The following is a 144,179-nucleotide window of genomic DNA, read 5'->3' on the forward strand; positions in this document are numbered from 1 at the left end:
AATATATATACAAGCATAAACAAGCAAACTACAACATTTTACAAAATTCTCCATAAGAATAGCACAGGAATTTTAAATTTACAATTTTTTGAATTTTCTCCGTTACCAATAACCGTAAAAAACAATTTGATATACTGAATTAGTTTTTTTTTTAAGCTCTTTAAAAAGGTCCAGAGAGAAATTAGGAAATTTTGTGTTTTGAGGGTCAAAAATTAGAAAAAAAACATTTTTTACCCCATAAAACCCCGTTCCCATGGTCCGATCATGCTGGTTTGCAAACTCATTCCAGTTTATCCCCCCTTACACCTTTAAACCAAATTTTATCAAAATCGGACAAAAATTATTTAAGTTATCCCGTTTATGGATGTATTTATTATATTAAGTAAGTTAAAATACCAAAGTACCCTAAAAACATTTTATTTTATATTACTTACACGTGTTTCGGACGTTTATGCCATGATCACAGTGAAAGAACTTAACCTACACATCTATCTTATATATTAAAAAACTTTTGCAAAACTTATGACAGCTAGCCTGACCATACCACTGGACCGAATTACACGTGGTTGGTACCAAATGAAAGATATTAACCTATAGATGTGCAGAATCCCTTTATAAATTGAATTAGGCTCACAAATAAGCACGAAAAATGAATTTGAAACCTTTAAAAAATAACATGGGTCTTATGGGTTGCCATGGTGATGATGAAATAACAACAAAATATAAACAGAAAATCAAAACAAATGGAAGATATACCAATCACATGTTTTATTTACAGTGTGTGGGGAAATAGAGAAGTCTGTATATTACATATTTTTGGTTGGGTTTTCAACCACGGGGCGACCTCTAGGAACATCTATCTAAATATATAAAAGGCAAAGCCCTCACTGACTGACTGACTCACTCACTCATCACTAATTCTCCCACTTCCCATTTACCTAGGAGGCTGAAATTCGGTACACCAATTCTTTGGGCATTAAATAGGAAAACTAAGTAGTTTTTATTTTGATCGGGCTTTCGGGCTCCGCCCCAGTGGCTCTGGAGTTTCCCATGTTAACCTTATGATTTTTCATATTAAATATTGAATCTTAACAGCTGTTTCAATTAAACAAGTTGGTTCTGTTCTATGATGTTCAATAGCATTAAAGTTACAAGGATTACTAACAGGGTGCAGCACTATTATTTTTTAAAATTTATGACTACACAGCCAATTTGCAACCAAAAGGTGAGTGAGCGTAGCGAACGAACTTTAACCTGAAGGCAAGTGAGCGGAGCGAACGAGCCCCAGCCTAAAGGTGAGTGAGTGTAGCGAACAAACTTCAACCAGGACGTGATTGAGCCATGCGAACGAGCTCACTTGCGAAGTTAAACGGGGCAAAGCCCGCGGGTACAGCTAGTTCTATATACAGACTGTCCCAAAAGTCCCGGACCGGTTTAATATATTCAAAACGACAACAGATAAATCAATAAGATTTTGGTACTTCAACACCACACCTAAAAATCTACTTTTTTAAGGGACTATCAATTTTCTGTCATATCATGGGGACGTCCCGCAAGGAGTCAGAAGGAAATCTTAAATAGAAGCATAGGTTGACATGCATATCAAATTAAAGACCTTTACTAGTAGATTACAATGCCGTAAATTCAAGCTCAAAAGAATGCCTGAGTAAAAAATGGCAGCCGTTCAAAGATTTCTTGAACCTGCCATTTTGAATCTTTGAACGACTGCCATTTTTTACTCAGGCGTTCTTTTGAGCTTGAATTTACGGCATTGTAATCTACTAGTGAAGACCTTTAATTTGATGTGCATATCGACCTATGCTTACGTTAACAATTTTTTCCCGATTCCTAGGGCTGTGCCCCCAAATGCAAATTAAATGCATCTTTGAACCACTGTTATTCTTGACTTGGTTGTCCGTTTGAGTTCAAATTTGTGGCATTATATTTTGCTAGTAAATACCTTTAATTTGATGTACATGTCAACCTATGCTTCTATTTAAGATTTCCTTCTGACTCCTTGCGGGACGTCCCCATGATGTGATAGAAAATTGATATTTCCTTAAAAAAGTAGATTTTTAGGTGTGGTGTTGAAGTACCAAATCTTATTGATTTATCTGTTGTCGTTTTGAAAATATTAAACCGGTCCGGGACTTTTGGGACAGTCTGTATAATTCAGTTTTAAAAATCTTTGTACAACTAAATCTAGAGTTCTACTGGACCGATTTTATTAATTAATGTGTCGTTGGAAAGCTTAGGTCGTGTAGATTTGCAAATAATTATGAAAGTTTGTTTATGTTATGATTTATGGTGAAAAATTAAAAAAAAAACATGTTTTCCATAAGAAATACATTGAAAACGGTGTTTTTCACACTTTTTATTTGGGCGCGACTTTTAGCTGCCATTTTTTAATATTTACAAGAAGTGCATGGTATCAATTTGTAGGAAATTTTATTCTCTTTCAGAATATCACCCTCCACTTTGGTCGATTTTCTCACCATTTAAAAGTTATTTGCAAAAAAGCGAAGCAACCTCCGAATTTATAGTACTGAGAAAATATTGAGTTTGGGATATTTTTGTTAAACTTTGTACAACTAAATCTAGACTTCTACTGGACCGATTTTGTTCATTAATGGGTCATTAGAAAGCCTAACTCATGTAGATTTGCAAATAATTATAAAATTGTGATTTTATTAAATATTTGTGGTGAAAATTAAAAATACCAAAAATATATTAAAAATTGCTTTTTTCAAGTTTCTGTTTTCAAGATTCTATTTGTAGCTAGCTTTTGGCTGCCTTTATTAAGTATTTTCAAGAAATGCATAGTAGTTATTTGTAGTAAATTTTATTCTCTTTCAGAATATCACATTCACTTTGGTCGATTTCCCCTCGATGTAAAAGATATTGGCAATAATCTAAGTGATCTCCAAATTTATAGTGGCGAGAAAATACTGAATTAGATATATTTTTGTTAAACTTTGTACAACTAAATCTAGACTTCTACCGGACTGATTTTGTTACTTAATGGGTCGTTGGAAAGCCTAATTTGTGTAGATTTGCAAATAATTATGAAAGTTTGATTTTATTAGATATTTGAGGTGAAAAAAATAAAAAATAATACATTTAAACTAACTTTTTCCAAGTTTATATTTCCAATTTTATATTTGTAGCCAACTTTAGACTGCCTTTATTGAGTAATTTCAAGAAATACATAATGGTAATTTGTAGGAAATTTTATTCTGATATCACCTTCCACTTTGGTCGATTTCCTCGCCATTTCAAAGTTATTTGCAAAAACGTTAAGCAATCTCCAAATTTATAGTAGTGAGAAAATACTGAACTAAAGATGTTGTTGTTAAGCTTTGTACAATTAAATCTACAGTTCTACAGAACCGACTTTATTAGTTAATAGGTCATTGGTTAGCCTAATTTGTGAAGATTTGCAAATAATTATGAAAGTACTTTTGAGGTTGCTAGCAAGATCGTTTGGCTATAAATCGATGATAAATAACTCCATTTTTTTTACAATTTGTGTTGGTCGTGATTTAGCTGTGTGCTTTAATGAAATGGAAGTGGTATTTCAATGAAGGTTCTTAGGTCAAAACAAATAGAATAACGTAATTAGAATTAAGTAAATATATCTAAAATTAAATTCCATATCCAAGATATAATAAAATATATATTTTCTGATTGAGCGATACAGTATCTTGAACTTAACTGAATAAAACTATCGATATCTCAAGTGAAAGCTTTTGAAGTATTTTAAGACCAAGACATATAAAATAACTTAAATAAAAATAGAGTTACGTATCATTGATTGCAGATAGGGACTAAAATGATTGTAATTATTGTTGATTCGTGATTCAGCAGTGTGCTTTAGGTAGTCCGATCTTAATAATCAATAGCTCAAATGAAATCTGGTATTTCACTTAAGGTTTTTAGACCAAAATGTATAAAGTAATTATAACTACTGGAATACATCTTTAATTGAAGTGAAAAAATTATTTCGTCGAGTAATACATTAAATAAACTAATGATGATGCTTGATGAAAAATATGTGCTAACATATCTTTATTTTAAGACCAAAGTTATGAAAATCGGGTGGGTAGAAGAGCCCTCCGTAAACCATCGCTCGCCTGCGAAACATTGAACTCCAAAAAAACAAATTTGAACTCCCATAAAGGTCCGTTCACACGGGGCGAGTTTACAAGCTACACGCCAGCGTGTAAGAAGCCGGCGAGTTGGCGAGTGTGCTTGTAGTCGTTCACACGATGCTTTTTCCACTCGCTCAGTAGCTGGCTTGAACCAAATTCTCCAACATCTTTGAGTAACAAGCGCACATGCACAAGCAACTGTGTTCACACTGGGCTACTTTACACGCCTACTCGCGCAAAAGCTGGCGAGTTGGCGTGTAAAGTAGCGGCACCGTCAACTTTTTCCAGAGCTTTTTTACAAGCAGCTTTTGAGCGAGTACGTCGTTCACACTGAGCTATTTTACTAGCTGCGTGTAAAAAAAGCCGGCGTGTAGCTTGTAAACTCGCCCCGTGTGAACGGGGCTTAAGAAATGTACAGTGAGGCAGTTTGTGCATAACTCGAAATATACGTCAAAATGAAACCCGATGTTTGATGGCAAATCTGCGGTACGTCCATACCTTTAGTTTAAGGCAAAAATTATGAAAATCCGTCGGGTAGAAGAGCTAACCCGACTCGGAATAGAAAAACCAATTATTTTTATAGATGGTAATAATTTGTTTACCAGTATGCATAATCTAATCATACGAAACATGAGTTAATAATTCGACAGCTTATTGTTATATTGTTATCTAATAAATTTTTCTTTGATTAAATGTTATTGTTAACAATTTGCATTTGTATTTAAAGTGTGTTCATTATGTTAAGTATGTGATTCTAATGTTATGTGCTTAAACTGTACCATTAATATTAGTGAGTAAAGTGGTGTATGGATTTCATAACCACTATTTTACAAGAGACCGTTGTGTTTAACCACAACGGGCACTGTTGCTAGTATTATATAAAAATACTCATGGAGACTTTTCTTATAGAGATTTAACATGGGAAAAAATTTAATGCTTACGACAGCTAGCCTGACCACACTACTGGGCCGAATTAAGTTACACGTGGTTGGTACCAAATGTAATTGTCTCTATATTTGTCCATTTTGCTTCGATTTCAGATATTACTTGACTAAGTGTTATAAAAACAGAAATTAAAAAAATCTATTGACAATTTAACATGGGGTAAAATTTTAAGTCTAATAGGAGTGAGATCTGGAGATCTATTGGACAGATTTACATGCAGGTTGTGTTAAATGAAATGTTTCCCATGTGCCTGAAAAGTTTACTATTCCGAAGTTCAGAAGTGTCTTATTAGCTTTAAACAATAACCCCACAACCAATTTCTCAAAACTATGCTAGAGGGTTATTCATTAGCACAGAAGTAGCCTATGATATGAACTGACGCGACGTGACGAAGGAAAAATCAAACTTACACTGTAACGGAAGGACCTCACTTTGAAGTTAGAACATGTCTTCGCAACTAACAGATATTTTTCTCTAAAAAATCATAAATTAAACTTTATTACACTGATCAAATCGCGGAAGTTTTTAACTACAAAAGATCCACCAATACGATTTTAATACTATTTAAAGGTTCTTTCAAAAGAAGAGATAGGCTATTGTACCAGTTATCATACTAATAATAACTCCGATGACGTATGGCATGGGAAATATTTTATTCATTAAATGATCAACTATATTTGGTAACTAACGCAATTAATATCATTATTGTTTTTACACTTATTACTCTTTAAACAATGCTAAATGCTTTAAAATATGTATAATTTCACTCAATTTATCGCAGTTAGATGAATTAGCATTTAAGCCTTGAAAGTAAGCCTAACCGTCGATTTCGACGGGTTTCACCCACTGATCTCAATGGTTTCACCTTTACTAGATATTTCTTGTTTCAAGAACATGTGATATTTTTATGTCAAGGGAAGGTGGTGTTTTTCTTTAAGATTAATAATTACATTGAATATGACGTTTTGATTTTGAGTTTGCGTCAAGTTTAGTAAATTGTCTTATATTTGTAAGTAATATGATGTGTATAAATATAAAAGTCTTCTTTTGCACTATTTTTTCGCCTTTATTTTCAATATCTAGAATGTGCATATTTTTATTCATTTCTGAGTATGTATGGTCGGTCTGAAGTATATGTTCGGCGTATGAGGATTTTTGTGTTGTCATGTTATTTTATAATTTATTGTGTATACATATATACAAATTTGAATGAAAATGGTGTTTTTGGCCTGGGGAAACCAAAATAAAAAAGTAAATTCGGTCCGAGGCCTAGATCTTGCCGTGCCACATACGGTAATAGCTACAGCTATGGTGAAATTCGCTAAAAGAAAAATATCTGCAATTAAGGGTGCGCTCTACCGCAGCTCGGGATTCAGTAGCTATATTGCGCCATTGAACTGCGCAGCGAGAAGCGCTTGCAGACATTTAAGTCCTCTAAAATTACTTAGTTAACTTTTTAATTTTTTTTCATCTTAAGAAGGTTCCTTACTTGCTTAGATTCAAATTTATGACTCTATCGATTTAATTTTCTTCTAAAAATTCATTTCAATGTGTAAAATGCTTTAGGGAAAAGATTATTTAGAAGTGTTTACCAGTCACTTCATACTACAAATTCTACTTTGCATTAGCGGCGTAGCCCAAGGGAAATATGAAAATTAAATTATATAATATTTCATTGTTATCCATTTGTGAGCTATGTTTCAAGTTTCAAGTCTCTAGTTCATCGGGAAGTTAGTTTAAAATCTATATCAAAATTTGTACCGGACAAGCCCTAGGTTGTTGTTGAACCTAATGTTATATTTAAATAAAAATCCAAAAATGGTAACTTAAATGGAAATTCGCTTAGTCTGCAGGTTTGCTCAGCGGGGGTATTTGCTTTAGTTTTATTTTGTAAATTGTTTGTTTACTTTCCCTTGAGTTAACCTTTTGATTCTACTATAGATTTCTGTATAGCATCAAGAAAAGTGACTGTACGTTTTTCTTATGAGCTAATGTGGGATAACTTTCAAATCTTTGAATTATGTTGCAATTGTTTACTCATTAGTTCAGTACTATATAGTTTAAAGCACAGCAATTGATGTTGCAAACAAAGTTGTGTATATAATTAAGTAAACACCAGAACCATAGTTTGGACGAAGCCTTATTAACCAGCAGTTTGCATTGGACAAGACGGTGAAGAATCACCATATCTTCTCTGTGTTCTCTCCACGTGGTGAGGCACGGCAGAAAAACTAGTTATTATAACATTATTTTATACAGTATGTCCAAACAACGACAAATTAAAGGCAAACTAATTAAAGATGAACCAGGAAGTGCATCAACAACATATGTACCAGTATCTAATCTCTGCCATTGCCACTCTTGGTAATGATCTATCTTGACTATCGGAGATCCGTTGTCATCAGAGATACACCGCTGATCATGTGATACACTCTACCTGGCTGCGTGACTTTTGAGTGTGAAAACAACAAATGTTTCAGTTCGATATGTTTACTCTTCAGTTGCTAGAAGATATCTGGGAATTAACTAATCATCCAACATTGAAGTTGAAGCCATGTTTAAAAATATTAAATGGATATTCTTAGAGAATGTTTAAGTAACTAATTTCTTCATTAAAAATATTAGTATGGAATTGATTGATTGATTGGATTGGGGTGGACCTAGTCCCAGTGTACATATGCCACAAATGGGCTTCTTGCTCTTGGTGTCTCAGAGCCCAGCAGCCCTGAGTTGCTTGATGAACTGCAGTATCCTATCTACGGGCTCCCCCTGAGGAAGGTATCTACCCTTTCTCATTGTTCCAAGAGTGCTTTCCCTTACCTCATTCAGGCTGTGCAGTCGTAGAGTAGATGATCTGCAGTCTCCATTGTAGATCCTCAAGCGATGTAGGTGGAATCTCAAAAGCCATTACCCTTGAGTCCCTGACCATTCCTATGACCCCTCTTAGTTGCCACCTGTCTAATTGAAGAATATTGGAGGCTTGGGGTACAGATAAAGATGGTTGTCTCCATTCCTGTTCTGGAACAGGTATAATATGTCTTGGGTCTCCATGCTCAACTACCGTGTTTCCGCCTCAAAGACAGAGCCCAAGGGCAGAACAAGCCTCCACAGACCTGTGCGCTTCTTTAAGCATGCACAAGTCGTTTCGATTTATTGGAGATATAGCACGACAAATCAAGTAAAAAAATCATTTGATTTTTATGACATTGGTTGGGAACAAACGTGTAAGCCTACCTTTTATTCGAACAAGTTCGGGAACCAGCATGATCGGACTATGGGAACAGGGTTTATGGGGTATAAAAATTGGTTTTTCAATTTTTTACTCTCAAAATATAATACTTTGCAGCTTCTTTCCAAACTATTTAGTAAATAAATACCCTCCCCCCGCAGCAAACCTGCAGCCTAAGCGAATTCCAATTTGCCTGATTAGATTTTTACTAAAATATTTCCTTAAACAAGACATGTTTATTAAATAACATTAGATTATACAAGTACCTCACGAGAGAAATGTTTACGCGAGCCGTAGGTGAGTGTGGAAAGTTTCTAGAGTGCAGCAAAGGCAGTTTGTACTCATGTTAAACATTATATTTTTCCTACAGTTACTATAAAGCAAATAATAAATAATTAGTCTTTCAAACACTGTACAAGTTTTAGGTTAGGTTAAATCCAAACATTGAATGAAATGGGCAGAATTAGATTGCAGAAATAGGTACTGAACCAGCCATTAGTGGTAATATCTCTAAGTGTTGCCAACCTATTTCCAAGTGTACACAGTACACGGATTATGTGCATAATAAAAGCACGCTATTTTGTGTTGTTTGGTTGGAATACTGGTATGCGACAAAGTAAAAACTGTTTGGCAAAGTAAGTAAATGCAGCAATTAACAGCTTTCTGTACTATAATCAGTGCTAGGAAGCCAACTTCGTCGGTTGACTGTAGGAACAAATTTTTCTTTGTCCAAATGTTAATAGTATGGAATAAAATAAATTAATTTTCTAAATTTGATCAAAATTTCAAATTTCCATAAACAAGCAAACTACATCAGTTTTTTTTATCCATAAGAATGGAATAGGAATCTTAAAAGTACAGTTTTTTGGTATTTTCTCTATAACATTTAATTTTACAGCAACTCTTTAGTATAGAAAATTTTTGTTTTTTTAGCTCTACAAAATGATTGTATTGAAGATCAGGCATTTTAATGTTTTAAGGGTAAAAATGTGAAAAAAGTTTGATTTTTTAACATTTCAAAACCTCAAAAAAAAAAATACACTGTTGCCATGATCCGATCCTGCTGGGTCGCGAACCTATTGATGTTTATCCCGCCCTACACCTTCAAGCCAAATTTTTATCAAAATCGGTCTAAAATTACTCGAGTTATCGTGTTCACGGACAAATGTATATATATCTTTTAGTCTCTAAAAAATTTCAAAAGTCCCACCCCCCGGTTATTTTTGTTACAAAATAAAGATAAAATTATAATATTCAGAGAATGTTTATATGATTAAAAAGGAAGTTTTTGGTGTATGTAAATTTTACCTCCCCCCAAAAGGGGTAGTTTGGGGGAACTCAAAATTTTCAAACGTAAACCGCTATTATAATTGTATGTAAAGTCATAATATTAAAGGTCATAATAAAAGAAAAAGATTGGCGTAAACTAGAGGTCTCTACATCACAATCCTATCAAAAGTTATGGCAGTTCAGTTTTTTTTTTTCAAAATCAAATAAAATACTTATACATATATCTAATCTGATCTGTTTTGTTAGATTTTTAAACAACAAACTTATCACCTTACTGTAAGTATGAATGAAGAAATAATGGTTATTTGTGTGAAAAAAGGGTAAAAGTACCCCGATTAAATTTAGATTAACTGCTCAAAATGTCCACCAGGCAGAAGTAAAGTCTAGACTCAAATGCCTGCCTCACAATTGCCAATATTTCTGGTGTGACTAGCTTGCATGCTTGTTCAATCCGCGCATTTAATTAATTGAGATTAGCGGGTTTTGTGTCATAAATTTTGCTTTTAACAAAGTCCCAAAAGAAATATCAAGAGGGGTAAGGTCTGGTGATCGAGCCAGGCATTCTACAAAAACTCGCCGACCTATCCACCTTTCGGTAAACTCCTTGTCTAAAAACTCTCTTACTCTTACATTAAAATGAGGTGGTGCACGATCCTGTTGAAAAAAAGGTTGGTAATCACCAACAGAGCTATGTCATTTATAGAAGGGATAATGTCATTTCGTAATAATTGTAAGTAATTGTCTCCATTTAAATTGCCATCAATAAATAGGTCTACAAAAGATTCCCCTAAAATCCCCGCCCATACATTATTTCTTGCTGGCCGTTACGTGTGGGATTCAATCGTTGGATTCAACCATCCAGTGTGAATTTACAGGTCGCCAGTAAATAACAGCAGTTGTGACGATTAACCGTCCCATGTAACGAAAATGAAGCTTCGACACTAAAGCATAGCAAAGAAATTAAATTAACATTTTCCCAATTTTTTTTCCAACATGGTCTGGCAAAATTGAATTCTACGGTCAGGATCGTCCTTATTTTGATCCTGGTGAAGTTGAACTTTATATGGATTATATTTTATGTTGTTTTAATATGTGATGAATAGAATCTTTTGAAATTCCTAATAATTCATGTGCAGTTGAACGAAGAGACTGATGTGGGTATACTGCAAAATTGGTTAAAACGCCAACTTGTGTAGCATCTGTCCTGACGAGTGGGCGGCCCGATCTTGGAGCATCTTTGAGTGTGGTTGAAATTTATTTTCTATATAGCATAAAAATGCAATTTATATTACATTTTAAAGGCCATTAGATTAAAAGAATATCTGCAAAAAGTAGAGGTCTCTATCACAACCAATTACAGAATGGCGGCCATTTTTATTTTTCACTAGCTGGAGAGACCCCTTGTAAAGATATATGTCAATATCGTCAATGGAGTAAAAAATGAAAGATGTTCAAATATTCCTTAAATTTGAAATGATTATCATACTGTTTGGCGCCCGCTAGAAGTCGTAATAAAATCATAAACGTAAGCATAGGTTGATATGCACATTACATTTATTAGTAGAATCGAATTATACAAATTTGAGATCAAAATAACAGCTGGGTAAAAAATGGCAGCCGTTCAAAGATTCAAAATGGCAGATTCATGAAATATTTTGAACGGCTGCCATTTTTGACTCGGTTGTCCATTAGAGTTCGGGTTTGCGGCAATGTGTTTTACTAACTCTAAGACCTTTAATTTCATACCAAACTTGACCTATGCTGCTATTTGAGAATCTTGCCTTACTCCTCGTGGGCCCTCAAGAGGTAAAAAGGTAATAATAGCTTGAAATAGTAGACATTTATGGTTTTTATTGATATACTAAGTTCTATTACTTGATCTATAATGATAAAAAATATATTACACCGTTCCAGGACTTTTCAATCACACTGTATGCATAAACAAATTTGGACGAATAGTTTTTTTAGCCTCTGGGTACCATATACGGTAATAGCTACTATAGCCCTATAGGGAAATTCGCTAACAAAAACAAATAATTTGGTATATTGTTCTATCTTTGCATTTATAACAGTTAAAGAACAAATTAAATAAACTATAAATTCAAAATTACTATGTTAATTTTTTGGAGTAAATATGTGCGAACTGTTGCAGTTAACTTATTTTTTATAGATATATTTTGATCAAATTCAGTTAAATATTCATATTGGTTATTTTTTCATACCAAGCTATTAACATTTAAATAAAAACACACTTTATGACATTCTTTGCAACAGCAAAACTAAGTACTCGCTAAATCTGATGTTATTTAAATTGGCGAATAAATCTAACATGTTTAAGGGGATAAATAATTCAGTGGGGATCCGATAATTCAAATGGAAATTCGCTTAGTTATCAGGTTAGCTGTTGCAGGGTATTTTATCCAAGGGGTTATATCATTTTCCATGCTTGCACAAGGAGCATGTAAGCTATTGACTGAGGTGTTTTATGTTGCAATTGAAATAACAGAACAATAACCAACGAGAGTCAACAGTAAATTGGCCTTCCTCGTGAATATAATGGTAATCTACGAATAAGATATAAAGTATACGAGTTATTAATAATTGAATAAGATAAATATTGACAAATTTACTGCAGATACAAAAACGGCCCCAACGATATTGGTTAAAATTTAGTATATTATAGTACTTATATCTCTAAACAAAATGGCACAACCCAAAATGTTGTAGAATTTTGGTAATAGTTATTCCCGTGCTTACTTATTAGGCTAATTACTAACTGTTTTCCCCTTAATAAGGTAGGTACAGTATTATAATGTTCAATTTTAATGTCAGGCTAATGGGAGAAAGTATACGAGTTGTTTGCTGATACCATTTATTCCCTAAGTTTTATTACACACAAAAGTACTCACAGGAGGGGAGAAAGAGTAAAAACGTGTTACGGTATATTACTTTATGGATATAAAAGCTCTAATACAAAACACAGTACTGTAGCTCACTGTGGCGGAATAGAGGGCAAGACATTTTGAATGCCTCTTGTTAGTGTGTTTTATCTCCACTCTTGAATAACATTTTACAACTTTACAATTTGTTGCAGAATGTTTGTTTGTGTGTTGCGGGGGGCTGCCACCACTCTAGGGACTTTCCAATGCTGCCTGAATCTCCTCCAAAATGTCATCTTTGCTATACCGTACCTCTGAATAGTTGTGTGCGATGATGCATCGAAAATGCATGATTCAGCATGCATCGAAATACCGATGCATCGATTTGGTCCTGGTGCATAAAAAAACAATGCATCGATTACGTCCCTATGCATATATAAATCTAATTTAGGCCTATAATGAGTTTAAGACTATTTACGAATGTGTTTATTTATTTCACAATTAATTTATCTAGTAATGTTTTGTAACAATGAGTTCATTTTTAAGTTCTAATTAATAAATGTTATCTTTTTGGTAGGCCTACTCACTCATCTCTTTGAATTTTTTGTGTTTAACACAAACTTTAATTAGTTTCAGTCTATTTTTATTTTTAACTTCACATCTATCTGTTACATATCATGTAATAATGAACCCAAAGTATTGAAAGCCAACAAATATAAAAGTGGAAATCTAGTTAGGTACATAATTACAGTATGTCAATTATCAATCAATTATTTAAGACGGGGACGCCACTATGTGCGTATTTTAACACAAATATGAGTGTAGGATGAGTGGCACGATCTTTTAGGGGGCTAGCCTAGCTAAAACGCACGTTTATAGAAAACATTTTGCTGTGAATACACTTTTTGACCTAGGATTTTGAATTTTTCAGGGCATTTTAAGCACAAATCTGGGCATATTATCATGTAAAATATTTTGAAAAATGTTAAAGAGTTTGGGAGTTATGATAAAAAAATTAAATTTTATAATTTGTAAAAACCTAGGTAACCATTTTACACTTTGTGTTTTTTTGTATTTAATTTACACAAATGAATTTGGTATGGTTCTTTTCTTTATTCCTAGGGCTATAGCCTGAACTAAAAATATGTTAATATAATTGAAATTGGTTAATTGGCTTAAAATTGTAGATTATAAACAAATATTTTATTTAATTTTTTGTTAAATTTATATATTTTGTTACTTAAACCATACCTACTGCTATAATTCTAGTTCAGGTCATAGGCACTGATGGTATAAACATCCTGTAAAAATTTTGTGATGATATCTCAACTGGCTTAGAAGATATCATGTAAATAGTAAGAAAAAAAACACTAGTTTCGGAAAATTGACGGACACTCTCACAAGTCGCGGACAAGTATCGGATAACTAACAATGGAAAGGCATGTGCACTGATAAATGTTTTTGGTCATATCTCAACTAAAACAATAGATATCTTTATAATTCTGGTACCAAACTGATCAGAAAAAACTCACAAAAGAAAAAAAATATATTTTAAAAAAATTGATAAAATTTGAAATTTTTTGCTAGGCTAGCCCCCTTAAGTCTTGTTAGTGACTAAGGCATGTTCCTTAGACACAGCTATTAATTAAAAACCCATACAGCCGATGGCAACTTATAGGGACCTACAGTTTATAGTGGAATCCGAACCACATTTGTCCTTGTAATTAACAAATTGGAATTGGTCTAATCATCAGGATAGTACTGTGAATAGTACCTAGTATAGTCCTCACTAGTGGGGACATTAATCCACACCAGTATCAATAATAATAATAACGATTGCTTTGGTATAGGCTTATTGTAATTGTTAGTAAAGTCTGGATTTCCTTCATCAGGATGCCAGAAACTATCCTCTTGTTCAAAAAACATGTTATTTAGTAATTTTTCTTTTTACTTTAACCCTTTTTTAAAGGTAAATGATCCATTACAGAAACACAAGTAGTAATAATTTTGAAAGAAAACATGCCATGCTGCATCGAATTTCTTTGAATCGCATTGAATCAGGAAAAAATTATGTATCACACACCCTCTTCTGAACCCAATGTTAATATTAATAGATGCACCAATTGTTATAGAACACACTACTGTCCTGCTATTAGAATTGATGGAGTTTGATTCAGTATTATCATTGACTATTACACAGAATATAGCTTGTAACTCACTTTGTGTAAATAAATATCTTATAACCAGGAATTATACTTCCTACAGCTGAGATTAGTAAAATATATACCAAACTTTGTACAGTTGTTTTCTGTTTATAAAATGATCTGTTTACAAAACGATTACTATATTACCTTTTTAACCTAGCTAAGAAAGTTAAAAAGAATGGAAACTGACACAAATGGCAAATCAAATTACAGTATGTAATGAGGTCTATACACAGTTATGTAAAGTTGAGTTTAAATAGAAGATTCATGGTTATGTAACATAATTTACAAATACTGACCTTAAGCTTTGATTGTCAGTCACAATAAATGAATCGATTTGTGGATCTTATAGGATGGGGGAATGCACCAAAAGAAGAAACTTATCGATTCCCAGATTTCGGACCTGTGGACATTCCTAACTATAAAACATTTTTAGAGGAGTCAAGAGGGCAGTTTTTTGAGAAATGGGCGTCTTTGCAAGGAAAAGAAGAACCAGTTAAGCTAAAAAATAAACAGTGTTGGTTAAAAAGTTTTACAAGATTAAAATTGATTGGCTCAGGATCTTTTGGCCAAGTTTACCTTGTAAAAAATGAACAAACTGGCAATGTGCATGCCATGAAAGCTGTTCTAAAAAAGACAGTGGTTGAATTGAGACAGATAAACAATACAAGAACTGAGAAATTAGTGCTGGAATGCTCCGACTGCCCTTTCACTATGCGTCTGGACTATTTCTTTAAAGACTACAGCTATTTGTATTTTGTCCTACCTTTTATACAAGGTGGAGAGTTATTTCAACACCTTCAAAGTTTAGGCAAATTTGATGAATCATTAGTTATGTTTTACCTTTCTCAGGTAATCTTGGCACTGGAATATCTCCATTATTTGGACATCGTGTACAGAGACTTAAAGCCGGAAAATATTTTACTAGATCACACGGGGTACATAAAACTTACTGACTTTGGATTCTGCAAACATTTGAAGAATGGCAGGACGTACACATTTTGTGGAACAATTGATTATTTGGCCCCAGAAATAATATTGAATGAAGGTTACGGTAAAGCCGTGGATTGGTGGGCAGTAGGAGTTCTTGCGTTTGAGCTAACAACTGGGCAGGCCCCGTTTAAGGATAAATCAGAGGTAGCAAAGTTGAAAAAAATCGTCAATGGAAAATACACATTCCCTTCATTTATGAGTATAGATTTAAGGCACCTTATAACCCAAGCTTTGCAGAAAGACCTTACAAGACGGTATGGCAACTTGAAAGATGGAGTTGATGACTTTAAAAACCACAAATGGTTTAAACCTTTGAATTGGCAAGCAGTAGTTTGTAGAAAAGTTTTACCCTCATATGTACCAGATGTTGAGGGGCCGACTGACCTGAAGCATTGCAGAAAAATTAGTTACAAGTCACTGACTGTAGCTGACAGTCTTGAATATGCTCAAGAGTTTGCTGATTTTTAAGATCAGGTAGATGACCATGGGTTACAGTTTAAGAAGGAAATACAAGAACAAAAATAAATGTAGGTATATACCATGAATTGTTACAAATAAAAAATCCACTTAATTCTAAGCAGTACTACGCTAAAAGACAACAAAAGGAAATGCCTCTTGATATAGTGACACTTTGTTACAATGTATAATGTTCAACAACTTTAACTTGGTTGAAATGTATAAAAAGGGTAATTGACTATAGTTAATGGATCTTAGAAAGAACTTGATAAATATATAAATGTACACTGTATGTGAATTATTAATTTTTAATTAATCATAAGAAGTTCCAATTCACACACAGTAAATAATGTTCCTTTTAGAATGTAGAACCAACAATAAAGTTTCAGTGTTATTGGATGAACACAGCTTTTCTCTGGTAGTTAGCTTACACAGGCCCACCACTTAACTCTCTTTGATGCCCAAGGCCATGCATCCCCCAAGGAGGTAATTAGTCTGGAGGTTACATTAATTAATTACCATACATATGCCAGTAGGTTTGTTTACTCGATTCATTAATATGCTGTTTATGAGTAACAATGACAGCTTCCAATCTTCATAAAAAGCTTCATTATTAGGTGTAGGTTCTCTTTCTAAATGTAAACAAATTCAATTGGCGTAGAAAACACACACAAAATTAAAAAAGGTCCAACGTTAATTTATCAGGCGTTTTACTGTTAAACAATACAAATTTAAACAGAAATAGGAGACATAAGCTAGTCATGGTGAGTTTTAGCTTGTGCTTGTTTAATGCACAATAATCATAACTTGAACTTAATTTTAAAGTTTTTATGAAGGTTTGCTTTATAACCAATTTGAATTTACTTCTTAATTTAGGAAAATTAAATTTAGATTAATAGTTTTAATTTTACTGAGGTTGTAATTTTGTATAGGCTATGAGTATTTTGGCATTGTGATAAAAAGAATCCTCCATAACTTGTACCTAAAGTGATTTACTTGCTCCAGTTCTCCAGTTATTCCTGTCCTCAGTTTTGGACCATAGGTAAACACAGCTCTCAAATACATGGGTTTCCTGACATCGGCTTGGTCTGATAATATCATAATTGGTAGTACCAAATCAAACTTGAAAAGAACTTAATCAAAATCATCATTTAAACCTCCAATTCAAGAACCGGTTTGGGTCAAACAATTGAGACTAATGTACTGTATTTAAAAATAACCCAAAAATTAATTGTAATGATGTGAGAGTAAATCAAAACAGAGTTTAACTGACAGCATGACTGACTGAACAGCATGTTCACTGTTCGGAGACTTTGTTTAAAGCATTATCTCTTATATTAATACGTGAGGGCTGTTTTTTGTGAACAAAACTCCTCCGTTATTTCTGGACCGATTTTAACTTTAGAGGTGTCAAATAATTTGTCTCAATTCGTAATTTTGCATAAAGGTTAAAATTAAAAATCTCTTACCCTGAAGGGCACGGAACGCTCTCAAAGGTCGTATTTTCCCCATAAGAATTACATTAAAAAAAAAAACAGCTATATATAAAAATAAACTTACCTGCTTTTTGGGAGTAAATATTGATGTCTCGATGTCTGTTACATTTATAGGAGGTTATAAACAAATCTAAACAGTTAGGCCTAATCAGTTTTGTTGGAAGAACAGAACATTTCTTGAATTTAAAGGATAAATATTGAAAACAGGAGGAGACAATTAATAGGAAATCTTATACTTATGAGAAGAGTAGAGGAGAAGCCTGGTCTCACAGTAAGGAATCCAGGTACACAATCACTTGGGGAGATGAATAATTTTTTCATCACTCCTTAACGAAAGTAACTGTTTTCGATAACAGCTGACATCAATGAAAGTAGTCGTTTCCCAAGCTCTAATTTAGGGCGAGGGAAAATCGATCAGCTGATTTACCCTCGCTCTAAATTTACTTTCCCTCGCTCTCAATTAGTTCTCCATTTATTCACTACACGCGCTAGTGTTTTGTTACGGTTTAATTTAATGATTTTAATCAGCTGTGTGTATTTTTAAAAGTTGTGTTATTCTTTTATTTTGGTGTTTAAACAAATCTTATTGAGAAATATACGTAGGTTTCTTTTTAGAAGATTTTATTTTTTTTTGATGTTCAATCAAATTAATTGAGAAATAAAATAGTTTTAATATTACTGAGGTCTGCTATTCTGTGTTTGTGTATTTTTGCGTTGTGATGAAAAGTATCGTTCATAACTCGTACCGAAAGTTATTATCTGGCACTTGCTCCATTATTTCCATCCTCGGCTTCGCCTCGTACGTTAAAATAGCTCACATACTCGGCTTCGCCTCGCACGTGAAATTGGGGTTCCCTGTGTGAGGCGAAGCCTCACACAAAAACTTGAGCACGCAATGGAAAATGCCACTTTCGGTCCTAGTAATTAAATATACTATTGCCAGTTATATTAAGCAACTTATTTTGGTGGTAAAAAAAAACCATGAAGAATATACACATCATGTTGTCACAGTGGTAAAGTAAACCTACCTAAAGTTAGATCAAATAAATACACGCAAGAAATGTTTACTGGTAACAGCTTTAAGTCGGGAAACATTTGTAGAAAACACTAAAAAATAAGGCCGGGTCCAAAAAAATCTAAAATATTTTTACAAGAAGCGTTTATTTTTTCAAAGCGCTATTAAATAGCGTGAGTATTTTAATTAGTTACATAAGCATTTAGTCGGGTCTTTTAAACTCATAAAAAATTATGACTGTTATTACTGTAGTTTTAAAATAACTTCTGTATAATACCGGTACTTGACAACTGCTTGATTTCGAGCAACGGGTAGTCAGGTACACTAGTTTTATTAAAGTGCTGTCAATAAACACTCAATAGATCAAAACAAACATTGGGAACAAACAAGCAAACTCATAGTTTTTTGTATATGCATGAGCATATTTAATAAATTGTATAAAATACACATAAATAAATACAATATCAAATATATAACATTTCTTATACATATAAAACACCACACACGGTTCTTTTCAAGATATTACAAAAATACTGGTTTTAAAGGTGAATTCTGTACATATTTACACATTTAAAAGGACGTTAAACAAATTTGTTCTAGTTTATTTAGTAGGATTGACAGCACAAATTATACTCAATATAAAATATCTAGTACAAGTAAACAGAAAACAAAAAAATGCACGTAGTGCCTAAACATAAAGGCACTATGTTCAGTTCCTAATGTATTATTTATATTTGTTCCTGAATTGTAAATACAATCAATGATTAAGTAGTAAATTGACCTGAAGCACTTAAGTACCTATGCTTATAATTTGAATAATGTAGGCATTGGTTACCTAAATAAAACTTTGAGACTTATATAAATTTCTTTAAATAATGCTTTGTAATGTGAATTTAACTTGAATGTGATTACTATCCTTTAATGTATAATTATTAGTCTAACAATTTTAACCTCAAAAAACAAATTGTCAATTGATGTCATTGAAATGGATTAAAGCAAAAATTAGATATTAGGGTGTGACGTGTACAGCAGACACAGCATTTCCTAGAAAATATTACCTTAACTATTACTTCATTTATCACTTTCTTTAGAACAATTATTGTTGCAAAAGACTTTCATGAACTTGTTTGGCTAACCTTGTTTACGCAAGGCCAGTAGAGTAGGCAGGTTACTTGCCTCTAATGTATTTCAAGTTCCCTGAGGCAAGTAACCTGTGCGCCAACTGGCCCTCGGCTTTGGAAAATTAAATATATTTTTTTCTGAAAAATAAGTACTATTAATTTATTTCATGTCGTCTATTATGGTTGACATCCTGCATCTGAAAAATGCACAGATGAGAACTGATCAGTTATAGAATATAGAATCGGAATACCAAATGACAATGAAATGGTTAAATATGTGAAATATGAGATGAGATTTTTAAAGCGGATAAGTTACTTGTTTGTGAAAACCTTCAGTGATCAATAACTAAAGTGATCAATTTAATGAAAATGCTTACGGTGTTTTATCTTTGAAAGACACAGCCACAATATTAAAAACAAAATAAGGTTAGAGCTACACTTGAATGCAAACTAAATTTTGCTACCTACGAGAACTACAATGATGCACAGTGAAACTCTTGTATAATTTTACCTGAAGCACTAAAGTACCTATGTTTATATTTGGAATAATTTAGATATTACCTTAATAAAACTTTGAGATTTATTTTTAACTGTAAATATTGTATTTGTATCACTATAAATTACAAGCGTTTCAGACTTTCATTCTGCTTTTCTGTATTTCCGATATTTTCTTACTGCAGCCACAATTAGATTGCACATTTAAAAGATAATAGAGCAGACCCAAAGGTCAGGTGGTTAGGGCAGACTTTACTGCAGATGATGCTTTGACATTTCTAGTGCAGCTAAATCGTCAAAGATCATACTCTACATGATAAAAGCTAAATATGATCAAACACTGTTTGATGAAAAGATTTCAATTTCTTTGGTCAATACATTGTTTTTAGCTCTTCGACTATCAATTAGATCTTTAATATTCCTCTAAAACTAAAATAATTAGATTTATTTTTCTACTACCATAACAGACTAAAACAACAATAAGCACATAGAAGTAAGATACAGAGGATCCAAACTCTTGGGACAACCGTGTGCCTATAGGTGCTGGTATGATGGAACGGAAAAGTACTATTACAGATCAAGGAAGACCCCAGACTGGGATGACCCATAGCATATTTTGTTCAGCAGTTGTAGTGCAAAGGGTCTTCCTGCTGTGTGAACGCTGTAGTACGCAATGGCGAGGGAGGAAAGGACAGCGGAAGGGAACGACAAATAGAATTTGCTCTAGACGCCAGCGACTGGTGCTAGACACATCTTAAGTGTACCATTGAATGTATTCTCTGTTTCTTACTTCTCTGTGCAATAATTGAGTGATGTATTTTATGAAGCTTCCATATCGTAAAAGTATCTTTCTAGAACCTAGCCAGTCACATAAAAACTATTTATCATTAATTTATTTGATGCAAAATAATAGAGAGAGATCAAAATACTGGGTATGATCATTGACAAAAAGAATATTATAGACCGTCAGCTGTTCTGCGGTTATCATAGGTTCTGGCGCACACCGCTGGGAGCGCCATGTTGTTACGTCGTACACGCTACCAGTGGCGTAGCCAAGGGGGGGGGGTTTTTTGGGGGTCATAACCCCCCCCTTGACAAAAGGATTTTGCCCATAAAATACCCATAGAAACTCCTAATACTGTATAAATGGACATTATTGTGATGATTAATTTGTTTTCCACAATTAAATTAAAAGACACTTAAAGTAGTATTGCGCAATCATAATAAGTTGTCATTGACTCTTGGTTCAGTAATAAAAACTTTAATGTTTAAAATCATAGCTAACTCTACAAACAAATTTCCAAACACTGAAATTTAATAAATTTAATAAATTTAACTAAAATTTAACAAATACAACAATATCACAACAATAAGTCTTCTTGTGAAAGGGAACTTTATAAAGTGCCATTTAAATGTGTTTGTTTTATTTGTTACATCACAGAAAAGTTACATATAAATAAAAGTATGTGTACAGAAATGAATCACGTAAAGAACAGAAAAATAGATAGTCTAGTAAGCTAGTCATAGGCTTACTGTTGGCCATAGGCTACTGCTACGTGCTGTTTTAGGACAGAATAAGTGTGATCTGTGACATAGCGCACAGCAGACAGACAGGATGTGTAAGGAGCGGACGCCGACTATCAGTTCAAGCGCATAGCACTGACCTTGAAGCTATCAGCCGATTCTTAGTTTTGTCATGCTTCCGTTTTATTTTTGTCAAATAAACTGTGATGTTTCATAAATAATAATGTCAGAACCTACTGCATATAAATAATAATGGTAACAAACTAGTTAAATTAAATATACAATGCATTTCAACACATTAAACTAAAAGAACTGTGCAAATAAGGAATATCAAAAAACCAAAATAAATGTACTAGGGGTATACATAGCAAATCAACAACTGTGCTTACATTGTTAGATGACATCTTACACTTAGTTATTTTTTAAATGGCCCTAAACAAACATTATTATTTCTTTTCTACGGTTACGGCTGTGGCCCTCAAACCCCCCCCCCCCACCAGATCAGCTATGTGAAACCCCCCCCCCCCTTGACATAATCCTGGCTACGCTACTGCACGCTACGTAAGTACACGACGCTCCCAGCGGTGTGTGCCAGAACCTATAGTAACCATGGTAACCGCAGCACGGCTCACTGTCTATATTTACCTAATTATTTTTGTCTATGGTATGATATAAAGATTTATAAAAGGATTAAAGGAATACAATTCTCACAAAGTATTTAAAAGGAAATATGTCCCATAAGATTTACAAAAATAATTACAACTAAATAGAAGTTTGTTACAAATTATTTGGATTTAAAAAATTAATAAATTGTAAGTATAAAAAAATTGTACAAAATAATTGAATTACTGGTATTTAATACTTATTTTATATATTCAATTAATATTTTAGTCAGTCAATTAATAACACAAAACAAGAAAGCCAATTTTTAGTATTAAAAGCAAGTCAAATCATGAAATTGCAACTGCAGCATGATTTTCTAACAAATACAACAATATCACAACAATAAGTCTTCTTGTGAAAGGGAACTTTATAAAGTGCCATTTAAATGTGTTTGTTTTATTTGTTACATCACAGAAAAGTTACATATAATACCTTGTTCTATGTTCGAGTTTTTTTCCTACTCTCTACACAAATAAAAAATAGATTGGATATGACATAAATTAGGGAAATCCACACAAAGTGAGATTACAACAAGAACACTTGAATAGTACATGCAGAATTCATGCGTAGAACATTACAATCCAAAACAGTGTCAGGTAAGGTTAAGTGATTCAAATGTGAAGACGCAAGAGATCATTCTGTCTGTATGTTCAAAAACACACATATACTGAAAACCCAATTGATTACTTATTTTATTCTTTTTAATATTCAATAAAGAGTCAGCCCTTCCCTGTAAACGTACATAAGTGCCAGTTTAAAATAGAGTAATATGATGGCTGACTTGAAATTTACGACAATGAGATTGCTCTATGATTGGTCCCCATGGCGGGATTCCAAGTGAGACATTTTAAATAATATCAATGTCAAGACAAACATATGGTAGACACATTTTTTAATTGATCAGTACAAGTCCATATACCGTATTATAGCTTTGAGTCTTCAAATAACAAAATACCCTGCTAGTATAGACACAAGGATGAAAAAAGTGTAAATAAGGATGATAGGTCACCCTGAACAGTATTTGGAACATTGGAAGATTGAAAATAAAGATTTAAATCAGATTTTGATGCAGGATATGAATATTGAATAGTTGTAGTGTTGGCATGATAAAATAAAATCATCATACCAAGGCCCCACTAGAAAAACAGGCCATGCTGCAGGATCCATGACGTCACATTAGTGGATGGATTCATTGATAAATTCACTGCTATTTTGCAATATCCCATATGTTTTAGGTAAATAAACTGGTTGTTTGTCAGATTGTAAATGGTAAGATTTTAGTACAACTATACACCACTGTGACATAGTGTTGCGCTGCCCGTGCTGCAACATGGCCTGTTTTTCTAGTGGAGCCTTGATCATACTATACTAATATTATAAATGTGAAAGTTTGTGTGTATGTTTGTTTGTTTGAAGTTCAATCACGCACTAACTACTGGACAGATTGGGCTGGAATTTGGCATGATGATAGCTCACATTCCTGATTAACATATAGGCCTATTTTTGTCTCAAAAATCCTTCTGTAGTTACCCATGTTAAACTTATGAGTATTATATTATCACAAACTTGTAACTTTTTATTTTCATGAACAGAACTCTCTGAAAACCAAAACAAAACAAAAACATTGGCAGATGATTTTATAGTATATTTCGTACCTAGGGCCGAAAATGAGGTTTTGCCGGCTCGAGATAGTTTTTAAGTTCGAGACGAAGTCGAGAACTTAAATCGATCGAGAGCTGCAAAACCATTTCGGTCCGTGGTACGAACGCTATTTTTCACCACACTATACCCTATTACCACTATTTACCACAATTATAATGCACACTGATAGTCAACATAACTACAACTTTAAGGTTATGTGAAGAAATAATTTGAGGAATCAGCAAAAATAAAAATAAATAGTTGCTAGGCAACGGTGACAATAACAAAATTCTATTGTAATGCTATGGATTTTGATTGTGGTAAGCGGACAGCTGATTTTGCGGCCCCGGCCTGTAAAAACTTGCTCGGTCCCCAAATTACGATGACAGCTGGCATGGCCAGCAAAACGTAACTTTCAGCCACCAATTAACATATGTAATACAGCCAAAAACATCATAGTGTGGTGAAAAATAATTTAAATAACCAGCTAAGAAAAGACAAGTAAAGACAATTTGAAATAAAAACAATTAATTACTAACATAATATTTAAAAGGAATTAAAGAATTTAGTCAGTTGTTTTAACTATTTAAGTTGGTTCTATGATATGCAATAGCATTAAAAAGTTATAAGGTTTACCAATGGGGTGCAGCACTATTAATTTTTTTTTTCTTTTATGACAACAGCTAATATGAACCAATAAATGACAAAAGCCTGTGATATGCAATGAGAACTGTCAAAGTAGGATTGTTTACAGTTATGTTTATGTTTTTAATTTGATGAATAATTCGTGATATTGTGCGAATGTTTGATAATTTATTTTTGTTATGATTTAGGTGCAGGGGTAGAGCATTATAGCTATGGTAGATGTGTTATACTATAGCATACCGGTACCGTAAATTTAAAGAACCAAATTTTACCAAACTGTGTCCTCTCACCCACTGCAAATGCAAAGCTCGAGTATAACTGCATTTTATACTTATATGCCAACCCCGTACGAAGGACGGGTACTCTGCTAGTATTCTTAATATATCTGGAATATTATAAAAATTTTACCCCAAAACTAAGAATGAATTGTGGGGTTTGGTTTCATAATTATTTTTCCTTCTTCACCTTATCAATAAATAAAAATAAACAGAATATATCAAGGGAACATTTTACATATTGTGCTAAAAGATTGTGCCCAGCAGTTTCTTTACAAAAATATATGTGAAACAAGTAAATAATTACAAAATTGCTATTTAGAATGCATTGAATGTACTTTATGAATGATGAAGTTTCTCTAAATGTTATATAGATTATTGATTTGTTATTGAAAACTTTTGTAATTATATCCATTGACTTAAAATCAGTAAAATTAGTGTGCCAAAGTTTCCAGCTACTGTATTCATTGTAAAATCATACAAGCATAAATTTAACACTATGTATATACGAAAAATGACAGTTTGCTAAGACAAGACACAAATTGTTACATTATCATACTAATCCCTCATAGAAGACATGATTAACAGTTGATTATTGGCAGGACCAGAGATGGTGTTCGAGTTCACCATTGTTACATTCAGACAACTCATATACATAACTGGTGCACAAATACTTATACAAGTAAAGTTTTAAAACTTAACCCAGAAATTATATCAATGAGATTGTGAAGGAATAAAGCACTCAGATGGGGTTACATACATAAAATCGAGTATGATTGCAAACATGTTTCACAAACAACATGTTAATGATAAAATGTAAAATCATTTGCAAAATGTGACAAGCTACGCTTTAAAAACCAGTACAAAATTAATTTTTACTAAAATATTCATAATATTTTGCACACCTATCAAATGGTCTTCATTCCTTTGCCACAGGCAGCAAATGATAAACTGTCTTGAAGTTACCTGTCGGGGAACAAAGTTTCATATGACGGGGGAAGATCTTTGGCGGAGGTGTCAGGTGGGGGGGCACTTGGACTGGGGGCTCGGCGGTTCATAGGACTCAGCTCTACTGGGTTGGGCCGTCCCAACAGTGTGTTTGCTCCCCAGCAAAGCAGTTCAAAATAGCGACAGCACCAGATTAGAAGGAGAAACAGGAAAAACGAACAGAAAACCGACGTTACTGCGGTCAATGTCAGGTTTCGCAGCTCTGGAGGATTATGTTTTCCATCTGGAAGATGAAAACAACTATTAAGATTCTTCAAGAATACATGCTAACCATCCTAAAATCAAGTTGTTATATTATGTTAAGTACAAGGATCGTCCAGAAAGTAACAGATGTTTATATCGCTTTGTGGTCCAATGATTTAAACAAATGTTTTAATCAAATCTCACGATGCAGATCCAGTGCTAGGCCTAGTCTAGTGACTCAACCGACAAACAATGGACAAAATGTATTTAATTTTCTATTCACTTTGAATATATTACACACACTAAGTATATGAACATAATTAAATTATAAAGATACATGTAACACATATAATAGGTTTTTGTTTATAATAGCCTATACTATCATACTTGGGAATAACGAATAGAAATTCTAACGAATAGCAATATTCGTTAGTTGTTTGGCTAACTTCTATTTTATTCGTTAGTTTTTAAACTAACTAACTAATAACTTCTATCAGTTACTTTTTACGGGACTAGCTAATAACTTCTAATGGTGCTAAATATCATACTAAAAATTTATTTTTCTTTATTTTGGGAATTTAATACTAAAATATTTTTAGCCATCCGGGGTCCAGTCCCGATTGTCCCCTCCCCCCCTGTAGGCACGCCCCTGCGGGGGCTACTGTACTGCTTTATGACAACAGAGGAATGTCAATATTAATAATCAACTAGCATTGGTGTTGCAATAGTTGAAACAAATCACGTTAAAAACAATAAAAACATTAGATTTCAAAAGTAATATAATCATAGCCTACTTAAAGGTAATAAAAACACTCGCAAAAAGAATATAAATATAGTCATCAGTCCCCAGGTAATTAAATCAGTTGTGCCTGGTGATATGGCGAACAGCACACAGATGTGTTAAACGGAGAAGACGATTGTCTGTCAGCGCAATCGTTGACGTCACCTTTCCATTTTATTTTCATCAAAGGAAGTGAGATTTTTAAAACAATAATGTTCTGTATATTGAGGGAAACATGGTGACAATTTGTTAAGTAGAGGTTAAATTCACTATGTAGAGGTTCTGACAATGATAAATTCGTTATATTGAGGTGTCTTAATTTAGCTGAGATCGTCAAAAATTCGTTAAATCAAGGTTGTTGATAGAGTTTGTTCGATATGTAGAGGTAAAACATTGTGTCTTATGCAGTATTCTAGGGGGAAAAAATCATTATATCAAGGAATTTGTCATATCGGGATCACATCATTTGTCCGAGTTTGTTAAAAACTACAAAATATTAGAAAAATCTGTTGTGGGAGGTTTGATAAATAACTAATAATATTTAAGTAAACCAAACTGTCTGAGTATCAATCTGTCCGCCTTCTTACCGTTACTAACCTTTCGTTACGTCTTACCTTTGGTAAGAAATGGGGACTTAGCTTTAATCTAATATATTGGATTTATGAGACCATAGTCAAGCCAATGGTTAGATACACAGCCTTAGTGTGGTGGCCATGAAGGCTGAGCAGATGCTGGCTGGCAGGAAGCTGCAACAGCTGCAAAGGCTAGCGTGTACAGGGATCTGTGGGTGTGCTGGACGAAGCTGTGTGTAATAGCTGCATAACTTTTGTAACTCATATACGATGATATTGACAAAATCTTTGATTGTTTTTTTTTCAGTCTTGGAAAAAGCTTATGATACTCTCCATCACTATCCCTTGTGGAATTGATACTGTGAACACTAAATCATCTCTTACTCCTTAAAACTGATCATCCTCTTCCGCAGCTAGTGCCAATGGTATAATAGCAATTTTTTCATCACTGCTGCTGGAACTCATAATTGCACCCCAACTACCCCACCTGGTGTAGGACACCCCAATTAGCCTGCCCCCCTGACAAGGTCCTAGAACCGCCACTGCTATCCGGGAAACAATCTTGGGTTATCTTAGATTTTACGCTTTCATACTGCTCAGTTTTTAATCAAACCTGAGCCTACAAGCCAGTGAAAATAGATCAGCTGTTGCAATTTTTAGTGTTTATGATCTCACCTGTTGATTGGACACTGTTTGTCTATTGTGACGGTATAAACACATCTCGCCTTACAGTCAGGAACCGTGTAAGGTGAAAGGAACATAGACACAGCGTTTTAAATTGGACGGCGGAAACCATGTATTGTACGGCGCGTAATAAGTAAGCATTCACCCACCTGATGTGCTATTTGAACAGCCCTCTTCATCAGGACAGTTTAAGTAAGGACAATTGACCCATCCATCTTTGAAATTCTGTTTTTTAATACATTTGTCCATACCACAGTCCCTGTACTCACTCCATGTGTTCTTGCAAGCTGCAAAACAAAACAGTAATTACACTTATAAGCAAAAATGTTATTTTGTTGTCAGACCTAATGTTGTTATAATACATCTACAACTATTGTAAACGTAATGTTCTTATAGTACATTTAAAATATATTAAAATATAAAGAATATCTCGATGCAGCAAACCTGGAGACTAAGCAAATTTCCATTTGCCTGAATGAATTTCACGAATATATTTACTTTAAAACGTCAGATTTGTTCCCTCTTAAGATGACATTAGGTTTAATAAGTACTAAGGTTTGCTACTACAGAAGAGGTAATAAAGTGTGTTTTTTAGTAAAACATTAAGACTAAGAGTCTTCATCACCTCTCTTACAAAAACGCAAAACATACACAACACTTCTGACAATACTTGTAAAGACTGAATTTGCTGCTGCTTGAATGCTATAGGCCTAACCCTCAAATGTATTAACTTTAATTCTAAGTAATTGTTTTAAGTCAAAACTTTAAAAAAATTCCATGTTTACAAAGTTATACAAACAATTTAGATATTGTTTAAAACCTTTTAAGGTCATAGCTAGTTTCACTAAAATGATGAAAAAATTAATTTTAAAAAACCAATTGAATTAATCTTTTTGGAGTTTTAATTTTAAATGTGTTTATGGTGTATGAACTGTGGTGACAAGGATTATGTTCTCCTTATTTCAAAAAGGTGAGTGAAACCCAAAAATCTAACTGGATTTATGACCTCACCTAAAATCCTTGCCGTTTAAAAATAAAAAAGATTCGATCAATAACGTCGGCAGAAACAGCTTAATTCTCAACTATGTTTCGGCTTAAAAGTGCAGGGGCCGAATTAAGCATAACATCCGGCCGTTAGGACTTGACTTTGTCACACACACTAGCATATAACTTTTTCGCTACACTAGTCAAGTCAAGTCAAGTCAAATAAATCTTTATTCAGACATACAACAATGTGTACATGAATGCGTCTTAATCTTAAACTATAACTAATACTAAAACCATTTTCCTGATCCATTTTATTTTATTTTTTTTTTTTTTACATATTTACATGTTTATTTACATATTTGAACATAGTGCAGTAAATTCTTCAAAATTATAAAACTCTCCATTAATTAGAAAATTCTTAAGCTTTTTTTTGAACTTATTTCTGTTTTCCTCATTTCTGATGCTACAAGGGAGAGAATGAAAAAATTTAACCCCAATATATTCAGGACTTTCTTTAAATTTTTCTTTTTTATGCTTTTTAATTATAAAATTTTGTTTGTGCCTAGTATTGTAAGTATGTACATCCTGCTGTCTTTGCAGTTGTGACTCCCGGCTTTTAACATATAATATAGTCTTATATATGTAGAGGCTGTAAACTGTAAAGAATTCTAATTCTTTGAAACAATTTTTACATGATTCATTTTCATTTAAATTAAGGATGCACCTTATGGCCTCTTTTTGTAAATGTAAAATTTCATTTAAGTTAGATTTATTTGTTCCACCATATATTTCAATGCCATAAGCAATATGGGAGTGTATATTTGAATAATAAACCACACGCAAAATTTCTTTACTGCAAAGGGGAAATAGTCGTCTTAAAGTAAAAATACCGGAGCTAATTTTATTACATATTTTATCGACATGTGAGGTCCACTTTAGTGTACTGTCCAAGGTTAGACCTAAAAATTTGGTTTCACATGCAAAATTTTCAAATATCTTTTCGCCAGACTTTTTACACTCAAATTTGATGAAGGTTGTTTTGTTTTTATTAAGTAAAAGGTTTTTTTTCATTTAAATAATCTCCAATTATTTTGAGCGAATCTTTCATTTTTATTTCAAGAAGTTCAATATTCTTTTCATGCATAGCCATACTTATGTCATCTGCATACAAGCAGAGGGCATTGTTTTCTACCCGTTCAGATAAATGTTCTGGCAGCCCTCCCAAGTAGCACAGGAACAGGAACGGACCCAACACAGATCCCTGAGGAACAGAATACTTAACCTCTCTAACATTAGATCTAACATTGTACATCTTATTTCCATCTAAATACCCAATGTTAACAAACTGTTGGCGGCCCTCTAAATAAGATTTTATCCAGTTCAGTTCTTTACCACTAATTCCATATGCTCTGAGTTTTTGCAGTAACTTTAAATGATTCACGCTATCAAAAGCCTTAGACATGTCTAAAAAGGCGCCAACAACATAATTGTCCTCATCCAACTTATGTAATACATTTTCAATATAAGAAATTAGAGCTGTAGTAGTAGATTTATTTTTTCTATATCCATGCTGTTCTTGATCTAATAAGTGGTTGTTTTCAAAATAATCTACTAGTTGAAAAAGTAAACTTTTTTCAAATAGCTTTGATAGAGCAGGTTGAATTGCCAATGGTCTATAGTTTTGCGGATCTTTTTTATCACCTTTTTTATATACTGGAATTATTTTTGATATTTTTAGTTGAGCGGGGAAAGCACCTGTTATTAGTGATGTATTAATCACATGTAAAAGTGGCTTTAACAAAACAGATTTTGATTCTTTAATAATTTTGATTGGAATTTCATCATAACCGGATGACCATTTAGGTTTTATTGAATCAATTATGGATGTCAAAATTGATTCATCGATGGTTTGACACCTAAATTTTATGTTTAAAATACTTTTATCAGAATTTTGTTGGGTTTTCTTTAATTTTGGTAAAACATTTTTGTCAACCATCTCAGCAAAATAATCATTTAGGATGTTTGCGACAGCATATGGTTCTTCTATTTTTTTGTCGTTATGTTTGAGTGAAATATTACTATGACATCTTTCTTTTTTACTTTTTGTTTCAGAGTTCACAATTTTCCAAACAGTTTTGTTAACATTGGTAGAATTTCTAATTTTATTGTCAAAATGGTTTTTTTTCTTAAGTTCTATCATTTTTTTGTATCTCTTCTTGTGTTCCTTAATATAATTCTTCAATGCTATGTTACTTCTATCATCTCTATACAAGTCATGTTCTGCAATTATTTCATGATGCTCATTGATAATTTCATCATCAATCCATCCATTATTTACATTACTAGAAACTATTTTTGTTTTAGGGAAATGTAAATCGAAGTAATATTTTAAAATGTTATAGAAATAAGTAAATTTGTCTTCCACATTACAGTTGTAAAGTTTTGTCCAATCCTCTTTGGAAAGGTCATAAATGAAAAGGTTAATGCTCTCTTGTTTATACCTCCTTTCATACTTATGTATTTTAAGATTTAAATTGTTTTTTGTATTTTTTGAACTGAGGATTTTAAAAAGTTGTCCATCATGATCTGACAATGCTGTAATTAAACATTCTACTTCAAAAAATTTGTTATCCAAATTAGTAATAAAATTATCAATGGCAGATACACTCTTTTCAGCAACTCTAGTTGGAATTTTAATTGTATATTTAAAACCATGCATCTGCAAAACATTAACAAACTTCTTTTTCTTATTGTCTTCCCTCAAAACATCGATATTAAAATCACCCCCCAATAAAATTTTTTTGTCAGTTTTACTTAAAATTTTCAAAAGTTCACTAAGTTTTTCCAAATATATATCAACGTCTTGTGATGGTGTTCTATATACCCCAGCCACTAAAAATTTTTCTTTGCCTGCTTTAATTTCTGTTACACAAGATTCAAAGATTTTATCTTGATTAAGCGCCTGTAATGAACTTAGCATTATATTTTTGAATTCAATTTTTTCTGACACCAAAATTAATACTCCCCCTCCCCCGAAATCCGTTCTAGTGTACCAGGTCGAAACTTGATACCCTGGTATTTTGAGTTTTGTTATTTCATGTTGGTTTAATTTATGTTCAGTCAAAATTATAATATGTGGCTTTAATTCTTCAATTGTGATAATTAATGAGTCAATTCTAGTTGCTAGACATTGTATGTTTTGATGGAAGACAGATATACTACATGATTTCTTATCATTATTGATTGTAGAAGTTAATTCTAAAGATTTAGGTAGTACACTCACTTTGCTACCAGAAATGGCCATGCCTGGGAGTTTAAAAAGTGACTTGTGGAGGTCTGATTACCAATATCTTTCAGTTGCATGGTTTCACATTCCAAGTTGATTTTTTTGTCACTACTGCGAAATGACCTGTTTTCGTTACATGTTTATCACTTGCAAGAATTCATGGTTACATTGTTTACTATGGAAAAGGAATGTTTACTATTCGAAAGTAATATTTACTATCATTTTTGGATTTTGCCAACGTAAACAAAGATGTGTCATTGTTTTGTAAACTGTTTTAATTTTCAACAGCCAAAACTGTAAAACCAAAGTAAATATTAACTTCATATTGAAGGCATAAACTAAAAAATGCTATTAGTTTTGTAACGTTCCTAACTGTAATAAAGAAATATCCAATGTCTGATTTGATTAAGAAAATAATTATTTTTGTATTGTAGCAAAAAGTAACGTTCAAAACACGAGGTTGTTTGAGGCTCGATAAATCTCGCACTTTAAACATGGCCTCAAATATGTAACGACTCACTTTCTACTCTTGTTATGAAAAATACTGTTAACTCAGTTTTAGGAGGGTTAAAAATTGGCCAAATTATTTGGCAACATATGTTTTATATTATCTTCAGTATTCCGAGTTCGCTCCACAATTGAATAAGTTTGCAAAGGCCATGGTTTGTTGCAGGAATGTTCTGCTGGTTGGATGGTTAAATCGTTTTGATTCAGTCCCACAAACGTGAGCCCTCTATTTAATACATACAATTGCTAAGAGTGATTAATACAGAATTTCGTTAAGGCCAGAATCAAGTAAATTCTTCAAAAAACTTGCAGTGATACAATTGCATTGTGGAGTGGTGTTTGAGCAACGATGATATAGGTAGTTTTGATCAAAGGTAGTAAGAAAGTAGCTTTAACCAGACTAGGGGGGGGGGGGGGGAAGATTATTGGGCCTAGGAGCAAATGCTAAATTCAGCCCTGATGATACATCTCTCGTGTTATACTTACACCAAGTAAAATTTATACAGTTTTTTAGATTGTTCTTTTATGGACACATAGTAAAATTTGGGGATTTCCTTCATCTTGGTTGGCTTAAATAATTTACCAAAACATAACCTTTCTGTGTCCCTCATAGCAGTCCACACTCATTGAGTAATAATTGTTAATTATCTTAGTCTATTAATAAACAACAACATGATCTATCTGAATAAAAGTTAAACATATCAACCTAAAAATAACCTAGTTTGAAATTGGTAAAATATTAATTAAGAATACAGAAGTAAGAGAATAAAAAAACTTACTCAAGTACGGGGTGAAAATCATCTCCAACTCAATTTTGTCATTGAGTATAGGGAGTTTGCTGATGAAAATTTCCACCTCAACAGCATAGTAGTCACTCACAAACCCAGTCACTGCCAGGTCTGTTGATTTTTCATTTTCTAAGTTACCATCTCGCTGCGCTTTCAGATCGCCACAAAATGTCACCCAAGGCAAGGGATTTTTCTTTAAGTTTAAGTTGATGTTTAGATTCTCGCTAATAAAGTCTTTGTCAACTTGCCTCAGCTGAAAAATACCAAATAAGTATGAAGTGCTTTTAAATTATGTTTTAGTGTAAACGAGCTGTTGGCCCGTCCTATGTACGGGAATCGAGTAGTCAATTAAAACTGAATATGATTCAGAACAGCTAGTTTACAACTTGGTGGCCGATTCACACACACTGGCTTTGAGTACAGTAGCTACATACCACCTTCCACTGCACTATCACTTACCGTACCTTATTTTACCACCTTGGCCACTGAAACCTCTAAAATGATCCTGGCCTCCCGTTCTCTTCTATCCCCTGCCATTTCTAAGGAAGATACCAGTCTGAAGATGTCTTTCATTACTTGGTCTTCCAAGTGGTCATCCACCTTGTAGTACTCCTTGGAATACACTTTTAAAAGTTGAAGTATCTTCTCTCCATCTCCACCATGCATAAAGCCTGTCCAGTCCATCCGAGATCCGAGCCTTTTGGTCTACTTTTGGAATATACCCCTTTATCAAGTTTCTGAACCATACAGTACTACTGGGATAGTTATGATATCGTATGAATCGATTTTGGTTTCTACTGACACCCTGCAGCTTACTGGTCACTTTTCTGGAGACCTACTACACCGGTTGACATTTTCATTACGAATAAAATGTGTACTGTATGCAGTCATACTTATATTCAAACATTTAGAAAAAGATGTATCAACAGGTATACAACTTATATTTTAAAGGATTAAGCACTTATACTTAGACAGATTGCATTTATGACAATACTTGATTATATCTTTAAAAGGTTTAGTTCAACATTAAACAATCTCCTGATAAAATAGATCTTTTACGGTAGGAAATAAACTACATTTTAAAGTGAAATAGTGTGTAGGCAAACTCTGACGATCAATATTTTTGTATACAAACAACTTGTAACATAAACATTTCATTGACAGTTAGAAACCAGCTGTTAGTTAAACCACCACTAAAACGACTTAAACTTGTCCGTCGGCTGCTAGACTTTTTGAAAATTTAAACTTAATTTCTAAGAAACTGAAACTCTAAACTAAAATTATGGCCTCAACATTCCCTAGTTCTCAAAATGATCTTTCTTTCAACACAAAAATCATGAAAATCCATCAAGTGGTTGATTCAGAATCGTGAAATAAAAAAACCCTGTCACGTTTTAATATATAGGATAGTTCTTTGCCTCACTTTGCTATATACATTTCGGCAATTTCAGATAATGAACACCCAATATTAATATTTTTAGATCTTAAAAATGCATTTGATTCAGTTGATCGATCTAAGCTTTTTTCCAAATCGGAAGCAGTTGGCGTAAGGGGTAACGCACTTCAATGGTTTAAAAGTTATCTGTCTCAAAGATCTCAACTTGTATCAGTGACGTAGCCAGGATTCAAAAATAGGGTGGGTCGACCGGGGTAAAAGGGGGTCCGAGAATTTTTTTTTTAAATATAGGCCCTAGAACGGTCATTTTTAGCTCTCTTGGCATTGAAAGTAACCAACCCCAACGTCAATACAGTATGATTGTATAATTTTACATTTAATTTAACAAAAAAATATTATATTTAAGATCAGAAGCAACCAAACTGGCTACGTCACTGCTTGTATCAATACATAACACCAACAGTAATGTTGAATAATGTTAACTATGGCGTGGTTCAAGGCAGTACACTTGGGCCTGTTTTATTTATAATATATATAAATAATATTTCAAAACTTAATATTTTTGGTAAACTTTTCTTATTTGCTGAAGACACTTTAATTTTGAACAGCGGAAAAGCTTGGTCTGAGGCCCGCAACAAAGCTTTGCACGACCTAATGGAAACCAAGTTATGGTTAAACCAGAATATACTCTCTTTAAATTCATCAAAAACTAAGCTTATGCCAATTTCTTTAAGTTTAAAATCTGATTACAATTTAGAAAATCTTGTTATTCACACCTGTGGTGATTACCTCGACGCCAACTGTACATGCGAATCTATTGAAAAAGTAGAGTCATTCAAATATTTAGGAGTGGTCTTTGATTACCGTCTTAAGTGGTCTAGTCATCCTACTAATATTATAAATGAGAAAGTTTGGATGTATGGATGTATGTTTGTGACAAGTGAACGCGAAAAATACTGGTCGGATTGGGCTGAAATTTGGCATGATGATAGCTCACATTCCCGATTAACATATAGGCATATTCTTATTTCAAAAATCCTTTCGGGCTCCACCCCAGTGGCTCTGGAGTTTCCCATGTTAACCTTATGAGAAATGGAATTATTGAATCTTAACAGCTGTTTCAATTAAACAAGTTGGTACCGTTCTATGATGTTCAATAGCATTAAAGTTACAAGGATTACCAACAGGGTGCAGCACTATTATCTCTTTTACATTAATGACAACAGCTAATTTGCAACCAAAAGGTGAGTGAGCGTAGCGAACGAACTTCAACCTGGAGGCGAGTTAGCGTAGCGAACGAGCTAACCTGAACAGTAACCTAAAGGTGAGTGAGCCTAGCGAACGAGCTCCAACCTAAAGGTGAGTGAGCGTAGCGAACAAACTTCAACCAGGACGTGATTGAGCCATGCGAACGAGATAATCTTGAAAATTAAGAAGTTAAACGGGGCAAAGCCCGCGGGTTACAGCTAGTATTCAATATTTAAACAGCAAAATTAGAAAATATATCTATGCTATCGGTCAGCTGAATCAGATTCTAAATGAAAGTAAAATGAAATTAATGTACTACGCTTTTGTTCAATCACTTTTATCCTTCGGAATCATAAGCTGGGGGGGGGGGGTTGTTTTAAAAGGATTTTAGAGCCATTAAATATAACACAAAAGTTAATATTAAAAATTGATTTTGGGAAGTGCAGGCGTTACCCATCTGACACTCTCTTTAAGGATGTGTCAGTTTTAACGATCAGACAACTTTTCATAAAAAATGTTCTAAGTCATATTTTTAAAAATTATAACAACATTTTCTCCATAATTTCCCATACACATAATACTAGATATTCTACCCGAATTGGAATTTTATCACTACAACAATACAAATCCTTTTCATCGACCAACTCATTTTATATTGCACACGTTCTATTTCGTAACTTACAAAACAATTTTCAAAGCGTTAATCTCTTTGACTCCTCCACTTTAAACATATTCAAACGCCGTGTCAATGAGTGGTTACTTGGACTAGGCAGGTACGAGGCTGAGCTTATCATCACAGCTGATTACAGACACAGACGCTCCTTAACAACACGAAATGCGACCTGACCATTGTACTCTGACGACTCGTTCTCCACCGCCCGCCTCACCCCCTCTAGACACACTTTGAAAACCGTATGTATTACAGTTATGTTATTTTTTATTTAAACTTAATTATGCCACTAGTATTTTTTCACATGGTTTGCTCTTGTAACTCCATTTAGATAATATTTTCACCTCATCATATCTTCCGTTATTTATTTATTTAGATTTTGTTTTTGATAAATAATGTTATGTTTGGACGCAACTACAGTCGACACACAGGCTTGCTGCCCATGTCGGCTTATTCCTTATAAAAATGCACGCTTTGTAAACATAGATGTAATGCAAAGGTTAATTTTATGTTATTCTTTTAAATTCACTTATGTTTTTCTCCTTCAAATAGGATTTGTGAACAAATTCTGTAAATAATTTGTTGGAATAAAGATATAATTCATTCATTCATTTATACAAGAGAAACTTAAAACTGCCACCTCAGAAGCAGAATAGTTACTTTAATTTGACTAAAGTTACTATACAATGAAAAAGCAGTAATGGCTGGTAATAAAAGGTGGTGGGAGAGCTCTGTATATTTTAACATAGCCTATGATGAACAACAAATATCCTATCTATATAAATAAAATTAGATTTTTGTCTGTACATTGCTCAGAATTATATATTTTAAGGTTATTTTTATGTTTTATATACATTAAAGAAGCAGAAACAAGTCTTATCTCTATTTCTGTCTGTCTGTCTGTCTTTCTGTCTATCTGTAACACTCAAGATGGCATTTTACGCTATCTTCTCCAGGAAAACGAGAGTAATCAAGATCCAAGTCATTTTAATGTATTCACTGGATTGGTGAGAGTGTCTTTAGCCATTAAAATATGGCCTCACTACTTTTTAAATAAAATTACAGACGTTCAAAAATGCAGTTTTGTGTGATTTTTGTCAAGTTTTCGTCTAATTTTTATCACACAATTTTTTTCACATAAAAATTGTATCTATGCATTTTTTAAACCGTTCATTATGAAACTTGGTATTATGTATAAGTAAAACAGAAATTTGATCTTAATCCAATTAAAAATTTCCCGATTTTATCTTTATTTTGACCAACTTGGTTTTGTTTACCAACCTATGAAGGAGGTTTTACGAATAAGGGATGTTAATAATGGATATATTAAATGATTTCTTTGATTTAAGGGGTTTGTTTTAAATTATACTGTTTAATTAGCAATAAATTGCATAAACATAAATTTATTTACCATCCTCCGTGGTTGAATCACATATTTTATGTAACATAATGATAATTACATGCCAGAAACTCAGTATCTAACTTCTTTCATCTAAGGCCCAGCCGGCAGAGCTCCGAGCGCCAGTGCCGCATCAAGCAATTTACTTCATTGAAATGATTGTTAATTAAATTTATAGTGAAAGGGGAACGTCTACCGAAAATAAATTGGCTTTACAACTTAATTAAACGTGACAAAATTAAAATTAAGATGATTTACATGTTAAACAAACTAAACAAATAAGTTATGGTATATGTTTAATGGGTTAACTAGGGATTCAAATTTATACTTTAATTTTAACATGTTTGTTTTATTTAGACACATTTGAAATGTGAAACAGTACAAAAACTAGCCCCTTCACACTCATATAAATAAGGCTAGGCCTATGACATTTTTTTCTCACAGAACCTTAAAATAAACAGTATTCAGATTGTTTATTTGCAGTTTTTACTAATTATTTTGCTAAACTAAACTAAACTATTTTGTTTACACTAGGCCTATATTTCTAAAAAGTTATATCAGTGAATTCATTAGTTTCGAATAAAAATAGGCTAACCTTTTCTTAGGCCTAGCACAAAACTGTACGATGTGTCTAACAGCAATTAATTAATCAATTAATTGAAAGAGGAAACCCAATGCCAAATATAGGCCAATTAACTACAAAATTTGATATCATCTATTATAACATCAAGTCTTAGGCTTATACAATGGCTCAGCTTAAAAAAAAGATAATACTGCAATGATGGTATTTTTACTGCCTTTAAACTGCCTGAAAATATTAACTCATTAGAATCTTTTCAAAAATACAAAAAAGAAGTTACCAAATTGCTGCTTAATAAAGTGTATTACAAAGTTGATGGTTTTTTAAATGATGTAGATATTTGATTTCTTAGAATACTTTATATAGGTCGGCCACTTAGAAAGCGTCCTCCTCGTAGCATTGGTGCGAGAGAGGGATACCGAGCTGTGGGAGTGAGACAGACTATGGCTCTTCCCCCACTCCGCTGCCGTTGCCCCCCAGAGGGGAGGTAATTGCCCGATGTTGGAACCGGCACTTCAGGTAGGCGACGACTGAACAAGCCAGCCTCTTTGGGTTGTACCCAAAGTGAGAGTACCCAGTGACATTCCTCCATCCAGGATGGTGGGTGTTCAGCTCTGCGAGACTTTGGTCTCCCACCTGCCTGTGGCTGTGGTTCTTTGGGGCTTGCCCTGCTTGTAGTGTACGACTGACATTATGTGAGGCATATCCTCGGCTCTGGAAGTAGCCTCTTCCTGGGAGGTGGAAAACGGGCAAGCAAAGCCCCCAAATGGGAGGTAACTGCTTGGTGTTGGAATTGGCGCTGCAAGTAGGCCATAGCTATGGACGACTGGACAAGCCAGCCCCTTAGGGGAGAGTACCCAGTGACATTCCTCCATCCAGGTTGGTGGGATGTTCAACTCTGCGAGAGGTGGTAGTGCGCCATCAATCTCTCACCTGCCTGTGGCTATGGTTCTATGGGTTTCGGCCCGCTTGCTGTGTGCGATCAACATTATGTGGGGCAAATCCTCGACTTTGGAAGTAGCCTTTCCTGGAGGTGAAATCGGGCAAGTACCCGTAAGCTCACGGGGAACGTAACTTTCCGCAGTGTGAGGGTAACGGCTGGGCGCACTCCATCAGCCAATCCCTGTCTCTGAGCCCGGAAGGTTATCTTGAGTGTGGGGGGTTCTCCCTGGAACCTCAATTGAGTTAAGGGTGTCGCCACCTTTGGTGGATAGGTTCATCCGGGTGGGTCCTACTTCTATACCTGCCTCCTTTTGGGAAACCCTGATGGCCCGGCAGTGATGTTGGGTTAGATGGGCAAATGAAGTAGATCGGGTGCTGGGACCAAGCCCGCTGGGGGTATCTAGGGATCTATCGCCCTGGCTTCCCAGCGAATGGGATGGTCTCGATCGGGTAGTGATGTAAATAGGAGGTCCCGTCAGCACGCTGACGGTCCCCTTCCTCCTGGCTTTGATGGCCGATTACGGCCTGTCAGGGATTAGATAGGTCCCGAGTGTTGCTTGCACTATGTTGCGTCCAGGGACTCCATCATGGTCTGTCGGGGTTTCGGCCCTGGGGGAACCCAGTTGGAGGGACGTAAAACCAAGTAACCGGTATCCATAGTTAGGATTGAGGGGCAACCCTCTTTCCGAAGGGTTGCTTCGGCAGCCGGTGAGCCTGATGACCTTAAGTCATCCGCCCATGGTGTGCCTAAGGTTGGTGCGTATGCTTCGGCCTACACCATGGGGCCCGGGTATGTTTAATTATAGGTACCGGGTTGAAGTCGAGGGGCTTCGGCTCTATCGGCACAAAACAAACGAACGAACGGACGAATGAACTCCGCTGCCGCCCCACCCCCAACCTTTTATAAAAATTTACAGCAAATAAATTATACAGCTGATAAAAATGTAAACAATTACGTTCTTCATAACTTGAGAAAAATAGGTCCTGCAAAAAATATTATATAGCCTAAATCGCATCAATATTTGAGCATCATGAAATGTTATTATATCATTGTGTAAGCAGTTCCATTTGGTAACACAGGATTTCAACTCCCACGACACCGGAGCGGCGCCGTGTCGGTGTCGTGCTGGTGTCTTGTTGTGCAGTGTGAAAACGGCCATTGGCGGAGAGGGGGAACATACCCTCCCCCGCCGTTACCTCCCCTAAATGTGCTAAAAATTTCGCGCAGGTCGTTCTAAGCGGCCGACCTATAGTTATTATAGTTTTATGTATTTTAATTGTCCATGATTATTTGACCTGTTTCCCAGCTATGCTGGATCTGTAAAACGTTGTGTGGAAATAAATTATTGACTTGACTTTAAATTTCTATTTTGGTATCTTTACTGTGTCAGTAATGCGAGTTTATTAAGGCCTACAATGGTTTGCAATTACTTGAGACGATAGGGTCATGCATTAAATGTTGTGCAAATAGCACTTATACGTCAGCATGAGAGATGTTATTATGTAATCTGTTTTATTTCATATTTTATACTGTACTTTATAATATTATGGAAATTGTATATATGTAGGTTTATGTTTTTAGTTTATGTATTTTTTAACGTCACCTGCAAATTAAACACCACGAGCAATGCTCAGTCACCTGGTACTATGAGTATATATATAAACATTTCAATAACATTACTGTATCAAGAATCAAGAATTTTTATTCATCATACAATATCGTTAAAATATTAAAATACCCCCGGCGCAGCAAATCTGCAGACTAAGCAAATTTCCATTTGCCTGATTTGATTTTCAATTAAATCAATTTAAATAACATTAGGTTTAACGAGTACCTAGGTTAGCTGCCTACAGGGAGGGTAATAAAGAGTGTTTTTCAGTAAAATATTAATAGCTTAGTATAAAATAAATAGATTTGCCAAGGTTATCCATAAACAAGCAAATTACACCAGTTTACTTATTCTCCATAAGAATAACGTGGGAATTTCTAATTTACAATTTTCTCCGTAACCAATAACCATAGAAAAACACTTTTTCAATATACTAAATTATTTGATATTTTAAGCTCTTCAAAATGATCTAGAGAAAATTTGGGAAACTTTAAGTATTGGGAGTCAAAAACGAGAAAAACCAATTTTCACCCCATAAATCCCCATTCCCAAGGTCCGATCAAGCTGGTTCGCAAACTCGTTCCAATAAACGTAGGTTTACACATTTGTAGAAAATTTCATCGAAATCGGATCATTTTTGCTTGAGTTATCGTGCTAACGGACACTTAAATATATATACTAGCAGAGTACCTGTTCTTCGTACGGGGTTGGCATATAAGTATAAAATGCTTATTGTAGTTATACTCAAGTTTTGCGTTTGCAATGGGGGAGGACACAGTTTGATAAAATTTGGTTCTTTAAATTTACGGTATGATATAGTATAACACATCTACCATAGCCATAATGTTCTACCACTGCAACTTAACAATAGAAAAAAAATAAATGATCAAACATTCGCACAATATCACAAATTATTCATTAAATTAAAAACATAAACATAACTGTAAACAATCCTACTTTGACAGTTCTCACTGTGTATCACAACTTTTTGTTTCTGCTTAGTTCAAATTAGCTGTTGTCATATATGCAAAAACAAAATAATAATAGTGCTGCGCCCTGTTGGGAAGCCTTATAACTTAATAATGCTATTACATATTATAGAACCAACTTGTAAAGTTGAAACAGCTGACTAAATTCTTTAATTCTTTTTAAATATGAATAGGTACTCATAAGGTTAACACGGGTAACTGCAGAGCCACTGGGGCGGAGTCCAAAAGGAATTTTGAGATAAGAATAGGCCTATATGTTAATCGGGAATGTTAGCTATCATCATGCCAAATTTCAGCCCAATCCGTCCAGTAGTTATTGCATGATTGAACTTCAAACAAACAAACAAACACACAAACTTTCACATTTATAATATTAGTAGGATGAATTTGAACGGATGGTGTTTTTGGCTTCTATGGACATCAAAATGAAAAAGTAAATTTGTCCCGGGTCTAAGTCTTACCATGAGATCTACGGTAATAGCTCATTCCCTATATGGGAAATTCGCTAACAAGAAATATTACCTTTCCTGCTTTCAGAGAAAATCATTTGTGAAAAATATCTTGAGTTCAACCAACAAGCCACCCTAAAATTAAGTTACCAGTCTTTTACATTACATAACTTACCTGAACATAATCAATGCAATCTCCAGTCTTTTTGTCCTGTCTCAAGCGCAAATTTTGCATGACAACAAATAATCCACGTTTCTTGGAACCTGCCTCAACTTCAAACTTGCAAGAAAAGCTATGTTTTCCGGAGAGAGAGTCAAAGTAAGAATTCTCTCGTACAACCAGTCCATCATATCCTGCATTGATACGATTCCTTACTAAGTGCTTATACGAACATACTTTATCACTCTCCAAGTTATCTGAAATAGTAATTGAACTATGTAATTATTATAGTACAAAGAACAATTTATTACAGGAAGAAAATTGCTGTAAATACCCCCGCCGCAGCAAACCTGCGTTGAAGAAGACCAATCACAATCACCACCAAACACCCCTAATCATCAGTCACCAGCAGTACAACGAAAAACTGGTTAGTACATAGGCTGTGGCTATGCCATGAGACTGGATGTAGCAAATGTTTTTATTTAGGCTACAATGTATAACACAGATGATTTGTTTTTGTTATTGACATTGTTTCAGGGGCGGCTCCAGAGGGTAGGCCAGGTAGGCCTGGGTCTACCCAAGATGTTGGTAGATATTTCAAAATTATAAATAAAGATATATAATTATACGTAAATAAAGGGAGAGCATTCAAACTACATAATTATTTTTCTTTAAATTTAAAATTTCCCCTTTTTGAGGGGAAATCCCATCAAACCTCTCGTACTCTCAAACTCTTTCTTGATCCTTGTCAGGCCAGGCCTACCGGTACCAAACAATTATTCCTGGAGCCACCCTTGGTAATAGTATAATTCATAACAAGAGTAGAAAGTGAGCCATTATATATTAGAGACCATGTTTGAAGTGCAAAATTTATCGAGCACTTTTGGATCACTCGTGTTTAGAACATTAATTTTTGTTACAAAATAAAGACTAATCATTTTCTTGATTAAAATTATGTCTTAATTATAGTTAGGGACATTGCAACACTCATAGCATTTTAGGTTATATACCTTTAATTTAAAGTTAATATTTACTTTGGTTGTACCAGTACAATAAGGAAAAAAAGGTAGTGTAGGCTACACTTTGTCTACCAAATGTTGAGGTTTTAAGAATAATTTAATATTTTTGATTCTTTTAAACAGTAGGGATCCGTTTGGAAGAGGGTTCAAGGGTCCGTTAAAGAGAAGAGAAAAAATAAAAAAATTACAAAAATTTGAATAAAGCAGGGGAAACTATTTTTGTCAAAACTTAAAATTAATGGAAAACCCGTTTTGAATCATGCAATGAAGTATTTTGAGTTAGGCTTTCAAAGTAGGCCCTAATATAAAGAGTGTCCGTATTTTAAAAATGTTTGTTAACATACAAATTCTGTCAAGACCCATTAAGAGTTATTTTTCTCTTAGGTATGTTGTAGTAAAGGTGGAAATAATGACAACCCTAATACCAAACAGTTCACCTGGGCAGTAAGACAGCTCATGTTTCATAATAGAATAAGGGCTTCTGAAATTGCTAAGAATATTTCAATGGAAGCCATTTCTGGATCGGATCCCGTCACCATTGCTTCTGCAATTTGCCACATTAGGGATACTTTCCTGTTAAAGAAAAGACTTCACTTACCGTACTTAAAGACTTTAGGGTACTTTCCTAATCATTATTCTCTTAGATGATTTCTTATCGATACACAGTAGACTCTTGATAATTCTAAATTGGTGGGCCAAGCAAATCAATTTGACAGGAGAAAAATAAACGATTTGAATTACAGAAAATTCTACTGTACAACTTCTGACTTGACTCCACCACTTTCTACTGTCATGATTTTTTCTTTTTTTCCGCAATCGAAAGGGTTTTGTATTTATGAATTGGTTCCATGGTAAAACAACAAATAATTTAGCTTCGACCACGGTCCAGACAACAAAATGGAACTTAGCAAACTACAAAACTAAGTTTAAAACTTGTTCACTGTGCATGACGAGTAATCTCGTCACCGCCAACGCACGTGAAGTGCCAAACACACTTCTTTAAAATCTTTCTTCAGTCTTGAAGAATTAAGAATATGGGAGTCATGGCTCGATCCAGGCTGCCTAGCCCCAATGTCTCTAAATTGTAATTGTGCATCACACACTGCCTGAACATTCACTGAAAATATTCCTTTCTATTTCAGTATACTTCAGCTAAGTCTCCTCCTATCGACTGAATTTTAATATGGCTGCAGTATTACGCACCAACATAGTTTAGCAATTTCATAAAACTCCTTCTTGACCTATAATTGAGGTCATCGGTGCTTGTTGGCAAAGATTTGAACTGAGGGCGTAAACTTGCCAAGGCTTCTGAAACTTCTTTAACGATTTTACTCGCAGTTGAATATTGGATTCCAACTTGGTCACCAACACCCATTAGAAAACTGCCTGATGCATAAAACTTAAGTGCAGTAAACAATTTTACCTCTGGAGAGATTGCTCTGTTCTTCATGGTTTTCGTATGAATCCTGTCTCGAATAAGTCAAGAACCAGATTGGCTGTCCCTTTACTTAATCAAAATCTATCAAAGAATTCAAAATCATCCCACTTTTCAAACTGGTTGATCCTTTCACTTATCTTTCTAGGAGCCCTATGAATTGGAGCTCGTATTTCCAACTCTTCTTCCTTCAGATAGTTTAAAATATCAACGATTTCTTCCATGACTACAAAACTATAGCCTAAAATAAAAATACACGTAGGTACCACAAATAATATTACACTGTTGTCTTTGAGGTTAAGTATGACCAACTCAACTGCTTGGACGAAATGACGTCAGCAGAAGGTTTAACTGAGAAACGGGAGTTAAACCAGGTGGGAACAGGGGTTTTTTTCCATGGTTAAACTAAATTTCAGTGTTGGAGAAAAGGTAGAGTTGAGTTAACCCAGGGATTAAACCATAATAACAGGTTAACCGAGTTTGGAGAAATCGGGCCTGTGTGTCACAAATCATGATTTAAAATCAAAGACATCGACGAAGGGTTAAGTAGTGGATGATAGGCCAATAACCTAAGGCAAAACGATTAGCCTACACTAGGCCTACTTTCCTTCTAGAACTTGTCACTTAGAATAGAACTGTTCCCTCAATGCTATAACTTAGTAGGTCTAGCCTTAGCCGTGAATACTCTCAGGACTGCAGTATCATTTAGGCTACCTACAGTTAATTTCTACCTAGTCATACTTCAATCGATTAGTTAGACTAGTGTCCGTTTTCCCTGAAATTAAAAGTGTTGAGGCCACAAAGTATTTAGGAGTGGTATCTACAGCTCGCTGTCATGGTCGGACCAACTTGACTAACTTTGCAGCAGACTCAACACTGCCATCTTCGACCTCAGAAGAGCAAAGAGTCTAGTGTTAGCACCATGGACGCCATCAAGATTGCATACAGTTCTCTTTTTGAGAGGCATTTACGCTATGGCATTGTTCTTTGAGGTGCTGCTAGTCAGGTGAATTTGAAGCGGGGGCTCATAGTTCAGAATAAAGCAATTTGTATTCTGGTGGGACTTGATCCAAGAGATAACTGTAGAAGAGCTTTCATTGACCTTAACTTCTTAACTGTGGTCAACATTTACCTTCTGAAAGTGATCAACCTTGAAAACTCCGCATTTTGAAGAGAAACCTAAGCCTTTACGCCTACAGCACAAGGAACGCCCAGGACTTCAACCTGACAGTGCACCACACAACGAGGTTTCAACGAAAGCCCACATACGCCGGAGCCAAGCTGTTCAATGTCCTACCAATGGAAGTGAAGAGATCTCACCTTGGTTCTTTCAAGAAGTTGTACAAATGGCTGATTAAACGACCATTTTTTCTGTTGAAGAATTTTTTGACTGGCCCAATTTTCAAGTATAAAAACATGGACTCATTCGCTTTAGTTCATTTTTTTTGTATTTGTAATTATTTTACCTATTTTTTTTACACCATTTTCAATCTTAACGATTGCTTGATAATGTCTCTCTCTCTCTCTCTCTTTTCTTAACGTTATATCAAAAAAACACGGTACCCAACTTAAGTTAACTTATAACAAGATTAAGTTTATAACAGATCCAGTAGCCGACTTTTAGTCCAGTTGAGGGTACAGTTTCTTAACTGGGATAACTTAAATGCTAATATCGATTCGATTAGTAAACCTTCATGCAATTTTTCATTATCAGCAAGTTTGGTTAGTTAGGTTAGGTTATGACAGTTTCATGATGTAATAGATACCTATATTTAAAAAGAGGCCTAGGCCTAGATCTATTATTAACTTAATATTTGCAATTCGACAATTTTAATCGATATTAAGTTAGCATAGCCCAGTTAAGAAACTGTACCGCCAGTGGATCCTATACGATAGGTTGGCAGATACTAGGGCCTAAGTTAAGAAACTGTACCCCCTAGGTTACCTAGGTAAAAACTTAATCTAGGGGCCTATTATCACAGAAAACGTACTTACTATAGTAGTACGTTTTCTGTGCTAGGCTATTATGAATATTTATTAAAAATATAAAAATAAATCAAACACGCTAAAACTCACATATTTTATAAGAATCTTCCGACAATGAGACTGCAACCAAAGATAATAATCCAACGTTAAAAACGAAGAAATTAATCATCATTTTCCGTAAACAACACAATATAACCTAACATAATTATGAGTATTGAGTAATGAATCTGAATGAATAATAACAAGATAATAACAACCCAAGTCCAAACCCAAAATCAAACTGAACTGACCCAGTCTAAGACTAGACTAGAACGACTATTAGAATGAGTTTTTTTTTACATTTTATTTCATTTACAAATACAATCTTCAACAGTGAGGCAATTGTACTTTGAACTCGAGTTGCACACCATTATACTTTTCCTACAGTTACCATAAAACAAATAACAAATAAATTGGTGAAGAAACATAACCTATTTTTACACAGAAGTGAACTTTTAATATAACATTTAATGTGGTGAAGTGACAAATACAACAGTACAACAGTTGACCAGCTGATTTACAGCCAGTGCTGCCAACGTATTTCGCGCGCATACGACGTTGCCTGCATGTTACGCGCTCACTATTTCGTGCCTTCTCGTTGCAAATCTGGAGTGAGACAAAGTAATTAGAGTGAGACAATGTTAACATTGTCTCACTGATGAGCGAATTTGCCACTTTGCTTTCTCAAATCAGTGAGAGAACATGTACATTGTTAGGTAACTGTAGGAAAAGTAGTTAGTCTTTATCCAACAATAAAGCTAACACACAAACTTTGCATATTGGTACAATTTTTAAAATCCATAAATTTCTAAAAACGACTACTCAGGTCCAAAACATGGCTTCTTTTCAATCTATATACACAGTTGCTGTTGTCCAACAAATTGAAAGCAAGGTAGTTGGTATGGTACTCTAATTTCTTTAAGTCGTATTTGGCACTTAACCTTGAAATTTCTGCTTTGACCGTTGGGGTTCGACTGTCCCTAATGGAGCACTTCGTTATTAACGAAAACGAACCATAGTGCCTGGAGAATGTGTCTTAGAACTTTAGATTGGAATCTTTGGATGATGTTCAGATGGGATTCACTGGATGTCCCCCACAGTTGGATACCGTACGTCCATACTGGTTTTAGAATAGTTTTATATAAAAGTAATTTGTTTTCTGTTGTTAATTTAGAATTTAGATTTAATAGCCAAGAGAGATTTTTAAATTTAACGAAATTCTCTTGTTCCAGGGGCCCTATTTTTGAAATGGTTGACTGTTGAGTTGAGTGTCGAGTCATTCTATTTCCAATCGTTTCGTATTTTTGAAACGGTTGACGGTGGACTTATACAACCAAAACTACTCAACACCTATCGAGCTGTTGAGTGGAGGTTGACTGCACTTTCTTCTTCCTCTCTTTCGGCAAAAAATTACTCTTTTTGAGACGACGCCATATTGTTTTGTTACTGCTTTAATTTACTAATTAATTGCGATTTAGAGGTTATGTATTGCGTATTTGTTGTCAATGTATTAGCACCCAATTATGCGTTTGTTTTCTGTAGAATAATCGCATTTTAATTTTATTTACTGTGTCAATACTAGACTATTTAATCAAGGGTTTTATTCTTGTTGGAATGTTTGAAATAGACTAGGCATACTAATTGAACTTATTATAAGATAATTATTGTTATTAGACCTATGATTTAAGGTATTAAAGATTGTGGTAGAGAGAAACAATATCATAGTTTGTTTCAATACTATTCACCTAATAAAGGGATCAAATTAATTTAAGTTACGATATGCTTCCAGTGCAATGGCAAATAGCCGCTTTAACCTAAATAAAAAACAATTAAAATTAACATAAAACAAACCGATGAAGGAAACTAAAATAAGGTGATGTGTTCCGAAATAGAGACGAAGAAAGCAAATAATAATGTATTTAGGATGAGTGTAGGACCTAAAGTGCAGCCTATGCCTAAACTTATAACTAGCTACACCCTAAAACAAACATCCATAGTAAATTTTATTTTTTATACTTAAGTTTATTACTTTATTTAGTTTACTTTAGTTTATTACTTAAGTTAAGGTACTTTGCAATCACTAAGATTAAGCAAGACATAACCTCAATCTCAATCTCTCAAGAACGGAGTTGACAGTTTACCTCAGTGTCTCGAAATATGGCAGATTGAGATTAGCTGCCAGATTTTAGAGGGCCAGGCGCACACAGGCGATTTTGAGTCGCGCAACAGTTGCCCGACTAAAATGTTCAACATTGTTTTAAATTGGAGTGCGCACACGAAGGAAACAGTCTGGGGACAGTCGCGCAACTGTTGCAACCGATGTTCCCGGACCCAATTTGCCAGCGACTGCTCTGCGACTGAATTGTTGCGGGACTATCGCTCCAGGTTTGGTATCCATTGAAACGAGTGTAGATGCGCACACATGCAACTAAATAGTCGCTGTGTCGCCCAGTCTCACCCCAGGAGTTCAACTACTCGTGGCCAGAACTGTCACTAGTGTTTGCTCACTTGTTGTGTGTGTGAAGTTTTTAGAAAATTACAAGTATGAGTGTGCGTGATGAGGATGTCGAACAATTAATTGATGAAGTTGAGAAGAGGTTGATACGAAATTGCTGGTCTCACAAGTGTTAACAGTTCATCAAAACTTCCGACACTCATTCTTGAATATTTGAAAAACTTCTCTGGGTGTTCTCTTAAGTCATTGTACAAAATGGAACTGTCCTTTCACAAGTCGCTCACTATATATGGGATGAACCCAGTATCTTCTCTTTTTCATTCGCGCGCGAAACTTCAGCAACAAAGCACATACTACGGCTGTATCATTGAAATCCATTCGGAACGCTGTAACGAATGTATTTCCAACACGTCTCAAGACTAGATTCACGACTAAAAAGTTGCCTGTGTGCGCACTCCAGCTCAACTGTCGCTAGACTTCAGAGTCTCCGAGTGAGTCGCGCAACAGTCCCCCGATTAGTCGGGCAACTGTTGTGCGACTCAAAATCGCCTGTGTGCGCCTGGCCTAAGAAGAGGTTAAATCGAAGTCCGCAAGAACTCTGCATTGTGATTGGTTCAAAATGACGTCATCTGAATTTTTGACGGTCGTATGCTCTACATTTCCACCACGAGTCTCTCAACTAGTGATTCCCAACTCGCTTCCCAACTGTTGGGTTTCAAAAATACCAAATCATGTTGTTGGTTGAGTTGAGTGCTGACGATTGACTCAACTGTCAACCATTTCAAAAATAGGGCCCCAGATGTGAGTCTTCTATCAAAGGTCAAGCCCATGTATTTAACCTCATTGCACTGTGGGATTTGAACGTTGTTTAGGGTAACTGGAGGACACGTGTCAAATCTTGTTGTAAAGGTTGTATGGACTGATTTACTCTCATTAACTTTGATCCCCCATTTTTTAGCCAATCGGAGATATCATCGAGTCCAGTCTGCAACATTTGTGAAGCTAAACCAGGGTTTTCATGAGAGGCTATAATAGCAGTAGGCCTATCATCAGCGAAGGTTGCAATTTCGACATTAGGATTTTCAGGGAGGTCCGCGGTGAACAATGTGTAGAGAACGGGGCCCAACACACTTCCTTGGGGAACTCCTGCTTGAATAATGAGAATCTGACTGAGCAATGTTAACTAGCTTCCACGGTCACCTTTAACTCCAGGAGGCCACGGCCTGTTAGAATTGGTCACAAGTAGTGTTGTTTAAGCACTAGACGTCCCATAAGATACCATATGGCATACAGGTGAAACCAGTTCATAAATTAACGTATATTGTTCATTTTAATTTGAATGTATGAACATAAACTTATTATTAAAATATTAAAAATAAAACATATAAAAGTTGAAACCCAAACAATATACTGTATATTTAAAATCTATTTCTGAATTCAAAGTAGAGTAAATATTTTCATATCCCAGTTACCAATCTTGCTTATTCTTAAAAAATACACAAGATTCAAATTTTCTTTATTAGATGGTAAATTTGCACAACCGCCTTTAACTCCAGTTCAAGGTGGCCGTGTTTTAACTCCAGGCCGTGCCCTTCGAAGTGGCAACGTCGCAAGTGGTGTTGCAACAGCTGTTTTGTTTGGAAGCAGCTAATTGTATTTTTGTATTTACGAAAGATTGGTTACTGGAATATGACAATACTTAATCCTCTTAAAATGTACAGATAGATTTTTAATTCATATTGTTTCGGTTTTAAATTCTGTATGTTTCATTTTCAATATTTTTGTAAATTTATGTTCATAAATTTAAATTTAAATCAATAAAGTGCGAATTAATGAGCTGATGTCACCTGTCTGAATGTTATCTTATGGGACGTCTGTCACTAAACAACACCACTTCCGACGTTGCCAATTCTACCAGGCCGCGGCCTGTAGTTAAAGCTGGCCGTGAAAGTTTACGAAAAATATTTCTGCATCAAAGACATAATCTGATAGGATTGGTTAGGTAGCACTCATCTTGCTAAAAGCAACATTTTAGCAACAAACCGGTGGCCGTACCCAGGGGAGGATGGACATCCCTCTAAATATCAGGATGGACCCAGGTCTTGGCCTGGACGTTTTTAGGCTTTCGTTTACCGATATGTGGGTGGGCATTGCCCTCCCCACCCCGCTCCACGAATATGAATCCTGACCCCACCACTGACAATAACTATACTAAAAATTAAGGAATAAACTATACAATTAGACAACATACAAACAATAAATCAAATTGTTTACAAATAAATAGATCATAATACAAAATTATAGGGCAAAACAATACTATTATCCATAGTGGGCCACCAACCATGACTATAATCATTGCAATATTGATTGTGTTGTATTTTTTCTCTATGTTGTATTCTAAAACCTGTGAACTGTGAATAGATAGATTGATTGATTGACTCTAGAATGGAAATTAAGTCTAACCCTATCATGATTTTTTTTATTTATTACAAATATAAACAATAAACACTATTTGTTGTTGTTTGCAAAAGTTTATTCTATTTAGATATATTTTGTTAATTATGAACCAATCGAAGTTTAATTGTTAATTAAATTAAAGGAGTTGATGTATTTACTGGAACCAAAAGTAAGTTAAGTTACTTTAGGCTTATGTTATTGTATGTCACAACTAGAATTACTATATTTTAGGCTAGGCCTACCGGTAAAGTACATTTACTGATTTACTTGAACAGCAAGCCACAAAAATGTTTTTCTAACAACCACGATTAGGCCTACTAGAAAAATACCTTTTTTCTAGTAATCGTGCTAACACTGAAGTTAGTGGGCAGATGTTTGGAATTACAAGTAGGCCTAGGCCTAGGCCTAAGTTAGCCCTATCTTAGCTAGAAAAAATTCTGGTAGGGAATAAATGGAATTGCAAAAAAGTAGTGGTACCTAAGTTAATGAATTAACGGATCGATATATTGAAATATTAAATACCTATCGATATATTTAAAAGAAAATCATAGATAATAATGAATGTAGGCTACTTTCCTTGGGGAGTCTGAGTCAAAATTTTTAATTTTTTTCAATTTTTTTATCTTATAACTTGGCACAGAATTTCTTCTTTATAATGGTATAAGTTAGCCTACTCACTTTTATAATTAGGAACCTAGAAATGTATAAACAAATATATTTTCCATAACATTGCAGTGACGTTTTAAAGGTAAAACTCGTAGACTCTTGGTAGACCCTTGCAGGCTTTTTTTACCGATTTCCGCAACTTTTACCATCTAGTCTTAGTGACTTATTCAAAACACAGACGTAAGGATTTCATCAAATTTTTAGTAGAAGCCTGTAAAAAAATTGAATTAATTTTCTTAGGAAAACAAATATTTTTAAAATCTATAAAAACCCCATAAGATAATTTTTTTATATTTCAAATGAAAAATCTTGTGTCTGTGCTAGTTACTACTAGTTTGGTAGTTAAATATAAAAGTATTCCAAGTTTCACTATCCTACCTGTTCTAACTCCTTAGAAAAGTGACATTTAAAGTTAACATTATTAAAGATAGGACCTCGGACTCCCCTTATCAGGAAAGTAATTCTTGCTTACTAATTTGTTTGAACTTTACCATAAAAAAGTTTATTTTGCCTAAAGCGGTCTAGCCAATAGAATGAAAAGAGCTTTTAGGAAAATATTTATATGAACGGTGAGGATTAGGGATGGGAGCGGCGAACATGACTGGTCAAGAGGTCAAAGACGTTTCTTGTATTTACAGAACAGATTTGTGTGTAGAGTGGAGTGTCGCCGCCCGCACCATCCTACCCTTGACCCTCCCCGCTTTTTGTTGACACCTATATATTTGTATAGCATGTATATTTTTCTTAAATTTATTGCTTTTATTTCTATCTGAAATTCTCGACGTTTCTAAACGATCATTAGCAGAGGCGGATCCAGGGTTTTGTTGAGAAAGGGTTCCTCTTGCATTTTTTACTTTTTTCCATTTCAACAAATTGAATTTTATAAGGGTTCGAATTAGCCAATCTTTTAGCCTAAGGTTGGGTGTCGGTTTACTGTTATTTTGGTAATTTGGTATTATATGGAGGCCACCCTCATAAGCTGCGGCGGTTATTTTAGGTTGGGTTATCATAAGTAGAAAATATTTACTCATCTGGTATCTTTTGATTCATAACAAAACGATGAAAGTCCTACAAATATAATTATGATAACCCAACCTAACATAACCGCCGCAGCGTACTGTAAAATATGTGGCCTCAACCAAAGAACCGTTTAAAAAAATCCAAGATTATAATAATGTCTTGGCGCTCGCGCAAATTTTCAGGATTTGTCGCGATTGCGACATGGAAGTGACCAGTGCCAGACTCACCACTCACTAGGCCACGGCCTAGGGCTGGGGTTTTGTAGGCCTATAAAAACGCCTTTTTTTAAACAACAACTTGTTTTTAAAATGAATCATTAGTCACTCTAGCGAGTAACGATAACAATGTCCTTGTGATGGCAGGAGACGTTGGCTATTTTGCTGTGATCGCACGTGACGTTATAGCGGGAAATTTTCATGAATCACGATTTAGCTGCAGTCGCAGGTGGCGATAATCATGTCCTTGTAATAGCGGGAGGTGTTCGCAATCGTTTTGCCACGATCGCAGACAATTCTTTTCCCCCCGCGACTCCTAGCTGGAGCCACTGATCATTATACAAGACTATCAAAGACGCAGCAATTATCAGCAAGTATCATCTCAATTACTGTATACATGTAAGAGCGACAAAAATTCTATTTTCTGACATAATCAAGAAGTTTTCAACTGCTAAAAATCAAGAAAAATAAAATTTAATTAATTTTTAAACTTTCTGAGAAATTTCATGCATGTTTCAATTTCATAGCTGTATGTTCATAGTAATGTTATAACCAAATATTAAAGAATGTGTTGTATTTTTTCTTTTAAAAACTTTAGGCCTACTGTACTTGCAGGTTTCAGGGTGGAATAGTAATAATTACATTTTAATAACTTAATTTAAAAGTATCATCAAACCTTTCTAGGCCATTTTCTTAAAATAAGTTTGTGTACGTTGTGTTAAGACTGACTGCAAAATACCATTGGCACTTAGAAAAAAATCCACAGTTGTGTGGTGACAGGGCGGCAAATTAAAGACTTGCTCCCCCTAGAAAAATGTGTAGCTGCGGCCCTGATCTTACCTTCACATCCTAGGACGTTAGTTCTAGCCCAGAATTGTTTTACACATTACTTCAGGCTAATCCTAGAGTGTTACAGCATTATATTTATTCATTTATTTAGGCTATCTATTTCAACGGCAAGCAGCAGCCAATTTACAAATCATACAACATGCAAGGACAAGTATAAATAGGATTATAATGCATGGGCCCAAGCAGGCATTTACAAGAACACTTAGGATAGATATAGATTACAGATTAGCCTACAACTCAATTTCACAATAACAACAAAATTTCTCAATTATCACATGGATAAAATCCATTGGTGATTGGAGGGATTTGAACCCAAGGAAGACTGAGCACCGAAGCTCTGCGCTCAACCAATAGAACAGCGTGCTCCCATCACGATGTCCGAAAACACTAGAGCTACCGTACTTCATAATTAAATTCATTGAGTATTCCACTCAAGGATTCTGATACATACTAGGCCTATTTGTCAAAACGATAACTTAAAATTCAGAAGTGTCATTTTGACCTCCAAGTAACTAACGCAGATTTGGATTCCTACCTCAGCTTAGGAATATAAAATGATATTCAGTAGAGAAGTTGTGATCCAAGTCTATTTTGTTATTATAATCATTCTTTTGAAATTCAGTAAGATTTCATATTATACCGACATCAAATCCTGTTTTTAGTTTTGGCTTACTTGCAATGAGGCTGGCGTCGCAACTTGTTAGCCGTTTTGTGAGGTTCTACTCTCAAGATGTCCTTGCACATGTACCTCATCCTAAAGGTCTGCCAGTCATCGGTACAATGCTTGATTTAATCAAAGCTGGAGGTATGTGTTTAAATTTGCCTAAACTTTGCATCAAACCAAGCAAATGTTTCACTAACTTAAATGTTTAAAAATAGAATTTTTGATAAAAGATAAAAAAAAATTCTCCTATTATAAAACTGGTAATTTTTACCAACAAATGGTTACAGGTTGGGGAGGTTAGAAAACTAGAGCAAGAACAGCTGGTCTGACCACTGCCGCAGGAAACCTACAGACGCGAATTTTCATTTGTCTAATTGGATGTAACCAAGATATTTCCTTAAACTTATCAGATCTATTCCCTATTAACAAAAAATTGATTCAGGCCTAATTAGTATGCCTAGGTTACTGACTGCTAACTTACTGGTAAAGAAAACTTTTTTTGTAAAATCTTAAGTAGTATACCAGTAGTATGAAGTAAATACATTGGCCAAGTTTGATCAAATAAACAAGGGCGGTTTTTTTTAATAAGGGCCGGTTTTGCGTATAAATCCGTAGTTCGCTTGCAAGCTGTATAAAATAAAATATGCTCTGAAATATTCTATCTAATTCTGTAATAAATCCTGCTTCATCCCAAATTGGCTACATATGTGGCTACAATGCTAGTTTTAAAACTATCATTTTAATATCAACAAGTATGTAATCAAAAGTCTTTGTTAGTACCTCATGCACACCAAAATATTTTTTTCGGCAAAGATTTAAATACCTCCATCTCTTTTTTCTTCCCTTAAAGTAAAATACATAGGTATTGTAATTTTCTATAGGCTACTAAACAGATTGAACATAACAGATAACTCATCCTTATTTATTAACTTCAGTGAGAACAATTATGCCTACATCAATAAAATTTAAACAAGTGCCAGAACAAGCAATACATTGTTTCCAATTTTAGCGAATTTCCCATTTAGGGTATAGGCCTAAGCCAGTACCGTAGTACTCATGGTAAGACCTGGACCCGAGACCGATTTGCTTTTTCGTTTTGAGGTCCCTAGAGGCCAAAAACACCATCCGTTCAAATTCATATATTTATATATGTGTCTGTTAGCGCAATAACTCAAGCAAAAATCATCCGATTTTGATGAAATGTGGTAAAAACTTGTAAACCTACGTTTATTTGAACGAGTTCACGAACCAGCATCATCGGACTATGGGAACAGGAGTTTATGGGGTAAAAATTAGGTTTTCCCATTTTTTACCCTAAAAACATAAAATTTAGCAACTTATCTCCAAACTATTTTGTAGAGCTTAAAAAAATAAATAATTTAGTATTTTGAAGCGTTATTATGCACCTAATGGCTACGGAGAAAATTCAAAAAAATTGTAAATTTAAAATTTCCATGTTATTCTTATATGGAGAATAAGTAAACAGTTGTAGTTTGCTTGTTTATGGATATATTTGGACCAAACTTGGCAAATCTATTTATTTTATACTAAGCTATTAATATTTGGCTAAAAACCCACTTTATTACCCTCCCTGTAGGCAGCAAACCTAGGTACTCGTTAAACCTAATGTTATTTGAATAGATATAATTGAAAATCAAATCAGACAAATGGAAATTCGCTTAGTCTGCAGGTTTGCTGCGGCGGGGGTGTTTTCTAATATTGTAGATCTAATATTTAAGAATAGAATTGTCATCCCGAGGTCATTTTTTTAAAAATTTTGCAGATTTTTCAAACTGGGTGGAATTTAAATGAATATATGATTTATTCTCCTCAGTAAAAATAATATCTTGATCCATATTTAATCTTTATTTTATTATTAATCTATAATATTAAAACGAAACAGTGTTTTTTTATTTCACGATTCTGAATCAACCACTCGACGGATTTTCATGACTTTTGTGTTGAAAGAAAGATAATTTTGAGAACTAGGGAATGTCGAAGCCATAATTTTAGTTTAGGGTCCCAGTTTTTTAGAAATTAAGTTTTAATTTTTAAAAAGTCTAGCAGCCGACGCTAAGATTCTAAACTAGCTTTTGGCATAAAATAATATGCTTAACATAACAGCTGTAAACATTCAGCTTTCGTGTCACAAATTCAGCATTTGGATAAAAATGTAAAGACATACTTAGGGTTGACTTATTTATACTATGTGTAATGCTAATCATTGATACGTTGAATTCTTCTGTAAGAGGATGACAGATTAATTAAATATACATAGTAAAATACTGGGATGTTCAAATTATTTTTTAAAGCAATCTTTGTCATCTTCGATTTGTTTTAGAGCAATATAATTTGTTTTAACTAACAGCTAGTTAAATATAAATAAACTATGAAACTATGAGGTTATTTTATTTACTCTTATTTTGTCATTGATTATAGGAAATAAGTAAGATTAGTAGAGACAATTAGACCTCAGTTTAAACCACAGTTTTAACCTAAATTAATTAAACCACAGTACAAATCGAGGCTCTGTACACGAGTCTTAATAAAAAAGGATAAATGCAAATTATTTTACTGCTCCACTTTTCAAGGAAAGATTAGAAAAATAACAATGTTTACATGTCTTAATTCTTAATTGTAGCTTTTTGTTTACAATTAATGTTTGTCTGCTTTAACTTTGTTTGGATTAGGCCCGGAAATATTGATGTCATAAAAAGAAGATCAAGAATAATCAGGAATCACGATTTTAAATTACCAACACAACCTCAGCCGGGTTTTATACAAAGATAAACAGATGGATGACATAGATTGAACACAACGTCAACATTGACCTAGGATACTGCAATTAGACAAACCATCCTTTTATGAAATCGTGTTCAGTTGAGGGGCGCCTATATCAGCGCTCCCAAACGTGAAAATATCACTTTTATTTAAACTATGAATATATTGTAGGTTAAATTAACTAATATGGGAAATTACGATGTTCATTTATTCAATGAGGGTGGGTAATTATCAAGGATTGAACTGATAACGGTATGGATAATAAACATTGACAATTACGTCATTAGCTTTACTAGCGTGTTTACTTTTTATATTCCTGCTACATGTGACCAGTTCTTTTTTTTTCAAATGAATTTTATTTGAACCAAACAGCTGTTCAAAACAAACTGTTATTGTTTTTACTTTTATTTGTTTACACTTATTTATTTAGCAATTAATGCAGTGAAATTGATTTAAAGGATAGGTGTAACGATTAGTTTTGATGTTAGGACACCAAAGTTAAATTATGTGTACTGTGAATTTTATTGGATATTATCGTTTTATTTTAGGTCGTTTCTATTCAGACCTACTGGAAATTGTGTATAGTAGTTGTATTTTGTTGATAATAATTATGGAAGAGGCATTATGTGTGTGCCTATGCTATGGAAGGTGGTATCGTTGATTAGGTCTATACACTTCTCAATTGACTATTACTCTCTCTACCGGGGAGCGAGCTGGCGTAGTGGTTAGAGCGCGGGACTTCAGTCCCTGAGGTCCCGGGTTCGATCCCCGCCAAGTCACCAATGGATTTTATCTAAGTGATAATGCCGTAACCCCTAGGTCTAGCCTGAAGTAATGTGAAAAACAATCCCAGTCTCGTGCCTAGCGTCCTTAGGACAAAAAAAAAAAAAAAAAAAAATTACTCTCTCTACCGTAGGCTACTTTTAATCAGTGTGCGTCCGTGCGAATCGGCTGCAAATCTCACTTCAACGCTTTTCACATCGTAAAAATTGCAGAATTGCTGTTTTATTGTAACATTATCGGATTTAAAATGCATATCGTATAGGCCTATGATGGAATAAAAACATATTTGGTCACACAACATTAGTTTACAAGATGATTTTTCACATTAAAACTGCAAGAAACTTTGCCTTTATTTGTGTAAACTAGCTGATCTGAATTGTACACGGTTTTAACTGACTACTGAATTCCCGTACGTAGGACGGGCTAACACCTCGTACTATTTATTTCAATTTTATTTTTTTGAACCCTTAAAAAAATTCTTACAATCTTATCTAAGTCGGACATCTCATTATACACTATCACAACACTCTTCTTTTCTTTACGTAGCCTAACCATACCATATTTAAACCAGATGATCTTGTATCCTAGATACTTTCCTTTTTATTGGCTTCTTTTAATAGGTTTCTATAATAAACAAACAGTAAGGTTTTCACTTACAATGATCTGGCCGCCAGGTAGTCCTGTCACCTGGTTGTTTGTCGGGCCACCTTCCGCCTTGACTTACTTGGACTTAATTTCTGTTTTCCCATGGGGGACGTAGGGCCGCCACAAACGCCTTCCACCATACACGCTTCTGTGCCATCAGCTTTATTTCACCCCAGCTCTTGCCCTCTGTCCTTGATTTCTTTGTCGACCGACCTCTTCCAGGCTGTCTTCGGCCTTCCTCTTTTCCTATTCCCCAGAGATCTCCACTAAAAAACTTGGCAACTAATGGTGTAGTTTGACCTTCTTAGCGTATGGCCAATCCAGGCAAACTTTATTTTCTTGATAGTCTCATTTACTGGGCTTTGGTTTGTCTTTCTCAGTAATTCTTCGTTGGTAATCCTTTGAGGCCAATGAATGTTAAGAGAAAGTCAAAGACGAGTTGCTTTGGAATGCAGTGGGCCTGTGGAAGGGCAGTGACGGCCATTATCAACACCTCAAGCACAGAGGTGTGGGAAGGGGGAATGTTTGTTTGATGATTGATATACCTGACAAGTTTTAAGCCATTTGTTACTGTCGTAGTAATGTAAAATGTGACAATGTTTGATTAAAACACAAGTACCAGGGGACCGAGCTTGCTCGAGGTGTTTGATTTGTTCAAGAGGTAAAAAATAGAGCTTATAAGCCTACAAATATTTTCAGCCTTACTACGATTAATTAAGTTGTAAAGTCAATTAGTTTTCGGGTGACATCCACTGGTTCTTAATTTACCTTACAAACTTTTTCATGTGGACAAGCAATCTATAAAATGTCTACAATAAGCTTCAATCAATATCAAAACTCATGACAATGTCATCTGATATCTGTTGAGGGTCTATCCATATCAAGTGATCCAGAAATAAAATAATTGGTTGCTTGACCATTTTTTAAATAAATAATATTTTTATCCTAGATACCTATACCAATTCTGGGTTCAAAAGTGATTTTAAATTTTTTTTATCTCTTTTGATACTTACGGCGGCCTTTTTTGTTTAGCGGAACACAAAAATTTTTGCTCATGTAAGGGTTTGCGTTAACTTGCATAACTCGGTAACCATGAACACTAGAGTGATGAAACAAAAAGCATTTTAATATGGAAGAAACAGCCTAAATATTATGTTCAGTACATATTTATTGAAATATGTATCAAAAACAGTTTTCAACCCAACTCAACATTTCATAAGAAAACGGAAAAATTTCAACTTTTGAAGGCGTATGACCATTGGAACGAATAAAATCTCAGACTTTATTTTTTTTGTGTGTGTAGCAACTCAGTAGAACTGTTTGTATTTCAAATATTAAACCTGAGACTTAATTCCTTTAAAAGTTGTCATTTTTTAAAAACTGAAATTTTTTGAAAAATTTAAATTTTCAGTCAATTTAAGTTGGGACAAAGTTTAAAAATCTGAAATTTTTACCAAAAACCCATCTTATTTATTATTTTTTTTTTTTTAACAGAGGGCCAGGCTTACAAGTTACCATGGGATTGCATCGCAGCTAGAACAGCTTATTGTGCACCCTCGTTCACAGGTCCTCATTCTCCGTCAAATCCCAGGTCCTTGGTGAACCGTGAGAGCCTCTTGACTATGGTGACCTGTTCTTCCCTTTGATCTCCCATCAATAGGCCAAGGGATCTCATACGCAGACCTTGTAGGGCTGGGCACCTAAATATACCTTCACAGCTTTCACAAGGTCTCTGGCTGGGGCAAGCCGTAGCGAGATTTCCCTGAAAGGACTCAGCTCCTGAACTTGCTTGACCAGCCAATCCTTTGAGGCTACGTCAGCACAGCCTCCACCTTTCTTCCTGGAGGCTTCATTAGAGTCAGCTTTTGGGGTACCACCCTTGCTCTGCTTTTTCCCAGCATCCTAGTTCCCGGAGGAACTGGCTTTGCAGGCAGCAGAGTTAGGGTGCTTGGCAGCCAACACCAGCCTCCTCTCACTTCTGGATAGCACCTTTTCGCCTTTGGCTAAAGCATCCGCTATCCTCCTTCTTTGCAACTCGCCCCTGGAAAGTCGTTTTTCGTTCCTTTCCGGTTTCTGCGAGCTTGTCGTCATCGTCATATTTCAGTAGACCTTCCTCCTCCATTTGGGTCAGACTGTCTACATTGTTCTCACGAATACCGGGTATTTAAGTCCACCTCCCCAGTGACCCGATTAGAGAGGTAAGGGGTGTGTACGACTGGGTTACCCCTGGTTCCCAGAAGGCTCCGTTAAGACACTGAATATTAGGCCCCCAGTGCCACAAGACTCTTGGCACGGATCGCATTACACCTTAGTCTAGGGCCCCCCTCACTTGGTTCTGTAGGTGGACCAACACCCAGTGGCAGAAGGTAGCTCTCCGCAGCTAACAAGTGAGAGTTGGGGTTTAGGTTGTGGCCAATCTGCCGAACCAACCCCGCATGCGAGGTTTGGCCGGAACGGCGCGAAATTTTCTCCCACTCACTAAACCCCCATACCTTCCAAAACCCATCTTATGGTTGTTATACTGCTGTATGAATTTCATCTTTGAGATTTACTTTTTTAAAAGCTAAGTTACAGTATCATGAAAGTCGCAAAAAACCCATAAGCTCGGCCAACGCGGCTAGTACTATTGGTAGCTTAAAGATTAATTTATAGGTGTAGGTAAGTATTTTATTTAATGTAAACTTATCTCAATGTACATTTCAAAAAATCCAAATAGATTTTTATCTTCAAAGTACAAATGATGTGTACAGTAGGCTACTAAAAATAAATAAAATCCTTCTGAATTTTAAGTTTGTTCATCATTCAATTTAAATAAAACTTAGTCAATTATATTTATTTTGAGGTCTTAAAATTGATTTTTTATTCAGATTTAATGTACCGTAACCTGTAACATGTCTCTTTTTCAATGCTTTATATATTTTTAACAGGCAGGGGTTACACTTGCCCCGAACCCTGGGGCAAGTGTAACCACAAAACGCAAAATTTTTAGTCATTTTTTTTTACCAAAAAAGATTTGATTTTTTAATAACAATGCATATTGTTTTAAAGCCCATTAGTCAAAGATTATGCATAAAAATTTTCAGAACTATATCATGTATAACAAGATAGCAATTTGAGGTCAAAGCTGAACTATGCCAAAACGTGGTTACACTTACCCCACTTCACCCTACTTACTTAACTTAAAACTTAGCATAAACGTAACTTAGCTTAAAAGTAAATCTCATCAGATGAAATTCATACAGCAGTATAACAACCATAAAATGGGTTTTTGGTAAAAATTTCAGATTTTTAAACTTTGTCCCAACAAAGATATTGAGACCCAAAATTTGAATTTTTCAAAAAATTTCAGTTTTTGAAAAATGATAACTTTTAAAGGAATTAAGTCTTAGGGTTGATATTTGAAATACAAACAGTTCTACTGAGTTGCTACACACACAACAAAAATAAAGTCTGAGATTTTGTTCGTTCCAATGGTAATATGCATTCAAAAGTTGAAATTTTTCTGTTTTCTTATGAAATGTTGAGATGGGTTGAAAACTGTTTTTGATACATATTTCAATAAATATGTACTGAACATAATATTTAGGCTGTTTCTTCCAGATTAAAATGCTTTTTGTTTCATCACTCTAGTGTTCATGGTTACCGAGTTATGCAAGTTAAAGCAAACCCTTACATGAGCAAAAATTTACGTGTTCCGCAAAACAAAAATGGCCACCGTAGAAGTAACAAAAGAGATAAAAAGAATGTAAAATCACTTTTGAACCCAGAATTGATAGAGGTATCTAGGATAAAAATATTATTTAATTTAAAAACAGTCAAGCAACCCCTGTTGGATCACTTGATATGGATAGACCCTTGACCGTTATTGCATTAAATTCTTTGGGATCGCGAGACGTCGCAACCTTAATCACAGGATGGTGTAATAACGCATCAATTCGTACAGCGCATCGTCGAAAACTAAAAAACTTCCTTGGCCTTTCCTTTAGATTTTTAGTTCAATATCAGTGTATAATGTTTTGCGGTAAAACTGTTAATGTTTTTGAACAGTCGTAATTATCCCTTTGGTTAGTATAATCATAGACAAATAGAAACAATATAGACTGTCAAAGGAAGGTTCCTGCGCCCACCGCTAGAGAGTGCTGTGTAGTTATGGCCCACACCGCTGCAGACAAGGAGCGCAGGAGCGGTATCGGACGCTGCAGCGGTGTGCGCCGTAACTACATGGTACTCCTAGCGGTGGGCGCCAAAACATATGCTAACCGCAGCACTACTGACGGTCTATATTTTATGCTATTTGTCTATGGTACAATGCCAATGTATTATATAAGCAATTCTCAATAGCATTACAATTAGAGGAAATTGTAAGAGCCGTTTTTAAATCATGTTGCGCAAACTTTACTCATGTTATAATATAGATTAGTAACCAAGATGTGGCATTACCAAATCCTTTAAAACAACTGCCCAACAAACAGCTAACTTCTACAAAAACTAACTTTACGCCACACTACATTATTTTGACGAACTTCCCACACAAGGATTTAGTCCAGAAAACAGCTGTTTTCCGCCAGCTTATTCAAATGGGGTTTCATTGCGTACTACTGTACTGCAATGAGTTTTACCGGACACCAATCAGCTGATTATACTGTATTTAAGTGGCAATGAGTGGTTATAAACAAAAACAAAACCTCTCTTAGAGGTTATGACTAGTGATTTTTAGTCCTTTAGTTGGTGGAAATATATGAGGATTTGTACGGATTTAGTAGTATGGCGTAAACTATCGTACGTAACTCGTCCAAAATGTGTGTACCGGACTCATATGGTAATCCCGTACTTGACTTCGTCTCGCACGGGAACGACCACACTCGTCCGGTAAACACTTATTTTCAGGACTAGTAATGTAATATACTATTATTTCTATCAGTTAGTTTTTCAACTAACTAATAACTTCTATCAGTTACTTTTTAAACTAAATAGGCTAACTAATAACTTCTATCAGTTATTTTTTACGGGACTTAACTTAATATAACTTATAACTTCTAACTAGTTAGAATTTTTGACTAACTTTCCCAACTATACGGTCTGGTGCATCAGGTCCGGTCCGTTAAGATGATTTTGGATGGGAAGCGATTGGGTTCCGGCAAGTTCCCTGCGCCAAAGAGCTTGCGTATGCACAGATGACTTCTACTCACCATGTGACAGTGACAGTAGGCTTTTTCTTACTACTAATGTTTCTACAAGATAAAGATGTTCCATAAATTTCTCAAAACTCATTCGGGAGTAATGGAAAAACCCTTTTATTGTCCTCGATCAAACAGGGAAAACAAAGTATGAAATTCTCCCTCATATTTTGTTCTACTGGAGTTTATACTATGTACCCACAACCTATTCTGTCGCCAATAATCTTCCTCTTCCGAGGCAAGACTGTTGCAACTACGAAGATCCTTTCACTGTCTCTGTCATTCATTGCTTCGAGAAATTTGGTTGTTAACTAGCTAATTTGTTGTTAGCTAAAAACTTCTCCAGCCCACAGTACCATTGTCTTCACACAGACTGGTCGCTGGAACTGGAACGCCTGATTCAGTGTGTGGAAATTTGACGGATCCGGTGGAAAACATTGGATCAGAATTTACCGGACGGGACGCAGTGTGTGAGACAAGCCTAATTTTGAACAGAGGATAAACATAGTAATAATTGCTCAGAATCATGAAGTTTTTGTTTTCATGTTTCATAGCCAAAGAAAGCTGCTACCAGTCTTATCTTAGTTTCTTTCTCTCTGTTTGTAAGTCTGTAGGTGATGCACAAGATGCTAATTTATTGTGCTTACTCCAGGAAAACTAGAACACCAATTTATCTTTTTCCTGTGCTCACTTAAACTGTGAGGAGAAAGTATTTAGATATTCAGACATGGCCTAACTTATAAAAAATAAAATAAATAATTAAAAACGTTCTAAACCTAATTTTTGTTTACTATTGTACACACTGTCCAAGTTTTACTAAGTATGTGTGACGCAAAATTCTAGGGGGGGAATAAACTAGTATTCACCTAAGTCAGGCTAGGCCTACCCCTAGAACCGGCCACACTCAAATTTCTTCCCCGGAGTGCTCAGAAGGAGCCGAGAAAATCCAGGGGTCGATACGAAGTTGCCACGGCTTTGACTGATCAATTTATTTAAATTTAATCGAAGGCTCAGAGCTCTAGAAGCGCTCAGGAAATCCTGCAGACGCTCAGTAGGAGCTATTTCATCCTCACCTTCGCTAACGTGTTTTGGTAAATTTTGCCTAACTTTTATACTGACTCTGTAGGACCGACGAGTATTCAATCCTAGCCAATGTGATATAAATACACACGTATTGAACTTTAAACTAATTAGTTGAAGACGTTGGTAATTGATCTAATATCGAATAAAAGGCAAAACAATTCCTACAGAGTCGTCGGGGCCTAATTAATATAATTGGACGGAGAATTTATCGTGATGTTGTTTAAAATAGATTTAATATTCGTAGCTGTTTGATTGTTCAAATCAGCTGCTCCCAAGACTTGATTCTTTCACCCGCCAAAGACGGGGTTTAGAACATAGACGACAAGTCTCGGGGTATTAAAACGTCGAATCGATTAAAATAATAGAAGTAACAATTACTCGTTAAGCGAACGGAGAAATCGTATTTCGAAACTAATTAATTAAAATAAAATAAACGATCGCCACCGCTAGTCACTGGCAGGCAGGAACTGGCGGGTCAAGACTCGAGTTAAGTTATTAAATTTAGATCATTCGAAACGGAATATTAAGGAAACTAAAAGGTATAATAAGTTAAGTATGCGTAAGATAAAACAGAAATAACGTAAAACGTAAAAAAGGGGCCTAACTAGTATGGTAGCTAACCTTCGTAATAATATCGTAGTGTCGTTGTATTCGTAACCCGTGCGAGCTAGTCGGTGGTCAAACAGCGAATAATTCTTGTCCGGCTCAAATCATGATTTCCTCGGTCGAGGCTTAATCGCTCTGGTGGTGAGTTTGAGAACTAGCCAACAGCTGATCGGAAATTCACCTGTTGAGCCGGTCTAGTTGTCGTCTGTCGTTGGTCAACAAACACCATTTTGAGGTTAAGTGATGTTGTCATCGGCGTTAAATATTCGTAAAATCGGTCGTTTTAACTTTATTATGTGAAACGAAGTGCTATTATGAATAAATATATCGTTGTGGGTGTGTTTGTGTACTTCACTGTTATTAAAAGTAGGCCTACGTTCTTTGGCCCATAGCCCAAGCTATGGCCAACACATAGGCCTAGGAGTAGGATGTTGTGGGTAAAAATCTGGTAAGTTATGGTGTTTGTTGACTAGCAATACGTTTTTACCCCCCTTAAAATTTGGTACCTCACATATGTAATTTTTTAAATACCAATCAGCCATTAAAAACACACAACACATCTATAAATTGGGAGGAAAATCTTCAACGGCAACTTTTACCCCAGTTATTTGTCCGCAACAACCAAACTCATTCGACTGTGGAATATTCACTTGTTGGTTCATTGAGTCTATAGTTCAAGATATACTAGAGGATAAGCCTATAAATTTACAGTTCTTCCAAAAGACCACTATAACAGATTCTGAACTGGTCAAAATTCGCTCCTCTATGGCATATTTTCTTTATAATGATCCAACCTTCAATGATGACACTTTTTATTCTGTAATGATAAAAAAAATTGGCAAAACTGTTTTCTACCCTTCTGTTGACAATAAGGCTACATCTACTCAATCCAATGAAGTACCAGTGAAAGTAAATTTGATTACTCATCCTGACTCTTCTTGGAAAATGTCAAAATCAGCTTCAAGAAGAGAGTGTCATCAGTGTAATGTTGAACCAGTTATTCCAACACAAAACAGATTCAGTATCTTTCAAGAAAATTCCACGCACCAGGACTCCCTTGTTATGAGTAACAACTGTGAGGATGCTGAAAATAACTACAAGCGCTCAAGTTGCGACAAAAGGACTAACTCAAGACCTACAAGTAAAAAGAAACAAATAAACTATGAATCAACAAATGTTTCTAAGCAAAGAATCAAAATAACTGTCTGTTCAGATAGTCAAGGTAGCGGTATTGCTAGCAAGGTTGAATCTTTTAGTCGGGGTAATATCTGTGCCTTTGGTTATGTCAGAGCGAATGCAACTTTGTTGCAAGTTGTTGACTCCACCACAATTGAGGAACAAACGCCAGTCGTAATCATCGGGGGAACTAATGACAGCCTTGATTTTAGCTTAAATAATATTTACTCGAAACTAGAATCAAAATTAAAACATTTAAGCAAATTACGACCAACATTCATCACTACAATTCCTACCAGGTATGATAAACCATCTTATGACAAAACCACCTCAGATTTAATCCATGCTAATTGTTATATAAGGGAACTGGTGTCAAGAATTGAAAACACATATTTAATTGACCTGAGTGAGCTAAAGCGTTTTCACTACACCAGACATGGCCTCCACCTGAGTAACAGTGGTAGAAAAAAGGTAGCCCGCATGATTATTAGTTCTGTGACAAAATGGACCCTCAACGCTCTGCCATCGACTTCAAATACTGATTATACACCTGTTCCGGATATCAAAGAAACGCCTCTTTCCATTTTTGCAGAAGACCAGCTAAATCAATACAATATTACTAATAAAATTTCTATAATTGATGCCAATATGAAAGATGTCATTAATATTTACAAAACTAATGATAAAGTAGCTTTCGGACACTGCATTTCTGCCGATTTCACCTGCAATAAACAAATGAGTCAAGGTGTGGCAGTCAGCTTTAAGGACATTTTTGGAAAACCGACAAGTTCTGATTATTGCAATAAATATTTAACATGCCAAGAACAACAAAATGAAGCAGTAATTTACAGTCTAGTAACTAAGCCCCGATACTACAATAAACCCTATCCTGAAATTTACAATTTGGCTTTTCAAAATCTAACTGATAGTTTTAAAAAAAGAGATTTCCACACTTTCATTTGCTCTCCACTCGGCTGTGTTAGGGACCGTATACTTCCACGTCACTTTGCGGCAGAAATAACTAAGTTTCAGCGCAGTACTGGTGCCTTTGTTAAAATTGTAGCTCATAATGAAACATCGAAAAATAATCTTAGAAATGGTTTATCATTCCCTGAATTTCGGACACAAATAGTAGATGCCATAAAATTGGAAGCAACTAGGACTCCACCTACCCAGCAAAGCAACTCAGAAAATTCATCTTTATTTCCACAAGTTCCAGCCTTTCCTCAACCTGATGGCAACAATGGTGATCCTGCAACTTCCAACAGCAGCCGTGACATGCAGCCTGCTCCAAAGTCTCCCAGATCTCCAAAAGTGTGTGGCAAGGGGGGTAATAAAGTCAATTTGGGGAATAGTGCAGTGTCAAGTGAAATGTACGAAGAAAATGAAGCTCAAGGGCCAGAAAAACCTTTTTTAGCTTTAAGTCAGGAAAATGTAATAATAAAATAGGTAAAGTGAATAATTTTAGTATTTTACATCAAAACATTAGAGGAATCCAGTCTTCACTTGATTCATTGGAGATCACTCTAGATGAGTTGAACCCTAGTATTGTTGTATTGTCAGAGCACAAAATGGTGAGTCCATCGTTGGAGAGACTCAATATTGATGGGTACAATGTTAGTGCTTGTTTTGGCCGTAAAAAAAGTAGGGGGGGTGGGGTCATTGTTTTAACAAAGCCGTACCTTAACTGCAAAGAAATATTAATACCCGAAATTCAAAATCTTATTTCAGAAACAATTTTTGAAATTTGTTTAGTAGAAATTCAAAAAGTTTTGTTTAAAAAAAAGTTACTTATAATTGGCTGTTATAGAAATCCCATAAAACAAAACGAATCAGAATTTATTGAAAGATTAAATACCATGCTTGAAATTCTAAGTTCAAAATTTAAACATATAATTTTTGTTGGTGATATAAACATTGATATGTTGGATAAAAATTACAATAATAGAAATAGATTATTGCATATTGTAAAAGCTAATGGATTTAAGTCATTAATTGATTTTCCCACCAGAATCACTGAATCAACTCAAACCGCAATTGATAATATTTTTACCAATTTAGAAAGCAATTATTACAGAGTCATAGGAATTAACACTCAACTCTCAGACCATGATGGTCAAATTCTTGAAATTATCAATAATAGTGAAGCCACCAAATTAAATATTGGTTCAAAGGTCCATTTTGAGTATAAGAGGAAATTTAGCGATGCAAATATTAATCAATTTATTAGGGCACTGGAATTTGAATCATGGGCAAACCTTTACTCATCACCGGTTGAAAGAAAGTATGATACATTTCATCACATTTTTATGTATCATTTTGATAATTGTTTTCCTGAGACTTTGATAAGACAACATTCTAACAAAAAATGGATCTCTAATGAATTGAAGTTAGAAAAACAAAATATAACTAATTTCAGCAAATTGGCTAGAGAAGTTAATTGTAAAAAAATGTTTAAAAAAACTAGGGAAATGAACAAAAATTTCAGAAAACGATTGTACACTGCAAAGAAAAATTACTATAAATCTGTTATTAATAATTCAAATAATGTAAATAAAACCACTTGGAAGATTATCAACTCAGAAGTAGGAAATAAAGCAAAGGATATACAAAACATAATTTTAAAATCAAATGACATTGTATGTACTGAGCCTTCTTTGGTTTGTAACCAATTTAATAATTATTTTGCAGATTTAATTGAGGACACTTCAATATGTAGTATGGAGCAAACTCAAGTTGAGACAGAAAATAGTTCAGAAAATGATCTGTTGTTAATTAGTACTAACAATTTTAAATTTAGCTTTGTTGATGAGAAAGAAATTGATTACATTTTAAACCACCTAAAAAATTCTTTTAGTACAGGATATGATGGTATTCCTGTGGTACTCCTAAAAAAAGCAAGATTCGTATTACTTAAACCAATCACTCACATCATTAACTCTTCATTAATTTCTGGTATTTTTCCTGATAAACTTAAATTAGCAAAATTAAAACCGCTTTTCAAAAAAGGGGACAAGTACTTAGTTTCAAACTACAGACCAATAGCATTGCTTCCCGCTATTTCTAAAGTTTATGAAAAAGTAATCTATAATCAACTAGTAAATTTTTTTGAAAAGAATTGCCTTTTTGAAGAATGTCAACATGGTTTCCGCAGTGGTAGATCTGTAATAACAGCTGCCACAAAGTTTGTTGAATCTATTATTGATAGTTTGGACAGTAAATTGAAAGTGGTAGGATTATTTATGGATTTAAGTAAAGCCTTTGATTCAATATCACATGACCTTTTACTTTCAAAGCTAAGCAAATTAGGGATAAAGAACAATGCATTAAAGTTACTGAAGTCTTACCTTTCCAACAGAAAACAGTTTGTAGAATTAATTCACCAAAACAACAAAAACTATAAAATTCATTACCGATCCTCTATTAGAGATGTGAAATTTGGAGTGCCTCAGGGGTCCATCTTAGGCCCTTTATTATTCATTTGTTACTTTAGAGACTTTCCCCAACTCAGTGACTTGAGTGAACTTTGCCTATATGCCGATGATACTAATTTGAAAATCACTGCAAAATCAAATGATGAAATTGAACTTAAGGCAAATTCCGATATAGCAGTTTTAAATAATTTTTTTAATTCGAATAATTTGCTTCTTAATCCAGATAAGACAAATTTCATTAGTTTTCAAACTCGAGAATTAGGTGATCAAAATAAACCAATCATCAGACTCGAGAACACAGAAATTCTAAGTATGGACAACATGAAATTCTTGGGATTGGTAATTGATAAAAATCTGAAATGGAACAGTCACGTTGAAAAGTTACTTGCCAAAATCACATCGGGATTATTTGCTTTATCTAGATTGAAACCCTTTTGTGAAAAACAAACTTTAAAAGTTATATATTTTTCATATATCCACTCAAGTATATCTTTTGGGATTTCACTTTATGGTGCAACTAGTGATTACAATTTGAATTCTATTCTAAAAAAGCAAATGAAAGCTATTAGAATTATCTGCAATTTAGATTTTGAAACTTCTGTTAATAAAGAACATTTTAAATCGGAAAATATAATGACAATTTACGGAATGTACGTTTATGAAACAATTTTATCAGTAAAGGACAGACTTCATGATTTGGAACGAGTTGGGGATAGTCATAATTATTTCACCAGAAATCGGGAAAACCTTGCAATTGGCCACCATAGTCTAAAATTTTTTGAGAAAAAACCCATGTATGCGGGATCAAAATTTTATAATAATCTCCCAATTGAAATTAAATCAGAGACTTCCAAAACAATATTTAAAAATAAATTAAAGAGATTTCTCATCAGCAAGGCTATTTTTTCTTTTGAAGAGTTGAATAGTCTTTGAAGTCAAAAACAAATTCAATTTATGTATTTTTTTGTTTAGACTTAAAAAAAAAATTAAGTTTGTAAAATTTTGTTTTTATTTTATTATGTTAGAAATGTATTTCATAACTATTAGGCCTAAACAACTTTTGACACTATTCAATGTATTATGTACAGGAAATGAATAAAGTGGTTTTGAATTGAATTGAATTGAATTGAATAAAGTTAGCCTACCTTATCCAAGAACTTATAAGGTACCCCAGAACTCTGTGGGACAAAATTAATATGCATATAATGTATTTTTTACATGACAGGTGGCCCCAAGCTTCATCTCTATGTTGACATGAGGCACCGTCAGCTCGGGTCTGTGTTTCACGAGACCTTGGGTCCAGTCAGTGCTGTGTTCATCTCTGATCCGACTGACATGAGGAGGGCTTTCGCCAGTGAAGGCAAATACCCCATACATCTGCTGCCTGACGCTTGGGTTCTGTACAACAAACTCTATGACAAGGAAAGAGGTCTGTTTTTCATGTAAGTTTGGCATGGTGTTTTTATAATCTAAGTAATTACCTTATGAATCTTAGTTAGTTGAGGAAAGTTTTTCTTACACTTTCTTTTGTGCCCTTATAAATAAATTACTCAAGAACTACTAGCAGCCTGTGTCACTTCGTTACTTCAAAATCCGTGATATATTTGATATATATATAGTTGATAAGGGCGAAAACGATTATTTCTCATCATATCCCTATTGCATTGCTATTGATTTGCATTGCGTGCCCTATTATTTTCATTGCGTGCGCGATCTCTTCGAGGCGTCTTAGTAAAATTACAAATAATAATGAAACATAAACTATGAAAATACTAAATCTCTTCTTTACATTTTAAACAAATAACATTACAATATTTTACTGAAATTCCCTACATCAATAAAACATACTATGAAAACACAAAATCCTATCACAACTCCAAATCCAACGTAAGTTATTTTCTTCTTTACATTTCATACAAATTTAATTGCATTACAATATTTTACTTGAATTCACTAAAACATCACCAACTACAGATAACCCCATTTTTGTATGAATGCAAACACAATTGTATTATGGCCATCTGTTTTGATGTAAACAAATGTAAACTTGAAACAGTTCAGATGATTGACAACAGAATTCAGAACAAACTCTTAAATTTTAAAAGCCTATAGGACTAAGGGCTTTCACAAGATATCATTCAAACCAGCAAAAGGCACATCTAGAGGATAAGAGCTTTAAATTGATACCCAATATGCATATACAAATTATTATTTTGGACCGATTTGCTGCACACAAAAATCCAACAAATTCTTTTAATAGTATAGACAAGTGTACATGTTGCTTGAATTCGAGCAATTGTAAAGTATTACAGGAGTTATTTCAAAACGAATAACAGTCATATTTACAATGAGTTTAAAAGAGTCAACTCAAAGATTACCGGTGTGTAACTCTTGGAGATACTCCATATGTATATAACAGTAATCAACATTTCCTGTAAATATCGTATCATATTTCATAACCTGGTATTGCGTTTTAATGTTTCCTACAAACATTTCCTGACTTATAGCCATATAAGGTTGTCCATGTTTATCTTTGTTATTGATAAACCTAAAGCATTCCGGCCGGTTTTCTCCTTCTCAAAATGCCTCGCTATACAGGCAACACAGGACATTGATAGAGGGCCAATTGAGAACAAAAATTTCTTTCTCGTTTTGGGGTAGTGTTAGGGCGCATTTGTAACGTAATAGTTGAGATTGTCCAGGTTCAGGTGCTGACTGTGATGAGTTTTTAAAGCCTATTACGCGACACTGTTCTGTAGCTGCGGTCGTTATCTCGATTACACCTCCTGTCTATGTTTCGTTGTCGGAGGCATTTAAAAGAAAAAACAACAAATAAACAAATTATAGCTACACAAAACAACGATACATGCACAAATTTAAGTTACAATCATGCTAACACGGTCCGTCATAGCGACAAAAAACAACGATAAATACAGAAATTTAAGATAGAACCAAACTACCAAGATCCGTCTTGGGGGTTATGTTTACACAAACTCAAATAGCCTAGTAAATAAATGTACTCAATGTGTTTCATTGAATTGAAAAATAAATAACAGCAATTAAATTATACAGCTGATCAAAATGTAAACAATTATGTTCTTCATAAGGATAACATGGAAAAATAAATAACAGCAATTAAATTATACAGCTGATCAAAATGTAAACAATTATGTTCTTCATAAGGATAACATGGGAACTTTCAAAGCCACTGGGGCAGAGCTCAAGGGACTTTTTCAAAAATGTAAGGCCAGTTTGCAAATCTACACAACACGCTCTTTCCAATGAGACGTCATTACATAAAATCGGTTAAGAAATGGCGGAGGAGTTCAACTGACAAACTTTGTATTCGCGTATTAATTATATAGGTTATTATAATGTTATACATATGGCTGTTATCTATTCTTGTTGTAGGTTTGTTTTGCACATTCACTTGTTATCTCTTGGTGTTTGTATTCTGGGCACGACTAGACTTATCGGTGGGGCAGGATTTTCGTATCGACTAGTTTAAAACCCACTAATTACCGATGGAAATCAGTCCATAACTTTCTCATAAACAAATATTAAAAGGCAGAACTCATAGGTATTGAAACTTTCTCCGTATTAGAACTCTCCCGCGACAAATGCAATACAACAATTTCAGGGATTACTCGTACGTCTATATACGTTTGTAATAGGGGTCTGCGGTACAGAAAATTTAAGGTCGGTACGGTACAATATTTTGTACCTCGGTTCTCGGTACAAAATTGGTACGGTACGCGGCTACCCGTATTTTTGCGGTTTTCTGCTCATAACTGTATTCAAACCATTATTTTTAACTTTAATACATTGACATAACTATGAAAATGGATAGTATCCTACATTCATGGTTTTCTAACAACAATTACTGTACCACACATTATTAAAACAAAACCTTTTACTACTACGAGGATTGTGTCAAGAATAATCACAGTTAAGATAAAGGCTTTAGCCTACCTATTTTACTCTGAGATACTTTGAATAGCCATGATAAAAGTGGTTTTAAAAATATGATAAGAGTTTTTAGGAACAAACATGTTTGAAACATTTATTGACAAGATAATTTAACACAACTGGTAAATTATTTCCAACCAACACAATGTCTAGTTGTTTTTAAATTTTTTTAAAACATATAGGCCTAAAAGCATACAGTAGGCTATGATGACAGTGTAGTTGCCAGCTGTTCACTAGAGGTTATGATGAAGTAATGGCAAAGAGCATATTTTTGTATCAGCTTCAAAACTAGTTATAAGATGGATACAACTCTTGAAAAGTTTTTTTCTGAAACTAAAATTTGGATTATCACAGAGTAAGATTATTGTCTTTTCATTTACAAAGTTATCCACAATATCAATCAAATCAATCATTAGTTTATCTTAGGCTCAATCCAATTTTCTTAGTATATTTTAAAGCTCTCCCAAAGAATCAAAAGACCCCGGCCTAGACCTAATTATTTAGAAGGGCCTATATATAAATTGATTAGGTTACAATGAGGGTAGCAAAATCACTATCTAGTTTATAAGATTTAGATTGCATAATGTACCTTCAACACAACACAAAAATACAGGAAACTAAAAAACATTTTAAACCTTAAACAGCCACATCTAACAATATAAGACAAGATACAGAACATGTAATGACATAATTTGAGACCGAGTAGGCTTGAATAACGAAAACAAAAATTATGTAAACAACAACAACTATGCTTGTGGTTGTGAATAGAAAGATAAAATATCTATAACAAATATTTTAACTTATAAAATAAGATTGTAGATTAGTTACAAGTTTAATATGTAGCCATAAACAGTTTTATGGCAGTAGGCAATGGCCAGCTGCAAATTGAATATCTACGAAAATACTGACTGAGTTAGAGATAACATTTAACAATCATCATAAAACTATTATTTTTATGATAAAATAGAATTGGAGAAAGTCGTAAAGAAATAAAAATGATAAAACTCAACAGTTCTTGGAAGTACTTGAATACAACAATTATTGTCGTGATAAAATGTTGTTGTTGTTGTAAAATGTTGTTGTGATAAATGTGTTGTTGTCGTGGTTTGGAACTGCTAATGGGGTTTTTATTGCATCATCACCCTAGTAATAAATTATGAAGATCGGAAACAAACATCTGATAAGACTTTTATGTGCTCGGAACCAACTGTCGTTGACTACGATAGTAAACTGAAAGTAATTTATTATTATAATTAGGCTGTACCGAACCGAATTTGTACCGTGTCAAATGCTGTACCGAACCGATGACGGTAATTAAGCTTGTACCGTACCGTACCGACTTTTTCGGTGCACCGCAGACCCCTAGTTTGTAATTAGAGAAACGTTTCTTATATTTTCAGGCATGGGCCTGAATGGTTGAAGTACCGTCACATAATGAATAAATTGCTGTTTAAAAATGAAAGAACAAAAGGACAACTGAGGTCATATAAAGTAGCAACTTCAGATTTTGTGAAAGAGTGGAGCAGAATTGGCGCAAGCCCTGTTGAAAATGCTGTTGGGGATTTGTACAATCTGTCCATATCATGTAAGTATCAGTTTTATGAGAAAAAATTCTCAACAACAAGTTTATGCGGATAAATATCCGTATGGTCCAAACATCAAAATTTGATCAATAAAGGCATATAATTTCTATAGTATCTAATTATAGAGGAAACATTTTTAATCTAAGACCAATATTAAAAACAAATTCTATTAGTAATCATAATAATTAAACACATAACATTTAATTTGGTTACTTCTTTTTGTTTTCTTGTAGTCAATATCAAGTATAAGTGTGTTTATCTTTTTAATAAAAATGGATTATGATAATTTAGTCTGGGACAAAGATAGGCTCTTGCCTTGATTAGAGATATTATTTCTCAAAAACTATTCCTGTTATTGAAACAAATTTTATGGCAGAACTCTGCTGTATTTGTTTATCTACTAAAACTTCTGTGTATTAAGTTGAATTAATTCAACTTACACTCTCATTGGTTTACTCATCCTTAATTGCACACAGCAAATACTTATTTAAATCAATTGTTAAACATTCTTTTTAAAATTTACTAGTGCTGTTTACCTATAATTCATCACTTTTCGTATAGATTACTAAAATACCCCCGCCGCAGCAAACCTGCAGACTAAGCGAATTTCCATATGCCTGATTGGATTTACACTAAAATGTCTCCTTAAAAATATCACATTCCTTATTTAAATAGAATCAGTTTAACACATACTTAGGTTTGCTGCAAGAGGGAGGGTAAAAGTGTTTTTTTTTTAATGTAAAATGTTAATAGTCAGTAAGAAATAAAAACATTTTCCAAATTTGGGCAAAATATGTTAATAAACAAGCAAACTACAACAGTTTACTTATTCTCCATAAGAATAATATGGGAATTTTAAATTTAAAATTTTTTGGAATTTTCTCTGTAACCATTAGGTGCATTATAACGCTTCAATATACTAAATTATTTGTTTTTTTAAGCTCTACAAAATAGTTTGGAAAGAAATTGCAAAATTTTATGTATTTTGAGTTAAAAATGGGAAAAACACATTTATACCCCATAAAACCCCCCTTAAACCCCCGTTCCCATGGTCCGATCATGCTGGTTCGCGAACTCGTTCGAATAAACGTAGGCTTCCACGTTTGTACCAAATTTCATCAAAATCGGATCGTCTTTGCTCGAGTTATCGCGCTAACGGACACATATATATATAAATATATATATGAATTTGAACGGATGGTGTTTTTAGCCTCTAGGGACCTCAAAGCGAAAAAAAAAATCGGTCCCGGGTCCAGGTCTTACCATGAGTAGGTACTACAGTAATAGCTTATTCCCTATATGGGAAATTCGCTAAAAGTTAGGTTATCAGAGGACAGAAAGATTTAAAATTTAATTGTAAACTTTTAACTGAAAATAATTTGAAATTTGGTGTTAACAAAAAGGTGTTTTTAACAGTTTTTTTTATATTCTCGTCTCGAAAAAATCTCGTTCAAAACAAAATCTAGTCTTGTGGAACAAGATTTTAAATTTCCCGAAATTTCAAAACCCGTCCATCCCTACTGTCAAATCAATCATTGCAAAGACATGAAAATGATACGTATATTTAACTGTCTCAATTACATACAGTAACTTCAACCCCCCCTTCTAAAGACCCTTCTGGTAATTATTTAGGTGTGACCGACAGAGGGTTAGCCTTGATCTAGGGACTGAGACCCCTAGATCAAGACCCCTAGATAGTGGGATTTTGCTAGAGTGAAGTGAAGAGTTGCTAAACTATGTTTACAAAATTATTTTATAAAAAAAATTGCATAGGCACGATGAGTTTGAAATATAAGTCATTGCTTGTTAAACACCCAAGGTCCGTTCACGGATTCACATATTTAACTAGCTAATTTTCCTAGCCTATACTGGCATGCCCACATTTATAGTTCAGAAGTGAGCATGTATTTACTTGACACATTTTCTTATGTATCAGATGTGATTGCCACCCTTCTTGGATCATCCTATCCTGAACATCGAGATAAGCTGAAATCAGAAGTAAATCAACTTTCAACTATAGTTTACAGTATATTTGAAGAAAGCGCAAAACTAAATCTACTTCCAGCCAAGATCGCTGCAACATTTAAGTTACCAGTCTGGCAAAGATTTGTCTCTTCTGTTAGTACAACTTTAACATCAGGTTAGTTTCAGGTTTGTAGCCTACTCAGGTAGGATTGAATCCTTAACACAAAATTGTAACCGAGCACACAGAAATTTTATTACACTAAAAAAACAAGAAATAGCCTTACCTTCATGAGAGTGTTTAATATAATAAAGTTTATCAAAACTAGTGAAACATTATACACCTTTGCTAGAGAAGCCAAAAATATAGGGCAGATATACCAATATAGTAGAGGAAGGCGGTTATCAGAAAAAACGGGTAGGATTTGGTTCAGTTTGGATATGCAAATCTGACCCGAGCCTGAATTTGATATCCAACACTATCTGTTAGACATCTGATTTATTCAGATAGACTGTGTATTTTTATAGAGGTGTGCGGATAGTGAAATTTCATTTCAGATCGGATGGTTGAGGCTCAGTTCGGATCGGATCGGATATTGGGAGGTTCGGATTTGGATATTTTCAGATTCGGATAGTTTGGAGCGGTTAATAATAAGCTGCATATGTATTTTTAACCTATTAAACACTGTTAAGCTGTGTAAATAAACTTAGATGACGATTTGAAATTATAGAATTTCAAATTAATATTTAACAGTTAATTCCACAGTTTTTTCTCTCTTGAAAATCACAATTCACACATCTATTTTCAAAAGTTGGTGGCTTGAATTAAGTACACTAGCAGCCAAAATCTTCACACAACACTTTAGCTCAGCAGGACTGATGTCAAACGTTTGGGCTTGTTTACTGGAGGTTATGTTTTATGTTGTATGTTGTTTCCTGGTTCTCACAAGACAAGGAGTTCTATCTCAAGTTTATTTTCACATTGTATTTCCATAAGTTTTTGGAACGGATTATTGGCCTTAAGTGGCATTCTACGTGTTTGCCAAGTTTAGAAAACATCACTAATGCACTAAGCTGGGCTCTAGCTCACGATTTGATGTTGCAGCAAGTTAATTAGAGCAATCAGGCTTTATAACTCTGTAAAAGGTGTGTATTCCTGAATTTATAAATTTCATTCTACAATTATTCACTGCCAAACATAATTCAGTAGAACCTTGATGAACCGAGAATTACACTACCCTACATAACTTCATTACCCCAAGTAAAATACCAAGATAATTTTTAAAATTGTATTTAAATAGTATAATCTTAGTTTGTTAAAAATGGATTGTATGTTTAACAATTGCAGTCCATTATTGTTATGCAGTATGGTCCAAAATTATTGTTTTTGATTTTGAAACATCACAGTTCATTTGACAAAATTAAAGTTGAAGCAGCCCAAGGTCAAGTCACCCTTGTGCAATACAATAGTTTTTTACAAGCTTTCTCCAGACCACTGGGGAGGGTCGGGTCTGATAAGCCGTCTATTGTCCACCCCCAAGGCGGTTCAATCCTCATTAGTGCCGCTCGGCTGCACTCAGTGGGGGACCCAATACCACAAATCAATTTTTAAAATGAATAAAAATATTTAGCAATAATTGTTTTATTGATATCACCATGAAATTTCGATAAATTTGGTGTAAAATTTGACAAAAATCGGCCAATTTTACCGATTATTAATACAGTACCAATAAAGTACTTTGGTAATTAAATAATAGGTAAAAATTAACCGATTTTCGTTAAGTTTTACTCCCTGTTGTGCGCTATGTCACAAAAGCTAAATGAGTGATTAGTAACCATGGCAACTTGTTGAATGCGTGATGAAGGGAAACCCAAGAAATAGAAGAACAAAGAGAAAGAATAATGATGTTATCTTTATACCCTATTTACAATTGCTGTTATTATTATTATATTTATGTAAGATTTTATGATTTTGTTTTATAGGTTTATAAAATAATTCTTTTTAACAAGGGAATATCAATTTATAATTTATCAACGTGCTTCTCTTCTGAAACAGCAATACTGGATGCATAATAAAGGCAATGACCTAAAACATCATGATTGTGCAATATTGTATTTTGATGTTGAAATTCAAATCATGACAAAAGTTTGTATATTTCCCCTGGTCCCTGTCATTATTTAATAATTTAATATACACAATTAATGCTAAATAATCGTGGTTAGTTCTAATTTTATTTTTGATTATTCAAAGTTTCTACACAATAAGACAATCCAAAGTCAAACCGGGCAATGAATACCCGAAAAACAACGTATCTTGTCCTGTGATTGGAATACCACTCGCCAGTCCTTTAGGTTTAGGGAAGTAGTGCTAGTCTATATAGCTTCAAGGTCGTACCCACCCCTTCCTCCCTCCCGTCCTACTCGACTCACAGTTGCTACCTGCGCTCCTTTCGAGGTCATTGCCCAACCCCTCCCACCCTTCTATTGTGTTACCTTTCTATTGTTTCTATTCTGACTTTTTTTCGGGAAACATTAAATCTTTTGTTTACGTAACAGCACAGATGTAGGCTAGATTTTTCTACTTTAAAACAGTACTGTAAAAAAAAAAATATTACGCAGCGCCCCTAGTATCAGGAGACAAGCACGAGTTGACTTTCATTTGACCATGGTAGTTCTTTTCTGCTTTATGTCTGTTCGGTCCAGATGAATCTAATCGTAAAGCAAAAAAAGCCGATAACGAATAAACTAGATATCGGTATTGCATCATACGGCTTCTTTGTCATTTGCTGTTACGTCGTTGGGAACTTATTGCTGTAATTTTGTCCTGGGAAACTAATAATGATGGTTATGAAGATTTAGTTTTCTGTCTAAAACGTCAAAATATGTTGTCTATCCGAAAAAGTCGGATATGTAACGGATAGTGTCGGATATCAAATTTGGGCTCGGTTCGGATACGAATATCCAAACTGAACCGAATCCGATCCGATTTTTCGTATATCCGCACACCTCTAGTATTTTACTTTACTAATATAATGGCTTAAATACCTTCAGTCTCCAGTTCAAAATAAGTCAGTTATTACTAATAGTTAATATAATAAATAGCCCAGAAATATAATGGAAAACGTTTTTATACTGAACAAATTATTGATACATCTTTTTAACAATTACACCAAACCAAACCATAACATACAAAAGGTAAACAAGACAATTAACATTTGATCAGGTGATGATGTACAGACAAGATGAGAAATATTACTTCTCTAACACCACCCCTTAATGTTTATCAACTTGATCCAGTACGATTAATTGCACTAACTCTTGATGCATTGGGCCATGAACACCTTTTGTCTTGTTTTCTTGACATAACAAAGTTTTCAGGCTGTTGAATATATAGGGCTTCTTTCTGCTGTCTGTTAAAAAAAAAACAGTTGACAAATCCAAATGATGAATTGGTGTACGATCATGAACCACATTATACGCTTGAAATGGTCCAATGTCCTTTGGTTTCCGTTGTCTCTGTGGATACCTTCTCACCTCTGGTTCTGCTTCATGATCATCTGTTGTATACATCTCTTCTAAACTTAATTCTCTGTTTTCTTTGTTAGGTTCTGATATTGTGTAATCTGTTATATACATGTCCTCTTTTAGATTTGATATATCCTCAGCTAGGTCATCATTAACATCATTCTCAGTTATGGCTCTACTCTCTGAGTCATCATTTGATAGACCTAAAATCTTATATGATTTGTTATCTCTCACTTCTCCCCCTTCAACTGGTTTTTCCTCTAAGAACACAACATCTCTAGATATGATTATCTTAGAGGGATATCTTGGATCAACAAGTCTGTAGGCTTTAGAGTTTTGGCAATAACCAACAAAAAACAACTCACGACTTTTGGGATCGAGCTTCTTTCTTTGTCCACTTGGCACGTGAGCAAAAGCTTTGCAACCAAAAACTCGCAAATGCCTAATATCAAACTTCTTGTTGGTCCACACCTCTTCCGGTGTTCTCCCAAAAACAGCTTTAGTAGGAGACCGATTCTTCAAATAAATTACGGTATTAGCTGCTTCAGCCCAATACTTTTTGTCCAACCCAGAATCATGCAGCAGAGAACGAGTCTTCTAAAAAATTGTATGATTTTCCCTCTCAGCAACGCCATTTTGAGATGGTGAGTATGGAGCAGTTGTTTGATGTTGTACTCCAGAAGCTTTAAGAAAATCTTCTAGCTCTTTGTTCACAAATTCACCTCCATTATCAGTACGTAGTTTCTTCAATCTCTTCCCGGTCTCATTTTCTACAAGCAATTTCCATTCTTTAATTTTGGAAACAACTTCATTCTTTTGCTTCAAAAAGTAGCCGAATGTTTTTCTTGAAAAATCATCAGTGAGAGTTAGTAAGTATTGAGCTCCTCCATGCGAACTAACATTCACTGGGCCGCATAAGTCGGAATGCACTAATCCTAAAATTTCTGCATCACGAGTTCCCTTCTTCTTTTTAGAACAAGGAGTTTTAGTTTGCCTACCTTGTATGCAAGAAATACAGGGTGAACCTTGACCAGAATATGACATACCAGTTGACATTTTGTTCTTCAATAATTTCATGGATTTCCGACTTAAATGAGCAAGACGACGGTGCCATAACTCTTCTGTGTCTTTACTATTTCCAGCAAAGTTACTTGACATTTGGTTATCAGGATCAATGTCCAACTTGTAAAGATCATCTACATTTGTGGCATGAGCTACAGGCTGACCTGATACATTACAGTCCTCCTGTTTGTATACATCACACCCGTCTTCAGAAAAAAACCATTGTTAGACCTTTATTTACCATTTGACTAACAGAAAGCAATTTTAAACTTAAATTAGGTACATGGACAACATCAGTAATTTTTCTCTCAACAGACTCTATCATGACTGTTGCTTCTCCTTGACCTTCACATTTCAGCTTTTCATTGTTCGCCACAATGACATCCATACCAGTTCTTCTATACTTTTGGTATTTTTGAAGTGAATTTCTCTGACCTGTCATGTGATTCGTACAAGCTGAATCAAGATACCAGCAATCAGCACTAGTTTTGGCTGCTAATGCCGATAGAACACACCAGTCACTGCTTTCATTACTGTTATTTGATATCTGATTAGCAAGTTTGTTCGGATTAGTACCCTTCCTGAATTTAGAAGAATTTTTAAAACAATCTGATGCGTTATGACCATGTTTGTGGCATCGATAACACATCACTTCAGAACGTTTAGTGTTCTGTTTTGTAGCTAATGCATTTCTATTTGAAATGTTATGACTAGAACTGACAGATTTTAAATCTTCTTGAAGTAATTTAGACTTGACTAGTTCAACTGTTAATTTGGTTCCTGAGTTTTCCAATGCCATAACCAAAATTCATAATGACTAGGCAAGCCATTCAACATGACTACAGCAAGAAATGCATCTTCAATGGGCTTACTTATGTCTGCTATTTGTTGTGAAACAGACATAATTTTAGTTACATAAGCGTCCATTAAAACAAATTCAGAAAGTTTAGTATTGAATAAAACTCTCAATAAACTTAGTCGTCTAACTAATCCCTTATCCTCAAATGCATTTTTAAGATTGTCCCAAGCCTCTTTTCCAGTTTTTGCATTTCTTACGTGAGGATAACAACAAGGTTTTACAAAGAAACATATTTTAGCAAGTGCTTTTTGATCTTTTTTCTTTTCACTTACCAAACCTTCCATTTGAATTACCTCACTTTCCCTTGTATCATCCGGTTCAATTGTATTCAATATACAGGGTTAGTGAAAAGTGTGGAGACCCCCTGTTATTTTTTTAACAGCCCATACTAGAAAAAACTAAACTCTACACACCATTATGGAATGTTATTAAGTACTTTTTGGGCATAACCGCCACTTGGTGTTCATCCCCAAAATGGGGGATTTTGGGGGAAACTCAAAAATTTCAAATACAAAGACCCATCAAGTGACCGATGGTAAAAGAAAACCAACAACACAAATTAGAGGTCTCTATCTCAATTCAGTAAAAAATGGCAGCCAATTGAAATTCTCATAAGTTCCCAAACCCAAAATGGGGGATTTTGGGGTAAACTCAAAAATTTTAAATGATAAGTCCCATCGAGTGACCCCTCATTTTGAAGGTCATGATAAAAGAAAACTAACAACGCAAACTATAGGTCTCTATCTTAACACAGTAAAATATGGCAGTCGATTGAATATAAAATTGCAAGCTATTACCGATTTCTAAAGATTTCAATCAGCTTCCATTTTTTACTGGATTGAGATAGAAACCTCTAGTTTGCGTTGTTAGTTTTCTTTTACCAGGATCTTCAAAATGAGGGGTCACTTGATGGGGCTTATCATTTAAATCTTTTGAGTTTCCCCCCAAATCCCCCATTTTGGGTTAGGTAAGCAAGTGGATATTAGGCTTAAAAAGTACGTCATAACATGCCAAAAAGGTGTGTAGAGTTTAGTTTTCCTAGTGTGAGCCACTACAAAATTTACAGGGGGTCTCCAGACTTGGAAAACTGCAAGTTAAATTTAACTTCTGAGAATTTCAATTGGCTGCCATTTTTTACTGGATTGAGATAAAGACCTCTAGTTTGCGTTGTTGTTGTTGGTCTTCTTTTACCAGGACCTTCAAAATTAGGGGTCACTCGATGGGTCTTTGTATTTGAAATTTTTAAGTTTCCCCCAAAATCCCCATTTTGGGGATGTACACCAAATGACGGTTATGCCCAAAAAGTACTTCATAAGATGTCATAAAGATGTGCCGAGTTTAGTTTTTCTAGTATGGGCCGTTAAAAAAATAACAGGGGGTCTCCACACTTTTTACTAACCCTGTATATTCGTGCATTAGGGCCATTTTCATTGCAAACTTCCAGTTATTGTAGTTGGAAACTCCTTCAAGCAGTTCAGTTCCTATTTTCATGTCTCTTTCCCCCATTTTAAAAGATACTCCACTATGATGAATAATACCAAAGATAGCAGCAGCAACAAATAGAAGGAAAATTGTTCTGTTGAAAATATCTTACTTTCAGGATTTACAATGACAAAATTTACATTTACAAATTGTAAAAGGCCCATAACCTAATAGTTAATGTAATACATAGCCCAGAAATATAATGGAAAACGTTTTTATACTGAACAAATTATTGATACATATTTTTAACAATTAGGTCAAACCAAACCATAACATACAAAAGGTAAATAAGACAAGATGAGAAATATTACTTCTCTAACAATTGCAACCTAGGTTTTAGCACAACGTCAGGCATTCTAGCCAGAAATGTTCAGTTCATTAGATGTCGTTTAGTCAAAACTATATACAGTTCACAAGACACTAGGGGTCTGCGGTACAGAAAATTTAAGGTCGGTACGGTTCGGTACGGTACAATATTTTGTACCTCGGTTCTCGGTACAAAATCGGTACGGTATGCGGGTACCCGTATTTTTGCGGTTTTCTTCTCAGAACTGTATTTAAACGATTTTTTTAAACTTTAATACATTGACATTACTATGAAAATGGATAGTATCCTACATTCATGGTTTTCTAACAACAATTATTGTACCGTACCACACATTATTAAAAAAAATACCTTTTACTACTACGAGGATTGTGTCAAGAAAAATCACAGTTAAGATAATGGCTTTACCTATTTACTCTGAGATACTTTGAATAGCCATGATAAAGTGGTTTAAAAATAGGATAAGAGTTTTTATGAATAAACATGTTTGAAACATTTATTGACAAGATAATTTCACAAAACTGGTAAATTATTTCCAACCAACACAATGTCTAGTTGTTTTTTTAAATTGTTAAAAACATCTAAAAGCATTCAGTACGAAGACAGTGTAGTTTTGCCAGCTGTTCACAGCAGACGACAATGAAAAATTGGAGGTTATGATGAAGTAATGGCAAAGAGCATCTTTTTTATCAGCTTCAAAACTAAGATAGGTAATAAGATGGATACAACTCTTGCAAAGTTTTTTTATGAAACTAAAATTTGGATTATCACAGAGTAAGATTATTGTCTTTTCATTTACAAAGTTAACATCCACAATATCAATCATATCAATCATTAGTTTATATCTCAGGCTCAATCAAATTTTCTTAGTATATTTTAAAGCTCTTCCAAAGAATCAAAAGACCCAGGCCTAGACCTAATTATTTAGGAGGGCCTATATATAAATTGATTAGGTTACAATGAGGGTAGCAAAATCACTATCTAGTTCATAAGATTTAGATTGCACAAAGTACCTTCAACACAATAAAAAATACAGGAAACTAAAAAACATTTAAGCCTTAAACAGCTACATCTAACAATATAAGACAAGATACAGAACATGCAATGACATAATTTGAGACCGAGTAGGCTTGCATAGTGAAAAAAATATGCAAACAACAACAACTATGCTTGTGGTTTCGTCAATAGAAAGATAAAATATCTATAACAAATATTTTAACTTATAAAATAAGATTGTAGATTAGTTACAAGTTTAATATGTAGCCATAAACAGTTTTATTGCAGTAGGCAATGGCCAGCGGCAAATTGAATATTCACAAAAATACTGAGTTAGAGATAACATTTAACAGTCATCATAAAACTATTATTTTTTTGATAAAACAGAATTGGGGAAAGTCGTAAAGAAATAAAAGTGATAAAACTCAACAGTTCTTGGAAGTACTTGAATAGAACAATTATTGTCGTGATAAAATGTTAATGGATTTTGACTGCTAATGGGTTTTTTATTGCATCATCACCTTCGTAATAAATTATGAAAATTGTAAACAAACATCTGATAAGACTTTTATGTGCTCGGAACCAACTGCCTGGCTACGATAGTAAACTGAAAGTAATTTATTATTATAATAGGCTGTACCGAACCGAATTTGTACCGTGTAAAATGCTGTACCGAACCGATGACGGTAATTAAGATTGTACCGTACCGTACCGACTTTTTTGGTGCACCGCAGACCCCTACAAGACACAAACACAAACAAATACACTAAGGAAGAACAAATACATTTTATAAAATCACCGGCCACGACAGGTGACATCCAAGCCACAACTTGATCAGAATCCCAAGGTGCATATAGCAGTTGAGCACTTGTAGTTGAGTTAACTTGTAGCAACAAAGCTATGCACTTACCGAATGTAATGCTATTACTTGTTTGGCCCTTTATACTTTTTAACCCATGGCCAGTAAAATCATGTAACCATCGGTAGCTTTTGCTGTGACAGGAATATTAATTTAATTCTTATTCATTGCACACTGTTTACTTTTACCCTAGCAAACTATATTCATTGTCCATATTGAAATGTAAGTGTAAAGAAAAATATTATTTTTTTTAACATTTTTTGTTGTTTTGTAGCTGAAAAGCTTGTAAATCAATCATTTCCTCTGGCAGCCGAAGATGGAATCCTGCTCCAAATGGAGAAAGAAGGTATCACACGAGACAAAATAGTCAGCATTGTTGTTGACTTGATTTTAGCAGCAGCCGACACGGTGAGTTTGAAGTAGTGTTTAAGAAAACAAAAGTTGCTCAAAATTTGCCGAACAAGCAGCTTATTTCAGATTACCTTTGGATCGTCCAGACAGAAACTTGAGCTTGTCACCGATTTGTATTAACATAATTTAACTAGTACGCAAGGGAAGTAATTTTTAGTGAATTGTCATTTGCAATTCTTTTGGTTTGGTTTCTGTTGGGAGTTTTGTTTTATTAGTTGTTGGTTTTCAGTTAGTTGTTTTTTTTAGTCTAAAATAGATCAAATTACCACCAGCATGAATTTTAGCCTAAAGGACACCAATGACAATTTTTTAGGTTTATTGTGAGTGATTGTAGGTTTATGTTGTTATAGGAATTATTACTGGTAAAACTTAAAAGTTTCTAAATTTGAACAATATGTATGCTGTAGGAAGATGTTTACATAAATAAATAATTTTACGTTTTTAGCACGGGAAGTGTTGTAGCCATGTTCAAAGTCACTGCACTTCTGCAGAGCATGAATAAGCAGCACCGTTGCTAATCACGAATCAGATGATTACGTACAAACACCAATCGGTCCTTCTAAATCGGTGTCTAAAATCACTATGCAAATATATCCATTGATTACCCATAGGGAAAGAGCTAAGAAGATTTTAAATTGCCTATTTATGAAAAAAATATAATTAGTTGTCATTGTCTTAAGGTTAACAACTTGGTAACTGTAGAATAGTATGATTATAATTTTTTACTTACAAGACAGCTAAACATGTTAGAATAACCTTTAATTACTAGAGCCCAATGAAACATATTAATTTCTGATCCTAAAGGGAAAGTATATTTCCTACAGTTACCTGACAAAGTGGGCTTCCTTGCACTGATTATAAAACGCAGAACTCACAAAAAAGTCAGTTTTTTCTTTTATTCTTGTTTATTGTTAACTGTTGCTTCTTTCCACAATCTTGTTAGGAGTAAAATTTTTTTAATAATGTGTGGTAATTGTTGATTGTTGATGTGTGGTTGGTTACTAATTTATACTATTTTATCAGAGTAATGACAATGTACCAAATAAAAAATAATGGTTTGAATACTTTAATCCTGAAAAGAAATCAGCAAAAATACTGGTAACATTGTAGGCTACTGTACCGAGGCACAAAATAGTGAAAATAATGTATAATACAATACCGACCTTAAAATTTCTGTACCGCAGTCACACATTTTGTTCAAATGGTAAAGCCTAATTTTTAGATGAAAATTAAATGAAATGAAAATACTTTTTTATTGAGGCGAGCATTTGGACCACATGGTCCTTTCTTACACTTAACGTCTTAATTACTAAATATAAACTAAACAATACATTTTTATAAAACTTGTAAAACTATAAACAAAATAATAAGTAAAAACTATAGTTATAAATCTTTGTCCCTAGTATACGCATACACACACACATTCACTCTTTGCCATACCTACGCCTAACGCACGCCATCCCACCAAGCCACAGTCATCCAATCGAGGTAGTACACTTTCAGCGCCGCCGTCAGTCTGGAACGGGATTTTATGCTCCTGAAAGGGAATGGTAGGGAGTTCCAAAGGTGACATGCTGTTACTGTAAATGATCTATTAAAAACTGTTGTCTTATGGTGAGGAGTTAGGAGAGTTGATGAGCCAGAGCGGGTATTTCTTGCACCTCTTCCATTTAAAAATCTAAAATAATTTGGAATGTTGAGATTGATAATGATGACGAATCTTTTATTGTTTTGTTTTAGACTCCTTATACATTGCTGTGGGCTTTGTACCTCCTAGGGCGCAACCCTGAAGTCCAAAATGAAGTAGCTCAGGACATTCTGAAGGGAACAAATGACCCAGAACAATGGCTGAACAATCCATTTGTAAGTAAAAACTGCAAATGTACTAGAGGTATGCTGATATGATAGTGATTTTCCAACACTTCACCGATTATTCCTGTCCTTGGCTTTTCCTTGAATGTGAAACCAACTCTTACTCACATTCACTTCTCGGCTTTGCCTCGCAGATGAAATTTGGTGAAACTTGAGCGTTCACCAGGAAATGCCACATTTGGCATTAGTAATGCTATTAATTCATCATAGCATTTTGAGCCAAAATGAATAATGTGAAATTAAACATGTGAAGGTAGAAATGATTTTTGAAGATTGGTTGCAGAAAGTTCAATAAATTTTAAATGTGTATGGATGGTGAAATTTCAGTTTGGGTCGGATGGGATAGGAAATTGAGAGGTTCAGATTCGGATTGTTTGACATTCAGTTACTAAATAAATCAATATTAAGATTAAGAAGTTGTAATTTACACATTTTTACACACAAAAACTACATAATGAATACTTTGAAATTATGATATTGTAAGTCCTTAGTTAACCTTAGTTCAGTTTTGAAAATTGTAGTTTAAATTCACAGCTTACTAAAACCAAAGAAAACATACTACTATAACCCAGAATGCCAACCACATGGTAAAAAGCATTAAGTGTTTTGAGAGAGCTTTGCCTGTCAATTCGTAGGCAGCGCCACCAGCGTTGCCATGCACTCAGCATAGCAACGCTGGTTGCGCTGCCTACCAATTGAAAGGCAAAGCTCTCTCAAAACACTTAATGCTTTTTACCATGCGGTTGGCATTCTGGGTTATAGTAGTATGTTTTCTGTGCTAAAACTTAACAAGAAAATTACCAACATTGTACAACAATAAATCAGTAAATAACAAGAGAGTTGTGTTTACCTTTATGGCTAAAAACCCGACCTTTGACCTTCGATTTTTCCTAAACCAAAATTTAAAAAAATTTGTATTGCTAATAACTTATTGTTAAGGTCCAAATAAAAATATAACATCAAAATAAAAAAATACATAAAATGCTCACATTATTATACGCACAGCCCTTACTCGGGGACAACGTCCAATCGTGAACTAGGGCCTTGCCTAGCTTAGTGCAGAGTCCCGAGTCTACACTTGGTAAAAATGCAGAATGCAGACCAATATTGTAAGAAACAATCAATTCAAACAATGAATGGATTATTAGGCCAATAATCCGCCTCAAAGAAGTAATGGAATATGGTGTGAGTAACATAAACTGATAACGTGAGCATTAGAGGTGTGCGGATAGGATAGTTGTGGCTCAATCGGATCGGATCGGATAGTAATAGGTTCGAATTCGGATATTTTCAGATTCGTATAGTTCGCTGTTATTTAATAAATTAACAGCAAGGTTAATAAGTTAACGTCATTTTATTAGGGATGGACGGGTCCCGAAATTTTGGGAATTTTTCGGGAAAAAAATATTTCCGATTATAGGGACGGGATAACATTTGATTCGGGAATTTTTCGGGACGGGATTTGGTCCGATCGTCGGCGATTTTGCCGCTTTGCGAGTGCCGATAATGCCGCTATTGCGAGCGATAGGTCCGCGAACGCAGGAGACGAAGTCATTTCGATGATTGCGCCGTGACCGCGGAGTCCTACCGACGATCACGCCGTGATCGCGGACTCATACTGACGATCATGCCGTGACCGCGGAGTCATACCGACGATCACGAAGTGACCGCGGATTCCTATCGACGATCATGCCGTGACCGCGGAGTCATGCCGACGATCGTGCCGTGATCGCGAGTCATACCGACGATCATACCGTGACCGAGGAGTCATGCCGACGATCACGACGTGACCGCGGGTTCCTACCGACGATCGCGCCGTGACCGCGGAGTCATGCCGACGATCGTGCCGTGATCGCGAGTCATACCGACGATCACCCCGTGACCGCGGAGTCATACCGACGATGACGCCGTGACCGCGGAGTCATACCGACAATCACGCCGTGACCGCCAGTCATTTCGACCGCAAGTCACAAGTTTCTATAGGTACCTGTAAATTGTTACCCATTTTTTGGTTTGTTTATAGATCAGTGCCACAAACGGTAAAAATTGATTTCGTATGTCTTTTTTGGTAACTGCAATACTCAAGACTTTCTTTTTATGCACAGAAAAAAATCCCGTCCCGTCCCGTCCCGAAAATCGGGAAGGAAATAAAACTCCCGTCCCGTCCCGTCCCGAACTAAAAATTCAATCCCATCCATCCCTACATTTTATATATCGTAACACTGGTATATGGTAAAACTATTTTTTTTTGGAATTTCTTGTTTGATAATTATGAAAAGACTTCTGTTGTTTTAGTGTTAAAACAACAAAAGACTGTAATATTTTTTTTGACATAAATTAATTTCTAAAAATAAAAATGCATGGTACAGTCATAATATTATGTGCAGAGAAATGACTAATACCGCTATCCCTAAACTCTAAACCAAACAAGATTCTTATTGCTCTCTTTTGCCACAAAAAAACTATCTGCTCCAGCACTACCTCCCCACAACATATTAGCAAATAACAAATGTCAATGGAAGAAACTAAAATAAGAAGTTTTCATTAGCTTCTGACACAAGTCTTTCTCAATTAAAAAAAAACCCTAGCCAATCGATTAGCTAAGCTATTGGTATGTTCCTCCCATAGTAGTTTTTGGTCAAGAGTAACACCAAGAAGCTTTACTGACTTAGCCATGTTATATTGTTCAATTTGTCTGAATGTAAATATTATCCTTTCAGTTTTACTCTAATTTATCTTTAAATAGTTAAAATCAAACCACAGATTGGCAGAAACAGAGTTGCTCTATTAATATGGTTTATTACATCATTCAGACAATTCCTGTTTACTAGCACAGATGTGTCGTCCGCATGTAGTATGGTATCACAATCTAAATTAACAGGTAGGTCATTAAAGTGCAATATAAATAACTTACAAAAGCTCTTAACATCCTAAGTGAATCATCAAATCATTTTGAACCTCCATTTTTATTTTTACCTTGCACTTTAATTTGTTTTTGGACTCTAGGGCAGAAAAATTGTACATAGATGAGAGGATATTGACAAAATATTCAAAAGCGGCATTTGTATCGGTCGTTTTAAACAGTTGTTGCCAGTCAAATTGATACAGGTGATTGACAAACATATATAATTTGTTTTCATTCACCTTCCTATAGGACACCTGTTTTATGTAGGGAGAGTCTGTGGAAATTGAGAACTTAAACTTAATAACCTCTACCTCAACATTTACAATGTTGTCATTTTGATACTTATTTACACTGATTGTTTTTATTGTTCATTTTTTACACTGTTTGTTGTTATTGTTATTAGTTTATTCACAATGTTGTCATTTTGATACTTTACTGATTGTTATTATTGTTAATTATTTACACAGGTAGTTGTTATTGTTGTTAATATTTTACAATGTTGTAACTGTTGTAATTTCACCCACATTGTTCATCACCGCCACCATAATTTCTTACGCATATATATTATTATTTTTTTTTTATTTTGTATCTTGTTGCATGTATATCTTATCTCACGTCGAAATAAATAAATAAATAAATAAACCTCATAGTCAGAAATGGCAGTTGCCCGAGATAGCATTAAAAACAATTGTTATCAATATTTGTAACAATGTTATCTATATTGCTATTTTGCCTGGTTAGAATATTATTGACATGATACAAGTTAAATGATTTAAGAATATTAATAAGTGTTACTGTTTCAATTTTTTTACTTTTAAGAAATCTATGTTAACATCTGACCCAAGTACTATACTTCTATTCGGCTTTTTAAAGATATTATAAAAATACATTAAAATCAGGGGTTGGGGTCCTATACAAAGAAATAAATAATACATTTAAGGCATTTACATATATACAACAAGCTTCAAAATGACTAGTAATAGTAAAGTGGATGATGTAGATCAATTCAAAGCCAATATTACTGATTCTCTAACTAAGATAAATGTTCCCCCGTATGGCTCATTCCTGCAGTAGGCAGAAGCTAATTAAAAACCTTCAGGTACATACAACTGTACCTCATCATTTAGTAGCCAGTGCTCATAATACAATATCACAACCAGTTTCATCCAACATGACTGACAGTGCATTAACTTTATTCCTTAATGATTGAATATTTAAATGCATTGTGTTCATCAATACAAGTCATAAGCAAGAGCACTCACATACGGATTAACGAACCCCAGTAAAAATAAAACTATTATTATTTTCTAATTAACATTTTTTAACATAAAAATAAAATAAAATGAGTTAAAACAAACCTACCTACATAACAAAGTAAAGTAAAAATGAGAAATTTAAGGTTATGTTTATTGTGCAGGTAAGACAAATATGTGCAGCTAAAACACAGCAAAACTAGCTTATGCCTATTAGCAAATTTCCCATATAAAAAATAAGCAATAGGGTGGGTTGAAAAAAATCAATATTTTTTTGAGTTGTAATACCTTGGAAAAGTTGATAAATTGTAAGACAAAAACAGGGTAAAAATATTAAAAATATATTCTACCACCCAGTATATATGTTGCAAAAACAATCAAAACTCAAACAAAAAAATAATTGACAAAGACAATACTCTCTTTACATTTACTATGTTAAATTACAGAAAAATCAAATAAAAAAAAAAAAAAAAAAACTGCCTGAACGATTTTGATTAAACTTTGGTATGTTATAGTCCTTTTACTTAAAAAAACTGTACAACCCCCGTTTCTGTAAACATTACAGTTTAAGAGTTATTGCAACTTTAAAATTTAGTATTTTATAGTTTTTTTAACTCCAAAGAAAATGTTAACAACCCCAATTGCTGTTCAAATTACGGTTCACATCACAGTATTGTAACTTTTGTTATTATTCCCCATAGTAAAATCATAGTTTCTTCCACTGCTCCCCCATGAAAGGGTTGTTGACAAGCTAATGGTAGAAAGTATGTGTCAGGTTGCTGATACCGTTTATTTTAATTTCATGATGGGTTAGCCTCTGGATCGTAAATTGCAATATAAAAATGGTTTATTTTACCTTTTTGCGTCGAACGATCCGTGTGTAGTTAGTACAACTACAGCTGTTTCATACCACTAGGGTACATCATCAGGTTGTTGGTAGAACGTTAGATAAAACAGCATTCATTCATAGATGAACTTGTCAAAATAAATATGTCTATATACACATAATACACGAAAAACATTTAAATAACACGAATTTACGAACTTGGCCAAGTAACGAACACACGAGACAGGCGCCGATGGATGTTGCGTCATGACTGCTGTCGTGTGTCCAAGCATCAGCTGTTACCCCTCCCCCCCAACTCCTTTATCAGGACCAGTTTTGTTTTGGTTTAAATGAATGGCAGTATTGTAGATGATATTAGATCTGAATGAAATTTGTTCGTTCAATATATGGTCAGGGTGTTCTTTGGATGCCTTGTATATTTCAAACTCCTCTATTGTGTCCATGTATCTGCCTTTAGTACATAAATGCATAATTTCTAGATTACTATGTATGTCCGTGTAGTTGTGGTTTGCGTTAATTATGTGGTTGGCGAATGCTGATTTCGAGTTCTTTTTGGGAGGGGATCTCCTGATAAAGGAGTTGGGGGGGAGGGGTAACAGCTGATGCTTGGACACACGACAGCAGTCATGACGCAACATCCATCGGCGCCTGTCTCGTGTATTCGTTACTTGGCCAAGTTCGTAAATTCGTGTTATTTAAATGTTTTTTGTGTATTATGTGTATATAGACATATTTATTTTGACAAGTTCATCTATGAATGAATGCTGTTTTATCTAACGTTCTACCAACAACCTGATGATGTACCCTAGTGGTATGAAACAGCTGTAGTTGTACTAACCACACACGGATCGTTCGATGCAAAAAGGTAAAATAAACCATTTTTATATAGTTTATTTTAACAAATATACTCATGAGATACTGAGATAAACTTTTATCATACTCAAAATTTCAAAGATACAGAATTGTTTGGTTTGTTTTTCCTACTGGACACATTTTCATATTGGTGTAGTCATTTATGCTCACATACTTACTACTGGGAATACTTGTATGGTGGCAAATGACATATTTGTATGATTTAAGATTCGAGCTGTGATGCAAGAAACTCTGAGGCTGTATCCTGTAGCTCCGTTCCTTACCAGAGAATTAGCTGTCGACTGTGAGATGAGTGGATACAACATTCCTGCTGGGGTCTGTATATACAAAACAGTCGTAGTGGGCCACAAAAGACAATTCTATAAAATCACTGTAAAACATTATCAACCCAAGAGACAGTGACAGAATTTAAAAATTTCGATCCGCATCTCAAGCTCACGTGGTTGTGTCAAAATGCTGCTAAATTGTTATTTTTTGATTGCGCAGTTTTTGCAGACTCTTCCTAGAATCACAATTACATTACAGGAATAAAAAGCTAGGCTAAAAAATCAACCTCTTGGAGGCCAGTAATAAATTATGCGACTTGAGCTTAGCCTAACCAATCATTTAAACCAACTGTTTTATTTGACCTGACAACATTGTTTTAGACGGGGTGACAATGTCATCTTACATTGGCTTGACTAAAATTCACACCCCCTCCTCAACCCCTAACCTGAAAGTTTCCATTCAGTTTAAGTTGTATTTTTAAAATTGCTTAAAAAGACTATTAGTGATTTTTTACTACCTTTTTACTTTATTAACACGTTCACTGCTAATGACGCACTTGTGCGTCATAAGTATATTAGCAGATATATAATACATGATGTATATAATCTTACTAATATTATAAATGTGAAAGTTTGTGTGTTTGTTTGTTTGTTTGAAGTTCAATCACGCATAAACCACTGGACGGATTGGGCTGAAATTTGGCATGATGATAGCTTACATTCCCGATTAACATATAGGCATATTCTTATCTCAAAAATCCTTTCGGGCTCTGCCCCAGTGGCTCTGTAATTCCCCATGTTAACCTTATGAGTATTCATATTTAAAGGGAATTAAAGAATTTAGTCAGCTGTTTCAACTAAAAAAGTTGGTTCTATGATATGGAAAAGCATTAAAAAGTTATAAGATTTACCAACAGGGTGCAGCACTATATTTTTTTTGCATTTATGAAAACAGCTAATTTGAACTAAGCAGTAACAAAAAACTGTGATTTGCAATGAGAACTGTCAAATTAGGATTGTTTACAGTTATGTATATGTTTTTCATTTCATGAATAATTTGTGATATTTTGCGAATTGATAATTTATTTTTCTCTATTGTTTAGGTAAAATGGTAGAACATTATGGCTATGGTAGATGTGTAATACTATAGAATACTGTAAATTTAAAAAAGCAAATTTTATCAAACTGTGTCCTCCACCCATTGCAATCGCAAAGCTTGAGTATAACTGCAATAAGCATTTTATACTTATATTCCAACCCCGTACGAAGGACGGGTACTCTGCTAGTTACATAATATATTTTAATCCACAATTTATAGTATAAAATTTATTTAATTAAAGATATATTGTCACTCAATTAACATGATCATGTTAATGTTTATGTTTATTAGCCATTTATAAAAGTATTACATATTATTAGCAGTGAATGTGTTAAATAAGTTTTTTTGGATGGTGAGGAAGCTAGTAATGTTCTTTGTAAACTTCCTTCGTTATTAGCTTTATTTCACGTTGCTCATGTTTTTTTCACCAGTAAAATTATATTCTAAGCATGCCTTCTAAATCTAATCTAGACCTTATTTTCTGTAATAACGTTACAGTAGACTCCCTCTTATCCGGACACCTTTTAACCGGACATCGGTTTAACCTGGACTACACTCGGCGGAAATGACATCTCTTTAACCGGACACTTTTTATCAGCACATTGGTTTAACCGGACTAGATAGGTAGGAAGTGGGTGGTACTGAAACGACTGTTCTCGTGTGAAAGATTTGAGACCAGTGATCACGTTTCTAGATACAATGCTCTCCTAAATTTAAGTCGAATATCATAGTAAACAGTCCGTTTTAATAAGTTTTTGGGGACGTCGGTTTAACCGGAAAACCGTCATCCAGACTGGCCTTGGTCCCAAAGAGTCCGGATAAGAGGGAGTCTACTGTACCATCAACACACTTACCCAATTTTTGTCACACTGTGCACAACAAATTCTAGCTTACAAATATAATTTACAATTTTACTAACTTATGATAAACATTTAGTAGTAATGAAACATTGGGACAAAAATTATGGTTTTAAAAAAAAAAACTAATTAAAATGATTAACAAGTATTTCTGCATTTCAGACTATGGTGATAATGTCTTTGTACACCAGTGGCCACTCTGAAGCACATTTCCCTTCCCCAGAGAAGTTCTGGCCCTCACGATGGCTCAGGAGTGGTGAGGACGGGAGGTTGAGAGGGGTGAATGACAAGTCCGCATCTCTACCCTTTGCAATTGGAGGGCGGGCTTGCATAGGCCGTCGAGTCGCCATGGCTCAGATTGGTCTTACTTTATCTGAGGTAATGAAGATAGCATGTGAGAGGATAGTGCGAGCAAAGACAAAAACTTCTCCCAATGCTCTTGCGTTCTCTGAATACGTAGACTATATTGAATTAGATATAGCAGCAATTTTTGCAATCGCTGTACAAAAAAAAAATCTATCGTGTTGTGGGAAGAATTCTTGTCTGCAGGTGCATACCACTCATCACTCTAAAAGGTTCAATCTACATGTGTGTACAAATACTAAACTTTTGTTGATAGTGAATTATCAAACTTGGTATGAATTCTAAGCCTGATAATAAGCTTAGTCTGATTGGTCTTTAATTAAATTGAAACTTTTGTAAACCTCCTCATTAACCGGTAGAATTTTGATAATTTTGTTGTTAATCTTTCTAATTTCAGCATTAAGTGGAGCAAGAATAGTACGGTATTTCAAATCTTCAAATTGAGCCCTTGCAATTTGGACACCAAATGCTTCTTCAATAATATCTCTCATCAGCTGACATGGTGACATTATACGTTTGAGGAACTTTAGTGCGCTAACATTCTTCTATATTTTGAGCAGCGATTCGTTTACGCTCCTGCTCATCATGATCCTGTTGTTGTTATTGAGGGCCTGTTGTTCATCAATATTCCTCGGCCATCACATCAAAAATTATTCCTCTACTTTTATTTTTGGATGCTCGACTTGGCTGAGGTTCTTAGATGTTTGGCGAGATGTATGAGCTGGCTGGAACTGGTTCAGTTGTAATTTGTTTCCTGACAATCGATTGTAGCTTCTCTCCCTTACATATTCTAAATGTATTTTTGCTTTGGAGGTCTTCCGCATTTCATTCTTAATCTTGAAAATTAACCTTGAAAACATTAACACTAATATGTATGTACCAAATAAACCAAACTAAATATAGCTACTCTTTCAAAGGTTTTGTCCAAATAAAGTTATTTTTGTTTACACATCAAATCAAATTATGACATAAAAAATAACTTGTATCAGATATTTTTGTTAATTGCAGCCACAAAAAGGTATTGACCGTAACATGGGCACTTTCAAGGGCTGTAGGAAAAAAACTAGATTTATCCCAGCCTTGTGACCCACCCCAATCGATTTCTCGTGGCCAAATACCCCACACAAAACCTTGAAAGGAAAAAAGTTTGTACACACGCTTGTTTTAGAGTGCAGTATACATGATTACTTGGATTGATACACAATGACATTCAGGTAATATGTTTTTATGTTTACAGATTCTGTCACAATTTCATGTGGAAGTGAAGAAAGAAGTAGATATGGTGTTGATGTTGGTTACAGTTCCATCTGAGAATATACCTCTTTTTCTGACTCAAAGAAAATTGTAATTTTTACTATACATGATAGGTTTGAGTGCTGGACAAAAGATATTTTTATAGCAGTCAGATTTAGCTCAAAAACATTTTTATTTCATTTTGATTTGTATCCAAAACTGAAAATTTAGTCTAAAAGCCATTACAAATTTGGGACAGTTTTGGCTTTTTACTGGCGAGTCTCTGCAGTAAAAAAAAATGTTATTACTCTATTACTGTTTTCAACAACAAAAACCTGTCTGTGTACATTTTTTAAATGCTAAGGCCACAAGCTCTCAAACCCTTCAAGGAAAATTGTAACTTGTTCAGAAATGGTAAACGTTCCATTCCTAATATTCATATACTATGCTATGCTTCCATATCATTTGTGCTCCTAAGCTCTTAACAGTTTCACCTTTGAAGCCAATTATTTTATAGAAGCTTAGGGTCTTTACTCTTCATCATTTTAATACTCCTTTTTTCAACTAGTATAAATTAGTTATAACAAGAAAAAAAAACACAGGATACCAGGTGCCTTTAAGCTGATGCTTACCAATAAGACTGAAATAATGTGATTCTGGGACATTCAATGATACTGGTTATTATATCATATGTTAATGTTACATACAAATATAACTATTAATAAGTGAATTAATACGTCTAATTTATACTTCCTGTCATCCTGTTGACCTAATTATTATTACTAGTTAACCGCCCGTGCTTCGCCACGGGAATATTGTCAGCAATAAAAGAAATAATAATTAACAAATACTGTTTATCTTTGTATTTTATTTAGGGGTTGTTTAATTTTTTACATGAAATAGAACTGATAGTTTGCCTGTATAAACTATTTTATGTTAATCAAACCAAAATATGATTTTAACCAAATGAATGTTTTACCTAATAAGCAGCTATTTATGCTATTTAGATAATTTGCTCAAGTATATTCCTATATTCGTCGTTTTTTTCCCCATTACATTTGTTGTATGGAATAAAGATAGTCACTTATCCTACATGCAAATCACGCATCAGCAGTTGGTCGCATTTCACGAATCTTTGACCCATACTGTGAGTAAAAGCTGTGTTTGCGTCGTATATATAAAGTTGGGCATACTTTGTTCAATGTTAGAGGGTATTAACGGTCCAATTTGATGGAAAAGGAGTCGTGGATTTTAAAACTATCTAGACTACCACTACCAGAAAGATGTTGATTTAAGTGAGACTTGGAACTGGCCATTTCAAATGCAGATTAGTAGTAGTCATTTTGGGGGTTCTAGGACAGAGGAGGGAGGAGTGTAGACCACGTGGGTTGAGGTAGGTAACCTCACTTTGCCTAACCTAACCTAACCTTACAGACAGAGACTGATCCTCTGATTTGGATGACCTTTTTTTTTGTGTAGATATAAAGAACGTTAAATCAGTTCTCATTTGGTATACTTGTCGTATAATAGGATCTCACGGCTGAGATTGAAAACGACGACAGCTTTTGAATCTCATTTTATATAGGACCACCAATAGGTTCTCAACTGCACAAAAATGGCGCCGATTGCATCATTCGGTGCTCATGTTTTCACTAGAGGATTTGTATGAAGATGCAGTATTTCGATCTCAATGTATACTGACACGCCATTTGAAACTCATTGTTTTCATGTTGATTTTTACGTGTCTTCTGAGTGACTCAGCACGTGGTTCCGACCACGCCAATCCTTCGGAGGCGAAAAAATATTTTTTTGTGTTTTTCAGTTATTTTGCGTATTTTATTTCTGTTCTATTAGTTTATTGTTGTAAACTCGATCTGACCATGGCTTTTGGGTATCAAAGCAAGTTTTTCGTTGACACCGTTGTTGTAGTTTCTAATCATGACGTCTGTCAAAACGTTGTTGTACCTGCATGGGAGATACAATTTTCTTAGATTGCCACAAGGGTCTTCTTCGACAGTAGCGGTTACCGAGGGACCGTATCTCGTCACGACTCGCTGCAATTCCACTATTCTGTAGGGATGCTCATGTCGCAGCTCTTCGATTTTAGTGTATTTGGGTGCTTGGCACGCATTAAGCAAATCTACCAATTGCGCCATGTCTCTCACTTATATAAATGCGCAGTTACATCACCTTGATTATGTTCCTTGATATGTCGTAGGCAAACGCGTTTTCAGAGACTACGATGACATATGCGGTAGTGCCTGAATCGGCCGATGGTGATGCGATTGCGTTTGTGAAATCGAATTCTATTTGAATGTCACTTCTAGAACGGTCTGTATTCATCGGATGAAGATGTGTGTCGACAACATACAGTGGGTAGTGTGAAATAAACTCGCTCGGGTCAATGATCATTGAGCTGTCATCGAAATTCACCTTACGATATCTCATGAATTGCTCGTAAATCACTCTCCAACGTCCCTCAAGGATTGCAGCGTTTTGCAGTTCTTGAGGGTAACGTTGACCATTTATTTTAACTGCAAAGTTCTTTATATTTTCGCTGTCAAATTGCGCTGGGTTCTTTTTCTGATCATTCGTGCGGTTAGTTTGAAAGCACATGATTACGAATCTAGGGTTGTATACGTTTCTATAAACGTTTGTAATGTCGAATGTGTACGTAGATCCGAACACGCCCTTTTTGTCAATACATTGCCACTGATAATAGTTGTAGACCAACTCGTCTTTTTCACTAAGTTTTGTTAGACCGTCGATTAGTTGGATTTTGCTAGTTGACGTATATTCCACTATGGGAACTCTGAGAACGAAGGAAGTGATTTTCACTTTGCCGTCCTCAGGATCGGTAGCTGCGGCAGCGGTTCCTTTCCAATGGTATAGAGCGTCGTTATCTTCAGCTCTTGTGAATACAATCTCGAATCCACCTTTGTACATGGGGTATCGCATGTGGTCAAAGAATCCTAACCCGAGATGCGCTAAGGTTCCAATCGCTTCGAACTTGCCACCACCAAGCGAGTATCTTGATGCGAACCCACAGTTTTGCAAAGCGGGTTTCATCGATTGAGGATAGTTTAGAATACTTTTGATAGTGCTTGTAATTCCCGGATGATCGACCACATCGATTGTTGTGTTGTGTTTTTTCAGTTCGATTCTTGTAAAGAGGTATGGTATGAAATTGTCAATAAGGGCTATAGTGGCAGTCGCATCATATGCTTTACCATCGGATTTTTTTACTACCTCGCCGCAGATGTGATATTGAATTGCCGAGTCGTAAAACGTGTCTCCGTGATCGAGTTTGAAGATTGTGTAATTGTTTGGTGTGTTGAAATTCAACTCGGATATCGGCATAACAGCTCGGTACTCGCTTTTCACCACTCCGGTGGAGAAACGTTCGTACAGTGCTTCCATTGTCTACAATGACTTAATAACACAGAAGAACAAAAAAATATAAGCTAATTATTTTTATTTATTTTTTTAATTACATGGTATATATAGAGGCTTACTCATTGAACTCCTCTTCCATGTAAGCTTTGTGATCATCCAAAAACTGTTGCGAAACGATCTGGAATTTTTTAATGTATTCCCAATCGACTTTGTTTGCGTAGTCGTGTATGAACGACTCGGAAAGTATTTGGTGCTTGCTGACAGCAAACCACGCATGCTCAAAGTTTGGTGCCATCTCACGAAGAAAGCTCTCACTGAATTTTTGCCTCTTCAGAATAGGACCCCAGTCAACACGATGAAAGTAAATACGTAGCATATCGATGGAGAAATCATAGTGAATTGACAACAGGTCCCAGTTGAGGTACCTATCGAACTTCATAACGAGCTCGTCGGTGAGTACACCGTTCGGTGCCTTCGATTCGCGGGACAAGATTTGCCAAGCGTTGTCCATGCTGCTCACTTATATATACCCATTTTTTCTACAGGGATATGAACACGCGGATGTACCTAAACCCATCCCTAGTTTACGTTTCAACCACATCGCACCCGTGGTCGCGAGGGCTACGCTCCTCTCGTTAAGGTCCGCGTCGCTAGACGTCACTCTATCCCACGCTGCTTTCTGTAACGCTTTATCTGCGACCCATCTGTCTTCGGGCTTCCGGTGGTCTCTGTACCATATGTCGTGCTGTTTACACGCATCGTCTAAAGGGTTCACACCCTTGTCACCACGACCTAATCGTTCAGCGAGCTTCGTGCCTGGGCCACAGAAGTTGTACGTATCGAATTTCCAGTTACGTGGGGCGTGTAGTTCTACAGGTAATTTGTTGATGATGTCGTTCAACAATCCCGAGCCTTCTATCGCGCGTTCAGGCAAGGCTGACAAACATCGTACTACGTATTTGACCCCGTTCGGTTGGTCAATCAGTTCTTGCATACGGTCGGATATGAATTTAACAACAGATAGTTTTTCGTTGTGAAAATTGTTGTTGCCTGCAACCTCCTCTGCGTAAATAAAATTCAGACGATTGATGAGCTCGTTGAGGTCTTTGATGTAGCGATATTCAACCGGACCGTCATGGTAGCGTTTTAAACCGGATCCCGTCAATAGATCCCTGTCCATATCTTGTTCAATCAGATCGGTTGGTTTGATAACTTCGTCCCAAATAGGTTTTATCATTTTCCGCCATTTTTGTCCTGAACTAGATTTTGGACGTCGTGTAGTAGGGTCATTTTTCTGGAAGATAGAGTTTGTCATCAAAAGCATATCTTTATATGTCTGCCAATCGTTTGATGTGTATTCATTAGACTGCACAAACCCTTTCTTCGTTAAAAGTTTCCAAAGTCCTTCAGTACCTTTAAATCGTTTGTTGTTTACAATAATATCATCATAATCAAACCCAATCGGTTCAGAACCGATTTTTAGTTGCTCATCTATCTCATCGAAATAAATACCGAATTGAGAGTCACTAGCTCGTGGTAGATATTTAGCTCCGACCACTCCGAGATTAACGACCTTGGTATCCATCAACTGTTTTATTGATTGATCCGCAACTACTTCCATTTTTTCATCTTCATCATCATCGTCTTGAGTGGAACCAATATAACCGACTCGGTCCGGTGTACTAGAGACTGATGGTCTAAAGTTGCGTTTCATTAGCTGGTTGTATTTTTGTTTTTTCAGCATTTCTTTTGTTTTTTTCTCCAGTACCTCATCCTTTTCTTTTTTCTCTTTAATCGCTTTGGTGATAGCCTCGTACTTTTTCTCCCTTACACGTTGTTCCTCCATTTCCCTAACATGTATTTCTCCAAACTGGTTTTGTAGAGTGGTTTGCAGTTGCTCCAGCTGTCTAGCTTTTTCAACTGTCAGAGGTTCATCTCGCGTTTTACTTGTTACTCGTGTTGGGGGTTTTGTGATGTCTTGTATTGCATGTGTATTGGGATGGGAGTTTGTAATCTCCTCCAGTTTCTTAGCTCGTTCTTTCTTTTCCTCCTGTTCCGCTGTCCGAAATTTTTTGACGAGATTCTTTTCTAGAGTCTCAAGTCGCTTAGCTTCTTTTGTATCCATTGTGCACTTAGTAACACATAAACACGACGTAAGATTCACATCGTTATTCCAACATGTACATGTGAAACGTTTATTGATTGTAGAAACGTTCTTTACATAAATATAACGTTTATTTAGTGTAGAAACGCTTTTGATAAAAACAGAACGTTTATTTAGTGCAGAAACGCTCTTTAATTTGAAATATCGTTTTTTAGCATAAACACAATCATTTAGTGTAAATACGCTCTTACGTATAAAATATCGTTAATGTAACAAAATACACGTATTTGATGCAAAAATGTTTTTATTAGGGATATAGCGTTTCCTTAAACATACATCTATATTTACCTAGATGCGTTTTTTTAGTAGTGTCTATTGACATAAAACCGTGAGGTTCCGCCCAACACTTTTTACACATGCCTACAAACTCTTGGTATATCATATCAGATCCAACGAAGTCGTTGTATATCTTTTGTGTATAGTGTTTGTTTTGTGTGAATATACACAAAAGATTAACGTTATTCCTTATTACTTGCATGTCTACCCGTCCGTAGCTCTGACTTAAATAAATGCAAGATACCTGTTTATGACGCCCTCGTATGAAATAGTCTTTTATTTTTGTTTGTTCTTCAAAAAGACAATCGTCAAACACCACCAAAGAATTGGACTTACATTCGTCTAGAGGTATCAAGTCACTGCAGTTTGAGTAAAAGTATGCAATAGTTGTGCCGAGTGCGTGCTCTACTTTTTCATAGTGTTTACGTAGCTGTGTGTATGCTGGCTGATCAATGGATCGGCTGAATACATAAAGGTTTTTGAACTTTACACCCTTTACGTTATAGATAAAATTGAGCAATAGGTTTGTTTTTCCACACCCTGATGAACCGACTATAAGACATCTTAATGGGTGTGGTAATAGATTATTTATGGATCCTTCTTCGATGCAGTACACATTGATATCCATTTTAGGACTTATATAAATCTAAAACTATTACACATTCAACGTTTTCGTTTTGAAGCAAGCGATTGTTTTGATCTCGGAGAGTGATGTCGATTCGGTTGATTGTTTGTAAACCATTCCTCAGAGGAACGTACAACTTCTCCGTTGGCACTTCATATATCTTGTAGCCATGTGCTACATTCAGGAAGAACGTGTACAACAGTTCTGCTTCCACATGTTTGTGTCTGTGCTCATCGTGGCTGATGTAACTGTGCTCTACGATGTTGCAGTGTACCTCTATGGCGTCCACAGCCCTGAAATTGGGTGCGTTTGGCGCAGTCAGTAATGTATTGGCATCGTAAAACGATTTCTGTTCGGTTAATGGTTTCTCTCCTGGACTTGAGAATCCGAGGAATGAAGCCGCCTTTTCGTCGAGATAAAATTTCAATGGACTTGTTATTGCGATACGATTGTTTTCTCTTTTGATTGAAAATTGGTTGGTAGGTACGTTAAGTTTCAATGCAGTAATATATTCGTTGATTTTTTCATTTAGTTTTTCAATAGTCCAATATCCCTTTGAGATCGTAAATGGCGTCGAGATCAGATAAATATCGCTGTCCCAAAAATATATGTTACCCGGTTCTAACACGTTGTTTATGTAGTTCTCCGACATAAAGCTAACTAGAGCTAGTCGGCACTTGCTACCATCACTGAGGCGGATAGGGTGCTCTGGATGGAATGTCATTTGGCATCCTTTGCCCCGGATTTTCACTAGCGGCATCTTTGTCACTTATATCATTACCATTTTGTGCTCTCTTTAAATTTATAATGTCATCGTGTATATTACCCAATATCATGTTAAGGTTTGTCTGGAATGTAACCAGTTTTTCATTTAACTCGTTTAGTTCTTTCCTTACGATCACGTCATAAAGATCTTTTGATCTGCTGACTTTTCCTATTCTTCGATGTCCGTTTAAATTCACCACCTCAGGGTTCGAAACATCGAATGTTTTTGTTAGTCTATCCACCGTTGATTTTACAGTATCTAATTGATATTTGTTTACAACATCATGTTTATCAATTGCATTGGAGACGCTAACTAAACGTTTGCTTTTAAAACCAATGAAATTATCCTTGATGTTCATCGTAGATTCTATTTTACCAAGTCTATTGTTTAATGCTACATAGCTCGAATCGTCGTTAGGTGTTCTCATCATTTTCTTCATTTCCGAAAGACCTGATTTTACAAGATCTCTAATTTCAGACTTTGTTTGTGATTCGATTTGTTGACGAATTGAGCTTTGGTAGTCCACCTCGTCCCCGAATCTATTGAACATGAATCTTCCGCTGCCACCACCAACTCCATACGTATTTATCATCCCGTATAGCTCTTATGATATCATCCCAAGGCTCATCACTAGAGTTTCGACGTAAAACCTCCAAACACAAATGACCACAGATAGGTGGATCATTATACTCTTGAACAGCAATGTCATTATAGAAGAGATCGTTTGAACCTAAATAGTCTATTAGTTCTAGTGGTGGGGGTGCGTTTCCAAACGAATCGAAATAGAACTTTTTGTTTTTGTCTTTAACATAACAAGTCCAATGGGTTCCAGAAGAATCGATATTACCCAGATTCAAGATTCCACATTCAAACTCCATAGGGGCTTCGGGTAATATCTGTCTCATAAACACTCCTCGAAAGCCACGGATGCCTAATTGGTTAGCATAAAGCTCTATTTCTCCCAGTGACATAGGTTCAAACGATCTTACGGGTTTTTTAAAAGAGAGTCCAGCTTGTTGTTGATGCATCGCTTAAGGCCGGCTCCCTTGGGGTCTTTTTCAATTATTGAATCTAGCTCGTTATCGATCAGGTTTTTCAACCACGGCACGAATCGGTTCTTGAGAATCGGTGCCACCTGATGTCGTATCAATGGAGATATGAAACGTTTTCCATATGGCACCTTTGATTCAACCATTTCCAACATCTCTTTCAAAAGACCACCCTCTTTGTTTTTCAAAAGCTGGTCGTAGCTCACAGCCAGACGTAGACCGGTTTTGTTCCGGATAGCTTTTTCAACAGCCTTGTGTTGTGCTTCGTTAAGCAGTATATGATCCGCTCCACGTGAGAGGCTATCATTAGTTAAACCAATTATAGCAGTTCTACGCTTTTTAAACGCGATGCGTAGCTTACGCTTCTGACCGTCGGACAAGTGAATTCTGTGTCTGTGCAGTTCACTCATTTTTAAGTGTTTCCCACTTATATAAGAGCCAATGGAAATCTACTGTATGAAATGCAAAAGGAAAACCACGTCTCAAGACAGTGGGGAGTATGTCAAAACCGTTAACAACAAATGGCGTTTAAATACGACATGCAATATTTGCGGTCAGCGTAAAGGCGCCTTCGTCAAAGTTCCTAAGCCCAGTATGGCCGCCAAGGAAGTACATAGACCAGTGATCAAGCACTTTCCTCGACGACGTATTGTTACCCTAGGTATAGACGATCTGTGGGCCGCAGATCTGGTTGTCATGAGAAAGTATGCCAGTGAGAATGATGACTATAATTATATGTTGAATGTGATTGATACCTTTTCAAAATTCGCCTGGTCAGAGCCGTTGATGACCAAACGGGGTGCAGAAGTAGCGGAATCGTTTATGCTCATATTGAAGCGAGCAATTGACGTCAACGGTCACACCGCTCCCAGACTGTTACACACCGATAAGGGCAAAGAATTTCTTAACCGTGATTTTAAGTCAGTTTTGCAATCGTACAACATAAAAATGTATCATACTGAAAATGAGGAAAAGAGTGCAATCGTTGAGAGGTTCAATCGTACGTTGAATGAAAAAATGAAAGTCATATTTGAGACCCGAAATTGTTTTCGGTGGTTGGACATAGTTCAAGACCTGTTACATCAGTACAACAACAGTGTCCATCGTACGATTCGTATGAAACCTGCAGAGGTTACTAATGCGGACGTACCTAGATTGCTTGAGAGGTTCTCCAATATTCCTCACACACCTAGAAAAATAAAATTTCAACTAGGAGACAGAGTGAGGATTGTGACAAAAAAAGATACGTTTGCCGATAAATACAGTCGCAATTGGACTAGAGAGATATTTACTATATCCAAAGTGCAAGACACCTTTCCAATAACCTATAGAATCAAAGATAAAAGTGGTGAAGAAATAATTGGATCTTTTTATGAGAAAGAGCTACAAAAAACCTTGTGCACACCAGGACAATAAATAACAACAGTGTAAAACACGAAAAAAATATATTTTACAGGAATAGTTTTTTTACATTTTTTTATGTACATTCAGTAGGAATTCTTCTATGTCCCCAGGGTAGCGTCTTTATTCCATCTCGAAGAACACACCGTTTGTCGTCCTTTGGCGAAAGTGATTTCTTGAATTGTGTCATACTATAAACATCGTGCAGGTGGCTTCGGATGCTGTTGATTTGTCTGTACACATCTTCGAGAGTCTTCAAACATCTGCGATAGTCATCTATTGTGATTTCATTTTCCACCACTGATTTCTTGATTCCTTTAGCCTTTTTAGATGTTTTTATACAATTCAAACCTTCCTCTACGTCAGTGGCATACATTTTTGACTTCAGACCAACGTATTCAACCATGATCAGACCTTCCAGCTCATCTTTCATTTTTCCGAGAACCTTTTTGTTTACTCGAGGCATACCAAAAGGGTTGGCACTTTGATATGCACTCGTGTCGAACTCGTCAATCATTTCTTTCATGTCCATGTACCAGTCTTCTGTATATATGATGTAAATCAGTGAGTCGGTATCAGTATAGGCGAGTATGACCCGATCACCATATCTGCTCTTCATCACTTGATAGTGGAAACGGTATATAAGGGTTTTCGACACATCTAGAATAGCCGCCCCCACGTAAATCGGTTTGTTGAAAAGAAGTGATGTTTTGGTCATGTGCACAGCTGCAAGATGGTCCGTAAATATTTTCCTACTCTTGAATGTAGGTTTGGCAATGAATTTATCCGCCTGTCGTTCGTCGGTTACCAGACGAACGTCCACTCTATTCCGAAGGTTTTCCATAGTTTTCCCAAATACCGCGTTATTCATAAGCTTGTAGAAGTCAATTTCGAATTTATTTTTTGCCTTGGTCCTCATGTTAGTGTTTAAATCGATGTATGGTTTCATCCACGGTTTTTGAGAAAACTCAAGAACCCGATGTATATTTTTTAGTTTCATTCCGAGGTTGAGATACTGTTTTAAATTTCTGTAGTGTACAACGTATCTAGATCGGTCGTACAAAGTGGTGACCAGTTTGGATATTTTTGACCCAGGTGGAATCATGTGGTGAGGTGCGAGTGGAAAGTCTGCATGGTGGTCATGAATTTCTTCGGGATACTCGAGGTCAACTTCGAGAATGTAGCCGGTGGCTGCGTCATCACTGATGTCTAAAACATTTATTTCAGTATCTTTTCGCCATCTAAAGTCACCGAATGGCATCGCCTGCGACATAGCCCAAGCATATAGGTTATTCGCATCTAAGTACACCAGGTAGCTAGGTTCTTTGTTCTCATCGAAGCCTTGACTCATATACTTGTTGTTGGCTCGAGCTTGTCTCAAGCAACACTGCGAAACACCTCCACGAATTCCTTTTTCAACCATTAGAATCATATCGAGGTCGGTTAGTAACTGGAGCTCTACATCAGTGAGTTTCAGCATCGCCGACCAAGCTAATCCGGGAGCTGTGAAGTACCACGCTGGGTCGAGACTATATGTTTGAAGGCAAACGTCTCTGAAGTTGTCCATAATGTCTGCCAACTGGAGGACGTCAATCTTGTTGTAAAACAATGTGTACTCTCTCATATCTTTGATGTTGAACTCATTCCAAACCTTTTGAGCATGCTCATAATCTGATTCTGATACATCACACTTATTTAATTTGTTTTTGAAATCATGAAGTTCCGGCAGAGTTGTCATATCATATTTTGTTATGTTATCCATAAAGTCATAGGGATAAACCCCTTTTCTTGTTACCAACTCTATCTGTGATGATTTGACAAATCTCTTTGTATGCTCCAACTGATCTGTAGTTAAATTGTTAATCAATTGGTCTAAACTTGCACTTAAAAACTTAAAAGAGTCCAAAAATCTCAGTTCCAACCCTCCCCTAACTTGAACGGTGAATGATATGTATCGCTCATCGTTTTGGGGAATCACTTTGAGTTTCTCACCTTGTCGTCCTATTTCTTTGATGAACTGATGTATGTCGTAGCCAGAAAGGTTGTGCAAGAAAACAGGAATAAATTTGGGTTTAGTAAACAATAAGTTACATTTGGAATGGGCAGGGCCTCGATACAAACCGGTGAGGTGGTCGTGATCCCTCACTTTGTCGGTTTCATTGAGAGGTTCCTGACAGATGTGACAGGTTACCGCTTCTTTATGTCTACGTATCTCTTCTTCCTCCAATGGTGTCATTGGAATGATCTTTTCGTAGATTTGTTTTATCTCTACGGCCTCCTTTTTCAACGCCTCGACAAACTTTCGTCCAGCATCTTCCCCGAAATATGTCGTTGGAGGCTTTTCACTGCCAGAGATATAGTAACAGAAACTTATAGCTTCGTGTTTCTGATAGCTGTATGTGTACGATCTCTTAGCACCGTTTTCATCAACTCCCGATGGTTCACAAGTAGAAATCGGGAGGAGCATGCTCTCCAGATCGGCATAAATGACATAAGGAACTTTCATTGATTTATTGTGTTCTGTAAATCTTATTTTGTCATTTTTTCCAGCGGTAGGGAGCTTTATTTTTAGAGCATCATGTCTAGAGCAGTCCTCCATATGTGTCTTCAAATTGTCTTCGTTATGAAAGTGCTGAAGACAACGTCTGCATATATAGCATTTTCCTTTATGTTTTGTAGCTTGACTGCGAACTAAACGAGATAGGTTTTTGATTAGACAGTAGTGTGAGTTCGTTCCATCTTTAACCAACAACAGGTCTACATGCACGGGCTTTTCTTCATCTGTTACACACAAGGGAAAAACATCACTATTTTCTTCAAGACCGTATACATTGATCGATAATCCTGCACGCTTTTCAAATTTTTTTACATCAGTCAGTTTGACTGGAAAATCTATCCCATCAAATAACTTGAGAAATCCATCTACGTAAGCAGTGTAGCTGTCGATCCGCTCCGGGTGTACGTTTGAAGGGTGGAGTGCTGCTAGACAACACCAAATGAAACAACGCTGATCATTGTTTTTTATGTTTACAACAGCACGTTTCAAGCGAATTTTTTCTGGCAGGGCTATGTAACTAGACCCTTTCAAAGGCTTAAGTCGGTTGATATGTAAAAAAAGACATTCAATCGTTTTCATGTTCCAATTGGAGCCTTTGTGATTAAAACTTTCCATCTCAGTCAATAGTTTTTGTTTTGCCTCATTTAACAAATCTGATAGATTAGAATCTTCGTAAATGATGATGTTTTTCGTTTTGAATTCAAAATCAGATTCGACTTTTTCCGTAATCCCTTTAGCGAACTTTGCCTTAAGGATAAGTTGGATTTTCAATGAAGTTCCCTCATCACGAACCTTTTCAATTATAAGTTTTTTGGAATCTTCGATAAAAGTTTCAACACTTTTGTAACCATTTACTTTGACATTATTGATCTCAAACGTCTTCATTCGACCTCTGAACGCCGTTTTAGATTGGATGATTTCAAGATTAGGTGGTGGCGGAGGCTTACGTGGGACTTGCACTATGATGGATGGCTGAACTATGATGGATGGTTGAACTATGACGGATGGTTGGTTTAGTTGCTGTTTTTGTATCCACGCCGCTTGATGAGCTCTACTCCCAGTATGACGGGCCCAGTTTTTCCTAGTAATACTGAGGTGACATACATCACAGAATTTTAATGTTTTTGTATCGACTCTCCTGACAGGTAGAACCTGCACGACATCCGAAACATCTTCTTCCTGCTCTTGAATGTCCATCATCTCACTAGCACCTTGTAGTTGTTCCGAAATATCCAACTCACTATGTTGGGCTCGACGACGCTTCGGTGATGTAGGACGGGTCTCGTTATCGCTGTCGTTGTCAGTAGGAAACGACCGCTTGGTAGCACTTTGAACAACCGGTGACACATGATGTTCTCCGTCAGAGACCGAGGCAACATCCAAACGGTGTTCTTCCCTAGCACCTTGTTGTTCCTCAATATCGTCTTTGTAACGTTGGAGCCAACGTCGCTTCGGTGGTGTAGGAAGGCTGTCGTCATCACTCTCGTTGTCACTAGGAAACGATCGCTTCGTAGCACTGACACTAGCCATCACCGCAAATCCTCGTCACACTTATAAATGGTTGAAAACTTACTTTTCACGCACTACACAATTTCAAAGACTCGAAAAATAGCACCTCTCACAACCACCTCTCAGAGAAGACTGACGCAAGACCGCGCGGGCTGTTGCACAATCGTCGAAACACATGACCATATATGGTAATGTTCTCGAACGTTCCAAGATGATCACGTGACCTATCACGTGGCATTTCCTTTTATGGTAATGTTTCTAGAACATTCCATGATCACATGATCCCAAGACAAGTGACGTCACTAAACACGGAACGACTCAACTCAAAAGACACGTACAAATCAACATGAAAACAATGAGTTTCAAATGGCGTGTCAGTATACATTGAGATCGAAATACTGCATCTTCATACAAATCCTCTAGTGAAAACATGAGCACCGAATGATGCAATCGGCGCCATTTTTGTGCAGTTGAGAACCTATTGGTGGTCCTATATAAAATGAGATTCAAAAGCTGTCGTCGTTTTCGATCTCAACCATGAGATCCTATTATACGACAAGTATACCAAATGAGAACTGATTTAACGTTCTTTATATCTACACAAAAAAAAGGTCATCCAAATCAGAGGATCAGTCTCTGTCTGTAAGGTTAGGTTAGGTTAGGCAAAGTGAGGTTACCTACCTCAACCCACGTGGTCTACACTCCTCCCTCCTCTGTCCTAGAACGTGAGTTTCAAATGGCGTGTCAGTATACATTGAGATCGAAATACTGCATCTTCATACAAATCCTCTAGTGAAAACATGAGCACCGAATGATGCAATCGGCGCCATTTTTGTGCAGTTGAGAACCTATTGGTGGTCCTATATAAAATGAGATTCAAAAGCTGTCGTCGTTTCTGTAAAGTCGTCCAAATCAGAGGATCAGTCTCTGCCTGTAAGGTTAGGTTAGGTTAGGCAAAGTGAGGTTACCTACCTCAACCCACGTGGTCTACACTCCTCCCTCCTCTGTCCTAGAACCCCCAAAATGACTACTACTAGTACCTACTACTCAAAATACTAAAAATGTATGGAATAAAGATAGTCACTTATCCTACATGCAAATCACGCATCAGCAGTTGGTCGCATTTCACGAATCTTTGACCCATACTGTGAGTAAAAGCTGTGTTTGCGTCGTATATATAAAGTTGGGCATACTTTGTTCAATGTTAGAGGGTATTAACGGTCCAATTTGATGGAAAAGGAGTCGTGGATTTTAAAACTATCTAGACTACCACTACCAGAAAGATGTTGATTTAAGTGAGACTTGGAACTGGCCATTTCAAATGCAGATTTGTACCTATTATATTTTACTCAAATAGTTTTTTGTCTCTTTTGACCCTTAATACTTTTTTTATAGTCGCTGTTGATAAGATTTTCTATAAACTCAAAATGTTGATAAGGAGTTCATTTTACCTTCCCCTTGTGACAACACAAGGACAAAATATTTGTGTCCCAGTTAGTCTGTTCTGACTCAAAATTCATAGATTTGCAGTACTGACAAATCCAATCTAACGACCCCAATTCAAAAAAATTGGTATTTTTTAAAAGGGACTTCCAGAGCACATTTAACACCATCACTGCTCTTTACCTTTTTAGTTTGATGGTTCTCTAGATGTTTTTTTTTTTTTTAGATCTGTATGTCTCTTTACGCCCGGTTAATGATTACCTTTTCTTTTTCTTTTTGTACTTTTCACATCCTGGGGATAATGATAAACGCTATAATGACCCGAGTCAACATTGCCATTAAACATCAAGTCAGATACTTCTTCGCCAGAACCGAAATCGTAAGTCACAGATTCTCAAGCAACTTCCCTGTGTACTTGAACAAAAATTCACTGATAAATAATTGTAGTTTCCAAATATCCCAGTGTACTCGACATCTCGAGAAGGTAAAATTTGAACGTCGAACACTGATCTTGAGTAAGATTAATCACTTACGATAAAATGTTTGTATGTTTACCAATCATTAGCAATTATCTGTACAACTTGCAAGCGGATTTCCCTATGATTGTTCAGGTGGCTATAGAGAATAAATTATATTGATCAAAACAATAAGTTTCCGTCCCCTACTATGGGTATTATTTCACATTCCATACCCAAACTTAAACTCAATTACCACTTTCCTTCAGATCACTTTGCAGGAAAACTAAAACATTTTTGTGTCCCAGTTAGTCTGTTCTGACTCAAAATTCATAGATTTGAAGTAGTGACAAATCCAATCTAACGACCCCAATTCAAAAGAGTTGGTATTTTTTTGTAGGGACTTCCAGAGCACATTTAACACCAACACTGCTCTTTACCTTTTTAGTTCGATGGTTCTCTACAATTTTTTTTCGTTCTGTATGTCTCTTTACACCCGGTTAATGATTACCTTTTCTTTTTCTTTTTGTACTTTTCACACCCTGGGGTTAATGATACAGTTTTATAACGCTTATAATGACCCAAGTCAACATTGCCATTAAACATCAAGTCACATACTTCTTCGCCAGAACCGAATGGTAAGTCACAGTTTCTCAAGCAACTTCCCTGTGTACTTGAAAAAAAAAATTCACTGATATATTGTAGTTCCACGTATCCAAGCGCACTCGCCATCTCGAGAAGGTAAAGTTTGGTACCACTGAACGTCTAACACTGATCTTGAGTAAGATTCGTCACCTACTATAAAATGTTTGTATGTTTCCCACTCATTAGCAATTATATGTACAACTTGCGAGCGGATTTCTCCATGATTATTCCGGTGGCCGTAGAGAATAAATTATTATATTGATCAAAACAATAAGTTTCCGTTCCCTACTATGGGTATTATTTCACATTCCATACTCAAACTTAAACTCAATTATCATTTTCCTTCAGATCACTTTGCAGGAAAACTAAAATATTTCAAAAATAAGTTAACAAATACACTTTCCTTGATCAAAATCGTGTGCTTATAAACAGAAACTCCAAGTTTAATAATTGCACACTGAAAGTGAGGTTATAAAAATAATAACAAATGTCTGACAAACATTAAACAGCTGACGAATAATTTATAAACTGTTTATTATATTCTCCAATAAGAATTGTATTGACTCGACCTTTAAAGGGCTGTAGGTCGTAGCCCTTAGAAAAAACGTAAATTCGAAGGAAGTTCGGCAAATCTACACACTATCCCCTTTAATTTGACACATAGATCTTGAGGATCGGTCCACTAATTACTGAGAAAACAGTGTTACAACTGTGTATTAAATATATAGATTCAATATTCAAGCTTTTGGTCAGGTAAAAAATAACATTCATAATAGTATATTTTTCTCAGGGGCGTAAAGTCACTCTTTTCCACACAAGCTCAAGTTTAACGACCTCGGCTTCGTTTCAGTCGGAAAATGAGCGAGTGTTGAAAAAACACTTTTTGTGATGAACAATGTTACCATTATTTGAGCAAACTAAGTACAAAACAAAAATACTTTTTCCTGCAGTCACCTGACAAAGTGGCCTTCCTTGCACTGATTACTGCACAGAAAGTTGTTAATTGCTGCATCTACTTACTTTTGCCGCACACTTTTTTTTTGCACACCAGTATTCCAACCAAACAACAAAAAACAGTGTGCTTTTATCATCGCAGATATGTTTACATTACAACAAAGTTATTAGTTTTGATTCTGCCACACAGTATAATGCAAATACACAAGAGATTTTCATTCAAATAAGCAATAAGTACGATGGAGATTATTTGTCTGTATAATTCTCATGGGTCTGTATAATTTGCATGGTAAGTGTGTGTAACTGTGTTTTTAACAGTAGATTTAAAGACCCACAATGTTCTCTGAAGTATTCTTTCCATGTTGTGAAGCACGGGCATAACAACTTGTTTGGATCCTGTTGACAACAATACAACTATGAACTACGATCGATTGAAAACAAAATACCCCCGCCGCAGCAAACCTGAAGACTAAGCGAATTTCCATTTGCCTGATTTGATTTTTAATTAAATCTATTCAAATAACATTATGTTTAACGAGTACCTAGGTTTGCTACCTACAGGGTAATAAAGTGTGTTTTGTAGCAAAATATTAATCTCTTGGTATAAAATAAATAGACTGGCAAAGTTTGATCCAAATATATGCATAAACAAGCAAACTACAACAGTTTACTTATTCTCCATAAGAATAACATGGGACTTTTTCATTTACAATTTTCTCCGTAACCAATAACCATACAAAAACACTTCAGTATACTGAATTATTAGTTTTTTTTTAAGCACTTTAAAATGGTCTAGATGAAATTTGGGAAATTTTATGTTTTGAGGGTAAAAAATGAGAAAAACCAATTTTTACCCCATAAAACCCTGTTCCCATGGTCCGATCATGCTGGTTTGTGAACTCGTTCAAATAAACGTAGGTTTACACGTTTGTACCAAATTTCATTGAAATCGGATCATTTTTGCTCGAGTTATCGTGCTAACGGACACACACACACACACACACACATATATATATATGAATTTGAACGGATGGTGTTTTTGGCTTCTAGGGACATCAAAATGAAAAAGTACTGTAAATCGATCCCTGGACTAAGTCTTACCATGAGACCTACGGTAATAGCTTATTCCCTATACATATGGGAAATCCGATAAACAACCAAAACTTTCGATTCAACCAATTGCTTGCTATCAAAGTTAACAAGCGAGTAAAATGTACTGCAGACGTCATCTACTTCAGCAGATTTTTAATTCTTAGTATAAAAAAGAGCTACTTTATACCTGCAACACATGTTCTAAAACAGCCGTTTCTTCCCCGCCGTAGCAAACCTGTCGTACCTATAAGCAAATTTCCATTTGCCTGAATTGATTGTCAATTAAATCTATTTAAATAACATTAGGTTTAACGAGTACCTAGGTTTGCTGCTACAGGGACAGTAGATCCTCTCTAATCCGGCACTTTGTCACTCCGGCGTCTTTTGACGGGTGAGGTCTTCCGCGATTGCGGCAAAATTCTGATTATCTCCCACAGCCGAGTAGGCATTATCATCCACTCCCGCGGTCACAGAAACGTCATCGTCGTCTTATCGTTGTCTTCCGCGATCGCACGCAAAAATCTGATCATCTCCTGCGGCTGTGTGAACATTATGTTCCCATAGTCCGATAATGCAGGTTCGCAAACTCATCCAAGTTTATCCTGCATTACACCTTCAAACTAACTAAATTTCATTAAAATTGGACAAAAATTACTTGAGTTCACGGACATATATATATAGATGTGTAGATGTATATATATATATATATATATATATATATATATATATATGTATATCTATACTGTATATTAATTTGAAACTGTTTTTCTTTGTGACAGCTATTTTGAGAGAACGGCTGGGCGTAGAAACTCGGTAGAGGTGTCTAAAGAAAGGTCCTGGTCTGTAGATGAGCCATCAAAAGAGAAACATGGAGAATTCCCTCGGGGCTCTGCCCCAGTGGTCTTTAAATTCCCATTCCATGTTATTCTTATGGAGGAAAACGAGGTTTTTGTCACAGCTAATTTGAGAGAACGGCTGGGCGTAGAAACTTGGTAGGGGTGTCTAAAGAAAGGTATTGGTCTGTAGGTGAGCCCTCAAAAGAGAAACGATGTAAATTTCCTTGGTGCTCTGCCCCAGAGGCCTTTAAAGTTCACTCTGCAATTTTGTTTACATTTCGACCATATGGATAATTTTACACTACTTTTAATGAACCAGCTGTTAATATTGTAATATTGTATTCAAAGGTCTACTGAAACTGTCAAAATTAGATGTTTACATTATTATTTATGATTTTAAATGGATTCTCCACTGCATGGCAAGTTTTTTATAGTTTCAACAAAATGATGAATTTATGATACGTTTTAAATGTTTTGTTCAAAAATCTATGCTTTATTGTTCTTAGAAAATTTTAAATTATGAAATAAGTGTGACTTATCAATTTCAAAGGAACATATAACTATTCCTTATCGGGTTAGCTTATACATATTGTAAGGTTGGCACTTGCCTTTTTTTCCTACTTTCAATCACCATTTATTTTTAAATTCAAGAAAGAACACCTGAGATTCATTTATTGGTATAACAGTTTTTGATAATCGGGTTGAAAATTGTGTCATAGATGAGTACGTTGAGGATGAGAGCTGTGTTCAAGTTTTGGAATAGACTAACTACGGAGTCTATGGTTTTGGTAAAGTAGGTGAACTAATGTCAATTCAGGTATTCAAAAAAAATTTGTACACAGTTTTTACTTTGATGTACACATGTAGCTAGGTTGAACAACGCATCTAAACCTCACTACATACAAAACATTCGGAAACACAACAGTGTCATCATATCTCATCACATTTGCATAGTTTGTTACCAATGCTGGACTAGGTTATGGGTTTGGTTCCGCAAATGTTCAAGATTTGTGATAAAATTTCCTACAATTATGGTTCATTCCAATCCACGAAATACATGCACAGCTTTATGTGATCTATATGGCCAAGGCAAAACTACCCCATAAGTTAATGAATTATCAAGTAAGAACAGGATGATTAAATACATGGGTCGATGTGGCAAGAGAAGGATTTAAAATTGCTGAGATCGAAGTAAGAATGTTACTGCTTTCTGGAGTATCAGATATTTTTATCAAAAAAAGATGAAGATTTACTTATAAATCCAGATACAATCTGAATGATCTTCCTAAAGCAGATGGAATTAGTGGTTAGTAATAAATATTGACTCTTTCCGTAACATGATAGACTAATTATATGAACTCATTCTCCCATATAGTGAAAGTGGCTTTGGTATGAAACAAACTCATGAACAAACAATTATAAGACTCCTAAAAAACCTTTTGGGCAACCTAAAGCCGATAAAAAGAAAGGTAGGAAATATTGTGTTAAACGAATTCATCAATCACGTTTTTTAGGGAACACAATCGTCATACTTATTATTGCTTATCCTCCCTTCATATAACTAAGATTTTAATGACTTCACTCTATTCAACGCAGTAAGCTGAATTTACATAAAACCTCAAGATTAACCGTCGATTTCGACGGGGTTCCACTAGTACAAATTTGAAAAAATGGTGTTTTTATGGCCTCTGAGGACATCAAAATGAAAAAGTAAATCGGTCCCAGGCCTAGGTCTTACCGTGCCACCTACGGCAATAGCTACTTCCCTATAGGGTAATTCACAAATACAAAATACCTCTGCCTCAGCTAACCTACAGATTTCCATTAACTTGGTTGGATTTTCACAAAAATATTTCCTTAAAATGGTCAGATTTATTCTCTACTAGCTGTGTGCCCGTTCTACGCACGGGGATCTTATAGTAGTCAGTTGAAACCTTCTTATATTAAGATTAAGAGCAGCAATTAGTTTGCATATTTGCAGATATGCTGGCAAAACTATTATATATAAAACCTTCGCAAATACAGTATCTGACAGTTCAAGCCAAAATAAATGCTTCGCAATTAAATGTCGCCCGGATCGTGTTGGTCCATATGTCCAATGATTAAACTTAAAAATGTTTTATAGATCCATGAAGCGTAGCCCTAAAGTAGGCCTATAATTGAAAGTTATTTTCCACATCGGTTAACTTAAACGTATTTAAAGTACTACCTCAACCTCACCATTTAACACTTTATTCCGGTTGACATTTTCAGTATCAAAGGTGCTCTTGTCCATTCCGTGAAACACTGAGAAATAAGGACATTAATGCGTTACCAACATACAACAAAACAACACAATACAACAATCCAACAAAGGCCACAAACTATTGATACATAAACAATATAAAGACGTAAACAATTCATGATGGTTTGCCCAACAAATGTTTTACTCAAATAGGTTCCGTTATCATTTTCTTAGCATACCGGGTAAGCTAAGATTTGGAATCCAGGCAGAAAAAGCAAAACTTATACAGAGTTAAGACATCACTTAAATTGAATACGGACGGCTCTAATAAATAAGGTGCAACACCAACGATATCTAATTTGTAAACTACCGGTTCTAAGGAAAAGAACCAGTACCTATGTAAGAACCTACCTAAGAATTACAGTAAATCGGACCAATTAAATACATTAATATCTAGCTTCGAGGTTATTGATCTCTTGCTTTTGGATTTTCTCGTAAAAAGTTATAGCGTAAACTTATCGGTGTCAGTTTGAAAAAAAAGCAACCTTACCCAAACAACTTTTTGTTATTTAATAGATTACGCATTCTCTAAACAATGATTAGTATATCTATTAACATTAGAAGGAAATGTGACGAAAATCACACAATATTGGGGTTTTGGTAATTTGTAATTTTATTTTTTAAGTAGGTAGGCCATGTATTCTATGGAAAAGTACCGGTATCAAGGATCGTCGTCAAAAAGGTTGTTATGAATAAATATGTAGGCTTACGTACCCATGATATGAGCTATGGGCCTATTGGCTGTATGGTCCAGCGATTGCATCACACGGTGAGTAGAAACAGAAAGTGACACATTGGAAAAGCGAGTTTAGCACTTCCTCTGTTAAACCTCTGATTACAATCACCCACTGCAGTTGTGATTTTTTACTTTACACTTTACACAATCGCCATTGAAGCGCCGTCAATGAGTGGAAACCTTTTTTGTAAGCTATTGGCGACGATCATTTCAGTGTCACAGCCCTATACAACACTGATTCAGGGGCGGTTTCTCCAAATACGTTTAAACTAAACCAAATAAAAGATTAAACCTAAGTTTAACTTTTTTGTCGTTTCTCCAACTGTACTACCCAGGAGGTTTAGTTTAAGCTGGGGTGCGAGTAAGTTGGCAGCCCTGTTTGTTTATTTCATAGCTCAGAGTGTAAATATCTGTTTTTGTTTACAGTGCTAACTGTGTTTAACCTTATATTGACTCAAGTTGATGTTATTAAATTGTAAGAATTTTTTAACTATTTGGCTATTTTCTGTGTCTAGTGTATAGTTTAAACATTCCATAAGTAGTGTTTCTCTGATAAAATGGACCAAACCCAATCACAGGATGGACTAAAAAGAACTAAAAATTTCAAGGAAAGTGAGGTTAGTTTGTTATTAGATTTGGTGAGAAAATACAAGGACATTTTAGAATGTAAAAGAAGCGACCATATAACGCTCAAAGAAAAAGATGAAACTTGGCGAACAATAGAAAAAGATTTCAACCTTGAAAGCGGGCAGATTTACAGAGACTGGAAATCTCTAAAAGTAAAATACGACAATATAAAGAAAACTTCCAAAAAAAAGTTGGCTGAGGACAAAAAGTTTGTTTTAGGCACTGGTGGAGGCTCCTACAAACCACCGAGTATTATTACAGAAACAGATTGCAAGGTAAAAGAAATTTTAGGGGAGCTCCCATTATTTGGAATTCAAACAAGGTTTGACAATGATGCTGAGGACGGGATCCAGTGTTTTGAGATGGACGAAATCGAAGTTGTGGGTGAGGAAGAGATTGCGAATAACCTGAGCATACCTGTAGAAATCGAAATTACAGAGACAGGTAGTAGTAGGCCAAGTGTAAGTCCAAACTGTGAATTCATGGGTATATATCAATCTGAATCTTCCAAGCCTAGCTCTTCAATTATCATAAATGAACAACATTCAAGCTTAATTCCTAATGAAAAAAAACCTTTCATACCACCAAGGAATATCCCTGATTCAAAGGTATCCGTCACAACACCAGCAAAGCATTGTGGGTTTGGTAAAGATTTTTCAATTGCCAGCCTTAGGACACAAAAATCTGCACCATTATTTACTAAAAATAAAAAAAAAAACAATAATAGACAGTTCAAGGGCTGGCCAGAAGATTGAATTAGTAGTGAAGGCAAAGGAAGAACTTCTTGGCCTTCAGAAGAGAATGGTTGAAGAACAAATAAAAATGCAGAAGGAAGAGCATAGCATGAAAATGGAACTACTCCAGGAAGAAAGAAGATTAGTTCAGTTAAAAATAAAAAATGAAGAGGTAAAATTAAAAAACCAGTTAAACTTAAGTGGAGATTATGCATAAGTAGTTATCACCATGTCACAGTGTTCATTAAAAAACATGTTAACTTACGTTTGTTAATAAATTTCTTTTGATTGTATAAAAAATATTTCTCTCAGTTGAATTATATGTTGTGTTATTTACTTATTTGTACTTGTAATGAAGTGTTTTAAGAAGGCCAAGGTTTGGCAATGTAAAATGGTGTGTTGAGCTTGGTGCTTCCCCATCCCCGCACTAGAGGCGTGTTGAGCCCAGTGCAGCTGGTTGGCGTGTTGAGCCCCGGCATCCTTTCTATTTTCAGTTTAAGTTCCCGGTGTCCAAAGGAGTTGCCATCCAAGCCCTTGTAAAAAAGCATTGTACACATTTTTTACAGTTTGTTTATACTATGTTAACATTTAAAAAGTGAGTTACCCAGACAGCACACTTTCTCCTCAGGACATCCCACGGATATTGCGACAGGATATGCAAGATATCCCATAGTGGTCCTATGGTCAACCTGGGATATCACAGGATATCCACAGGAATGCGTAATGTCCCCGCCCGGGGATGTCCTACGGATAAGCTCACACGCATATCCGTGGGACATCCGAGGTCATCCCAGGGTAGTCCTCAGGACATTCTCAGGACATATGGGACTACTATGGGATGTCCCTGGGATAAAGTGTGGTCTGGGCCTGAACATAAAAAACACAAAATAATATAGATTTAGTATGAAAAGCTTAATTATAAGTTTAGTAAATTGATCAAATAGTTAATAAACACAAATTTTGAAGAAAAAAATGAGAAAAAAGTTTTTGGCCCAGACGGGATTCGAACTTGGTACCTTCGCCTTATGAGCCTCCTACCTTACCTCCTGAGCTATCTGCGCTTGATGATTATGGGTGTTTTCAAGTGGTGAAAGAGTAGCCGACAGTTGCAATGGTCGCAATACTTAAAATATTTTTGATACTACAGTATAGGCTATATATGCTTCTGTTTATCTGTTTAGGCCTCAAGTAGTTGAATTGTTTTTCTAGTAGTTGGAGAGGATACTGGTATTTGAATATAGATTATTTAATCACCATTAGATTAGCACTGATATAATTGATTGTCATATGATTAAAATTAGTTTTTGGTTGTTTTATTAATTTAAAGTTAGAATTAAATTCACATTTCCCACAATTATGATAGAACTCTAGTTTTCCTGAACTCAGTGGTAGTAATATGTCAGTAAAGTAAAGTCAACCCTTGCTAGCCATAGTATTAAAAAGACATATTTTCAATCTGGGAAACCTTAAACTTTTAAAATAAATTATAAAACCTCAACATCTTAATGCGTGGGAATCTTATTTTTAGAAAAAAAAAACAGACCAAAATTATTTGTTAAATAATGAAGACGGCCCAATTATAAATTCGGAATTACTGAAAATAATTACATCAAGAACAACACTGTAACATATCCAAAATTCAAAAGATTAATTTTTCTTATATTATTTTTTATTTTTCCAATATCCTTTAAATCATCTGTTTTAACTTTGTTTAAAATTAATTTATTAAGTAAAAATATTTACTTTTTGTACTAGTGTAAACACAGCCTGAAGATGGAAACCAAGTTTCTGAAAGCACTAGTGAAAAAAAAAACAAATTATTATATATTGGCCTTGTTGAACATTTAAACTTAGATATTAGGCCAGTAAAATTAGATAAAAATAATACATTTTGAGGAATTAATTCCCAGCAAGCTGGAAATCGTTTTAATACCTTCATTTGGTCCCAAATGAGTGTAATCTAAGTTTGCACCGTTCTATGAGGTGAGCTTACATTATGGCAGCCTAAAATAAATTAAATTTAAGCACTTTTTTCATTTTTTTTTACAAGTTGCTCAAAAACAGTGTGTCGGACGCAAACAACGTCCTTTTAATATCAAAGAGGATTGAATTCTGCGTAAAATGAGTATATAAATATCCAAATTCGGTTAATTAGTATAGCCAAAATATTAAGTTTTAAATGTATATATTTTTTTGTTTCATTGCATTTTACATTTTGCGACTTTCCAGAACCCCATACTATCTTTGAAAGAAACACACCCATGACCATTTCCTTTTCATACGGAGTAAGAGTGGGGAAAACAGATGATCAAGTATTCCCAGCTGTTTCTAGCTGTATAGTACAGCAATATCATTGCTAAGTGGCTGTCATCAGTTACTTTGGAGGTAAAGTTATTATAAGTATTTTAAAAATAATTGAGGGCGTTTACCAATTATCCCCCCCCAACCAAAATTTCAAATTTTCAAATTTTCTTTTGAGGGGGTTTGTATTCGTTCATGAAAGTGTTATAACGTAGGGATCTGTTATCTTTATGATATGAGAGGCGGACTCTCTGTGGCCAAAACAGCTTACTTCGCACTGGTAGAGTCGCATCTTAGATATGGCTTGGCAGTGTGGGGAGGAACTTCAACAAAAAATATGAATCGAATTCTTGTCCTTCAAAAGAAAGCCATAAGAGCCCTTGCCAACCTTGTACCACCACAGACTTGCAGACTAGCATTCGCAAACCTAGGAATCCTCACAGTGGTGTCTCTCTACATACTTGAAACCATTAAGTATGTGAATGAAATAAACCCCCCAAGAAACCAAGACCTGCACCACTACAACGCCAGTCATGGCTCCAAATTTGCACTACCAGTTCACCGAACAACTCTTTGGGAGAAAAACCTTCCTACACCGGCTGCAAGCTGAGGAACCATCTACCTGACTACCTGAGAGACCTGACTGGCAACAAGCTACACCAGGAGCTGAAGAAGTGGCTGATCGCAAGACCTTTCTACTCAATAAAGGAATTTTATGAAAATTAACATGTACAATTCACTATTGTATTGACACTATTGTAATTCTTAACGAATTAACAATAAAGAATATTGTATTGTATTGTATATTAAGTTTTGTGTTTAACATGTTCGGACATGAACGATCCTAAGTATTTAATCTGTTTGATTTTAATCATCCTAGGCGTTATACTCATACCACTATAGCAGCCTAAAATAAATTAAATTTCAAAATTTTATTTTATCTTTTGCTTGTGGCTCAAAAATAGTGCACCAGACAAATACATAAATATTCAAATTTGGTACAGTAGCATAGCCAATATCTTTGTTAAGAAATAGATAATTTTTTCATCTTATTGCAAACCATATTTAGCCCGGAAAGTCGACACCCCATCATACCACTGACCACCATAAGAAAAAATCTATAGAATTAAAGTTGTATAGTATAATATAACACGTTAAAAAAGTATTTCAATTGAAAATTTCACTCATTTTAAAAGACTTAATTTTGCATAAACCTTAAAATCGGGTTCCATAAACTGTCCTCTTGGCTGCACATCCAACATAAATGTTAGGATTTATCTCAAGCTGCAGTGGATTGTCAAAGAGACTGTCCTCACCTGTTTCTGCTTCTGCAGTGTTCGGTATGTGGGACACACCCTCATCTTCAAACTGCTGAGTTTGAGCATGACTGACCATGGCAGCTAAGGCAAATTGTTGAGCATTACATATCTACTTTTCGGCAGCTGCACTTTCCTGTACACCTCTTTGTACATCTGCATGACACTATATTGAGGATTTAAGTTGGAGCTGGATTCTTTGTGTTTATGGTTGGGAGTAAACCATGTTCCGCCATCCTCCAACCCCAGTTGAGCGGATCCACTGGTCTATCATACCAAAAGCTTTACAGCCCCCAGCAACGTGTTCTTCTCAAGGAGTTTTATAATCTTCAACTTCCCTTGGCGATAGAATACAGATAGTATTTCACCCACTGATTGCATATAGGAACAGAAGGTTCTCTTTGTCAGGAGATAGAAGTTGAAATGCCTCGGAGAGTAGAACATCTTCTAAGAGGTCCACATTCCAGATTTCCTGAGGTAAAGGTTTGAGGAATTTGGTGCTTTGGCGGTTAATAGGACCAATAGATCTGTGTCCTATTCAATTATTATGACTTTCGCAAAGTTCTTAGCCATTTGAATGGCAGTGTTGACAATGAGGGTATCAGCATCCTCAAGAGCTTATCCGACTTCAAACCCCTGGAGCACTTTCTCACTCAACATGGAGATAAGCCGTCCTTTGGTGTTGTTGTTAGAGAGAAATTGTTCTTTCAGCATGGTTGCAGTCAAAATTTTAGTGAAAATTACGTTTGCTAAGGATTGCTTGATTATTATTATCATTATTCGTTGTTGTTTCACAGAAGTTGAGGCCTCAACATGTAAAAGTCTATCACAGATAAAATACTCAGGATTGCATATCCGAACATGTTAAACACGAAACTTAATGTCATAAAGATAACAGATCACTACATTATAACACTTTCTTGAACGAATACAAATATTTGTAAACGTCCTCAATTATTTTTAAAATACTTATAATAACTTTACTTCCAAAGTAACTGATGACAGCCACTTAGCAATGATATTGCTGTACTTATACAACTGCAAACAGCTGGGAATACTTGATCAGCTGTTTTCCCCACTCTTACTTCAAATGAAGAAGGAAAGGTCATGGGTGTGTTTCTTTAAAAGATAGTATGGGGTTCTGGAAAGTCCCAAAATGTAAAATGCAATGAAACAAAAAAATTATATATTTAAAACTTAATATTTTCGCTATACTACTTAACCGAATTTGGATATTTATATACTCATTTTACGCAGAATTTAATCCTCTTTGATATTAAAAGGACGTTGTTTGCGTCCGACACACTGTTTTTGAGCAACTTGGAAAAAACTGAAAAAAGTGCTTAAAAATAATTTATTTTAGGCTGCCATAATGTAAGCTCACCTCTTAGAACGGTGCAAACTCAGATTACACTTATTTGGGACCAAATGAAGGTATTAAAACGATTTCCAGCTTGCTGGGAATTAATTCTTCGAAAAATCCTTATTTGACTGGCCTATATACATTTCATCAGTGGTAGTATTTTTTTTCTTCAGTTTGTTACCGGGACATTACGGGACATTACAGGATATCCAGTGGATTTTGTACATGTCCCGGGATGTCATGGGACATTCTGGGATATCCTATGGCATTCGTACATATCCCGGGACTTTACAGGATATCCTGAGGTTAACTTACAAATCCCGGGACATTACGGTATATTGTAGGATATCCTGTGGATTTCGTACTCGTCCCGGGATTTTGCGGGATATCCTGAGGATAGCGTACATATCCCGAGACATTCTCAGGACATATGGGACTACTATGGGATGTCCCTGGGATAAAGTGTGCTGTCTGGGTATGATATATATTTACACAAAATTCCAAAGATGCAAAATACACAAAATCTTAAAAATAAAAAATCTTATATAGGTATTTAAAAATCAGACTGTCCTCAAACAAACAAAATCAAATAAGGACCTACTTTTACAATAAACAGATTTAAATAAAGGCCATACTTCTTAGGCCTAGCTGAGTTACATATTTCTGAAATATTCGTAAATTAGTTTGTTGCGGGTCTGTAAGTGTCCATTTCCTCCTCTTCGCCTCTGCCTTTCTGGAACTTGGCCGTCATTTCCTAGCAGATCATGAAGAGCTTCAATTGCAGCTAATTCATCAGGAGAAACAGGCGGAGTATCATCACCTTCCATAATGCATATGTTGTGTAATATTGCTGTAGCAACACAAACACTTTCCAGTCTATCTAGCTTCAGTCTTATTCCTAGGGCTAACACTGGAAACCTTCTTTTCCATACACCAAAACAACGTTCAATAGGATTTCTTGTACGGATCTGTGATTCCTGAAACAGTTGCTCTTCTCGAAGAACTGGATTTTCTAAAGGGGGTATTAAGTAATTACTGCAGGCATAACCACTATCTCCAACCAACACACCGTTTCCAAACAGTCCATTTTCAAATTCTTGTTTAAGCCTACAGGAAGTAAAGATGTGGGCATCATGGGTTGAGCCAGGCCATCTGGCTACTATATTTGTAAGGCGCAGGGAACTATCACAAACCCCTTGTACGTTTATTGAAAAAACGCCTTTTCTATTCCTGAAATACTCTGCGTTGTCACCACCTGGAGACAAAATCTTTACATGAGTGCAGTCGATAGCGCCTACACAGTTTGGGAACCGAGCTATTTCAAAGAAGCCAAGTTTCGTCTTTGACTGTTCTTCTTGTGTTGATGGCATACAAATGAATTGTGGACGTAACCGTGCAATAGCCTCTGATACCTGTTTGACAATTTTGCTCACTGTTGATTTATGAATGCCATTTTGATCCCCTACATTGATTAAAAAACCACTTGAAGCATAGAACTTGAGTGTGACTAGGAACTTCATTTCAGGAGATATTGCCCTGTTTTTAATTGTTGCACACTTTATTTCCTCTTTGATCAATTCCAACACTATATTAGCCGTTCTCTTCCTCATCCTATATCTGGCAAAAAACTCTGCTTCATCCCACTTTGTAAAATGGTCAATTCTTGTTCGAATTTTTACTGGTCCTCTTCTAATTTGAACTACTTCTTCGAAATCTTCGTCTTCTATCCCATCCAGAATATCTATGACTTCCTCCATTATATGTTAGGACATAGATTTTGGGGCACAAACAGAAAAGTAAATAACTAAAGTGAGAAAAATGCACACAATCTGGTGTAGACTTGACAAATGAAAACTTTATTTGTTTATTTTATTAATGTAAACAATATTTGACAACATATCATAGCTAACAGCTGTAGTTTAAACTTGACTCACTGGTTTAACCATGGTCCTGAATGAAGTTAAACTAATCTTCGGTTTAAGCTTGTCAAAGACATTGGAGAAACACTTTTTAAGTTTAAACCACAGCTTAAACGCCAGCATTGGTTTAAACTGCGTTGGAGAAACCGGGCCTCAAGGTCTTCTTCTTTCTGGTTGTCAAAACTCAAGAAACATTTTATACTCAAAGAATTTCTGGTTCCGATTTGGACGATGTCTAGTTATTTAATTTCATTTACGGTTACACTATTAGACTATATTATTGCACTTGCGATTAATTAAATCCGTTATGTAAGAAAAACGTTTTTAATCTCACTTGGTTGGGATTTGCTTTCAAAACGTGATTCGAAATAGTTGCGGTATTTGTAAACAGCATTTGTAAACATGTCATTGACAGCTAGAAAAAATAATCTTGATCCGAACAGCTGTTCGTTATTTCATAGACGATTCTGTGATAAAAATTGAACGAAAATTTGACAAAAATCTCACAAAACTGCATTTTTGAACGTCCATAATTTTATTTACAATGTAGTGAGGCTATATTTAAATCACTAAAGACACTCTCGCCAATCCAGTGAATACATTAAAATGGCTTGGATCTTGATATGTACTCTGGTTTTCACGGAGAAGATTGCGTAAAATGCCATCTTGAGTGTTACAGACAAAGGGACAGACAGACAGACAGAAATTGAGATAAGACTCGTTTCTGCTTCTTTAATGTATAAAACGTAAAAATAACCTAAAAGTATATAATTCTGAGCAATGTACAGACAAAACTCTAATTTTATTTATATAACTAGCTGTGTGCCCGTTCTACGCACGGGGATCTTATTGTAGTCAGTTATTGAAACCTTTTTATTAAGAACAGAATTTGGTTTGCATATTTTCAGATATGCTGGCAAAACTATTATACAGTATATAAACCTTCGCAAATACAGTATCTGACAGTTTCAAGCCAAAACAAATGCTTCGAAATTAAATGTAACCTGGGTCGTGTTGGTCCATATGTTAAATCCAATGATTAAACTAAAAAATGCTTTATAGATCTATGAGGCATAGCCCTAATGTAGGCCTATAATTGAAAGTTACCTTCCACAATGGTTAAAAGTATTTAAGGTACTACTTCAACCTCCCAATTTAACACTTTATTCGTGTTGACATTTTCATTATAAAGGTACTTTTGTCCTTTCCGTGAAACACTGAGAAATAAGGACATTAATGCTTTACTAACAGACATACACACAAAAATACAGAACTTAATTAGGGGGTTTGCTACGCTTTAAGCATAACAAAGTACTTGTAAAATTAGTATCTAAAATAATTTGTTAATGTCATCAAATTTCATCATAACAATGTATATTTGCTTGGACCGATGATGACCCGAAATGACGGCTTACTATATGAAATGAAGACGACTGGTCCAGGGTGGTCCAGCCACCCTGGTATAGACGATTGGTAATTTACAGTAAATATTACCAAAATAGGCCACGAACTATTGATACATAAACAACGTAAAGCGTTTAAACAATTCATTATGGTTAGCTGAATAAATGTTTTACTAAAGTGCGTTATCGTTTTCTTAGCATAAACTAACATTTTGGAATCAAGAAAGAAAAAGCAAAAATTGTACAGTTAAGACATCAATTAAATTGAATACGCCTGTAATAATAAATAAGGTTCAACACCAACGATAACTAATTTGTAAAGTACAGTGATGTGTTGGTACTTAAAAATGATTCTTGCTACTACCAACAGTACCAACGGTTCTAAGGAATAGAACCGGTACCAAAAACCAACGTTCACAGTTGAGAACTATAGTACAGCCGACCAATTATATGAGTTAATCAAGTCCCGAGGTTATTGATCTCTTGGTTTTTGATTTTCTCGTAAAACGTTTTAAAACGGCAATCAAAGTTATTTCCCAATAATTGCTTTATTTGTAAACAACTTTTAATGTAAACTTATCGGTGTCAGTTTAAAAAAAAAACTACCTCATACAAACAACTTTTTGTTATTTAATAGATTAGGCCCTACGTACCTATTCTCTAAACAATGATTGGTAAAGGCTATCTAATAACATTAGAAGGAAATGTGACAAAAATCACACAACGTTGGGTTTTTGGACGTTTGTAATTTTATTTCTTAAGTAGGTAGGCCGTGTATTCTAGGGAAAAGTACCGGTATCAAGGATCGTCGTCGAACAGTTTGTTATGAATAGGCTAATTGGGTAGGCGTACGTACCCAAGAGCATGGCTGTATGGTCCAGCGATTGCATCACACGGTGAGTAGGTACTATTGACTATATATATATAGTCAATGGTAGGAACAGAAAATAACACATTAGAAAAGCGAGTTTAGCATCATCCGTAAACCTCTGTTACAATCAACCACTGCAGTTGTGATTTTTTACTTACCACTTTACACAACCGCCATTGAAGCGCCGTGTCAATGAGTGGAAACCATATTTCTAAGCCATTGGCGACGATCATTATTAAATTTAAAGTTTCCCAGCCGTATACAACACTGATTCAAGGTCTTCTTTTTGGTTATCAAAACTCAAGAACAATTTATACACAAAGAATCTCTGGTTCCTGAACTGGATGATGCCTAGTTATTTAATTTCATTTACACGGTTACACTATTACACTATATTATTGCACTTTCGATTAATTAAATCCGTTATGTAAGAAAAACGTTTTTAATCACTTGGGATTTACATTCAAAACGTGATTGAAAAAGGTTGCGGTATTTGTAACAACATTTGTAAACATATCAGTGACAGCTAGGAAAAATAATCTTGATCCGAACAGCTGTTCGTTATTTCATAGATTATGCAATAAAAATTGGACGAAAACTTGACATAAATTGCACAAAACTACATTTTTGAACGTTCGTAATATTATTTACAAAGTAGTGAGGCCATATTTTAATGGCTAAAGACAATCTCGCCAATCCAGTGAATACATTAAAATGACTTGTATCTTGATAGGTACTCTCGTTTTCCAGGAGAAGATAGCGTAAAATGCCATCTTGAGTGTTACAGACAAAGGGAAAGACAGACAGACAGACAGAAATTGAGATAAGACTCGTTTCTGCTTATTTAATGTATAAGACGTAAAAATAACCTAAAAATATATAATTCTGAGCAATGTACAGACAAAACTCTAATTTTATTTATATAGATAATAATAATAAGAATAAAATTAAACAACATTAAGTCAAATGCATACTTAGGTTTGCAGCTACAGGGAAGATAACATAGTGTGTCTTTTTGTGCCTTTTTTAACATAGTGTGTGTTTTTTCATACTAAATGGCAACAGAGCTGCCATTTTGTATTTTTTTAATTGTTTTCCCTCAATAACCACAATACTCAGAACTTTGAAATTTTGCATGAATCTTTGTTGTGTCATTAACTAATGAAAAATATAAAAGTTGTCCAACGTAAAACTTCAAAATGGCGATAATTTTAATTTTTATTGAACAAAACACAAGAATTATTTTTTATTGGAAGTTTTAAAACAAACGTCATGACACCTCAACAGAAAAAATCCGATAACAATTTGTTAAGATATGAATATTTTTTTTTTGTGCGTGCCTTTTAGTTCTTATGTAACTATCATATTAGTTCGTATGAAACTATCATATTAGTTCGGTGATTGTCAAAGACGATATAGCCAGCATACTTTGACCTTCAGTTATAGGCACACGCCACAAAAAATTTCATAGCTCGGTTTTTTTATATTGGATTTTCAATTTTGAGGTGTTATTACATTTGTGGTAAGATTAAAAAAAGGTATACCTGTGTTTTCTAAACAAGATTTAGTCATAAGTCATAAGTTATTTATTCCAAAATACATTATACTGTATTGGAAAAGTCACATAACAAAAATAAAATATACAAAAGATGTAAAACAATTAGACTTTTAAGTAAAATCTGACAGAAATCACTGACTACATGCCAGCGGAAAAATCACAAACGCTTTAGCAAATAACATGTTCAACTAATATGTTTTTAAGTTTTTTTTCTAAACCTTAGTAGATCAGTCTCCAGCTTTAGATGCTGAGGAAGTTGGTTACAAAATTTTGAATGAATTATATGTGTGTTGAAAAATGAAGTTGAATGGACAGGAATTAAGTTGTACTAGAGGACCCCATGCTGCTCCGCAGCATTAAATAAATATCATATCCGAGAAATAATAAAGTTTATGATTTTTGATTGAGTAATATACAGTATCTTGAGCTTAACTGATTCAAACGGTCAATAGCTCAAATTAAAACCTATAATTTACTGATTATTTTGAGTCTAAAACATATAAAAAACATTAACAATACTGAAGCTATTGATTTTTAATAATACAAAAACATAATGAAAAATAATTTTTGTGTTGGTTGCTTGCCAAGGTTAACAATAATTAACCTTGCGTTTGCTTGGAACTCGTCCGATTTGAATAATGAATACCTTAAATGAAAACCGGTAACCAAAATGTAGGATTATATAATTATAACTGGTAAAATTCATCATAAATTTAAGAAAAAATTCGAAATCGAATCAAATTAAAATTATGTTTTTTTGGTCGATTAATTAAGTAGGTAAATATATATACCAATGAGGTAAAATCTTTACGTGCATGCCTTCAATTTGAGACCTCAATCATGAAAATCGGTCGGGTAGAAGAGCCAAACGAACTCGGAAAAGAGAAACCAAACTTAACTCCCATAAAAAAGTACATGGGGAGCAAATTTTGTTTATGTATAAGCCGAGTGGGACTATAGATAAATATATGCCGATGCTTGATGGCAAATTTGTGCGTGCATACCTTCAATTTGAGACCTCAATGATGAAAATCGGTCGGGTAGTAGAACCAAACAAACTCGGAAAAGAAAAACCAAATTTTTAAAATATATAAGATGGTGTGCATAAGGAGTGTACTGCAGTTAGTGTGGGTGTTACATAATAGAGAGTTTTTGCATCTTCATGAAAATCCCGTTAGATGCAAACGCTAAACGTTAAAAATAGCGTTTGGCGTTTTTGCATCTCCGTAAAAATTAACACTAAACGTAAAATGGAGCTGAAGTGTTGTATTTATCAATTCTTAGAGGTTAGGATTGTTAAATATACTTGGTTTGGTTACAATTTATTTTGTAGCTATGGGGACATTTGAACTTTATCAGCTTTAGGAGCTATGGCTGATCAATGTTTTATGGTTTTCACATAGAACTTCTTTTAATAACACTATGTCATCATTTAGGGTTAATCTCAAACGTTATTTATCCATATTAAAGAGAAATCCAAGCAAAAAATCTAATCACGCTTTAAAAAATAAACTCAACATACATTTCCAATTTAGGTTATGTTTAATTGATAACACTTAACAGTTGGCCAAAATGGTAGGCTACAACCAAACACTACGATAAATCCCGTGAAATAGCGATACCGTACCCGCTATACGTTATTGAGCCTGATAAACGCTAATCACTCAAAATTACCATTTAAAATTTAGTTAAGGTAAGGTGCAAAAACTCTCATTGTGACTGATGGTTTTTTTTTGTAAAGGATGTATAGTGGGAGGAAGAGTCAAAATAGCAGCTCACCTGAATGATTGATTTGATCTTCTGAAAAATGAAATTATGTCACGAATAGTCTTTTTATGCATTTTATAAAGAAATGAACGAGGTACCGTTGTTTCCAAATCCCCAAACAGGTAGAGCATAATCTAGATATGAAAATTTTTGTGAACAGAAAGAAGAACTTCCGACGAGACTGTTGTAGCCAATGTTTGAAATACAAAAATGCCTGTGCTTACACGTTTTATCACATTCTACATGAGATTTAATTTTTTTTTACATTTCGTCTAAGTGAATGCCTAAAACTTAACAGACTGTGCAGAATGAATGAAGGTTTGATCAAGAAGGAGTGATGGATTCGGATCTTTGTTGGACCTGTTTGAGACTTGAAAGTTGATTAGCTGGGTCTTTGAAGTGTTGGTTTTTAGAAGATCATAATCATACCACTGATGCAAGGTATTTGCCTCTAAGAATGCCATTTGCTCGAGTGACTCTAGGGAAGGGCTGGGTAGTGCTGGGGAAGTATCATCTGCAAATTATAGTTTTAGCGAATTTCCTATAAGCCATTAACGTAGGTTTCATGGTAAAGGTACGTTTTGCCTGGAGCGACAGGTGCGACGGTCGCTGAGCGGCAGTCGCGGGACACTGATCAAAGGGGTTTTGCATAGTCCTGTTTTGCTTGGAGCTACTGTCGCTAGAGCCGCGAGCTGCAGTCGCTGGGTACTGCTCCAAGACCAGTCAGGAGCGACGGTCGCTTAGCGACAAGTTAAATTTTAGTGGTGAGGAAGACTACAGTTTATTAGAAGAAGTGGCAAAACACCCCGCGCTTTATATTATATCCTACAAAGACCAAGGAATAAAGGACAACGTCAGGTTAGTTTAATATTATGTTATTTATGTTATATTAAGTTATTTTAACATATTAGTAGATTATTTAGATTGTCAACTTTAAATACTTCTAATTACATTTTCGTTTAGGTGATTTAATAAAATATTGTTCTGTATAAATGGTTGTTGATCAAATTGGCTTAAAAGTCAGGCGTGTCATATGTAAATATATAAAATGCCAATTATTAAAGTAATGTGTTAAGAAGAGGCTATTCAAATATTAATGGAGTATATAATGTAATTGGTATTTTTTCATTTACTATACAATCAACAAAATATAATTTTCACTCTGTGAGGAGGTTGTTTATAATACTGATTTCCAATTCAAGTTATGCTTGTGTACTACAGTGCAATTGAGTAATTTTATTACATGTTGGCTTGTGATATGGCAGTTTTGGAATGTTACTCATAACAAATAACTAGGCCTATAAAGAATACTTTATTGTTAAGTTTTGCCTGTTTTACTAAGTGAATTTATCGAATTTATTTAGTGACTTTATAGTGCGCACTTTTGAGGTTAGTTGCACTGACGGTACCACGTCTCGTGACGCCAAAGAAGTTGTCGCTCCAAGCAAAACAGTCTACCACCCCGCGACTGCCGCTCGGCGACAGTCGCTGCGCGACCGTCGCACCTGTCGCTCCAGGCAAAACGTACCTTAAGACCTGGATTATCGTTTGGATATCCCCATAGGCCAAAAAGACCATCCGTTCAAATTCATATATATATATATATATGTCTGTTAGCACATTAACTGCACCAAAAATGATCCATTTTCGATGAACTTGGTACAAACGTGTAAACCTACGTTTATTTGAAAGAGTTCGCAAACCAGCTTGATCGGACCATGGGAACGGGGTTTCATGGGGGGATTTATGGGGTATATAAATAGGTTTTACTCGTTTTTGACCCTCAAAACAAAAAATTTCCCAATTTCTCTGTAAATAAACAAATAATTTAGTGTATTGAAGTGTTTTTGTATGGTTATTCGTTACAAAGAAAAACAAAACAATTCTAAATTCAAAATTTCCATGTTATTTTTATGGAGGATAAGTTAACTGTTGTAGTTTGCTTGTTTATGGATTTATTTTGATCAAACTTGACAAATCTATTTATTTTATACTAAGCTATTAATGTTGACTAATAACACACTTTATTATCCTCCCTGTAGCAGCAAACCTAGGTACTTGTTAAACCTAATTTTATTGGAATAGATTTAATAGAAAACCAAATCAGTCAAATGGAAATTCACTTAGTCTGCAGGTTTGCTGTGGCGGGGGTATTTAAAGTTGTTCTTGTTCAAAAATTTGAAATGAACACCATTTTAAATTTTTAAATTTGAAAATTTTTACATCTTTAGTGTGAGGTTAATGCCACTCAAATTTAAGATTCATTCAACATTTTACATTTCTAAGTAGGTCCATCATAAGAATTATTGAGACACAGATTAAGTTTTGAGTGTAAAAAATATAAATACCCCCACCGCAGCAAACCTGCAGACTAAGCGAATTTCCATTTGCATGATTGGATTTACACTAAAATGTCCCCTCTTTTCCGTCCACCTACATCTTAAACTGTCTTGTATTTGTCAAGAAAAATATCGACCTTTTTCAAAATCTGCCTCACCCTATCTCCTATGGTTTGTGAAGCCGGTTTTAGACATTCCAAAACACAAAACTGCTTTTTTGAAAATCATTTATTTTACAATGGCGTTCAACTCTGTTCATTGCACTGCCCACTCCCCTGAAGATGGAAAATACTGTAGCGTAGACAAATTTGGCAAAGGGGTTAAGAGTCTTCTTTTGTCACGCTGTTGTTACAGTGTTGAAGAATTTTTTAAAAAACAATGGTCTTTCTTTAGTTTTTAGATTTTATCCATAAGGAAATATTATTTGATTTGTTTAAGAGAGATTTTGTTGACGCTATTATGCAGTTTGTAACAACTGTCAAAGATGTTTGAGTTAAAAATATCACATTATTATTTTCTATTTAAATAGGGATTAGTTTAACAAAAAAAGAATATAAAAAAGGGTACTCATGTTATTTTATATATTACTAGCTGACCCGGCGAACTTTGTATCGCCTAAGTTATAGGTTTCCCCTAAGACAGACCGATGGAAAGAAAGTACCGTTACGTTTAATTTTCAAGATGATCTCGTTCGCATCGCTCAATCACGTCCTGGTTGAAGTTCGTTCGCTACGCTCACTCACCTTTGGGTTGGAGCTCGTTCGCTACGCTCACTCACCTTTAGGTTGGAGCTCGTTCGCTGCGCTCACTTGCCTTCAGGTTAGCTCGTTCGCTACGCTCACTCGCCTCCAGGTTGAAGTTCGTTCGCTACGCTCACTCACCTTTTGGTTGCAAATTAGCTGTTGTCATAAATGTAAAAGAAATAATAGTGCTGCACCCTGTTGGTAATCCTTGTAACTTTAATGCTATTGAACATCATAGAACAGAACAAACTTGTTTAATTGAAACAGCTGTTAAGATTCATTAATTCCATTTCTCATAAGGTTAACATGGGAAACTCCAGAGCCACTGGGGCGGAGCCCTTTTAAGAATTTCGAAACGGGAAATAGTTTACGTCCGATTCGCATACCTACAGAATTTACACACCAAATTTCATAACGATCGGTGAAGTCGTTCCGGAGGAGTTTGCAGACAAACACTGTGACACGAGAATTTTATATATTAGATTTATCACTAAAAAGTATATTCTTATAGTGCACTGAGCAGCAGCCTAAAAGACTATGTAACCTACCCACATAGTTACAAAATACTCAAACTCGCATTGTGACACTTATAATTCGGCTTATATTTCTCCAACAGATTATTCATCTGCAGAAGAAGTTAATTGTGCTCTTACCGTTTCTAATAACATACAAACACAGAAACCTTGCCTAAAATGCTACAATCTTGACAAATTATTTGCAGTGGCCTATATTACGGACCGTGGCCCACTGGGTTGGTGAGATTATTGAAAATAACACTACACTTTGACTATAAAAATGGCACAAAGAGTAATTACCATTTAAGCAGCTACTGTCGTGATAGAAAGGTCATGTTCCTTTTAAACTAGATCGCATCATCCTTTATAAGATACATTGATTACAACAATGCATGTAAACTTCACTATTTACGTATCAGCCAATTTACAGTATTTTTTGCTTTTTGGAAATGTCACATTACTATGTAATTTGCATTATTTCATTGCCAATGAAGCCGTACAACCATATAAATGAGGAGGTCCGTAACAGTTCATAATATAAAAACCAACTTCACTTCAAGTATATTCCACTACACCTAACATTCTGTAGAGATATTATATTGACAACTTTATGTAATTGATAAGGCTGAGACAACTAACTGACATCCGCCATGTCAAGGAATTCCAGCTTTAAGAGTAACCCCACAACAAATTTCTCAAAACTATGCCAGAGGGTTCATTCATTGAACAGAAGTATGATATGAACTGACGCGACATGACGAAGGAAAAATCAAACTTACACTGTAACGGACACAACTCTCTTTGAAGTTAGAACGTGTCTTCTAAACAGATATTTTTTCTTGAATAAAATCATAGATTACTCTGCATTACACTGATGAAATTGCGGAAGTGTTGAACTACAAAAGATCCACCAATACGGTTTTAATACTTTTTAAAGGTTCTTACAAAAGAAGAGATACCAGTTAACATACTAATAATATAATTTCACTTAATTTATCGCAGTTACATGAATTAGAAAATCCTAAATATCTTTCTAAATTATTTAAACATCGTCACTGTTTACGCGGTGGCTATATCATGAAAATCTCCCACAGTCCTTTAGACATCATCATCATTTTCCACCATCGCGGTAAAAATCATGAACATCCCTTGCGGCCATGTAGATGTCATCATCGTCTCCTGGGATCACGGTAACGTCATTGTCGTAATCCGCGATCGCGGCAAAATCATCTCCCGCAGTCACGGAAACGTCATCGTCGTCTTGTGCAATCGCGGCAATATCAGTAATTTTCTGGCATTATTGGTACCGGTACTGACATTTCACCAGCGGTTCTCGGTTCCATTCTTTTGCTAAAAACCGACGGAACCGACATTTGACGTGAAGCACCGACCTAAGAATGAAAAAAGTCAATCAGTCCCAGGTTTAGGTCTTACCATGAGACCTAATAGCCTATGTAAAGAGCATTTTTGTTTCCTATTAATATTAATTAATTTACTTTAACAACCTAATAAAACTTACATCTAGTTCTCAGTCAAATTAATGCTTGTCTGTCCTATCTAGAACAGCCATTCAGGGTGAATTTCTTGGCAGTGATGCAATGCCCTAATGGCATGGTATGGTCTGGGTTGTTAGAAAAAAGAAATCACATAAACAAATAATAATAGTAGTAACTTTTTATTTACAGTAAGACCAAGAAGAGTGGCATTTTTCTTAAACAGGTTGTTATTTTAAAACAGATACCAGAGGTCAGACCCACTTGTTGTATTCCATGATATATTTGACGAATTCATTAAATCATTGGTTACACAGACTCATTGGTTGGTTAAGGAAAATTATTAAGAAAACAATATGATAGTAATATGATTTTGTGGTAAAAAAGAACCAAGAATCAATTATTTAAAACATAACAGTAAGGGATGAGTTATTCCTTGGGTTCCAGCCAATGTTAGAAATGTTTAGAAGTGGTGATCGTGGCCCTCACTCCTGGTTTCTGTCAATGCCACATTAGCAATACATGGTATTGCTCTTTATGAGACTTTGCTTGTGCTTCGAGTTAGACTTTCTTGACAATTTGCACAACATCTTCATCATTCAGAATGTGGTCCTTGCCCACTTTCTGTGGCTGATGCTTCACTGAAGAGCCCCATACTAAAGCACTGGAAAAGGAAATGCATTAAGACTTAGAAAAAAAAGAGTTTTTATAATAATGTAGCCAGGCTACATTGAAGTATTTGTTACCTTATTTAGTAGCCTTTGTTCTTGGAGGTTAGTCGTTTTCTCAAATATATTTGGCCGCGGTGTGTGGCATCCTCTGGGAGTATAGAGAGTTCAATTTATATGATTGTACACTATATACACACAGCACGATAACATTAAGACCATGTCGCAGAATCTTCATGGGCCATAGAAAATACAGCACCAACTGACAACAGTATAAATTTCCTAACTATTTGGCAACACTGCAATAATGAAAGTTCCCCATACCAACAAAACCTAGATTCTCAACCTGCAAAACCAACTCTTCTCCGCAGTAGGTCAGTGAACAAAAACAGTCAGTGGGAGTTTGAATTCCTACAATTGTCCGCCATGCGTTTGCGCTCGCGAAGATGCCGCAACATGATCTCAACATCGTGCTGAGCACATTGAGGATGCAACACACCATGGCGAAATATATCGGAGGGAACAACTAACCTGCAAGAACAAAGGCTTGTCCTACTAAAAAAGGTAACAAATAATTCAATTTTTAGTTCTTGCACCTGGGAAAATATAAAATGACATTTAATGACGTACAATTAGTTATTACTAGTAAAATACAATAGTTCCAATCTAGTTAATTTTTCACTGAAGAGTAACTGTAGAAGCAAGATAACAAAGTTTATTGTAAGTACAGTATTTAATATAGTGATTTCTATCTAAGAGTACATAGAATATAGAATGTAAAACAACTAATCAGTTATTTGTGCATATACAGTAATGGATTTATTCTATCATAATGGTAATTAATGCTTTCTGACTTGAAGGTTTTTTAGGATGAATAATATAATTGTTGTTTACAAGATGTATAATTTTTCTATTGTATTTAATCTTGTAAACAACAATGAAATTATTCATCACAAAAAACAAAAACATTTGATTAATTTAAAAGCTACTCCACCACAGTTCAAGCCTATAGTTAAAACCCATAAAGACGGATTTCCTATCAGACCTGTCATCAATTGCATCCCAGCTCCATCGTACAATTTAAGTAAATACCTAACAAATATGCTTTAGTCTAAACTTGATATGGCCTCCGATTTGTCAAAACTCCAAATAATTTATTGACTCTTTAAAACCAAACAAACACGACCCAAACAGTATCTTATTATCAATAGATGTTGATAATAATGTGTCTAAACATACCTACTAATGAAGCTATTGACACATCTATAAGTATAAAAGAGGATGTTTGTATATATATTTGTTTGTTTGTTTGTTTGTTTGGCAGTGATAAACTCAGACACCGCTGAACCGATTGCCACGGAACTTGGTACATACGTGTAGAATGTCATGGAATAGGTTTATACACCATCAATTTCGTGATCCGTCCAATCGGCTCCGCCCCAGTGGCTCTGGAGTTTCCCATGTTAACGTTATGAGAAATTGAATTAATGAATCTTAACAGCTGTTTTAATTAAACAAGTTGGTTCTGTTCTATGATGTTCAATAGCATTTAAGTTACAAGGATTACCAACAGGCACCCTGTTGGTAATTGGCATCAGCACTACTATTTCTTTTACATTTATGACAACAGCTAATTTGCAACCAAAAGGTGAGTGAGCATAGCGAACGAACTTCAACCTGGAGGCGAGTTAGCGTAGTGAACGAGCTAACCTGAAGGCAAGTGAGCGTAGCAAACAAGCTAACCTGAAGGCAAGTGAGCGCAGCGAACGAGCTCCAACCTAAAGGTGAGTGAGCGTAGCGAACGAACTTCAACCAGAACGTGATTGAGCCATGCGAACGAGATCATCTTGAAAATTATGAAGTTAAACGGGGCAAAGCCTGCGGGATTATAAATAGTCAAAGGCAAGACAACGTCTGCCGGGTTCAGCTAGTTAGTTATAAAACTACAACAGTCTGAACCATTCTCTGAGCATGAAATGCAAGACATTAAAACAATAGCCGAGGAAATAACCAAACAGAATT

General features: G+C 35.2%; 6 protein-coding genes across 10 annotated transcripts in view; 2 read left to right on the plus strand and 4 right to left on the minus strand.

The window, feature by feature from the left end:
- Nucleotides 1–14,852: 14,852 nt before the first annotated feature.
- LOC129005472 (cAMP-dependent protein kinase catalytic subunit alpha-like) lies at nucleotides 14,853–16,513 on the plus strand. Its single transcript, XM_054434371.1, has one exon. It carries the CDS (start codon nucleotides 15,026–15,028, stop codon nucleotides 16,157–16,159), a length of 1,134 nt encoding a protein of 377 aa, XP_054290346.1. The 5' UTR covers nucleotides 14,853–15,025; the 3' UTR covers nucleotides 16,160–16,513.
- A 2,554-nt stretch (nucleotides 16,514–19,067) lies between these two features.
- On the minus strand, nucleotides 19,068–47,904 carry LOC129005480 (uncharacterized). Of its 3 annotated transcripts, XR_008491831.1 has the most exons (6): nucleotides 47,792–47,904; nucleotides 43,277–43,518; nucleotides 33,810–34,071; nucleotides 28,400–28,537; nucleotides 25,928–26,253; nucleotides 19,068–19,976 (listed from the first exon to the last, which is right to left on the minus strand). XR_008491831.1 is itself a non-coding variant. In XM_054434385.1 (5 exons), the coding sequence occupies exons 1-5, from the start codon at nucleotides 47,871–47,873 to the stop codon at nucleotides 25,985–25,987; spliced, it is 993 nt and encodes a 330-aa protein (XP_054290360.1). In that variant the 5' UTR covers nucleotides 47,874–47,904; the 3' UTR covers nucleotides 25,467–25,984. The 3 variants fall into 3 exon arrangements, 2 of the variants coding, with proteins under 2 accessions (XP_054290360.1, XP_054290369.1); XM_054434385.1 differs by lacking the exon at nucleotides 19,068–19,976 and having other exon boundaries at nucleotides 25,467–26,253; XM_054434394.1 differs by lacking the exons at nucleotides 19,068–19,976; nucleotides 47,792–47,904 and adding an exon at nucleotides 44,718–44,769 and having other exon boundaries at nucleotides 25,467–26,253.
- Nucleotides 47,905–52,720: 4,816 nt separating this feature from the next.
- Nucleotides 52,721–101,082, plus strand: LOC129005506 (cytochrome P450 315a1, mitochondrial). Of its 3 annotated transcripts, XM_054434418.1 has the most exons (10): nucleotides 52,721–52,821; nucleotides 56,065–56,207; nucleotides 72,977–73,193; nucleotides 77,121–77,305; nucleotides 79,240–79,443; nucleotides 88,648–88,781; nucleotides 90,525–90,647; nucleotides 96,742–96,849; nucleotides 98,919–99,134; nucleotides 100,357–101,082. In XM_054434418.1, the coding sequence occupies exons 2-10, from the start codon at nucleotides 56,081–56,083 to the stop codon at nucleotides 100,465–100,467; spliced, it is 1,425 nt and encodes a 474-aa protein (XP_054290393.1). In that variant the 5' UTR covers nucleotides 52,721–52,821; nucleotides 56,065–56,080; the 3' UTR covers nucleotides 100,468–101,082. The 3 variants fall into 3 exon arrangements, with proteins under 3 accessions (XP_054290393.1, XP_054290408.1, XP_054290400.1); XM_054434433.1 differs by lacking the exon at nucleotides 77,121–77,305 and having other exon boundaries at nucleotides 72,977–73,180; XM_054434425.1 differs by lacking the exon at nucleotides 56,065–56,207.
- Nucleotides 101,083–110,105: 9,023 nt separating this feature from the next.
- Nucleotides 110,106–114,116, minus strand: LOC128995398 (uncharacterized). Its single transcript, XM_054420410.1, has 2 exons — nucleotides 113,442–114,116; nucleotides 110,106–112,661 (listed from the first exon to the last, which is right to left on the minus strand). The coding sequence occupies exons 1-2, from the start codon at nucleotides 114,114–114,116 to the stop codon at nucleotides 110,106–110,108; spliced, it is 3,231 nt and encodes a 1,076-aa protein (XP_054276385.1).
- A 15,418-nt stretch (nucleotides 114,117–129,534) lies between these two features.
- On the minus strand, nucleotides 129,535–130,638 carry LOC128995408 (putative nuclease HARBI1). Its single transcript, XM_054420421.1, has one exon. It carries the CDS (start codon nucleotides 130,636–130,638, stop codon nucleotides 129,535–129,537), a length of 1,104 nt encoding a protein of 367 aa, XP_054276396.1.
- Nucleotides 130,639–141,650: 11,012 nt separating this feature from the next.
- Nucleotides 141,651–144,179, minus strand: part of LOC129004895 (GTP-binding protein 128up) — a 16,420-nt gene continuing 13,891 nt past the window's right edge. Inside the window, exon 8 of the mRNA XM_054433591.1 lies at nucleotides 141,651–142,153. Coding sequence (XP_054289566.1) covers nucleotides 142,051–142,153 — 103 coding nt within the window. The 3' untranslated portion in view covers nucleotides 141,651–142,050. The remainder of the gene's footprint in view (nucleotides 142,154–144,179) is intronic.

This window comes from Macrosteles quadrilineatus, unplaced genomic scaffold, assembly GCF_028750875.1.
Source record: "Macrosteles quadrilineatus isolate MER2022 unplaced genomic scaffold, UCM_ALF_1.0 Scaffold_1__1_contigs__length_201487025, whole genome shotgun sequence".
Classification (NCBI taxonomy): domain Eukaryota; kingdom Metazoa; phylum Arthropoda; class Insecta; order Hemiptera; family Cicadellidae; genus Macrosteles; species Macrosteles quadrilineatus.

What these genes read in the sequence shown, in the direction of transcription:
- LOC129005506 (XM_054434418.1), top strand. Translation starts at nt 56,081, where the DNA reads ATGAGGCTGGCGTCGCAACTTGTTAGCCGTTTTGTGAGGTTCTACTCT. An exon ending in GAAAGAGGTCTGTTTTTCAT is followed by an intron (nt 73,194 to 77,120) that starts GTAAGTTTGGCA and finishes TTATATTTTCAG; the next exon opens with GCATGGGCCTGAATGGTTGA. An exon ending in GTACAATCTGTCCATATCAT is followed by an intron (nt 77,306 to 79,239) that starts GTAAGTATCAGT and finishes CTTATGTATCAG; the next exon opens with ATGTGATTGCCACCCTTCTT.
- LOC129005472 (XM_054434371.1), top strand. Translation starts at nt 15,026, where the DNA reads ATGAATCGATTTGTGGATCTTATAGGATGGGGGAATGCACCAAAAGAA.
- LOC128995408 (XM_054420421.1), bottom strand. Translation starts at nt 130,638, where the DNA reads ATGGAGGAAGTCATAGATATTCTGGATGGGATAGAAGACGAAGATTTC.
- LOC129005480 (XM_054434385.1), bottom strand. Translation starts at nt 47,873, where the DNA reads ATGATGATTAATTTCTTCGTTTTTAACGTTGGATTATTATCTTTGGTT. An exon ending in GGAAGATTCTTATAAAATAT is followed by an intron (nt 43,519 to 47,791) that starts GTGAGTTTTAGC and finishes TTACTATTTCAG; the next exon opens with ATAACTTGGAGAGTGATAAA. An exon ending in ATTGCATTGATTATGTTCAG is followed by an intron (nt 34,072 to 43,276) that starts GTAAGTTATGTA and finishes GGTATTTTTCAG; the next exon opens with CTGAGGCAAGTTGACAAAGA.
- LOC128995398 (XM_054420410.1), bottom strand. Translation starts at nt 114,116, where the DNA reads ATGGCTAGTGTCAGTGCTACGAAGCGATCGTTTCCTAGTGACAACGAG. An exon ending in TTGAGATCAATAATGTCAAA is followed by an intron (nt 112,662 to 113,441) that starts GTAAATGGTTAC and finishes CGTTGTCTTCAG; the next exon opens with CACTTTCATAACGAAGACAA.